A 121,238-nucleotide genomic window follows, 5' to 3' on the forward strand; every position below is an offset into this window, starting at 1 on the left:
AAATTTCCAAAGTTTCATTTCCCAAATAAACTTTTAGCAACTGTAGGTACTTTTCGCAACTAATTCATTTAGTCAAATATCATTTGGCCAAAGGACATCATCCATTTTGGTCCAAAATCAAAAGTGCCGGCCAAAAAATAAAAGTGCTGTATTCTGATAGAATACGTCCGCCTTAGCATTTATTACTATGGCACCAAAGCTGTAGCACCACTGTGCATCGAGTATTTGAGCTCTAAAAATATATGAAACGACTGACTTTGATCTCAAATACTACGATGCACAGTGGTGCTACAGCTTTGGTGTCATAGTAACAAATACTAAGGCGGACGTATTCTGTCAGAATACAGCACTTTTTTTTTATTGGCCGACATTTTTGATTTTGAACAAAAAATGTATGAATCGTCGATGAATTTTAGATCTCAAATACTCGACGCACAGTGGTGCTACAGCTTTGGTGCCATAGTAACAAATCCTAAGGCGGACGTATTCTGTCAGAAGACAGCACTTTTTGTTATTGGCCGACACTTTTGATTTTGAACAAAAAATGTATGAATCGTCGATGAATTTTAGATCTCAAATACTCGACGCACAGTGGTGCTACAGCTTTGGTGCCATAGTAACAAATGCTAAGGCGGACGTATTCTATCAGAACACAGCACTTTTTTTTTTATTGGCCGACACTTTTGATTTTGAACAAAAAATGTATGAATAATCGATGACTTTTAGATCTCAAATACTCGACGCACAGTGGAGCTACGGCTTTGGTGCCATAGTAACAAATGCTAAGGCAGACGTATTCTGTCAGAATACAGCACTTTTTTTTGTTGGCCGGCACTTTTGATTTTGGACCAAAAATATATGAAACGTGGATGATGTCCTTTTACTTGGCAAATGTTTATATAGAAAATGTTTTATTTTGCCAAATATTATATCCCAAATAATTTGGTTGGTCAAATTGACACTTCACATACTTACCCACCGTTACCCACAAATCAAATCATATGCCACAATCGTGGTTTTCACAAGAATTTTATGTAAAACAAAGAGATTGCAGAAAATAGTATGGTTGCAGAAAGTAGGTATTGCAGAAAATAGTAGGTTAGGTTAGGTTAGAACAGTGACCCTTAACGCGCGAAGGCGAGCGAACGGTGCGAGCGAAGCGAGCGAAGTGAGCGTGCCGCGGCAGCGGCCGCCGAGCGCTAGAATCACCTCTATTGTTAATGAATCATTTGGAAATCTCGATAAAAAGAATGAAATATGAAAAATAATTTAGAACAAATTTTATATTAACTACACACTAAACAAAATAATTCCATTCTATACACCAATCAAATTATTTTGTAAATAGTTTATCGTGAAATATTTTTGCCAAATGAAACATTTGGCAAAACATACTTTGCCAAACAATAATATGCTAAACAATAATATGCCAAAAACGACATTTGCGAATTAAAAGTTTGCAGTAAGTGGTTTTGCCAAATGAGAATTTGCCAAATGAAAATTTGCGAAACGTTGTTTGCGATGTGATAATTTGGGAAACGTTTTTTGGCCAAACATTAGTAATCCATAACAAAGACTTAAGCTTATCTCTAAATTTATTAAAATTATAAATAGTTTTAAACTCTACAGGCAAGGCATTAAATAACTTAATGACCCTAATAGAGATTCGAACTGACAATATAAATAATAATTCTGAAGACCGATTGGTAGGATGAATTGCATCGTGGGAAGAGGAATGTGGGTATTATCTTTGTGCTGTTATCATCGAAATGTAACGAGAATTTCATTTATTTATTCAGCAATTCATTTATTTTGTTCCTGGCTTGATATTACATCGACTGCTCTTATTTAACTTAAGAAATATTTGAGACGATAGCTGTTGAATTTTAATCGATATCGATGATAAAGTTGGCAAGGTACTTCACTATATTGCTTTGACATTTATGCTTTTATGTTGGTACACCTACTTGCAACATTCTTATGTTGGTGGAAAATGGGGTACAAAATATGGTCCTAATTTTAAAAAGGGCTAGTTTGAAAGTGCCTTCTCTTAATTTGGCTCTGTGAATTCGATTCGCTATGGTTAGTCTAGGAAGGTTCATGTTTGTCTTTCACACAAAAACTAGACGAATTTTGATAAAAAAAATTCAAAAAAGCAATTAGGCTGTGTATAATATATTACAAAGGCTATGTAAAGTCAAGACTTATACAACCTTTGTGAATAAAACTATAATTATAATCTTTCTAAATGTAAGGAAAGTTAGCAAAATATTTATTATTTTACATTATTTTTTAGCGAAAATCATTTTTAAAAGGTTTTTGAGACGCATACATAGCCGAGGACGCAGCGCTATTAGACAAATTAATTATCAAAACAATTAGCACAGTAATTATATATATGCAATTCCCATCTATCTATCTATCTCTATGCATTCAACATCTCAGCCATGGGACGTCCACTGCTGAACATAGGCCTCCCCCAATGCTTTCCTTGTTGCCCAGTTGGTAGCAGCCTGCAATTAGATTTTCATTATTCAAACTAAGATGAGGAAGATGAAACTCATAATAAGGACAAAAAAATATATAATAATTCAGTATTTTATTGTTCGTTAAGATTAAGACTAACATAAGTTACAAAAATAGTTTAAAATAATGTAGATTCTTATTTCAACATGTTTCTGCAAATTATATCTATACAAGAAAAATAGTAGACTTTTCCAGTGATAGTGGAACATTAACCAAAACTGTTTCAATTATGTTTTTATTACAAAAATTGTATAATCACAATCAGTAAGCTTTAACAAATTTATGATTGAAGTGATCAATTGGAATCTCTAGTTATTAATTAAATTAAGAAGTTTTTGTCAAATTCATTCACAGAGTCAAAGTAATGGATTCTGACTCTGTGATTAAATTGGTGCTTATCCTTAATGTGGGCCCAAGGCTACCTGTGTGTGGCAGAAGACTGACATTTTCAGTTATTAACTGTACAGCTTTTAATTCATTATAATCACAATATTCTTACACAGAACCTTTAACCCACAGTCTTAATCCTATACAAAATGTCTAACTGGTTCTGCTGCAGCTAAGATGGTAATCAAACAACCAGTTACTTAAATACTATCACCACCACTTGCTTCTAGTTAGTTCTGTGCCTTGCAACCAGTCTCCTGCCACATACCTAAAGACTTGATGTGCCTTCTTGGCCTATGCTGGTAGGAATGGCGCCTAATCACTCAGTGGCAGCCATAGCACGAGCCTGAGCTCGCACTCGCTTGTCATACTCTAGCCGGTTCTGGCTGTAATAAAAAAAATTTCATGTTAGGTAAGTACTAACTTTCAACAGTAATAAAAAGGAAAATGTATTACGCTATGACAATCAAATACAAACCAGTAAATTGTGTATGCTTCAGCTTGAGCAGGATCTTTGACATTGGGTTCATTTAGCAGATCTTGAATGCCAAGAAGGATCTGTTTAATTGTAATTGCAGGACGCCAATCTTTCTCTTCATCAAGCAGGGACAAACAAACCGTTCCAGACGGGTATACATTGGGGTGGAATAGTGGAGGTTCAAATTTGCATTTTGGTGGGCTTGAAGGGTAGTCATCTTTGAAGATCATGCGCAATTTGTACAATCCTCCTTCCCATGGTGTCTGTAGAGTAGAGCAGAATAATTGAGTTATACTTTACTGAGTACTGAAACTCTACTTAAATGCACTTGTATTTAAAAATTGCATTATAATGCTCAAATAAGATACACATTGGCAGATGTGGATTTTCTAGAAAGTATCATTAATAAACAACATTGCAAGAAATACTAATCGCAAAGTTAAAGTCCCGTACTTAGTCTGTAATAAATCTATGACCATACTAACCCCTTTTTTGCCAGGAATCGCGCATTCCCATGTCATCAAATTCAAAGAACCGTCAGGATTCTTCATAGGTCTAGCCACGAAACCCTAAAAACCAATGTCAATCAGTAGATTTATAAATGTTGACTGACGAGACTACAGCCTAGCATTGATCAGGTACCCACTTGGTACCTTTGATGTGTTACTTACAAAGGGATGGTCTTTACGCCAAGCTTTTCTCTCCTCGGCTAAACGTGCACTGGCTATTCCCGACATTTTCTGGAATAGTTAAAAAACTTTATAACACTGATCAAACAAATAATTAGACTACTGGAAAAGTATGTTAAGTACTCACAGGCTACAAATTTTATACGAAAAACAAAAATATACGGCGCGAATATGCGTCCACGATGCGTCAATTCAGTCGCTAAAAACCATAGAGAATGAGACAATATTTTTTTACGAATCGAAATTAAGCCAGCCATTATCTATGGTATTAAAACTAGCATCTATTAGGTCGACAAATCGAACAGTTGGATTGATCATTAGCGATTATGTCTCTCTTCAGCCTACTTCTGACTATAGGTCTACCAGAATCTCATGGCAAACAAAAATATTGGAAAAGTGTGTTTTACATATGGCAATTGTCTATGGTTTAATTGTCACCTGTCAATGAAAATTATGAAATCTGTCACCCGCTGCAAAAATTTTATAATCTCTTCTTGACTATTTGTTATTTTTGTGAAAAACTCGAAAAAGCTCAAGCAAGTCATATTGTTTTCAATGTGAATTGTAAAATAAGGCATAATTCAAAGTCAATCTTTGATACTAAAGCGCGTCGTCGAGTTGACAGTAAGTTGGGCTGAAATGTTTTGATACATTTAGTTTATTACCCAACTGCGTCAGAAGGAGGGTCATGTTTTTTTATATTATCCTTAGTAATAGCTGCTTTATCGGGTTTTTCAGGTGTATCTCACAAATTGGTGCAGAGGAAAGGTCAAAATGTTATGACCATTTAAAGAAAATTGAAAAAGATTTCATCAAGCAAGATTGACTAATGGAGAAGTTTCCATTTTTTTCTTTTAAATAAACTTGAAATAAATATAAGTAAAACTAATAATAATTGTGAAAGAATCATGAAAATATCTCTACAAATAAATAAGTTACAGGGCCGTAAAGTTGCGCATAACTATTCACACCATTTTGATCGGTGTATTCACGACAGTCATTCGAAGTACAAACAATAAATCAACCCTGATCCAGTGCTGTTGACAGATCCATTTTTTTTAAATCTAGCAGTTTTTAATTTTTCAGCTAGGGTCACTCAAGATTATTTCTTAGTAAAATTTTGTAACCTTTTTTTAAAATATCCCAGACCTGGCCATTTATACAAAAAGAACGACCAGAACGATACCGCCTATGTTTCAATTCCACTCGAAAATATGTAGGTAATTTAAATAATTAATTTCCCAGACATTTCTTGATCGATTTAAAAAAAAACTTCACCGTCTTCTTAGTTTTGGTATATATTTTAATCCCATTCAGAGAAATATAGTGTTTTTAACATCAGGAAACTTCTCCATTGAAATGCTGGAAGAGCAATTTATTTACAATACCTACCTCTCTATCTTGATCATCTATTGAAGAACAAGAAATGCAAGTGGAGTTCTTAGAATCGTTTTCTAGTTCTGAATGAAGTGATAAGTTAAAAGTATGATGCATAATAAAATTAGTTACTTAAATTAATATAGGTACGATTTATTTATTTTTCAAGACTTTTTCCTACGTTAAAAACCCTATGTATAACAACATTATTCATACACATACCTACCTAAAATGTATATTCGTACTTCATGTTCATCCCAACTTCCCAACTAATATTATAAATGCGAAAGTAACTGTCTGTCTGTCTTTTACGCTTTCCCGCTTAAACCTCGCAACCGATTTTGATGAAATTTGGCATAGAGATAGTTTGAGTCCCGGGAAAGAACATAGGATAGTTTTTATCCCGGTTTTTGAAACAGGGACGCGCGCGATAAAGTTTTTCTGTGACAGACAAAATTCCACGCGGGCGAAGCCGCGGGCGGAAAGCTAGTTAATAATAAAGTCATAAAAGTAAAAAATTAAACAGTATCAAGATCGTTTATTCCAATTTCCCCAGTATTGCTCTCAACAAAGTTTATTTTCCCTATTTGCCATGAGATTCTGGTACACCTATACCTTATGAATGAACGTCTTACGCTGCGCTTGCCGGTACGTGGCCTCCACTCCAGAAACTTGCGCTGCCTCAACGGCCGACAGTTCTGTGTGCTATGTGCGGGATGGGCAACTTAAGTTTGACTTGTTTTGGTCAGCGACTTTAGTTCATTTACAGATCTCTTCATTTCTGATCCGATCTCATAAAGAAACACAAAGTATTTCCGAGCCGAGCCCCAGAATGGTCTGGTGCCCTTTTTATGCCAAAACTTTTTTATGCCTATTACCACCGAGATCATATATTTTTAACCGACTTCAACAAAAGGAGGAGGTTCTATTTTTTTTCTTTCTATGTCGCCGAGCATTTGGTCCCATAAAAATGTAATTTAATATGGTTGGGTAGTTTTTATTCTATGAGCATTTCTGTTATGAATTTTGCTAACTTTTACGACGCTAAATTTTTACGATAAGTAGTTACTTACTTTGTTTAGTTTTTTAGCTATAACTTCGGCAATTTTGGAGATATCTTGATGAAACTTGTATCAAACTGTAGGATAAAATTACACACTCTGTGCAATTCATTAAAACACTGTAAAACTAATTGCCACTTAGAAAATTTTTGCAAAAATCGCGATTTTCCCAAAGAAAGAGATGGTGGGGTGGGGACAAGGGAAGCCTGGCCCAAATAGGAAACGAGTTTCTCCAGTTGGCAAGTTTAGTTCAGTTCAGAGTTTATTAGTTCAGATTACTAGTATAGACACTAAAAAGTAGAAAAATAATTACTTTCCTACATTATATTTAGTAATTAGGTAGGACAACTTTTTATGATCATGATTGATATTTTGGAGTCGGTGCGGTGGAAGCTGGGCGCCCGTGCGGTTCGCTAGTCTTTAAAACAGTTGGTTCTTAACCAGTGGTCCGCGGACCACTGGTGGTCCCTGGAGACATTCCAAGTGGTCCACGAAGTGTACTTGCACACTTTGGTTAAAACTACTTTTAACAGATTTTTGCAGTCAAACTGATTTTGAACGATTATGAGGTGGTCCCTGACAAGACAGGAATTTGGTAAAATGGTCCCTCATGACTTAAAGGTTAAGAACCACTGCTTTAAAAGAATTTATTGAAGATAATTGAAAATTGTCGAGAAAACCACTAATTAGCATTTGTTATACCATGTCATAAGAGGTTAACTGGTGGTAAAACGCCGTATTGGCTATAATTAACAGTTTTAAATACATAAAATAGCCCTCCCCACCTCATGCTAACTAAATGTTGCTGATTTTGTTTCTTGGTATTTACTTTGCTAACTACTTCGTAACTATGTACCTACTACCGAAAATGTTTGAATTTAAAAGATGCGTCTTTTCCTAAGTTAGGTTCTAACTCCACAATATTATGTTAATGTCAGATAAAAAGTACAACGCATGAAACAATCTGGCTTGAAACAGCTTGAAATATCATAAACCACAGAATGCTTCGCATAAACTTAAAATTTTGTGCAAGTGGCCTCCAGGGTTCCGTAGCGCAAAAAGGGTGCCAATCTATGCGAGGACTGCATTCGCTGGGGTGCGATGGTGAGGGACCTCCTCGTGGTGCACCCTGGGCAACGTCCGCGTGTGGTCTGTTCACGCGGGCGGCTAACTTCTCACCTGCGCGGCAGGTCTCGTCAACCCGGCGGGCCTGTCGGGCAACCCGTAACCCACAATTGAGTGGGGCCGGGGGCCGTCGAGGCATTTGCCAGGGCCACGATGCAGGGGACATCTTTAAAAAACCCCCACAGGTGGGGGCTGGCGGGGCGTTTGCCCGGGCCCATTCTTTGGAGGGCCGCTCTCGGTACTTCTCCGATCAGCAGAGCTGACCGAGCAGCGGCATAGAGCAGACCGTAACCCGCTACGGCGGGCCGGGGGTCCTGTTGTACCAGGGCCGCGAGGAAAAAACAACTGGAGGAGGGGATTCGGGGTTCCCTCGAAGCCAGAGAGGCTCGCTCGTGAGCGAGCCTCTAGCCTGAGGCGGAGCTGCGGACGAATGTCCAACTAGGACAATAACTCGCGGCTCCGTTTCTTTGGGCTCTGGTGGAAACCGTCGGGTTTTAGTGGGTAGGCCCCGCCTGGCCGTCCCCATAGACCAGTGGGTATGCGCAAAGCATTTCCCGACGAAAAAAAAAAGGACTGTATTCCATGAAGCTAAATATATTTAGCATAGATAAGATAATAATTATCTTTAGCTTCATGCATGCTGTATTCGCTGTGTCGCTCGCTCGCTTGGTGAAGTTTAAACCGGTTAACCGGTTAGGTCGCGGGTTCGATATACAGGGTGTTAGGTAAATGGGTATATGAGCCGACACTAGCCCATGTTAACATGGTCATATAAATGGTATGGTGAAGTCAGAAATTTGATATCTTCATTTTAATTATTTCATTTTTCATACAAATCGGATTTTATAAAATTTATTTTGTATGAAGATTAAAAAAATTAAAATGATGATATCAAATTTCTGACTTCACCATACCATTTATATTCCCATGTTAACATGGGCTAGTGTCGGCTCATATACCCATTTACCTAACAGCCTGTATACATAGGGTTGCCAACTTTTTTTAGAAGAAATAAAGTATATCTGGTTTTAAAGGAGGTAAATAAAGAGTACGGACTTACAAAAAAGAGTATCATTTATTTTGTACTTTTAAAAAGGTGTTTTTTTGTACTTTTTGCAGCACAACGAATCAGGAACGTTCGAATATGGTTTGGGGAATCGGCGATACCAACATATTAACAGTAAATAGTAGACTTTTTAGGGTTCCGTAGTCCTGACAAGGAACCCTTATAGTTTCGATATGTCTGTCTGTCTGTTCGAGGTTTTGCTTGGAAACTATTGGCACTAAAGAGCTGTAATATTGTGGAGGTATGTATATTAATCACGCCGACAAAACGGTAAAATAAAATTTAAAAAGTATTTTTTCTACATGTAAAGTGGGGATGAATTTTTTTTCATCTACTACCCCATCGAGTGGGGTATTGTTGGATAGGTATTTTAAAATAGCTTAGGGGTTTCTAAGACTATTTTTCCATTTAGAGATCTCTTTGCAAATTATTAAAGTTAAAAGTGCCAATTTTTGTTCGAGTAGGGCGTGTAAAAACTCTACTCCCCCCCCCCATCTAAAAACTAAACTGTTGGCTTGAAAAATCTGGAAAAATTTGTAATAATACTGCTTTTCATGAACTTTCATGGAAAACTATAACGGTTAAGATACATCACTTAGTTTAAGAGTAATAGTCATTTGACTCATGTATTATAAAATTTCTTAACTAGTAAAAAATCCTTAGAAGAAAATATGAAAAGTGACTTTAGATGAAGTAATTGCTTGTTTCTGAAATATATTGTGGTAACGATGGACAACTACGGAACCCTACACTGCGCGTGGCACGACACGCACTTGGCCAATTTTTTGTTCTACTAATTATGGATTTTTGCATATTATTACAGACATGCACTAGTTTAGTAAACATTTTGTAAAAAAGAGTATTTTAGCGTACCTACTCTATTAGTGTTATAGATTATAGAGTTCGCCTACATGATATAGAGGACAATACTCTATTTTAGAGTACGGTTGGCAACCCTATGTATACATACTAAAGTGCTAAATATTATTTTATGTGCATGATGAACATACATAAATTAAATTAATCGTAAGATTTGTTTGGCAATAAATTGCGCAGTGTAAAATTTCCAAGAAAATCAATTAAATAAAAAATCCAAGTTCAGTCTTTTATCTTTCATGTAGACAGCGATCTATCAGTTTAGATAGATTTGCTTTTTTTATCTTTCACTAGCTTTTATCTGCGGCTTCACCCGCGTGAAATTTAGTTTGTCACAGACACAGATCGTCATCAATTATAGCCTATACGTTATTCTGAGTTATAATAAACAATAATACTGTAAAGTTTCATCAAAATCCGTTCAGTAGTTTTTGCGTGAAAGAGTAACAAACATGTTGACATCCAGACATTCATTCCATATCATACAAACTTTCGCATTTATAATAATTAGTAGGATTAGTATTAGTAGGACAACCGCATGGTAAAACAAAATTTACGTAGAGATGGTTGGGAGTGTTTTACGGGATAAAGTAAAGGTATATATAGGGCTAAATAATACAACAGTGTTTAGCTTGATACGTCATCTGTACATCTTTTATCTTTGAAGGTAGGACTTAACCCTTTATAGGGCACTGAATGTTAAAAACGGTTTACATTGCTTTTCGACCTTATCACAAGCCGATAAGGTTCAAAGTTAAGTGGCCATATGTGCCAAATATGGCGAATGACTTGTACATTCTGTGCTCAGACCAATATTTTAGGTATTTATCAGTAATAAATTTAATAGCAAGAGCTAGCTAAGTAAATCGTTTTTTTTTCGCAGGCACCTTTTCATCGGTCGTCAAAATTCCTTCCATTGAAAATTATTATCGTTACCTCTATTCCTATTCAACTATTGTAGAAATAAATATATTCTTTAATTGCTTTCTCATGAATAGCTGCCTGAAATTCAAAGCAAACTTAATGCACAATTTCAAAAGAAAAAACATTATCCTTTTTTATGCAGTCAGTCAGTAGCCATTTTTACAATAATTGGAATGTCGGTGTAATTTGACGGCCTAGGAATATTTGTCGGTATAAATTGACGCCGAATTAAACACAGCAAGTCTGTTACGTTATGCCACAATTTTGCTTAATCGTGATTGGTCGAGCGGTTGCTCAGGCTCCATTCTTATTGGCGCATAGAAAAAATATTGACAAAGAGAACTAGAAATGTCGGCAAACGCCAGGAGGTGGTGAACGCATGTCGGTGACGCGTTTTTTTTCGTCATAAAATATTCGATTCTTCAAGTGATTTGTTCCGTTTTGAGTACCATTCTGAGATATAAAATTACAGAAAAAAAATATTGTTTTGGTAAGTGACATTGTCTTCATTTATCATCAAATAGATCGAATAAATTGGTGAATTTGTTAATTAATTATGTTTGATTAAACCAGTCTTGTGGTATTATTGCGGTAACGACAACCAAACCGAGCAAGGAAAGCTGTGAGCTTAGTTCCATTCAATCTGTGTGACTTCTGAGTTCTGACGATTATTACCAAGTTTAAAAATAACACGTATATTCAGTGAATAAAAAAGAAATAATGCTAATAACAATGCACTAAAAATCCCATGCATTTCTAACACGTAAGTCATTTCTAGCTATGTGGTATTGGTGATCATTGAGTTGGCGGGAAGACGCCGGCCTACTTATAGGTTATGATTTTGGTCATACGATGAAAAGAAATTGATTACCAGTTTAGTGTCTGTTTATTTTAGATAGATGACCATGACTTCCATGGAAGAAGATGGGGTGTCACCGGCGGAAGAGGTACCAGCTGGTAACCCTGAAGAACTGGCTAAAAATCCTACAGCACTGAAAGGTTGGAATAAATGCTAAAATAATAATAATTTATTATCATGGTGATATTAGTTTAGTACTATGCAACATAACAACAAAATCTAACTAATTAATTCTCCTCAGAGGCTCATGAACAAATGGCAACTCTTGATGTTCTGGTTTGTGGCCAGTGTCATTCAGCGTTTCACTTCGTAGAAGAGTTCAAAGAACACAAAAGTGCAAACAATTGTACTGGGAAATCACCAGTACGGGATAGTGTAAGTATTTTTACATTGTGATTAAGATTTTGTTTTTGTGTATTGTGATTATACTTAGTATCTATTAATTTTTTCCCAATCTAGAATGAAAGCAAAGCACAAGTGTGGGCATTCCTCCTTTGGAAGTGTTCCTCAGTACGAGATGGATCCGTGATATCTTCCGATAATAGTTGGAAGCTGTACCAACAATGGTGCCGTATGGCAGAATCGCAACGGACTGCTTGGATTACTGCAGGATCTAATGTTCAGTCCTTATCCAAGTTCTCTCATGCTAAAGTGGTAAGTTATTTACTACATTTCTTTTTTTAATACTCCTTTCAATGGATTTATACAATATTTTCTCCTCTTTACATTAAAATGAATATTTTTAGATGGAAGTTAAGACTGATGATCAGCTTGTACCTGTCCAAACTCCTGTATTACAAGAAACTAGGAGAAGAGGAAGGCCAAGAAAACAAGTTAAAATTGTAAGCATAATTTGTACAGAATTTGTATCTTATTAACTGATGAATTTGTTGACAATGATTGAATTAATTTGTAGGAAGATGAAACACAGCCCTCTGGTGAAGAAAGTGATGGTATGGCTAAACAGAAAGTGATTATCAACAAGACACCTCTTCAAAATGTTAAAAAGGTATGCTTCTTACATTACATTTGCATTGCATTTGGTGCAATGAATGGTGGTATACCATCGGGGTATTTTTGCCACATTCAACATTACATACTTTCCATATTTTTGGTAAGGTGCAAATAAGTAGGACTTGATGTGATAAATAGATGGATTTTCGAAGTTTTGGTATTTGCTAATTCTTCTTAAACTTAGGCAATGGAGACTATGATGGAGGTATAAATGTTCAGCAATGGACATCCTGTAGCTGAACTGAAATGATGATTTTTTCATTTTTTTTTATTGCATGTCACATTACAAATACTGATTTTATAATAAAGAGTAGTTACTTGCAAGAACCTAGTATCTAACTCTAGAACCATCTGTATTCATAGGATCTGGATAAGGAGTAGGTCCATAACGCTCGAGAGCGCGTTCCGCCTGAGGAGCGCATCACGCGGCGCACGGAGCGCGAGGGTGCCGACTAATCAGATGCTTAAAACATAAGCAATGGAAATGAGCATTTAACATCATCCCCATTTACTATTCTATTATTTATAAAATAACTTACAAGAACCTAGTATCTAACTCTAGAACCAAGCATATAAGTTGCTTGCTTTGGGGCTAGCTGGCGCTGTGTGAAATCGTTTAAAAATTTATTTATTTATCATTTATCTGTATCCATAGGACCTGGACAAGGAGTCGGTCCGCAACGCGCAGGAGCGCGTGCCGCCCGAGGAGCGCATCGCGCGGCGTACGGAGCGCGAGGGCGCCGACCCGGCCGAGGCGGGCGAGTACGTGGTGGAGAAGATCCTCGCCAAGCGGTTCAACCCGCGCCGCAAGCAGTACGAGTACTTGCTCAAGTGGGAGGGATATCCGCAGTAAGTGTTCCGTGCTGTAGAATTAGAATTATTTGTTTGATAAACATGTTCTAGCATAGTTCTAGCCCATAACACAGTGCCTGAGGTATTGGAGCGGCACAGTAAGGTGGTTTTTGTTACGTCAAATGTCAGTGAGACTTATGATTTTGTATGATTGAAGACTGTCATAATATTATGTCAAAATCAGCCCTCCCATGCCGCTGCCATACCTCAGGCACTGACTGATACTAGACCTTTACGGCCGAATACTGAAACACTACTCAAATCTGTCACTCAGCTGACGAGCTCCTAAATTTAAGTATCCTTCAATTTTAAATGGTATTCTCAAACGCCACTCAACGGATTTAAAGCCGTGATCAGCTAAGCAGCTCTCAAATGTTTACATAATGGCAACATTTACCAAAAAAAGTATGTTTTCATTACACAAATGATAACTTTACGTTTTTTATCCATTACACGCAGCATCGTTTGGTTATGTATTGTCTTTTATGGAAATATACTGAATCAACTTAACATAGAACAGTTTATTTTTAATTTCTATTATATATAAATCTCGTTTTATCATATAAAAAAATTAATGCTTGCATTTTTATTTAATTAAAAAAATAATTTTAAAGGTGATACTTTTTATTGTTGAAATCTATTAAGTGGCGATCGTGGACCGAAACGTAACCACAATTGACATTTGTCATTGTTGACAGAGTATCAAATTGACAAATCAACAACTCTTGGAAATGCTGCTATGCGATGTCCCCATAATCCTCAGAAATAAGCATGTTTATGTAAAGCGATTTCATAGCAGCTATTTTGGTTGTTACTTTGTGCACTATACGATGCACAGTTGGCTGTTCGATGTGGAAGATATCACCTAGTACACGTTCATAACTTCCCGTTGCGTAGAACAGTAGGGTTATACTTAATAAGTATTTGGTCCACTGGTTGTATGGCGCTTGGTGAGGGGTTTCAAAGAACTTCCAAATTATGAATCCAGAAACAACACCGTTTCTTTAGAGACGCGGAACCTCGCTCGGAATTGCATGTCATTATAATAATATTTTTCAATAGCGTTCAGCCTTATTGCGTTTCAGCGATTAGATCTAGGTATTTTGTCGAGGCTGGAAAGAAATGATAACGATGACACACATTATTTACCACTATTTAGGTCGATTTAGGTATAAGAATAGGATTTAAGATACCGCGCAAGCACTCTCAAATTTAACAGCTGCTTAAGACGATTTGACAGTTGTTTGAGTAATGCTTAGCGTTGAATGGCGTTTCAGTATGCGAAAATTCATTTAAGTGGCGTTTGAGTGCAACTTAATTTGAGAGGTGCTTAAAAATTGAGAACTGCTCAGATATTGTTTTGAGTATGCGAAATGTAAGTTTAGGAGCTGCTTAACTATTTGAGAAGCCGTCAAATATTTAAATGGCGTTTCAGTATTCGGCCGTTAGTATCATAAATTCGAAAGTAACTGGTGCCTTTGTATGTTTGTTACTTTTTCAGTCTTAAACCACTGAACTCATTAAAACGAAGTTTTAAATGTATAAGAGGTCTATCTATACTTTTAACTAAACTATCTCTACTACACCAAATGTTGATGCTTTCGCCAGAATAGTACCTATAACTGACACAATAAATGCTTTATTGATTGATTGTGCCAAGTCGATATTTTTCTTTATTTAGAGCTCCAAGATCGCGATTTTATGTAGGCCACCTTGTATAAATAGGTGGCCGCAATTTCTGTCTGTTCCTTGCACAACATGTTAAATATTTTTCCAGTCCGCCTGCCTCAATTTTATCAGTCACATAACTAATATCAGAAACTTGATAATAAATGGCGTAAATCCCGTTATGTTTAATTCAACAGCCAAATGTTAGCAAAATATCTTGGACTGAGATTCCATTATGCAACAGGAATGCATTACTGTTGAGAGGTTCATCAATTCAGCTGCTTAGGATACAGTAACAAATGTTTACACACTGCTTCAGTAGGGTAAACGAACCATTGTTACTACTACATTCCCAATATTTAGTTCAACATATCCTTGGGCAGTTTTTCTTATTTATGTTATTGTAATTGGCCAAAAAGATATTAATTGCTTACAAGATATACTTAAAAGTTTATTCACAAAAGTGTTAAAACTTCTTGAGATATTCACCGGAATTCTTTCAAGGGGCCAACATCAGTGACTTTACCCTACTCTGGCCTGAAAAACAAGTCTATTTCATATGGGCTGCTACATTACAGTCTAGAAGTCTGAAAGGATAAGTCTTGTTCACAATAGTCTTAAAAAATTGCTTATAAATATGTTTGACTTTGACAGTGAGCAAAACACTTGGGAGCCGGTGGAGAACATGGAGACGTGCAAACATCTGCTGGAGGCGTTCGAGAAGCAGCTGGCGCGCCAGAAGGAGCTCAAGGCCTTGCGAGCGCAGCAGCAGCAGCAGCACCCGGTGCAGGTTTGTTGCAAAATAGAGCCTATTACAACCACATAAGAATTTTCAATGGAGGGAAGTCGACCCTTAATTTTTTAACTCCTATGTTCCTCTGATTAATTTCGTTGCGGGTCCAATGACAGTTCAACTTTCCCCCGGGACAAACTTGGCTTTCATTGGTTGGGTTTTTATGACGATCCAGCTGTAGAACCTAGCTACACAGAAGTTGTATCGTTGGGAACGAGAGGTGGGAATAGTCCCGGAACCACATAAGAATCCATAGCGTTTATCGTGATTATGCTGTCTGTACATAGCAACTAATAAGCGCTCATTACGTCTCTGATAAAATGATGACAAAGTGTAGTTATTAGCAATAATTATCAATATTATTGTTGTAGGATAGGTAACAAAATTTAGAAATAAATTGACTTTCGTACAGATATCTTAAAAACAACAATTAATTACACAATTAACTTGTTTTTATACTTTTTAGGTGAAACAAATCAGCACACCTATTCCACAAGTTGTGAAGCAAATTAAGAAACCTGAGAGCCCAGCATTGACGCCAACCGGGTGAGATTAAAATTTAACTATATTAACAGAATATTTTTGTACCAAAAACCATTATTACAATGATTATTGTGTATCGTAGACGCCTCCAACGCACTAGTAAAGTGCGCGCTCTAGATCAAGTCAAGGCGTGGTGCGGCGCAGAGGACGAGCCAGCAGCCAAGAAAGTCAAGAAGGAAGTCTCTTCGGAAGATGAGGACTACTCAGATCCTGAAATACCTAAGAGTAAGTTTTTTTTATCTAATATAAAATTGCAGTTTCCCTGCTAGTGCAGTTTGAACACACGCAATGTTATTTTTCTATTTTGTGTACTCATGGACAATTACCAATTCAATTAAATGAAGTCGATAGAAAGAAATTAATAAATTAAAAGACCAACAAACGCTTTTAGTCGCTATCAAACTTTCGACAAATATTTTGTGGATGGACTCGGACTTACGCGTCTACACTTCAATTGTTCCGTTCTCGGCTCCTCTGTTCAGTTGCTCACCAGTAGTCCTAATTTCAGCCGAGAAGAAAATGCTGAACGGTCAGTCGTCACCCAAGTCGGCGCTTGACCCTGAGCTGGTCAAGTCGCTCGGCCTCAGCGGGAAGGGGATGCCGAACATCAAGGGCGTCATTAAAGTCGATCCTAAGCACATGCCGAATCTCTCCACCGGTAAATGTCCATATTTGCTGGTAGATTTATTTTTGTTGCTAATGTAAAATTCCGAAATAAGTTCTTAAATTCCTTTACATGTTTGAGTGTGTTTTGTTTGCAATGCGTAGATGAAAGTCCGTATCGATGATAACGATTGTGTATTGTTTTGTTGTAGGGGTGTACATAATGTCCAAGAGCTCTGGAATAATGAAGATTGACTCGCCAGGAAAATTAGGCCCCGGATTAAATATAGACCAAGATGTGATCAGGAAACAAATTTTAGCCGCTAAACAGGTATGTGATCTACTGTATCATGACTAAATAATAACATGACTAATTCAAATTACCAATAATAACACACTACTTTGTTTTAGCAGAAGACTGAAGAAGTTAAGAAGTCGCCAGTTCGCACTCCAAACACGCCACAAATGAGGAAAACTTACGGCTCGGCTGGACAGCAAGTCACTGAGAAGACAATAATCACGCCTTCGGGACAGAAGATCATTCAGCGCACAATACAGAGACCCTCCGCCGTGAGCCAAACGTCGGCAGACAAGTCGCCTGTTACCATATTGAACAAGAAACTGGTAAATGTTTATTTTTAAAATATTTCCAAAGTTTTTATTGTAATTTATAATTTGTATATTAAATTGACATTCGCAAATGGGTTAGAAATTACGTTTGACAGTATAAATATTATTCCTCGCGCTCACGAGACCAAGATCGATGGTTCCACTTTCAAAGTGCGTATTTTGTATATTCATGATCATCAATAGCCTGCCACTTTTGCAATTTCCATAACTTGTGCAAACCAAAGCTATTTGTGTTGTCGTTATCAATGTCAATGAATGTCGTTACTGATTTGATAGGTATATGAATGTAATTTTGCATCATACTGCAAGTATGTTGGGCTTAGTTTGTCTCATGTGGTCTCTAACAAAATAATGGAAATCAAAAAAGAACTGGTTTTTTCATGACTTCAGCATTCTCGTGTCTCTTTAAAAATTCGACATTAGCGTAACCACCATTGAGGCCACTAAAAAGAATAACGCACAGCGTTGAATAGAGCTCTAATTGGATCGTGTGTGGTGACCCTGTGCGTTCACGAGCACTGTAACATCTCATAGTAGTGTTTGTGAATATGGGCGTAATTAGTTTTTCCACCCAACCTTTTGAAATTCATTAGTATGTCTGTTACCCCAGCAAAGCCAGAGCGGCGACAGTTTACTCCGGCGCGGCGGCTCAGTGCGCGGTCGCGGGCGCGGCGGCTTCGCGTCCGTGTCCACGGCCGCCGGCAACATCGTGCGCATCCGCGACAAGACGCCGCAACAGCTGCTGGACTTCGACCAGGTCAGCCGCACGCTGCGACACTCCCCGCACACTACAGGCTTTTAGTCGCCCGATGGTTGGGCCCGATTCTAACTTGTACGAAGAATCGGTGTAATGTGCCCACTTTCATACATCTCCATACTGATTAACAGCCTGATCCAACTATCGGCCGAGTAAAAGTCGGTGGTTGCGCCTAGGCTTACACATACCACCCCATGATGATGTATCACGGCGAAGGCGCGAGCGTTTATACCCGGACATGGACGTTTATTGTATATTCATTTTGGTTGCGGACCTGCGTCATGAACATTTATGTTTTGCTGGTTTTGTTTAGTTCGGAGCTAGGTAATTAGAGTGATAGATTATTTTATATTTATGTTTCGCTCAGTTGTAAAGATAAATAAGTTATTATTTTGAAGAAGCTTTTTTCTCATTCTTCATTCACTATCGTATATCATAAACGTCAACGCATACGGGAAGGTAAAAGCTTTGCGGTATACTCCTATTGCCGCGTGGCGGGCGGGGAACGCGTCATCCGTAACACAAAGCGACGTGTCGAAAAAACAAACGACGACGTGCCTCGCGCGCCCCGCGTCGATTCGAGCGTACCTCCAACCGCCGCTACAGTTTGATACATCATCACAGTCGGACGCGTCGTCGGAGACGTCGGACGGCATCGAGGACCCGTTCCCGCGGGACCTGGGCCCCATCCCGCCCACGTCGCCCGAGCGGCCGCTGTCGCTGTGCCCGCTGACCGGCAAGCGCCTGGCGCGCGCCGAGGGCGAGCCCACGCCGCCGCCCACGCCCAGCCCGCCGCCCACGCCGCCGCCCGCGCCCACGCCGCCGCCGCACCAGGGCACCATGCTCATGAAGGTATTATTCTCTTTTTATTAGTCTTTGGCGCACTTCACGGTCACAATACCCGCAAAAAAGACACAAGAGGACTCTGCTGAAAAATGTCTCCGTTAGTGAGACCCAACAGTTTCAGGACCGGTTTCGACATTATTTTTTTCTCTAAGCAACAAAATTATTGCAATTAACGTTCTATTGATGACTCGTGAGTAAAGAAGTCGGGATTTAAAGTTTAGCGTTTCTTTTTGTCACATTTAGGTGGAGATGTCACCGGGCGGCACCACCGGCATGCTCGTGCAGGGTGACGGAGCGCAGCCGTCGTTGCCGGTGCTGACGGATGACGATGGAGTAAGTAGATGATAAATAAATTATTGCATGACACCATACAAGTTGGGTTCTATACCCACTTGGAAAGTATATCTTCTATCTTCACCTAATCTGAAAATAAATGTGTCAAACTCGGAACCATTCAAAGCTAAGCTATAATAGAGTTCTTCATCGCACCTTGCGCTAAGAGGGAATCACGCACAATCGAGTTATCAGACTGCAGACAACAGCAAACAGCGAGAAGATGAATTAATGGTAGCGTGACATTTCATCTTTAGCACGCGTTTAAGAGTGTGCACGCGTTAAGCCATTCCAGCGCGTGTTTTGCCCTACACAACAAAAGCGTAGCGTAAGCAAAACACGCGCTAGAGACTTAATACTTACGAGACTTTTGAACAGCAGGAGGTAAAGGTGGAAGCGAGCACCGTGAAGCAATTACTGGAGGAGGGCGGCGACGAGGGCGAGGAGGTGGGGCTGCTGCACGCCGCGCACCCGCCCATCATGATCCGCGGCGAGGACGGCGTGCTCTACCAGGTGCGTACACGCCTTTACTTTCATCATCATCATCATTTCAGCCTCAGGACGTCCACTGCTGAACATAGGCCTCCCCCAATGACTTCCACATCGCACGGTTGGTAGCGGCCTGCATCCAGCGCCTTCCCGCTACCTTTATCAGGTCGTCGGTCCACCTTGTGGGTGGACGTCCCACGCTGCGTTTTCCGGTACGTGGCCTCCATTCCAGAACCTTGCTGCCCCATCGGCCGTCAGTTCTGCGTACTATGTGCCCAGCCCACTGCCACTTCAGCTTGCCTTGCCTTGCCTTTACTTTGACTTTCGTTTATTCTTTATTGATGTTGGCAATACACGTCGAGGTCGACTTGATTTGTGCCATTTTCAAGTTATAAGTGAGACTAGTTACAAAATGGGACCAAATGGGATTGGTTTAATGATATAATGAAGGATGATAGATGATACCCCTTCCCACCCTTTGAGTCTCAGTAAAGTTGTGGTGCTTTACTGAGACTTCATATGGACTACTTCAGAGAATCCGAAGAATCACGCTGCACTGTTTTGTTTCATTTGCCCACACTCATGCACGTTCACGAAATAATCCACATTAATAGTCGCCCAAACACGAATTTTATAAAATAAAACAAAACTGCTAACATGACGCTTCACATTCCCGCTAAGAAGTCAGACTTTCGCTTTATTAGGCTACACAAGCGCAGCGTAGGACGTCCACCCGCAAGGCGGACCGACGACCTCATAAAGGTAGCAGGTAAGCGCTGGATGCAGGCCGCTACCGACCGATCATTATGGAAATCATTAGGACAATCTTCAGTGGACGTCCTATGGCTGATATGTGATTATGAGGCTATACATTATAAACAGAGCCGGGCGGTAAAATCGAATACATACTAGCTAGCTTTTTTTACCAATAATCCTTGCCGATGATTATTATGTATTATGTATTCATAGGTTGCGGGTGAAAACGAGGCCGGCCAGACGCTGTTAGTGGCCGCGGAAGGCATGGAAGGCGCGGTAGAGGGCGTCGAGGGCGCCGTGGAGGGCGAGGGCGACGGCGTCATGTACGTCACCCGGGACGACGGACAGGTAAACTACATTCTCGCGCGCCGCTGTGTGTTACTGCCAGGTTTTTGTGCCACGAGAGATTCGCCCACTTACTTATAGTGGACCGGTTTTGACATCCCTACCTCAATAACATGCATAGACCACACCCACTGATTGATATAAGTTTTGTAGTGACACTAATAACGCGAGCCCATTCCGATCAAGCTACGTCTGGAGAGCTGGAAATGTTTTCATCTCACTCAACCGTGTGCCTCATCCACAGTAGTGCACAAGTTGCGATGCTCGTTTCGGCACTCGAATCATTGGACACTATTTGAAATTTATTGTATTCAAAATTGTATTGCATTTCGCTTCGCAACTTGTGAAAACATTTCGCGATTCGAATGCGTCCTGGAGGACGAGGCTTAACGTTAGAGACGATCGCAGACGCTGCTGGTGGCGGCGGAGGGCGCAGAGGGCGCCGTGGAGGGCGAGGGCGACGGCGTCATGTACGTCACGCGGGAGGACGGACAGGTATGACACGTTATATTAGCATCTGATCCGCTAGTGATCTTGGTATGTCAAAGTTTACAGCATGACGATCCTGATTAAGTTTTTTATGTCGATTACTTGGTCACAAAAATGTGGCATAGCATTCAATGTAATTTAAAGTAGTTGTTCAAGGCCTGCTTTATGCGAATGTGAAATTATTTTTTGTTTATAAATTGGTGTATTTATGTATTTGGGTTCTATGAGAAATGCACGAGGCTTCACAAGATTATATGGGTTAAGTTTTACAGATGTTTGAGGAATCTTTTGGATAGCAATATAAAGGATTAATAACAAATTATGGAGATTGGCATTAAGCCTAGGCGCAGAGCCGCAGACCACCGATTTTTAGTTGGCCGATAGCTGCGCCTGGTTCTTAATTGTATAAAGAATCGGCCGATACCAAATCGGTTCGCACCTTTATACATCTCCACACTGATCAACAACCCGACCCAACTATCGGCCAACTAAAAGTCGGTGGTCTGCGCTTAGGGTAAAACGTAGTTTCGCAACGCAATTCAATCGCATGAAATGTCAAATGAGTAAATTAATGATACAGATTAATTTCAATGTACCGTTAATGCAACCGTTTCTGTTATGGGGGTAGTTCACTGTTTGTTTGCTGGTGTCTACCTCACCTCTTTGCTTTTAAGTTCGTGTTGGTGAAGGTATGATGGTCAACAAGGGACTGATCCCAAAATCAAAAATCCAAAAGTAAAGGAAAATTATTTTTCTTGTTCTATGAGGTCAAAAAATATGGTAGTCTGTCATTAATCAGACCTTCAACTCTAGATTGTTATAATGTTTGGTCTAATCCAGATCAAAAGTGTGCATGTAATGAATTCTGTTCATAAAAAACGTTGTTATCTCGTACTTGTACCTATTTGTCGAATGAAAATTGAAGTCTTATTCCGGTACACGGTATTTTTTGTATCAAAAAGTAAATTTTTGACATTAACACTACAGTACACGCGCCCCTTTTTTTACACCAATACACGCGCGGCCTACTCTGGTAAGCCAATTTAAAATCACTGTTAATCAGTTTGTAAGCTATTTAAATAATAAAAGTGTTTATTATAGTTCTTTTATAATCAAAGTTTCTCTAAATAACTATTTGGGATCAAACATTATAAACAGATTTAAAAGTTGTAAATTTTTTGGGCCAAAATTGCACTCTGAGACCCATGTTAACAAAAACAAAATTTACTGGAAAAATATGATTTATTTTTTATCTGTCATAGTATTCAACACTTTCTACTGCCTGGTACACGTGGTAAATGCATTAGTTGCAAGTCTTCCATAATTTTTTTGATGAGTGATTTCGGGCTTTTGACTAGACCCGCTGTTTTGACGGCCAATTTTAGAAAAGTGCGCAGGCGCTAGCAACCCAAGCTTTACTGGCTTATTGACAAATTTAGTAAACGAGGCTTTCCTGGAATGCCAGCTCTCTGGCGCAAGTTTTAAAAAAGTTATAGCGTAAAATGTTACCCTGGTCTACTATAGTAGGCCACGCGTGTACTCTAGTGTTAAAGCTAAGCGTCCACATGTCGGTATCGTACGCATCGGACGTATCGCACGCAACGGATCGTAGTATTATTTATATGGAAACTCATAAGTGCATCCACCTGTCCGCATCGTACGCATCGCACATCCGATACGATGTGTTTCGTATTCGTACGATGCGTCCGTTGCGTACGATACCGACAAGTGGACGCTTAGCTTTACCGTACAGCAGTATCATTGTCAATGTCATTGAACCGTGTCGTTTGCCGCAGGACGTGCTGGCCATCGACCCGTCGCAGCTGGCGCAGCTCATGCCGGGCGGCGCGGCGCCGGCGCTGCAGCAGGTGGCCGTGCAGGTGGAGGGCGAGCCGGGCGAGGACGCCACGCAGGTCATCGCGCAGCTGCTGCAGGCCGACCTGCCCTCGCCGGGTACGATACAAATAGAGATATAGACAGGTGACAACCAACTAGCAGGTGGCCGTGCAGGTGGAGGGCGAGCCGGGCGAGGACGCCACGCAGGTCATCGCGCAGCTGCTGCAGGCCGACCTGCCCTCGCCGGGTACGATACAAATAGAGATATAGACAGGTGACAACCAACTAGCAGGTGGCCGTGCAGGTGGAGGGCGAGCCGGGCGAGGACGCCACGCAGGTCATCGCGCAGCTGCTGCAGGCCGACCTGCCCTCGCCGGGTACGATACAAATAGAGATATAGACAGGTGACAACCAACTAGCAGGTGGCCGTGCAGGTGGAGGGCGAGCCGGGCGAGGACGCCACGCAGGTCATCGCGCAGCTGCTGCAGGCCGACCTGCCCTCGCCGGGTACGATACAAATAGAGATATAGACAGATGACAACCAACTAGCAGGTGGCCGTGCAGGTGGAGGGCGAGCCGGGCGAGGACGCCACGCAGGTCATCGCGCAGCTGCTGCAGGCCGACCTGCCCTCGCCGGGTACGATACAAATAGAGATATAGACAGATGACAACCAACTAGCAGGTGGCCGTGCAGGTGGAGGGCGAGCCGGGCGAGGACGCCACGCAGGTCATCGCGCAGCTGCTGCAGGCCGACCTGCCCTCGCCGGGTACGATACAAATAGAGATATAGACAGATGACAACCAACTAGCAGGTGGCCGTGCAGGTGGAGGGCGAGCCGGGCGAGGACGCCACGCAGGTCATCGCGCAGCTGCTGCAGGCCGACCTGCCCTCGCCGGGTACGATACAAATAGAGATATAGACAGATGACAACCAACTAGCAGGTGGCCGTGCAGGTGGAGGGCGAGCCGGGCGAGGACGCCACGCAGGTCATCGCGCAGCTGCTGCAGGCCGACCTGCCCTCGCCGGGTACGATACAAATAGAGATATAGACAGATGACAACCAACTAGCAGGTGGCCGTGCAGGTGGAGGGCGAGCCGGGCGAGGACGCCACGCAGGTCATCGCGCAGCTGCTGCAGGCCGACCTGCCCTCGCCGGGTACGATACAAATAGAGATATAGACAGATGACAACCAACTAGCAGGTGGCCGTGCAGGTGGAGGGCGAGCCGGGCGAGGACGCCACGCAGGTCATCGCGCAGCTGCTGCAGGCCGACCTGCCCTCGCCGGGTACGATACAAATAGAGATATAGACAGATGACAACCAACTAGCAGGTGGCCGTGCAGGTGGAGGGCGAGCCGGGCGAGGACGCCACGCAGGTCATCGCGCAGCTGCTGCAGGCCGACCTGCCCTCGCCGGGTACGATACAAATAGAGATATAGACAGATGACAACCAACTAGCAGGTGGCCGTGCAGGTGGAGGGCGAGCCGGGCGAGGACGCCACGCAGGTCATCGCGCAGCTGCTGCAGGCCGACCTGCCCTCGCCGGGTACGATACAAATAGAGATATAGACAGATGACAACCAACTAGCAGGTGGCCGTGCAGGTGGAGGGCGAGCCGGGCGAGGACGCCACGCAGGTCATCGCGCAGCTGCTGCAGGCCGACCTGCCCTCGCCGGGTACGATACAAATAGAGATATAGACAGATGACAACCAACTAGCAGGTGGCCGTGCAGGTGGAGGGCGAGCCGGGCGAGGACGCCACGCAGGTCATCGCGCAGCTGCTGCAGGCCGACCTGCCCTCGCCGGGTACGATACAAATAGAGATATAGACAGATGACAACCAACTAGCAGGTGGCCGTGCAGGTGGAGGGCGAGCCGGGCGATGACGCCACGCAGGTCATCGCGCAGCTGCTGCAGGCCGACCTGCCCTCGCCGGGTACGATACAAATAGAGATATAGACAGATGACAACCAACTAGCAGGTGGCCGTGCAGGTGGAGGGCGAGCCGGGCGATGACGCCACGCAGGTCATCGCGCAGCTGCTGCAGGCCGACCTGCCCTCGCCGGGTACGATACAAATAGAGATATAGACAGATGACAACCAACTAGCAGGTGGCCGTGCAGGTGGAGGGCGAGCCGGGCGATGACGCCACGCAGGTCATCGCGCAGCTGCTGCAGGCCGACCTGCCCTCGCCGGGTATGACCCGATACTGTCTCAGCACCCACGGGGCTAGTCCCACCTCTCGTTCCCACCGCTACAAATCCTGTGTAGCTAGAATCTACAGCTTGACAGTCAATAAAAACCCAACCACGGGGTTAACAGTTAACTAGACCTAGATCCATTATAGTGATTATAGAATTTATAGATCCAGTTAATTATTATTTTAGTTTTCTTTGAACAAATAATTCACACCTCTGAATAGTCTGTCTCGTCTGCAGGACGCTGACGAGCGTAATATGCTAGTAGAATGTTTTTACAATTAATAATCTGTTGCAGGTGGCACACGGCGGGTAGTGCTCCTACTACCAGATGGAAGTTTAACGATGACTGAACTGGACAAAGAACAGTACGAGTCAATTACGGAGGCCGGTAAAGCGCAAGAATGAGACTCAACTTGAACCCCAGTCAGTTTGTGTATTTGCGACTGACCACCTGAAAGTGGTATGATAATAACCGCAAGCATATCCAGAACTTCGGACTGCCAACGAGTTCACGTGGAACTCAACGAAAAGAAGGAGATCTTCAGAGATGATGCGGTTTCCACAATAATCATTACACAATTCACACCATGAAATTAAATTATAAGTTGTGTAGATACAATTGTTAATACGACTTTAGACTTACATAAAATTTTAATAAATTTACAATATCTCTAATTCGGGATATTGTAAATGTAACTAAAAATGCATCAATTAAGGTACTTAGGCTGAACTAAATGTCACGCTGAGACTTCGGCACTTAGGTTGTCAATAAGAGTCGTTATGTATCGTGCTGACGTAATTGCGACAACATGATGATATTACGCCGGTGCTTGAGCTCTACTAAGTGGTAGGTAGCGGTTTTCTGTAGGCAACACACTCTGTCACTCACATTATCTCAAGAGGCGTGTGTGCGGTGCCGACCGCTCAATGGCGTTCATAGCAAGCAACTATACTATACATTTGGCTTGTCAATGCCAAAGCTCAGCGTGTCACTAAAACAATCCTTAATTCTTATCTTTTAATGGATATAAAATTAATATAGACTATTTGTATATAGGTGTGTTTGTCCTAGTATTGAGAGAAATGTGTAATGTACAGATTCAAAAACATGGATGATGGTGGAAGGGCATGTATTGATGAAGTAGAATTATGTTTTTATTATTTTGATGTAATTAATATTAATTGTAAAAGATTCTGCCAATTCAAAATATGTATATGCAAAACCTCAAAGGAGTGGTGCTGGTTCCTAGCAGCAATCTTCGTCTAACCAACATCTCAAAAAAGCATCAACTTCCCCAAATGATTTTTAATTCAGTATCGTTTTATAATTGGTGGGAATTATTAAAAGGTTGTGTTTGCGTCAATTTAATTACAGTTGTGTAATCTTTACAACCGTGTTTGTGGCTACGGGAGGCGAGCATTTTGTTTCTTTATCCTCCTCATGACATATCAATGTATGTAGAAATGTTATCACCAGTCATTCACAAAATCCGGGATACAGAAGTACTTAGCTTGCTGTAGCTTATCCTACTGTCGTCTGTACACATTCAACTTTGTTCTAATTTCGTGTAATATTATTGTGAAAAGATTTTAGCATGGAATTAGAATAGAATGCATAATTTTCTTTAAACCATTATCAAAAATATAGTCCTTATTTATTTATGTCAAAACAATGCAAAGGGCTCGTTTGAATTCGTTTGAGTTTTATAAGTACATTCCGCCAAAAACTCATGCACAAAGAGATTATTAGGTTCAGGGTTTCTCAAAGTTGGGTACTTCGACGTCAGGGGGTTCGCGACAAGATTTACGTAATAGTGGCAGAATTTAGGTTGAAATATTGGCCAAATTTACTCGTAAAATTGACTCCATTTGCACACCCATCACATTATAAAAGACATATCTTTTGCACTTTATTGGTACCTTTTTATTGAAATTAAAACCTTATTACCAGACTGCGCGACGCAAAGGAGTGGTAATGTGTTGAATTTTTCTTTAATAGTCATTTTTATTATTTTCTTTGGGCTTCGTGGAGCCGAAAGTTTGAGAAATCCTGGGTTATGCTATGCTATTGTTTGGTACTTACTGTATTACATATGAAAAGTTATGTTCGGCGGTCGCACTGTCTGTGTAAAGCCGGGTCTCCAGCGCGTGTTTTGCCCTGCACAATCAACAAAAACATCTCAACATTAACAAACTTATCTACTCAAAACATTGTTTTACTACACATTTTCGTTTACTTCAATCATGTTTTTGCTTTCCATGCCTGGTGGAAAACACATACGTAGTGAAACAATGTTTTGTGTAGACAATTTTGTTGAATGTTGACATGTTTTTGTCGATTGTGTAGGGCAAAACACTCGCTGAAGATCCGGTTTAACTTAGTCAACGTCAAGTATTAAATTAGCATTTTCTTTTACGTTAAACGGCTCTACACGGCCCCACGGTCAGACCTTTAAGTAAATGTCGCTTCCCACTCACAATTTACTAGATGAAAAACTAGACAGTGAGTTGTCAAACTAGACACTCTTTGCGCTCATTCATGAATCAGTGCAGTGTAGTTATAATCATTATTATTAATTTTTAAGACTTGGTTCTTTTATTTTATGTGTAGTTATATTATAAATAAACTTTATTTACTATAACAAATCATTTTATTTACTTACATGAAATACCTTGTATGATTGATTATGAAATGCTAAGGATAGCAAAATCTGATACTCTCCAATCTCCATCTTAAAGATGGGTGTACTTAGTAACTTGTGATGCTTGGCTGAGGCCCGCATCATAGGTTAAGTAGAAGTTTTTTTTTTCTACACCCATCTTTAAGACGGAGTGAGATATCATAAAAATAATAATTTAATAAATATCTTTGGACACTTCTAGTCCCAAACTAAGCAGAGCTTGGACTATGGGTACTAGACAACGGATAAGGAATATATATTTTTTAAATACATAATTACATACATATTATACATAGTAACACCCAGACCACCAGACCCATCACAAAAATTAAATTCATCATTTCAATTTCTGCCCGGGCCGGAAATCGAACCTGGGACCTCTCGGCATAGTAGTCCGTTCCGTCCGAACCATGAAGCTAAAGATAAAAATGGAGGGCAAAGTTGGAACAAAAACTTGAGTCAAATACCTACTTATATCTATCTCGCTCTCTGCGGCCCTACCTCTCTTTTTAGTGTGAACTGTAGTATTGCTATCTTCTGATTTAAATCTCCTTGTAAATTCTTCGAAATAGCCAATTCACTAACCAAATCAGAAGTTAAACAAATAAATAATTAATATTTGAAACTAAGATTAGGTACCTAGTTAAATAAAAAATCACAAAATTGGTCGGCCATTTAGGCTTAATGTGTTGGCGAATCAGGGAATTACAATCCCAATTCCTGGGTAATCGGTACCATGTGGCAACATCGGCCCAATCCGGCCCATCATCATGGGCGGTTGTTTACTATTTTGTTTATTAAGCAGTTAATTTCGTTTGAGATTGTTTACAGGAAATAATCATTGTTTTATCACAAGAATTGGTGCAAAATTTTGTAGTGCGTGGTTGCGGTAGTACGTGGTGTCCTGGAAGTGACTTATGATTCCACGCGTAAGTGTTTATTTCGTGATTTCCGACATTGGATCATTGTAAACATTTTTCACATTTTTTACAGTAATTTCTTCCTAAAACGTTTTACCAGTAATTACACTTATCATTTTTAATGATACCTATGTCAAGAAATAAAGATTTTACATTGGTTTCATTGAATTTGAGCAATTTTATATTTTTTGTTTATTTAGAAAGAGCGAGTCTGCCCACAGAGAGCGAGATAGTGATACTTAGTTTGTGCTTCAAGTAGGTATTCGGAGTGTGGCCTCCATTTTTATCTGTAGCTTCATGGTCCGAACCACTGACTACACCAAACGGCGGCGCACAGTGGTCCCGATTTAATAAAACATGGACATTGATGCTAGACGCACGAAATTTTTTTTGATGGTTACTGCTATGATAACTAATAAGGCAAAAAAATATTACAATCCTACGACGTCTATTTCGTAGTAAAAAAAAATATATACATATTTTTTGTATGGAAGAAATTACGTTTCTGTCAATTTTTCGAAATTCTTTAACGATGTCAAGATGCCGATCACACATGTTATAAAACAAGTGATTCTGAGTATTTCATGCGAAGATACTTGTCACTTATCTCTGCGTACTTTTGAGTTATCGAGGGTTGAAAAATCGATTTTTTTATATTAAATATTTCCACGAAAAATTGCCAGAATTACAATATGGTGTATAAGGGACACTTTTGATGACACATAACAACGACTCGAACTCGCGCGCGCTCGTATGCATCAACTTTTACTAAAATAAAAAAAAAATTAAGGGAAATACTAAATACAAAGTTGTATGTATAGGTCCGCTGGTCGTCAAAAAGTAGCTTATACGAGAGGTTGCCCAATTTACAATATGTCCATCATTGATAACTCACACAAATATCGTCTTTCTCTGAAGGATAACAAGTTTTTTTTGTTTCCAGAAGCTCTTGATAGGATGGAAGCCCATAAATACTCTCTGAAGCGAGAATGAATCTCAAATTGCGATATTGCCATTTTGACAAATTACATGATGTAACTAGCGCTAACGTTTATCTTCAGGTAGACACAGTTTTAAGTTAAAAGATTGTCTACTATTTCACACTGTTCTTCGTTTTGGAACAGTTCTTTGATTATAGGTAGTCGCTAATTTCGTTTTGTTAGACTCTTTCAGTTTAGCACATAAAGCGTAAACTAATTCCTCCTCAGAATGATCTAAAAGTGTTAGAGAGCGCCTCTTCTTCTGCAGAAGAAGAATTTTGCATAAATCTTCAAAAGGTCTATGCAAAATTCTTCTTCTGCAAGGTCTTCAAGGGACTAAAAGTCGATGGTTGCACATCTACTTCCGCAGTCTCATCAACTGGAGCGTCTTCCTCAGTATTAACGTTGTCTATGCGTTGTGTTAACTCGGTAAAAAACATATTTTTACAATTCGGCCAGACAATTTCAGAGTCTAGCCAATGCGAATTCTGGTGCAAAAATGTCTTTTGGACTCTACTGGAAGCAGACCATATCTTCTTTGATTTATTTCTTGTAAAATTACGACTTAATGATTTGATAATTACTCAAATCTTCGAAAGACAATTCAATGCCAATACGTTCCTCATTTTAGTCTGAAATGGTCTGGCCGAAATGTAAAAATTAGATTTAAAAAATGTTCTTTTACCGAGTTAACACAACGCATAGACAACGTTAACACCGAGGAAGACGCTCCATTTGATGAGACTGCGGAAGTAGATGTGCAACCATCGACTTCTGTTATAAATAAAAAACCTTTTGAAGATTTATGCAAAATTCTTCTTCTGCAGAAGAAGAGGCGCTCTCTAACACTTTTAGATCATTCTGAGGAGGAATTAGTTTACGCTTTATTTGCTAAACCGAAAGAGTCTAACAAAACGAAATTAGCGACTACCTATAATCAAAGAACTGTTCCAAAACGAAAAACAGTGTGAAATAGTAGACAATCTTTTAACTTAAAACTGTGTCTACCTGAAGATAAACGTTAGCGCTAGCTACATCATGTAATTTGTCAAAAGAGCAATATCGCAAATTGAGATTCATTCTCACTTCAGAGAGTATTTATGAGCTTCCATCCTATCAAAAGCTTCTGGAAACAAAAAAAACTTGTTATCCTTCAGAGAGAGATGATATTTGTGTGAGTTATCAATGATGGACATATTGTAAATTGGGCAACCTCTCGTATAAGCTACTTTTTGACGGCCAGCGGACCTATACATACAATGTTGTATTAAGTATTTCCCTTAATTTTTTATTTTATTTTATTAAAAGCTGATGCATACGAGCGCGCGCGAGTGTGAGTCGTTGTTATGTGTCATCAAAGGTGTCCCTTATACACCATATTGTAATTTTGGCAATTTTTCGTGGAAATATTTAATATAAAAAAATCGATTTTTCAACCCTCGATAACTCAAAAGTACGCAGAGATAAGTGACAAGTATCTTCGCATGAAATACTCAGAATCACTTGTTTTATAACATGTGTGATCGGCATTTTGACATCGTTTAAGAATTTCGAAAAATTGACAGAAACGTAATTTCTTCCATACAAAAAATATGTATATATTTTTTTTTACTACGAAATAGACGTCGTAGGATTGTAATATTTTTTTGCCTTATTAGTTATCATAGCAGTAACCATCAAAAAAAATTTCGTGCTTCTAGCATCAATGTCCATGTTTTATTAAATCGGGACCACCGTGCGGCGGTCTGGGCCTATATTGCGGCCATTTTCCTTTCCCAACATCGTGCACTTATCGAACACCTTTAGGTATGCCCGGTCCATAGTATAAACGTCAATGCTAAAACTGATGATTTGTCAGATTGTTGTCAAGAATGTCAAGTGTCACTTTCAAAGACTAGTGTTTTATGACCTACGATGTTTGTGGATTTTACTCTACTGACCAATAGTAAATCGTCTATCTAATATTATTACCAATAGTGAGTACTGTATGTGTCATGTTAAAAAACCCTCAGGCAATAATTACACCTAATTTCATCATAGCTGGAAGAAAAGTTGGAGAAATTACAAAAACAAATCTTTCGAAACTTAATGTTAATTAATTTTGTAAGATTAATTCATAATTGATTAAAGTTAGTTGCATTTTTAACGGAAGTCGTCAAATGTAATGTATAATCATTAAATATATCTTTATATCATCATTCAAGAGAAACCAATTGCATCCAGTGTAAATCTTGAAGAGTAGAAATCTAGACAGCAAAACGGCAGGCAGAAGCAGTATGCGTCGAGCCCGCGAAGGCTACCAGTATCAGCCAATACCTCGTGCTCCTACCGACGATGTTCTTGAACACGAAAATGAAAGGATGGCAGAAGAACTCGGTGGTAAAATAAGTACACTAAAGCATATGTCCATAGAAATAGGCAATGAAGTCCGATACCAGGATAAAATATTGCGAGGCCTCGATGACGATGTTGACAGGAGCTCTGGCTTCCTTGGGAAAACTATGGGCAGGGTGCTGAAGCTTGGAAAGGGCAATCATAATTACTACATATTTTATCTGTTTTTGTTCTCAATTTTCGTTTTCTTTTTGCTCTATATTGTTTTGAAGTTTAGGTGATCTCAAAAAATGTTACAGTATGAATATTGCCCTGAATTTTCATTCCTTGAATATGTATATTTATTATTTTCTTGTAAATAAAGTGTAATACATTTAACTACTTAAATTTTTATTATAAAATATATCATGTAATAATTACCTAGATACTTTACTGTTAGATTCATACACATACTCACTCACAAATTGGGTATTAAATACAAATAGTCTGAAACCAACTTATTCACCAATACCCTAATTTACCAAATCAAGCCATCAATCATCGGTACACAACACACATGGATATTTAGGAGGCTCTCGGGTCATGGCGTTCTATGTCGCGGCCAACGTTCGAATGCCACAAGGAATATCTTTTTGTTATCCCGTACGACTCCCCGCGTTCCTCAGGTGTAATTTGATAGCCAAATCAGCGTTAATCCTTTCGTTGCTAACATTACAGTTAGTCAAAAGTTGTTCTCTACACTAAGGGAATAATATGAAATGAGAGGTTTCTTTAAATGAAATCATTTATTGTCCACATGGTATGCTATATAATTCCTTCAACGTATTACAATAATCTTCTCCAAGTGATTCATTTATTGATATTCTTATCCTGCAAGGTGACTTCAACACTGATGCACAACTTATAGCAATATGTTTCAGTAGTGCAGTAACACCGCAAGCGTCCTGCAGTTTGGGGCAGTATGCATTTATATCATCTAAAATTATTGTAGACGGAATATTCTGCCAATCGGGTAGAGATGACAAACTTTCTATAAGAGACTCGATAGATTTTACATATAGAAAACTTATCATTTTCATGTAATGTTTGTTAACCAAATTCAAATCTTGAGATAATTGAGGCAGCTCATCCCATTCGTCGTAAAGAATGTATAGTACTTTTCCTTGTTTTGCATATGTTATTGCATCTCCAAACAAATGTTTTCGGTTTGTAACTGAGTCGGCAACGTAAAACACAATATTAACACTGTGACTTTCCATGACACTGAGGTTTTAATAATTCAAAGCAAGCATAGTAGTATGCTTCCTTTGTATTGTAATGTATGTAATTTCGTTGTTTAATTATGATTTTTTTTGGTTGTTTATAAGTACATAAAAAACTTAATCACGTAATCTCCCTAATCTGTTAGGTCCAGGTCCACTGCTGCTTTGAGCAAATTATCACAATTTACTTTCTGCACTTTCTGGCTGATAGAAACGAAAAAATACAAGTTTGTTCGTTTTTATTTGCTTAGTCTGAGTTACACCGCTTCGACCAAAGAATACTCATACTCCAAGAGGCTTCGACCGTAACTAAAAAAAAACTAATAAATAACGATAAAACCGCCAACCAATGCTTGCTTGTTGTTGTTGTATGGAGTTTGACAGATTTTTGACGTTTGTCAAAGTTAAAGTAAGATGGTGCAACCCACAGATATGGATTAGAGTAGATACAGCAAGTTGATCGTCAAAGCGTGCCATTCCGATATGTCCAAATGGACATACATGGTCGAGTGATGTTCATGTAATCCGATTACAACAATCGGTTACGATGATTTTACGAGGACAGTAGTACGAACACGGTAGAAAGAAGAAATTATTTACGGATTGAGAATTATAATTAACAGCACAAGTAACAAATAATTAATTAGAATAAAGTAGCAGTAGAAGAAGTATAAAGTAGCATTTTTTTTAATACATATCCTGCGATGTACTCTTAAGAGTTAAAACCATGGTCCCTGTATGTGGTGCACTCATACCGATCCCAAGGAACCGTACTTACTCATAACAATAAGACACACACTGATGCATGTATTCATGTACTTGACAAATTTATGTCTTGAAACGCTGGTAGGGTAAAAAAAATAACGAGATTTGACGATTTGTAAGAATTAATTTATTTTAAAAAGGTAAATAAAGATGTTTTTGGTTTTGTATTTAACAAATTATCAGTTTTATCGGAATTAATTAATTTTCGAATCGAGTCACACGATATCATTCGATGACTTTGCAAATGCAGTACGATGATACGATTACTTTTACGTTGCGGCAATCACTAAAATTCGCTAAAATGACACTAATGACGTTTAAAAAGTGGCACGCTCGGCTTCATACAATTTTTGACACATGCTGCATCTATCCATATCTGTGGTGCAACCAAAGTTCCTTGGGTGCAACCCAGCCTTAGTGATGTACCTAATGCCTAACCTAGTCTTTGCTATCGATAAAATAGTAGGTACTACATCTCAGGGACATTCAGGGGTATAATGCCCGTTTTCACCATCAATCCCTAATTTTTAAGTGACCGCTATGGTAACAAATAACAGGAATTTGTTTACATAGGGGTCACTTAAAAATTAGGGATTGATGGTGAAAACGGGCATAGGTGTTCTGTGTTCAGGGCCTCCTAACCTAAGACCCAGACTTGAAATAACAAGAAAGCCGTCAAAACATGAACCGTGTTTTATTTTGTACGTCCTCAACTCAATAATTATGCAGAATGAAAGAAAGTTAACTATGTGAAGCGACCGATGGACATCATAATGTGTGCATAAATAAAGGCAGGCTTCCCACTAAGTGGACCGACGAATCTGGTGATGGTGAAGGTCATGAGAAGTTATACCTGGATGCATGCAGGCAATGCAAGAACGGTATTTGTGGAAATCCTATGGGGAGGGGCCTTTTTCCAGCAGTGGACGTGTCATTTGGCTGAAAAGAACGAACGATGTTGAGTCGTCCAAATTCATCGATACTCCTATTAGCAGCACTACACTGTGACAGCTAGTGCTGTCAATGGTACGTGTTTTTGAAAGGTCATAGATAATGTAATGTATAGGCACAGATATGGATTAGAGTCGTAGATAGAGAATAGAGGTAGATGGGTCATTAGCGTACACCTGAGTGAGATAGCAATATATGTACATACCATATCTATAGCTACAACAATAGACTTAGTATTGGCTACGTTAAAAATTACCCTGATTTTAGGGGTAAATAGGTAAGCTGCGGGTGAAACTGAGGCGCAAAATCTAGTAAGTATTACTATAAAGGTGAAGTGAAAGTTTGTGTGTATGTATGTTTACCTTTTTACGCTTAAACAACTGGATGGACTTGATTGATGGCGTGTGCGTGCAAGCTTTTTTCTATATTTAAGAGGTTAAACTGAGTTTTTGAGGATTTAAATAAAAAACCACTTTAATATAATACTTTAATCAGTATCACTGACCCTTAAACAAAATTAATTTGTTTTAAAAATTCCTGACGATATCAGACTTTTCTGAAAGCTTTTTAGCTGCATGATGTATTCGAACTTTCAGATACTTTAGCATCTGGATTCAAAATGTCTGGAACATATTCGAGAATGTTGACTTGGATGCCAATGTACTCGGCCCGTACACTCCGTCCATTTATTTCTTAAACTTGGTTCATTCGGGAATCTAAAAACAAAAATACATGAGGGAATATTGACTAGGCCTGCTGGTATCCCCAGCGGCTTATAACCCGACTAATGACAGATTACATGTATTATCATAATGAATCTTCTGGCACATGATGACTTTCACTCCAGTCGGTTAATACCCAATTTATAGGTTTAGAATAATCAAATTTTTAACATAATTACGAGAAAACTTACATTTCGGTAACATCAAACAATCGTTTTCTTAATGTTTATTACCTTCAGTTACCATATAATAGCGAAAAAATGCTACTTACCGATGAAAGGTTATGTTTGGTTCTTTTCGTTCACTACGGCTTTTACAACCAATTATACAACAATTCACCATTACTGCAAACGAAATCACACAAAATACTGTGTAGAACAATGTTCTGATTGTTTTATTTGACATGAAATCACTATAAATTGATGAAAAACATCAAAACACCACGCAATTGTCTGCCACCAAAGCAAATGGTGGCAAACATAAAAAACCGATACGCAAGCGGAGACAGAAAAAAATGTTTTGTCCTGCTCTCCCATATTTATCTGACATATAAGCTTTCTCACTCTAATTTTTTTTTTTAATTAGTAGCTTATCTATACTCTATCCTCTATCTACGATTAGAGTAGATACAGCAAGTTGCTAGTCAAAGCGTGCCATTCCGATATGTCCAAATGGACATACATGGTCGAGTGATGTTCATGTAATCCGATTACAACAATCGGATACGATGCTTTTACGAGGACAGTAGTACGAACACGGTAGAGAGAAGAAATTATTTACGGATTGAGAATTGTAATTAACAGCAACGAGTAACAAATATGTAATTAATTAGAATAAAGTAGCAGAAGAAGAATTATAAAACAAGTTAGATCAGTGATCGCGGAAGACAGAGTGCACTGTATAACGTCGAAATATACAAATCAAGAAGTTAGGTCAGTGATCGCAGTATACACTATTACTACTATGTATACGACGCCCGAGATTTTGTCGTTTAGAAATATCTTCAAAACTAGGTACCTGACTTAGCTTTATGAAAAAAAAACGTATTGGCAAAACTACGCATTTTTACATTTATTAAAAATAAAAAGCTTGAGTAAAATAGTCTTTATTTTATGAAAGTAGGTCATTTACTTACTAGGATATTTAAAAGTATGGAATTAAGTATGAATTACTAGTAGTACTATTTAACATAATGGAATAACGATCATTACTTTCATAAACATCAGGCACAACACAACAAAAATATTATTAGAATGATTATATGATGTAGAATTGTAGAATAACGTCTACCGCTACATAATTATTTTAATCCACAGTCAGACTAGCTATAAATTTAACAAAATATCAGTTTTATCGGAATTAATTAATTTTTGAATCGAGTCACACGATATCATTCGATGAATTTGCGAATGCAGTACGATGATACGATTACTTTTACGTTGCGGCAATCACTAAAATTCGCTAAAATGACACTAATGACGTTTAAAAAGTGGCACGCTCGGCTTCATACAAATTTTGACACATGCTGCATCTATCCTTATCTGTGTGTATAGGACTAGCTTTTGCCCGCGGCACACAGTGGGTAGACACTTCTCATACAAAAACTAGTCTCTATATGTAGCAATTGATATACAACCTTATCCCATAAGCAATAAAGTGCATTTTGGATTGATTTCAATATAGCAGGGGAACCCGCGGATCAATACCACCATACTAAAAATAATTGTTAGTGTCCTTAATGTTGGTAGTATTGTTAGTTTGACAAATGAAAAAAAAGTCTGTCAATTGAGTTTGAGTTTTTAACCGGCGAATTGATTCGTGTGAAGTTATTTTCTCAGATTTGGTGCAATATTACTGTAAATAAACTTTTCTGTCGTTTACGTTGAGTTGATTAAGTTCCTCCGTATCGGGCGTGATAAAGTTTGCTGTTCAGTGTTTTGTTTTTTGTGAGATAGAGACTCTTTTAAATAAGCTGTGTTTCAACTTCTACAGAAGTTTAAACTCTTATTTACTTTTCTGTTTAATGGGTATGTTATCTACTTACTTGAAATATTAGATCTATTACAAATCTATTTTTCATTAAAAACAACCCTATGTGATGAAAATGTAAATGTACTTTCAAAACTGGTAAATGCATGAACCAGGGCATTGACACTGGTTGGAGAGAAATTATAGGCTTTGTTTAATTAATACCTATTTCATTTTAGGCTTCTACTGATAATGGAGAGTAGAAACAACAAGAAGTGCGTTATTTGTAATAAGAGGCGAAGTCGTGGTGGATCACCCTTACTTTTGAGTAGGTTTCCTCTGGATTCTGACCGGTAAGTTTCTAATAACACTCATTTATTACAAGATAATTTTAATGATTGTGTAAACTTAAAGGCTGGGATTAATATTTTTAATCATACAGTAAATAACCATAACCAATTTTTAATTTCAGTATTTTGTTTCGTACTCTGTAAATGCATTGCATAACAATACTAAAAGAAATTAGTTGATGAATAAATTTCAGTTTGTTATTCTTTTTCTTTTCTAATAGGTATTTCTTATTTCAGTTGTCGAATGTGGGTTAAAAATGCTGGCATAGAAGACTTAGCATATGTACCTATTGAAAAGTTACACCAACTTAAGTTTGTTTGTGGTGGGCACTTCACTCCTGAATCCTTCAATGCCAAAGGAACTCGGCTGAAGAACTCAGCTATTCCAACACTGGAATTGAGCAATCCCATCTTGCCAGATGAAGTTTTGACAGAGTTTCCTCTTCATGTAAAAGACTCCAATAAAGAAAACCTCAAGACAGGTATGATGATGACTTCAATTATTTTTTTTAAATGTAATTTACTATCTATCAATTTTTCTGAATTATTTAGATGTCTTAATTAATTTTCTTTGGTTTCCAAAACAAACCAACCGAATGCAATTTAACAAGGTTCTTTCTTTGTAAACACAAACATGACTGTGTTGTATGCTTATCAATAAATAATATATAATTTCAATTATTAATTATATCTATACTTTGTTACAGTTCTTTATGATCATTCATATTGCATTCCAAAGAAGTCAAATCCAGTTGAACGAGGTATGTTTATCTAAAATTATACTAATAATATAAAAAGGAAATATTTAATTGTTTGTTTGTATTTGATCGGCTCCGTAACTCGAAGCCAAGATAGCCTAAAGTGCGGGTTAGAACCCCACAGCTTGAATATTGTAGTAAACCCACTCGTAACACAATTTAGCTTAGAATGAGGTGTTGAGTTAGAGGGACTTTAGTAATTTGTGTAATACAAATTCTTCAAAAAAACTACCGGACCAATTTGAAAAATTTTAGGCAATCTACATTAATTAGCCAGGTCAGCTAGTTTAATAATATTTTTAAGCTAGTAATTTTTAATGTGAGCAAGACATGTACTAGACTGATTGTACCCTAAAGTTGGGTAAGAACATGACATTTTATTACCCAATTCACATTTCATTTTCTGCTTTCAGTTCCCCTTACAACTACAACCAAACAACTAAATTCAACATGTTTGGGAGCTGTGGATATACCAGATTCTGGTATTTCTGCGAAAACAACTTTTGAACCTCTTCCTTCTACTTCCAATGCACCAGAACATATGACCTATAAACCAATTACTCATGGTAAGTGTACAAACTAATTATTTACCTTCTAAAATATGCCTTCCCTCAAACTAAAGAATGCCACCCTGGATGCGTTCTGCAGTCTGCAGTCAGGTCAAAATGAACTTATATGTACAACATTCTAGGTCTCTGTACATTTTATATTAATGCGATTTGACCGTGCGGATACGAACAAAGAACGCAAAGCACACGTGACTGATTGCCTTATCACGACCACTTACAGATTGTCTTGACATACCCGCAGACCGCATCCAGAATGCAGAACATTAAAACCTCTAAATGCCTTTAATTTAATATTATGTCATTGTTATTGAAGGTGGGCCCACGCTTCATATTTTATGAGAAGAGCTATCATTATCCTGTCTTTGCATTTTTTTAAAACTTGATAATGATTGATTGATTTGGAAATAATATGTTTCATAAAACAACTAAATAAATTTTAAACTAATTAGCATATTTATAATATTTCAGATAATAAAAACATTTGCCATCAAGATGCACAGGCAGAAATATTAGTCCACAGTTATAAAAGACCTAAGAAAAACATTGAAATGAAAGGTAAGATAAAACATACCTAATTTAAAAAACTAAGTAAAATTGCTGATTAATTAACCAATATTCAATTCAATTTGCTTTAATGTTGTTTTTTTACTAATGGAAATGTTTTTATTACAGACACTTCATCAACATTTACAATTAAAGAGAAGAGGCTTTGGCGACAGTTACAAAATGCAAAAAAAACAATAAGGAATATAGCGAAGTCAAGAGTGAATTTAGACAAGTTAGATTCGGAAGTGCTGACATCGTTAGTAAAGGATGTAGTGCAGAATAACAAAAAAAAGTCACAAGGAAAAAGGTGGACTTTAGCCAACAAAATATATGCTTTGGCTATATTTAAACGGTCCCCTAAAGCATACCGCTATATGCAAAAGCTGTTTACGCTACCAAGCACTAAAACGCTCCAAAGGATTTTAAAAAATATACCAATGGAGCCTGGTATAAATAAAAATATAATTGATATGTTAGAGGCAAAAGCATCAAGTATGCCAAAGGAAAATAAATATTGCTCGTTAATATTTGACGAGATGGCGTTAAAGAAACGGATAATTTATAACGAAATTGCTGATAAAGTGGATGGCTACGTGGATTATGGAGAGGGCGAGAACATGGGACGAGAAAATAAAATTGCAGACCATGCGTTAGTGTTTATGATACAGGGTGCTAAACATAAATACAAACAATATATTGCGCACTATTTTGTGGAAGGCACAATATCAACAGCAAAACTGGCAAAAATTATATCGGACATCATCAAAAAATTAAAAGAAATCGGATTTGTGGTTCTAACAACAGTTTGTGATCAGGGATCTACAAATATAGGAGCTCTTAACATGTTAAAAAGAAACTGTGGACAAGGCATAGATAGCAACTTTTTCTCTGTAAATAATGACAAAATTTTTATAATCTATGACATCCCTCACTTGTTCAAATCATTACGAAACAATTTCTTTAAAAGTGGAAATATGTCTTTCGATGGAAAAATTGCACAATGGAGGCATTTGGTAGTTGCAGAAGAACACAACAGAAATTTTTTAAATTTTAAAAAACTGAATAGTACCATTGTAAATCCAACATTCAAAACTAAGATGAGGGTGAAGTATGCTGCGCATGCTCTGAGTAATACCGTGGCAGCTATTTTAAAAATGATGGCATGGAAAGAAGTTTCTGATTGCAATGATACAGCATTTGTGATTGAACAGTTAGATAAACTATTTGATTGTACAAATGGTCCATCATCTTTAAATGACGTAAAGAAAGGGATCCGGGAAAATGTTTCCACATCAAGTAATCACATTGAGTCTTGGACCTTTTATACTGATAAGTTAAAAACCATAAAATTTATAACAGCAGAAAACACGATACTAAAAAATGTTAAATGCGTAAAGGGATATCAAATATCTATCAAATCCTTAAACGATATTTGGGAAAAGTTAAAGAATGAAGGGTTTAAATATATGAACCTTAGACAGTTTAACCAAGACTCTCTGGAAAACTTATTTGGAATCATTAGGCAACACAGTGTAACCAATAGAAATCCCACTATCACGCACTTTACTGCAGCGCTTAAAACAAGCATGGTTACTGGGCTGAAAGTGCCTCATAGCAGAAGTGCTAATTGTGAAGCAGACAACAATAAACATATGCTGGAATATAAAGACATTTTAAAAACTAATTTAAAAGCAACAGAAATAAAAATTAATGTTCAAGATTCCACAGACACTGAATTTTATCCTGTGTTGTCTATCCCGGACCCTGAAAACTTAGAACAGCCCATTGAAAATTTGTGTAGCCTTGAAAACCAACCAGTAGTATATGTAAGCGGGTATTTAGCTGCCAAACTATTACAGAACAGTTCTTGTTTAATTTGTGAAGAGTGTTTGAGCGTGAAAACTCCTGTTGACAATGATTTGTATGCATATATATCTCTTCGCGAATGGTGGCATGATAAAAAAAGTCTCGTTTATCCAACAATTCAATTATGTACCACCGTAAATGAAGCTAAACAATTTTATCATGACCATATTGCCGACCAGATATATATGGAAAATGTTGGAAAATTCATTTTCTTAATGTTGAGTACAAATTGTAATTTTAGTTGGTTTAAATGTCAACAACATAATAAAGAAATTTATGTTAAGATGTTTAAAATATTAAGTTACCTTTTTCTAAGAAAAAGTTGTAAAATCATTAATGACAGCTTCATAAAAAGTGAAAACAATTTTGCTGACAAAAGTAAAAAAGCACAGCAACAAAGCATTGAAAAGTAATCTTGAGGCTGAGGTTCGATCAGCTGATAAGAAAATTAAAGATGTTTATAAATAAAAATCCTATTTTTTCTTAGAAAAAGTTGTGAAAATAAAAGTTTACAAAATTATCATTTCTGTACTTTGTTATAATATTCAATAATTCCTCATGCCTACAACTGCTATGTCATGTTCAATACTTATTGTAATATACCTATTTTATTTCGAAATAAATAATTTACGTTACAAAAGTTCGTTTTACTTACACATAGTATAAAATAAAAATAGCATTAAAATATTGAAAGTTCCTATACTAGATATCGATATGCAATTACAACCCTAGCAAAGTATCGATAATCGATAAGTTATTACGAACGTCACTAATACTGTCAGAAAATAATGCATTATGTTGGTAGCTCCGCCTGTAGTTTGTGCGGTTGGTAAAGATTTGCGGGTCGTTCTCTAAAATGCATATGTGTGCGTGAGCTCAAAAAATATCTATGGAGTGCCGTCTCTTACTCTTTTATGCTCTTTGGCGGCACACGTTATAAAGCATACTCTCTAATCTGTGTTATAAAGCAAGGCTGCTCAAGTCCTGAGCCCCGATTACGGTAACTTTTAACGTCAACAATCCATCTTCTTCTTTTATTGATGGCGATGAACTTGTGCTTTTTCGCCACTGTTCCGCCAATGTCACGTGCGCAGCTTTTACACAGTGATATAATCAAATAAAATAAAATAAAAAAAAATCTACAAGACTCTAAGCAAACTTATCGACCTAAAACAAAAAAGACATCACAAATCACAATCACAAATAAGACAACACAAAAAAGACGAAACACACAAAAAAATTTTTACAGCAGGGGTTGGGGAAAGGGTTGGGGGATGGGGGTGGTTTTATGTGACAGAGAATTAAAAAAAAAAAAAAAAAAAAAAAAAAAAACAATGTCACGGGGGATTTTTAATAAATTTCGCAAGGCCAATTTTTTCCTTACCTACAAATTAATTTTGTTAATTTTAATGAATTTTGCAAGTGAATTTAAAATAGGACAGTTAATGTTGTTAAGTACACATTTAATATTAGAGGGACGGGGGAAAGTTTTAGGGAGAAAATCGTACAAAGAGGATCCAATTTTAGGACAATTAAAAAAGATATGGTTGGTTGTTCCTTCATCCAGGCCGCACTCGCAAATGGAGCTATCTCTAATGCGTATTTTCGCGAGGTGGACAGGGGTGCACGCATGACCAAGGCGCAGGCGACAGATGATGGAGACCGTTCTTTTTGGTAAGTTCTGATGTCTAAAAAACCAAGGTTTTGAAGTCAACAATCCAGACACGCTTCTCGATTCTGCGATACGATTGGTCGTTCAACAGCGTACGTCAGCTGTTTTGACCAATCGTATCGCAGAATCGAGAAGCGTGTCTGGATTGTTGACGTTTAAAGTTACCGTAATCGGGGCTCTGGTCCACGGGCCACTGCGGGGCGTTTGCCCGGGCCCATTCTTTGGAGGGCCGCTCTCGGTACTTCTCTGATCAGCAGAGCCGACAGCAGCGGCATGGAGCAAACCGTAACCCACTACGGCGGTCCGGGGGTCCTGTTGTTTGTACCAGGGCTACGAGGAGAAACATCTATAAAAAAATCTGGAGGAGCTGATTGGGGGTTCCTTCCAGTTCCCTCTAGCACAGAGCACGTAACCTTTTGTACCCTTTGCACCACCGGCCTGCACCACTGGTGGTGCAAAGGGTATTTTTAAATCCCTCTTGCACCACCAACAAATAGTGCTGTGCTACCATCGACTGTAAAACTAGTAGTAGACTGTAAAATACTTAATAATTTAATTGTTATAAATAAATCAAAACCTACCTAAAAGTTTTAATTTGTGTAAGTGTAAGTGCCTATAAACATATCACTTCAGACCCACGATACCCCGGGCCTACATCCTACATACAACGAATAAAGTACCAGGGCAACATAACCATAAAGGAGCTATTTTATGATACATGTTTATTTATCGGATCAACCAAGAAGAATTTGATATAGCTCCTTTATGATTATGTTGCCCTGGTACTTTAGGAATTATTCGTTGTATGTAGATATGAATGGTTGTTATTAATTTTTATGTTATGTTGTCAAATCTGTCCAGTAGTTTCGGAGCCTATTCAGTACAAACAATCAAATCTTTCCTCTTTATAATATTAATATTATATGATTATAGATAATCGTTTTACAGTTAATGGTAGGGCGGCACTATTGGTGGTGCAAAAGGGATTAAAAAATACCCTTTGCACCACCAGTGGTGCAGGCCGGTGGTGCAAAGGGTACAAAAGGAGCACGTAATAGCCCTCTAGCCTGAGGCGGAGCTGAGGACGAGGCAGAACAATAACTCGCGGCTCCGTTTTTTTGGGCTCTCTGGTGGATACCGTCGGGTTTTAGTGGGTAGGAGGCTTCACCTTTAGTGAGCAGGCGGGGAGAGTCCCACATAACCCACTGGCCGTCCCCATCGACCAATGGGTATGCGCAAAGCATTTCCCGACGTCGAAAAAAAAAGGCCGCCGCGGCGGGCCACAGTTCCCTTCACTTTCACCATGGTGTTAGGTAGTCCATAAATGTAGTGGAATGGCTCCTAGATGTATTTTAAGATAAAAATCGCTTATTATACACGAAATTAAACAAACAAATTATTTGACTGCTTTATTGCTTAGGTAAAACATTTGGTTACATCTGAAAACAAATAGAAATGTTGGTGTACGTTGCATCATTTTTATATTGCGATATTTTATGTTTTTAACGGAGTAAAGGCTTTTGATGACATTTGAGTAAGTTAAAGTGTCGTCGATTTTAAATCGGTTTGGAAGCCCACAATACAAATCAAAGCTTGTTTTGCTTTGCTTTCGTTTACAATCATGTCATATCTTATTTATTTTACCTAATATCGTTACAGGCAGTTGATTGTTAATACTATGGGCAATAATTTTAATAAACAAAAGCTTAACATATTCCAAAAATGATGTTCTATTTGATTAATGTACATCATAATTTATTTTTATTTCACTTCTATACAAGTAAAGGAAATAAAAAAAACTTCTTCACAAATGTACACTCAAGACATAATCTACTATGCATTTTGGGGAATGTCTTATTGCATTTTGAACTACGTACAACAATAAACAATGTAGCTACTTTAAAGACGATTAAAGGATTGAAATAATGCACAAGGTGTAGGAAAACTTCCGCCACCTTTTCATGGCACATAATTATGTTTTTTCTATAGTCATTAAGAGAATTAACAAAAGTGGTGTTGGTAAACCCCAAAATATACAGTATTTTTGTACTAAATAAGAAGATCTTAAACCGTAGTAGATATTTCTAATTAGATACATACTTTATGTACAGTATTATACTAAAATGTAGTAACAATAATATACACGAAACTAACCGATAAATCAGTCAATTAGTAAAATACATTCAATATTCAATCAAACGTCTTAACATACGAACAATCATACAAGGCTAACATTGTAGTCAAATCAGTTTCTAAAATACTTCGTTAATACAAATAATGTATAAAATTATTTTTGAAAACGAATATTATATCAGTTTATAAAGACTGTCCATTTTTACGCAACTTCGCGACACAAGGAGGGTTATAAGATAAGTGGTTGATATAGGACTATTTTGTAACAATTGACAACAGTTTTATGAACTCTACAATGTCATTACCACCATAATACATTACCCCATAACTCCGCTCATTCTTATATTACTTAACAAATAATAAATTTAAATCATCCAAACATAAAATGTCGCACAGAAATGTATTTGAAATTTTTATTTATTTCCGTATGTTTTCAATGTTTAAATAATAATTAAATCCGGATATAAGGAATATCTTTGACGCTTGGTTCCATAGTAACAGTTAAAACTAAACAGAATCTGTAAAATAACAATCAAAAAGAATCATCGAAATTCATTTTTATCAACAATAACAAAAGTAACTAGCAACATTTTGCTGTACATTGCTACCTGATGTGCATCATTGTATAGGACATTGGTAGAATCTCGGACCAACGTAAATATAAATACTTTTACTGATTTCAATAAAAACTTGAGATAAAACATTTTTAAGAGTTTTAACAAAGGCTTTGACGAGTGGGTGACGAATCAAGCCCATTAAAAACTGAATATCTAGCGTATCAAGACAAAGAAAGCAAGATAACAGTCTACAGTGATCATCATGAGACCATACAATTATCACAACATTAAGTATAAGATATACAGTCATAATAAGACACACAAAAAATAATTTTAAAACAATAATTAAACCTATTTACATTGTAGTTTTACACTTAATGTGCCACGTTCAAATAATGGTTTTAAGTTTTATAAGTGATGATAGGATGAAACTTGTCTTCTGGTATTCTTCGATTGAGGTTGAGACAAGATCTTAAAAAATTAGGCAATGGAAATAAAAATACATTCACTAACGTTTGGTAATATGAAATACTCGAGTTGCGGGAAATGAAAATGAATTATTATTTTTAAATATTTGACACCAGTTATAAAACGACGATCTTCTTTGACCGACGAAGTATTGGATTTAGTTTGGAATCGTATCAAAACTGTCATTCTATAAATATGTAGTACAACAGTATTATTTAAAACACAAGTAGTCTTCATTTCATAAATAACAATGACAATATTCCTAGATAGCATATTTTGTGTGGATTTTCACATAGGGTGGGGTGGTCGACAGTGAGCCAGAGGTACTGAATGAACCTGTATATTTTATTGGTATTTATACTGACACACTGCTCTACGAGTAGAAGAGATTCACTATTATTTTGTTATACTATTACATAATATTATATTTCCTAATAGGTATATTTTACTTAAGAAATTTACCCGATTTTTATATAATTTATTATTGAATTGCGTTGCATTTATAAATATCTTAATTAACGAGATGAATACAGAATTTAGGCTGACATTGCTAACAACTCTAATACAATTTTAGATGTGCAGATCGAATTAAAGTAATAATATTTTGTAAGATGATTACAAATTATGTCTATAATTTTATGTTTTAGCTTGTGTAATACATAAAATATCATATAAAATGATGATATAATAGTTGATTTTATTATTAGTATGGTGCTAACTTTTACAGAAACCTAGTAATGGAACAAGCACCTCCTACCATTAACTTAGACAGTGCCAAAGCATGATTGTATTACTTGTGCCATAATATAAGAGAATAGGCCTAGCGTATTGGACGAAAATAGAAAATACCTTCTCGCCCTTAAAGATTTTTTTATCCATGGAACATTTGCAGTAAATGGCAAATTGAAGTTAGTAAACAATAGACTTCGATTGCACTTCTATGCACATCCTCAAAAAGTATTGAAGGAAAGGATTCAATCATTTCCAATAAGTGAACAATATGTAGTTCATTTCATTCAAGTTCGACTTATAGGTTATTATCCATTCAGAATGCCCTAATACTGAGATTACAAGAGTTGTATAGCCATCAAGTAACAACATTTTGGGAGTAAGAAAATAAACAGAATGAAAATTAACCTTTAACCAGTGACACGTAGTCTCACAGGCGTCTCATGTTTTTCAAATTCTTAGAATTGACCACTTCCCCTCGCTTGCAGCGACCCAGCGTCTTAGTAGCTTTTGTTTTAGTGCTAAAACGACCACAGAAGAAGGCAGACGTGTTATCGGTTGTTTTGCACGTAAGTTATACGAATTAGAAAATCGATCGTAGCCTGTGAGGCTACATGTCCCTAGTTGTCATACAAAAACTTTTACACTCTACTTTTTATTTTAAGTGCAAAATGGCAGAAAAGACTAGTAAATGGTAACTCCAGCCCACGAATTTATCAAAGAATAAAATATTACGAACGGTCAGTCAATCGTTTGAACCTTTTGAACCTCGTCAAGGTTCAAACGATGGACCGTCTGTTCCATCCTGAAACAAGTCAAGCCAAGCAAAGGGCATGCAGTATTTGTCTGCCTAAACTACACAAAATGACAGTGTACACAGCGGACAGTGGCGGCGTAAGGGGGGGGGGGGGGGGGTCCGCCCAGGGTGCCAAGCATCAGGAGGTGACAACGGAGTGACAACTCAGTCGCGAAGATTAGTGCCCACAGGTGCATCTGCATGACAAGGACGTCGCGCATCTGATATATCATGATATGGGGGTGCATGCGATTGGTATCATCTCATCATAATAATATAGCTCATGACTTAGTAGTTAGTACTAAAATCTTTCGGCTTCAAATCGGTAACCCGAAAATTCTGGGGGACACCAGACCATTCTGGGGTGCCTTAGCCCCCCGCAATATGAACATCCAACTTATGGTCTTATGAGGGGTGAGGAGGGGGGGAAGGGGTCGCCCCGGGTGCCAAGCCATGCTACGCCGCCACAGTACACTTGTGTTGGGGTGTTGCAATCCCATATATTTGCAATGTTCTCGCCTTTTCTGCAAAAATTGCCATTGATTTTATGCCAAATTGAGCGGGTGTCAGAATTTTTATTTTTAGTTTTCAGAAGTGGCTTTTATGTTTTTTCGGTTTCTGTATTATTAGATTTTTAGTAAAAAGTATTAAATTTGACATAGAATTTATATAAAGTCTATTAAAATGCTAAAAAAGGACCTCATATCAATTGAGGCTGAAAATTACCACTAATTGGTAATTATAGTTTTTTTTCTATGTAATTATAAAAAAAATGATTGAATTCATTTACATTTGTTTTATTGACATACCAATAGTTAAATACAAATACAATTTTAAAGTAATCCACATGCAATTTTGTCAATTTTTTGATTTCGAAGTAGTAGCCTGTGAGACGTCATGTCCCTTATAGTGTTATAAAATAGTCATGTCACTGGTTAAAGGTTAAATGTAAGAGCAACGGTTCAGGAAGTTAGTTCACAATATAGTCCAACAGAGCGCCCGCTCCGCTACTCGGTGACACAACGATCCTCCGTGATGCAGTCAAAAAAATTATTGGCATTAGTTTGCGGCACCTACAAAAAGCGAATACTACGTTTACATCACGGTTGTAGTTGTAGATTAAACCAACATAATTCCAAGTCTCAACTTCTCGAAAAGAGTATATTATTCTACTCAAGCCCTAAAAACAAAATTTAGATTTTCAGTTGCTGCAAAATTGATGAATAGTCAATCGAGATTTTGAAACAGTGACGAAAATAAATGGCAGATTGCTAATCGGCAGCTCATAAAAAGTATTACCGCTGCAGCGGTGTGAAGTAAGTACCTACTCTATTACCTGCGCTCAGCGGCGTCGCCTGCGCGCGCGCGCTTTCCTGCGTCATATGTGCACCGGCACGTGAAGTAACAGGTCGTCGCGGCGCGGGAATTCCAGCGAGCACATCTCGCACTTGAAGGGCCCGGCAGCGGCGGGCGCGGGCGGCGACGAGGGCGGCGGCGAGGGCGACGGCGCGGGCGAGGGCACAGGCGAAGGTACCGGCGAGGGCACAGGCGAGCGCGGGCGGATGGCGCGCAAGTCGTCGGCCGGGTGCCGCGGCGGCCGGCGCTGGCGGACCTGCTGTGAACGCAACGTTAAAGTTTCCATTCTGAGCTGCTACGCAACTGATAAGATACGTAACGTAACGAGTCAATAAAAAAAACGCATACAACTTGATCCAAAGCAGTCTTCAACCATTCACAGATCCCTGGGCTATCACAGATCAAGGGGGTGTTTTTGCTGTCTAATTTTTTTTTTTTGGAAATCGCAATAGAGCAGACGATATGGAAAGAGGCGACGGCAAAGAGGGCGTCTTATACACACACCGTCGTACACATATCGTCTGCTCCGAGCCACCTATCATGTACACCTAGCATATAGCAAGTCACAACAATTGTGTACTTCACCTGCTTAGTCCTAAGCCTGGGGTCCTCTATGTGGATTATCTTGGGCCGCGGCGGCGACGTCGACTATGAGCCACTTATCGTGTACACCTAGCACTTGCAAGCCACAATACGTCAGCTTCGTGCTTAGTCTTGGGCCGCCTTGTGAGGTGAGGGCGAAGGCGACTGTGCCACCTATCGTGTACACTTAGCATATAGCCACAGCATGTACGTCACCTGCTTGGTCCGGGGCCGGGGGTCCTCGGTGTGGATCATCTTGGGCCGCGGCGGCGGCGCGCGGCGCTTGCGGCGGCGGGGCGGCGAGGGCGGCGGCGAGGGCGAGGGCGCGGGCGAGGCGCGCGGCGAGGGCGACGAGCGCGCCGGGGACTCGGAGCCGCGCTCCCATTCGCGAGGTGGCGTGGACTCTTCGGTCTTAATTTTCCGTCTCCGCTTATACTTCCGTGGGCCAGTCTGCTTGAATGATAATGGACAGTTCATATGGACCGAAACATGGAAATACTCATCGCAAATAAAGTAAGGCCTGATTTTTCAACCGTCAGATAACTTGTATCTCAAAAATAAATTACATTTGACTTAATATCCCCATACAAAAGTTATCAAATTAAAAAATCAGCACTAAGTTGTATTGTGATGAAAATTTTAAAACAAATTATACAAAGCAATATTTAACACCCACATTGCAGTGGCGTAGCTATCGGAGCACTAAACAGTGCCGTGCACCGAGGCCTCCAATATCTTCAAAGATAAGTTAAGGCTCGCACTGAAGTAACTAAGAATTCTCCCGCCTTCGGAATGTAAATAAAATATGGAATACAGGAAAATCCTTAAAAGTATCGGCTTCTATTTTGAACAATCAAAAAGATCTTTTAAACAGTTTAACTTATTAATTACTACATAAGTAATATCTACCAACCTGTGGTTGCCGCTTGAGCGCCGTGTTGGCGTCGCAGTGTTGTATGAGGTGCTGCACCAAGTCCGCACTGGAATGTAGGTTCCGCCCGCACACCACGCAGCAATATGAAGGGGCACCTAAACATATACAATTTATTGACTTTATCTTACCGTATTTAAAACCGTATTAGTAAACTGCAGTCAATAAATAGATCTACCCTGGTAAACAATCACAGCTTTAAATCTATGTATCTGGTGACGATCTTTTCAAAGTGGTACCTACAGAATAGCAGCGTCATGTTCTCTAGCATGACACACGCTGAGTAGGTGCCATGCCATCTGATAATGTGTTAAACTGTGTTTGAACCAATAAATTACTTTTCTTTATTTTTTTTTCTTCATAAGCAGCTTACGCTATTGTAATTGCTGCAATAGCAATACCGTATTAGTCTAAAATAAGCCGCGCGACGTTTTACACCTTGCATGTATAGCACTAAAGTTCAAATTGGCATGCAGTTTATTTACTGCTAAAGCTATATTCCTACGTCACTGACCGTTGGAGCGGCGGTCAAGCGCGGAGTATTGATACACACACACACACTATAATCATATTAGTCTAAAATTAGCTGCATGCCGTTTTACACTCAAAAAATATAGCATTAAAGTTCAAATTGGCACGCAGTTTATTTACTACTAAAGCTATAGTCTGGTCCGGGAGCACGTAGAATTTTGTCCAATGACGCCAAGCTACCCATCCTTATCGCTCGCGCGTAATTATATTGCTGTCGCGACTGTGCGACGGGCGCCCGCAGTGAGTGTGCGAGCGTGACAGCAACATAAATACGCGCGAGCGATAAGGATGGGTAGCTTGGGGTCATTGGACAAAATTCTACGTGCTCCCGGACCGGACTATATATTCCTACGTCACTGACCGTTAGAGCGGCGGTCGGGCGCGGAATGGTGCGAGCGCACGTGTTCGCGCAACACTACGCGCTGGTTGAACGCGCGCGGGCACACGGCGCACGCGTACGGCTTCTCGCCTGGGGAATAAAGATCTTAATTAGTTGAAATAGGTGCTATTTTGCAACAAAAGTTAATGAATGATATTTTGATTATGATCTTATTCAGTTTTAATAGTAGAGACAAGTTTAGATGAACGGATATTGCTCACTGAGCTTTTAAATCGATAGCACATAAGAACTTTCTAAGATTTATACAACTAGTTGAGCATTTTTACATTTCAACATAGCCTGTGACTAAACTGATTCACAGAGGCATGAAAACAGAAGTTGTTCGAAAACATGAGCAAATGGTAGGTATGCTGACAGTAATCGGATCGACGTTGCACCACCTGGCGGGATAAATTCGGGAACCTTCCTAAAGCCGCGTATCCACAAGAGGCAGCCTCGGTTGGAACGGCTCCCTCGTCCCAAGCGACAAAATGTGGCTCGGTCCGCGGCGACACAATTTGCCTCGCAAAAAGTCGTGTCTCAGGTTCAGGCAGCGTCTCCATTTGAGCAGCCACGCCCTCTAGTGGAGATCCGGCTTTACAAAATACCAACACAACAACAAAGAGTACAGATAATAAGGTGTAATTGGGACTTCTTGGCGGGAATCTGAAGCGTAATGTTAGCGGTTTTGTTTCATTTCCATTTGATTATAAACCATTAAGTGTTCGTGAACGTGCATGAGTGTGGGCAAGTGAAGCAAAACAGTGCATCGTGATTCTTCTGGTTCTCTCAAGTTGTCCATAGGAGGTCTCAGTAAAGCACCACAACTTTACTGAGACTCAAAGGGTGGGAAGGGGTATCATCTATCATCCTTCATTATATCATTACTTGATCTCATTATGTAACTCGTATCACATAAATACTTGAAAATGGCACAAATCAAGTCGACCTCGACGTGTATTGCCAACATCATCAAAAAAGAAGAAGGTGCAACTGACCCGTGTGTATACGCTCGTGCTTCCGCAGCGTGCCGCCGTCAGCGAAGGCCTTCCAGCAGAAGCGGCACGCGTACGGCCGCTCGCCCGTGTGAATTCGGATGTGAATTTGCTGCGAGCTCCGCGACCCGAACACTTTACCTGCAAACATTAATCACGTTGGGATTATATTGGTGATCTAAAGCCTAGTTCAGACACGGCGGAATCTGCGCGGTTGCTGGACAGTTTGCATCGAGCCATAACCGCACGGTTACCGCCTCAGTGCCTCGCCAATAAAAACTACCAACAAACCGCGTGTGTGTATGAACAAGGCTTAAGATCTCTATTAAGCAGAATGTTTCGAAGAGGTTGTATTAAAATATTTTCGTCAAATAAATTATAATACTTACCACATTCTCTACATGGGAATTGTCTTGAACTACTTGAAGACACGTTATTTCGACCTCGAGACTGTTTTTTTAATCTGTAACAATGTTTCTTGGATTAGCAGTTTTCAAATCAATCATATCAAAATCATCTTGTTGTTGATTTTAAAACGTCAAAGGCTAGGGCAGGCCTCCATCACTCGCACGCGTGAAGGAGCAATAGCGATCACTGCGTGTGCATAAATCGCCGCAAACAATGACAAAACGCGTTGATGTGAACTCATTGCTACAAATTCATACACGACATCTGATCGCCATCGCGTACGCAGGCAGCACGCGTTGGTTTGGCAGAAACCAGATAGATGGGCGCCATAAATGGATTTGTTACATAGTAACTTACTAACTTATTAGTAATCTGTGGTTGGGGGTTATTTATAGTACAACTAGCTTTCCGCCCGCGGCTTCGCCCGCGTGGAATTTTGTCTGTCACAGAAAAACTTTATCGCGCGCGTCCGTTTCAAAAACCGGGATAAAAACTATCCTATGCCCTTTACCGGGACTCAAACTATCTCTATGCCAAATTTAATCAAAATCGGTTCAGTGGTTTAGGCGTGAAAGAGAGACAGACAGAGTTACTTTCAAATTTATAATCTACTATATAAAAATAAGTCGGGTTTTCCTCCCTGACGCTATAACTCCAGAACGCACGAACCGATTTCCACGGTTTTGCATTCGTTGGAAAGGTCTCGGGCTCCGTGAGGTTTATAGCAAAGAAAATTCGGGAAAAGGGGTTAGTAAAACAGGATCCACGAGTACGAAGTCGCGGGCGGCCGCTAGTATTAGTATAGATTTCTTTTCTTGACGTCAATGAGCAGCTGAATCTGACCTGGGAGTGGTGTGGTGGCGCTCGGCGTGGCCCTCCGCGTGTGCTAGCAGCTGCAGCGCGTCCGTGCAACTCTCGCCGCACACGTCGCACGTGTGCTCGCCCCACGCGCTACTCGTGCTATCGTGGCGTTTGTAGCTACACATAAATGATAATGTTTAGATATTTTTGAAAGTTAAACAATGTCCGATCCGAATCCGTGTGAAAATACGAATCTAGAAAACTAATTACAGAAATCGAAATCAGAATCGATTGACGAAAATCGGATCTAGCGCGTAAACTGCAACACAAAAATTCCTTACCGTATTTTCACGGATTATGCCTGCGCTAAACCTTGCGGATTTTCGTCCCAGTCGTCCATCGCGGGTACAGTCCTATCAACTTAAGCTGAGAATTGCATTTGTGTGAGTGATCGCCAAAAGTACCGTTAGTAAAACACATACAAATAAAATTAATGTTTTATTAAAAGGATGTCTATAAAACACTTGCTACCAATTGGGCCGATGTAACGACACTTGACACATCCTTTTAAATAAATAAATAAATAAAAACAGGTCCTCGCTCAGCATATGCCAAGGCACGAAGTACCTCGACGCTGATATTCTGCGAGCACCGTTTATAGAGAGGGCGTCCAGCCAGCCTTACAAAATACAACAAAAAGACAAACTTTATAAAATTACAAAATAAAAACAGACTAAAAACTTTTCGTTCACACCTTTAAAATACGTATTCAATTTGCATAAAATTTCTTTCACTTGGCTGCTTAATGGATTTCGTACAGGAAATTCACTTACAGTAGGAGCCATTTCACTAATATTTGGAACACAATTACATAAAATTACACGTATCTGCTACCAGTACCGGCGGTGAAGTGAAGTATGTGAGCGACAAGGAAGCGGTGCGTGGCGGACGCGCCGCGCTTCAGGCCGCTTGCTATAATAAACCATGCGCGGGACGCGCCGCGCTTCAAGCCGATTGCCACTCTAAACTATCGGTGTGCACTCACACAAATGCAATTCTCAGCTTAAGTTGAGAGGACTGTATACGCGTACGCCTATTTATTGGACACGCACGACATTAGCTTGCCTGTCTTGGCGTCACAACTACGTTGTTCATACTATTTTTGTCTACACGCGTGCGGGCGCTTGCGCGAGTTTTAACGCAGGCCCTTAGGATTGAATTCTGAACGGGTAATGCGAAACTGCTCTAAGCAATCAAAAAATGTTTTCAACATCGACTTAGGCTGAGTTGCGCCATCTTACTTTAACTTTATTTATCGTCAAAAATCTGTCAAACTCCATACAAAAACAGCGGTCATTATTAAAGTTACTGTGAAAGTAAGTTGGTGTAACTCAGCCTTATGCCCGTTTTCTCCATCAATCCCTAATTTTTAAGTGACCCCTTTGCTAACAAAATTCCTGTTATGTGTTACCATAGGGGTCACTTAAAAATTAGGGATTGATGGCGAAAACTCGTATTAGACTTTTAGATCCGTATCACCCACAGTATCACTGCTCCGCCTGCTTTAGGCCTCAGCCTCGAATTTAGCGGGCAGCGGGGCGGCGGCGGTAGCGGCGCTTGAGCGGCAGGATCTTATGCGTTAAATCAAATAGACCGGTTCTCGAAAACAGCGGCGCGGGAGCGGGCAACGAGCGGGCAGCGGCGCGGGAGCGGTCAACGAGCGGGCAGCGCACTCCTTCTTTTGCCCACAATAAATCGAGCGTTAGGAATAAATTATAATCGAAATAAAATTGTCGCCGTTGTTCAGACATTTCGTTTGCGAATAAAAACAAATATCTCGACAACACAACCCCGAACACAACACTTCGCCGCTAAAGCGCCGCGCGAGCTGCCCGCTTGTTTCGAGAACGGGTCTGCGTTGCCCGCCCCGCTCCCGCGCCGCTGCCCGCTAAATTCGAGGCTGAGGCCTTAAACTGCTTCTTACCTGTGCGCGGCGGCCACGTGGCGGCGCAGCAGGTCGGCGCGCTGGAAGGCCACGCCGCAGTCCTGGCAGAACAGCTCGGGCCCGCGCACCGCCTCGTACACGCGCTCGGCGCTGCCGCTGTGCGCCGCCGGCGACAGCTTGGAGTCATGTCGTCTACTGGATGGTGTAGTATGGTACCTGTGCGCGGCGGCCACGTGGCGGCGCAGCAGGTCGGCGCGCTGGAAGGCCACGCCGCAGTCCTGGCAGAACAGCTCGGGCCCGCGCACCGCCTCGTACACGCGCTCGGCGCTGCCGCTGTGCGCCGCCGGCGACAGCTTGGAGTCATGTCGTCTACTGGATGGTGTAGTATGGTACCTGTGCGCGGCGGCCACGTGGCGGCGCAGCAGGTCGGCGCGCTGGAAGGCCACGCCGCAGTCCTGGCAGAACAGCTCGGGCCCGCGCACCGCCTCGTACACGCGCTCGGCGCTGCCGCTGTGCGCCGCCGGCGACAGCTTGGAGTCATGTCGTCTACTGGATGGTGTAGTATGGTACCTGTGCGCGGCGGCCACGTGGCGGCGCAGCAGGTCGGCGCGCTGGAAGGCCACGCCGCAGTCCTGGCAGAACAGCTCGGGCCCGCGCACCGCCTCGTACACGCGCTCGGCGCTGCCGCTGTGCGCCGCCGGCGACAGCTTGGAGTCATGTCGTCTACTGGATGGTGTAGTATGGTACCTGTGCGCGGCGGCCACGTGGCGGCGCAGCAGGTCGGCGCGCTGGAAGGCCACGCCGCAGTCCTGGCAGAACAGCTCGGGCCCGCGCACCGCCTCGTACACGCGCTCGGCGCTGCCGCTGTGCGCCGCCGGCGACAGCTTGGAGTCATGTCGTCTACTGGATGGTGTAGTATGGTACCTGTGCGCGGCGGCCACGTGGCGGCGCAGCAGGTCGGCGCGCTGGAAGGCCACGCCGCAGTCCTGGCAGAACAGCTCGGGCCCGCGCACCGCCTCGTACACGCGCTCGGCGCTGCCGCTGTGCGCCGCCGGCGACAGCTTGGAGTCATGTCGTCTACTGGATGGTGTAGTATGGTACCTGTGCGCGGCGGCCACGTGGCGGCGCAGCAGGTCGGCGCGCTGGAAGGCCACGCCGCAGTCCTGGCAGAACAGCTCGGGCCCGCGCACCGCCTCGTACACGCGCTCGGCGCTGCCGCTGTGCGCCGCCGGCGACAGCTTGAAGTCCATGTCGTCATCTGGACGGGGATTTATTTGTTTAATATAAGAAATAGACACTGAATTCAAGTTCTGCAGAAAACATAAAAGGGATCTATGTTGAGCTATAAGCCTGCTAATAATATTTTTCACAAAATCGATTTTTCCTTGTCACAACAAGATCGGTGTGGTAAAATTGCAGAAACAGATGTATGTTGTATTGAATTAAGCATTATGTCACGTTCATATTTCCAAAGATCACACAAGATATGATGGGCAGACTGTTTATAACTGACTTCAACCGGGCTAGGTTGCGCGCCGTGATATGTTTTTGTCGACATGAAAATGTATGGGCAAAATTGATAAAATGGCGTGATAACCATAGGTCTACAATAGTGGAACAGTCACAAAAAGGAGACTAAGAACTATTTCTCCGTGATAAAATAAAATTAAAATTCATAAAATTCATTTATTTTTGCAAATAGACTTTTAAAAAGCACTTTTACACGTCCCAATATTAACCCTACCACTGCTTCGGGACAATAAATGGGCCAGTGCTGAGAAGAAGCAGCGCAAGAAACTCAGTCACTATTGTCAGCAGTTAAAGGAGAACAACCATTTTGGGCCCAAGTTTGTACAGAGTTGTACATTGGTAGGTTTTTGATATTATATTACGCATACATTAGGGAGTATTTTACGGTAAAAATGATAATTTTAACTGATGTCGTAAGTCGTATACAATAATAAAAACGAATTAATGATTTAATCTAAGATAACGTAAAATGGAACGTTAAAAGTCAATCGATTAAAGACTCAATACACTATACTGTCCCACCAAACTCATTGACAGGGGGGCGCCACCATCGTTCAACTATACAGGGTGTCCCAAAAACAATGGATAACCCTGTAACCATCGATAGGCCTCGCCATGGTCTCCCTAACGTCCAATTTTGACCCCAGTAAAAATATCACCGTTTTCAAGATTTTTAAGTTTTTGTGCATTTTTAGAAAATTGCCACCTGCGATTACTTTTTCTCATGCCATTTCTACAAATGAGGATACTTTTCAATCTAGTTTTTTTCCTTATCACAAGGGATAGTTGGGCTATCAAAAGAAAAGATTAAAGTTCAACAAACTAGTTTAAAAGTATGAAAATTTTAAGAATTTGCGGAGAAGAAGGAAAAATTAATTTATTGTCTTGCACTTTTGATCAGCCATCGTATAAAAAAAATGTAGGAAGACCATCGTGCCCATTACCTTAAAAACTTCCTTGGTTAATTGAGATTCTAAAAAGGTATCACAAGCCTATGTATTCTGTATTATTTTTATCTTATGGCTACTTGAATAGCAACTAGTATGAAAACTGCAAAAATGAGTTTTTCTCGTAATAGTTAAACTAGGACTGCATAGTGGCATTAAATACAAATGGATAATTTTTGGCGTAGGAATTTTAATAAAGCAACATTTTATCATCATCATAATCATCATTTCAGCCATAGGACGTCCACTGCTGAACATAGGCCTGTACCCCAATGATTTTCATAATGACCGCTTGGTAGCGGCCTGCATCCAGCACCTTCCTGCTTACCTTTATGAGGTCGTCGGTCCACTTTGTAGGTGGACGTCCTACGATGCGCTTTCCGGTACGTAGCCTCCACTTGAACCCTGTTGCCCCATTGGCCGTCCATTCTGCGTTTTTGTGATTACTTAATTTCTGTTTTACACCTTGTAAATGTGCCTATAGACAGATACCCGTGATGATACACGGCTCGGAAACGTGTGGATTTTTTGCACAGTGTGCTATGGAAGAGGCTATGCTCGGGTTTCTTTACGAAACCGTATCAGAAATTAGGAGGCCTGTAAACGAACTAAACTGACATAGCCCGACGGATCAGCAAGCTGAAGTGGCAAAGGGCAAGGCACAGTAGTTCGCAGAACTGAGGCAGCAGGGTTCAAGTGGAGGCTACGTACCGGAGAGCGTATCGTAAGACGTCCACCCACAAAGTGGACCGACGACCTCATAAAGATAAGCAGGAAGGTGCTGTATGCAGGCCGCTACCAAGCGGTCATTTTGAAAATCATTACGGTACAGGCCTATGTTCAGCAGTGAACGTCCTATGGCTGAAATGATGATGATGATGATGATAAAATGTTGCTTTATTAAAATTCCTACGCTAAAAATTATCCATTTGTATTTAATGCCACTATGCAGTCCTAATTTAACTATTACGAGAAAAACTCATTTTTGCAGTTTTCATACTAGTTGCTATTCAAGTAGCCATAAGATAAAAATAATACAGAATACATAGGCTTGTGATACCTTTTTAGAAACTCAATTAACCAAGGAAGTTTTTAAGGTAAAGGGCACGATGGTCTTCCTACATTTTTTTTACACGATGGCTGATCAAAAGTGCAAGACAATGAATTAATTTTTCCTTCTCTTCTGCAATTTCTTAAAATTTTCATACTTACAAACTAGTTTGTTGAACTTTAATCTTTTCTTTTGATAGCCCAACTATCCCTTGTGATAAGGAAAAAAACTAGATTGAAAAGTATCCTCATTTGTAGAAATGGCATGAGAAAAAGTAATCGCAGGTGGCAATTTTCTAAAAATGCACAAAAACTTAAAAATCTTGAAAACGGTGATATTTTTACTGGGGTCAAAAATGGACGTTAAGGAGATCATGGCGAGGCCTATCGATGGTTACAGGGTTATCCATTGTTTTTGGGACACCCTGTATAGTTTCTAACATGGCAAAAATCGGAACCAGCGATCCGGTATTGACGGTGGCGCCCCCTGTCAATGTCACGGGTGGGACAATTCAGTGTATTTGATCTTTAAGAAGGTTTGTACTGACAGATGACAAAACTAAAATGATTGAATGAACTAATGAATGAAAATAATTCGTTTTGTCATCTGTCAATGCAGCAATGTCACTTGCGAATCACAGATGAGACCACAGATTAGAGAGTATGTCTAAAGGATCTAAAGGATGAGACTGTTGCGAATGCTTGTTGAATTAAAACTTATTAAAAGAAGAAGAAATAAAACTATCGATTAATAACATTTTATGCTATTTCTAACGGATTCTGCTTGCGATTTGGGTAACTGACGACTTGATTTTGTATAAAAGTAACATTTTTTCTAGTTTTTTTCTAATTTAGTTTTCTCGAGAATGACACTAGTTAGCAACCTCAAATAAACACAATAATAAACTAGTTTATGAAGGCATAAAAACGACATAAAATTTGTAGCTGTACAAATAACTTAGTACTGGGCCCAACGCTTCATAGAAAGTGGTTGTTCTCCTTTGTCGCCTCGCTAGAATGGAGACTGGACATACCCTCGTCGTCCACCTGGTAGGGCGCGGCGTGGCTGGGCCGCGGCGGCAGGTGCGGGTGTCGCGCGGCCGCGTGCGTGGACAGCGCCTCGCGCGACCAGCACAGCTCGCCGCACTCGCCACACTCCACCGGCGAGTCGCCTCCGTGCACCTGTTATATCATACATAATGGATTCAATTACAAGAAATTGGCTCACTAAAACCTTCTCCAGGATGTAACAAATACGTTTCTGAATGCCACATCAAAATCGATTCACCCAAACGCGAGATAATCGCGGACAAACTTAGGCCCGGTTTCCACCAAGGCGAAGAGGAGAAAAGAGATATGGGGCGAATTAAGTTTTCTATAGAATTTGACAGCGGCAGTGGCGGTGACTGTGGAGCGGAGTTGACATTTGGAAATAATGGAATCTGATTGGTTATTCAAAACACTTCTACGTTCTGCAGCACTCCGCTCCACCTTGGTGGAAACCGGGCCATACAGGTCAAACTGAGAACGATAGATCAATAATATTTTACGGCACGAAGGGAAATTGAATTTAATTCCTGTATTATTTTAATGAGTCCATCGCAGACTCTAAAAAAAAAGTAACATTTTGAGAACAATAATAAAGAAGAAGCAGTTAAAAGTTATCTGACGATTGCAAAATCAGCTCTTATTCGCATCAGTACTCACTTACCCTAGCGTGCGACTGCAGAGCCTTCTCCCTAGCGAAGCACATACCGCATTGGTGGCACAAGAAAGGGCGCATCATGGTATTTAAATCACACTACATAATATTGTTATCACCGCCAAACCCTTTACCGGGTTAGTACTCACCCTCGCATGCGACTGCAGAGCCTTCTCCCTAGCGAATCCGATGCCGCACTGTCGGCAGACGAAAGGTCGCGCGGGGTCGGCGGGCGGCGGCGGCGGCGAGGGCGGCGACGGCGGCGACGGCGGCGTCGGCGGCGGCTTGGGCGGCGTGCGCGCGCGCCGTGACCACTGCTGCGTCCTAGCCGATGTCATGTTCTCCCACAGGCCGTTCTGTTTGAATGTAATTATTCTTTTAACTAGCTGTCTGGACAGACGTTTTGTCTTAAGAAAAGTTATTATGGCCGTTAAGTTTACTTAACTTCTTTAATTTTTTACTGAACCTTCTCTTGACAATAACAACCACGACAAATAAGAATCAGTGAAATCAATCCCAGCAGGCGTTCACACGTGACTAAGGAAAATAGGGAATAAAGATGTCAATTTTTCAAGGATAACAATTTAACCGAAACAGCTCACAGAATTTTTAATTTAAGTAGCAGTGGACGACACAGCTCGTACAACTAATAGTCGTTTGAGAAGAATAGTTCTCGAGTGGCGATTATGGACGGGAAATGTAGGTCACTCGGTAGACTAACGCTCTAATGTACGTCGCGGGAAGCACCTGGATCGAGCAGGCAGTGCTGTTGTGGAAATCCTTAGGGAAAGCCTTTGTCCAGCAGTGGACGTCCTTTGGTTGGAAGGAACAATATTTGATATGTGATAACTAAATCGATTGTAAAACCTGTGAAAAAAGATAACAGCGCAAATAATAATAGCACTTACCTCTACTGGTTCTGGATTCTTTTTCCGTCGTCCTTTTTTCTTCTTTGGTTTAGTAGTAACTTGAGTATCTATAATGTCATCTGTAACCAATAATTCCATTGTTTATTTCAATATTAATTATAATTAGCCTAGATCTAACAAAAACAAGCATGACATGATTACAAAATAATCATTTTCGATACGGTTTACAGTTTGTACATTGGATTATGTGTAGGAAAGTAATGGAATAGTTATTGATATTGCCAACTATAAACCTAAATTTTTTTAACATTAGCATTTAAAAAGCAGAAGTCATTCGACAAAGCACAAACAAAAAATTAAAATAAATTAATGAACAGGAATTAAGTAATTAACTTTATCAGTTAGGCTGTGCAGTGCTGCAGTGCAACCAATTAATTATTTTCAAGGTAGTTGTCATCACCAACCAATTGACATATACTTTTTATGAGCAATTAACCCATAAATGTTGTAGGTATGGCAAAAAGAACCTGAATGACATTGCTATTTATTTATTTCAGTCTAAATTACAAAATAAATCTGATTTTGTAGCAAATTGAAAATAAAGATTGTCTTAGAATTATTGCTTCATGGTATCATCTACCCAAATATATTTTTTATTTAATATCGCATCAGCAGGACAGTCCATTAAAAATTGCACACTCACCATAGTCCATGACATCCTGGTTGTCCGGCACAAACGCGTGCACTTTCAAGTGGTTGATGAGGTCGCACTTGCGAACGTATCGCACGCCGCACAGGTTGCACGCGTGCGGCCTGTCGTTCTGGTGGGCCACCATGTGGTTCATCAGCGCCGCCTTCTTGCGGAACCGCCGCGAGCAGAAGTCGCACGGCCACGGACGCATCGCTGTGTACTCGTCCTGTGTAAAAAGAAAAGGATTAGACTTTTTTTTTTCGTCAGGAAATGCATTGCTTAAGCTTATCATCATCAGCGGGTCTAGACAAAGTGCACATTATAATCGCAAACCAGTCGAAAAGTGGTCGAAAGGCCTTTTTTTGTACGGAGTTTTGACGAATTCAATTATTGACTCGATCAAAAAGTGCGAATTGTCTAGGGGGGCAGGTCAATTAATGTCAATCCTCCACTACAGCACGACCCTCTCTTATATTTCCAAAGCACTGGTGGTATTATTTAAAAAAATCATCATTTACCAGAGGCAAATTGAGAAAATGGCTTACACTCCCCATATGGATTAGGGAAGACTCATGTTCACATAATGGAATCACATAATCTCATCAATGGAAAAAGTCTTTTATGAATAGATTGTATTTTTTTTTCATATTGTGCAGTGTTTCTACTTATTCTAGTGTTTAAGTACCCTAACATTGTGAATGCTGTGAATGCCTGTAATTAAGGCCATATGCACAAATGCACATCACATGTTAGTTTAGTTAAAAATGATTTTGAACAATGTGACTGTGCATCATAATCAGGCATTATCATGTTATTTACTGTAATATATTATTAGTAATAATGATCTATTAGAAAACATCCAAAAAGTATTACCTGGTCAGTAGGGAGTGGAACATCAACATCATTTTCTTCTTTGGCGTCTGAAACTGGATTAGTTAAATGATCCAAAGGAACTTCCACTCTGAAAAAACATAAAAGGTCACTACTAAACATTATGGTTAAGAAACGAACTGACCCTGATTATTTTTGGTGATTTCACTGCAGACATTAAAAACACAGTCTGACTGTATTTTGTTACAAAGATCTGTTAGGAGCCTACCTCTCTTGCCCACCAGGTATGACCCAGTCATCAGTGATGACTTCTTCCGTTACACACTCTACATTTGGATCGTCAGCCAGTTCCGCTGTCTCTGTGTAGTTCACTACATCTTGAGATAAATACATCAAGTTCTCTGCAGCCATCTGATCATTTTCTTCTATTATGTCTCCTGGACCCTGTGACAGTCAAAAGTTTTAATAGTTATAATTTGTTTCAATTACAAAGTAAACCATTTATAATAAAAAAACATTTACCGCATTTGAATATGATGTGTCATGGCTTGTGAGGCCGCATATCACTTCTTCTTCGACTTCAACAATGCCATGCTATAATTAAAAACAAAACAAAACATAATTATATTGTTTACAATCTTCTCTTATCACACCAGGTAAGTGAGATAATAAATTAAAGATAATTAATAGAAAAGCCAGTATGAAATACAATGTTTCTAGCTTGAGCTGTAGTAATAAAATTAAGTGTAAGATAAATATAATTACCTTAACTTCGACCTCCTCCCAATGGAGGTTGAATTCTTCTCCCTCCATCATTTTATTTCATATTATCATCCATTACTGTAAAGAGATAACATGCTGAAAAATGATACATAATTTCAGACTTCTCATACCATTTATGCACTCAGAAAGTAATTGATAATAAACAAAAATCTGAAATATTGTTGTAGATGTAAACTAACTTATTTAATGGCAAGTACAGTCAAGTCCATCATAATAAATTTTAGCATTGGCTTTGTATAAATCAGTACACTTTGAAAATTAGCATCCTTTGTCTAAAATACCACTATTTGCACAGTATTTGCTGCAATAAATCAATACCATGGCTCACACTTCTGTCATTGATTACAGTTACCTGTAACATATACCACAACCAAAACATCAACATAACCTTATCACATGTCTTAAAAAATTACTTGCAAATACACCTTAGTGTTATATTACAAAGCGAAATTAAACGTGGCTGAAATCTTCAGGCCAATCGAAGATAGTCTAATAATACAAAGATGAAAGGCACATCAAAAATGGTGTCAAGACAAAAAGCTTAGGTTATCCCTGTCAAATGAAAAGGTTAAGGTAAACAAGAACTCTCAACCAAAATTACTAAATCTAGTAATGGTGTATGGTATTTTTATTAGAATCGTAACGATTTTTACAATTAGCGCTACAACATACTATATCTATACGTTTACATGACGCAATCATACAACTTATCAGTAGTTCATGATGGATGAAAACAAAAATATAACCAAAGTGTTACAAAAATCTTAGCAAGTACTGACCGTATAACAATACAATGTGATCGCATTACTTCGTTTTAACTAAATAATCACGCACAAATAGAAATTATTTAATTGTTTGGTTATCGCACAAATGGCTAACTTCCATTTTCCAACCAAAATCCATAGACTAAATAGAAGACTCAAATCACAGATTAGAGAGTATGTCTAAAGACTCAAATGGATTCTTTTTCATTCAATCGAAGAATAGACAGACCCAAAGATAATGTAAAATAGATATAATCTCATCCCCCAAACGCCGGGGTTTTATGGTGATTTTTATACGCATCGTCGTATCATCAGTAAAAAACAAATAATTGTTTTGCAGTACAGTACAATAGGTACTTTACAACAGTTTCAAGCGCGTGCTCCTAATACTGAGCCCCGATTACGGTAATATTTAACGTCTCCAATCCAGACACGCTTCTCGATTCTGCGATACGATTGGTCGTTCAACAGCGTACGTCAGCTGTTTTGACCAATCGTATCACAGAATCGAGAAGCGTGTCTGGATTGGAGACGTTAAAAATTACCGTAATTGGGGCTCTGGGTGTCAATGTGCCATAGAAATTACATGGATTTCTATGTCACTCAACGAATCACGATAAAGGAAAAGCTATAAGGAAAGCGAAAAGCAGCGTTCTAGATGTGCACCTCGCGGCCTCGCTTCGGTTGCCTGTTTGATCAAAGAGCGTATTTTTTTTGGAATGGACTGTCCCGTAAAAAAAGGACTGTAAAAAAAGCGAACGACGGGTGCATCACTATTTGACATTGACAATGACATCATGCAGCAGTCAGATTGACAGTTGACTGACAGCATGGGTGGCTCTTTTATGCTCTTTGATGGGTGGTGACGTCAAAACGAATGATGAATTTACACGCAAACAAAAAGATACGAAAATAATAATTATCTGAAAGAACTACTGTATTTCAATTAATAAAGCGTATAATAATTGTAAAAATGGCACAAGAACTGAAAGAACTTAGTAATTTATTGTTTCCCGACAATGCAGCCGGTGAGTGTTGTGACGGCATTGTTTACCTGTAAAAAAATTTTGACCAAACTAACTTTACCCTTATACTTTTGCAGAGAAAGTGGAATACTTCCATGATATCACGGATTATATAAAAAAATTAGGCTCACATAATTGGGAACATGTACGCAAAGAGCCGGAGAGGTTGACAGAAGAGATGAGGCAACTAACTGAACAAACCCAGGAGCTGGCCTTTACCAACTATAAGACATTTGTAGAGACTGCAGATATATCTCGTACTATCATGAAGGACCTGACCAAGTCTAAAGATTCATTATCATCATTTGTGGATACAACACCAATGTTTATACAGGAATGTGAGAAGTTTTCACAAATGGCTGGCAATATTGTCAAGGAGAAAAGGTAATACAAACTATAAGCAAATTATTACGATAAAAAGAGTCAGTACTGTTTAATCAAATTAAAATTTTATTAAAAGCAATGTAATCTATAGGTTGATAAAATAAAATAATGATATTTAGAAAATATTTTACAGCCGATACAGCAGTATTCGTAACCAAAGTGACAAACTACTAGAGTTGCTCGAGCTGCCTTCATTGATGAGAGAGGCCCTCAATGCAGAGGACTATGAGAGTGCTCTAGACATATTCACATTTATCCGCAACTTATCTAAAAGATATTCTGAAATTCCAATTGTGCAGGTAACATGTTTTTTTTTATGTGTGATTTGAATTTTATTCATAACTAGCTTTCCGCCCGCGGCTTCGCCCGCGTGGAATTTTGTCTGTCACAGAAAAACTTTATCGCGCGCGTCCCTGTTTCAAAAACCGGGATAAAAACTATCCTATGTTCTTTCCCGGGACTCAAACTATCTCTATGCCAAATTTCATCAAAATCGGTTGCGAGGTTTAAGCGGGAAAGCGTAACAGACAGACAGACAGACAGAGTTACTTTCGCATTTATAATATTAGTTGGGATTAGTTGGGATGGCTGTATTTATTCAACACATTAAATCTGTTATTTAAACTAAATCACTGTCTTATTTTGCAGAATACAACTTCAGAAATTATCACATTATGGTTTGAGACTCTCTATCATCTCTTCAATCAACTTCGTTATGACCTCCCTTTGCCCCAATGTTTACAAGTAAGTTTGTGCATTGTGTAAAAAGGGGACTGAGATAATAAGCTCAACAATAGTATTACTCTGTATACTGTATTCAGATTCTTACATAGATTTTTATGCTTTGCAGATACTTGGATATTTAAGAAGAGCAAACACAGTTTACAAATCAACTGATGATGAACAGGATACTTATCAATACATTTCTGGCAAGACCAGCAGCAATAATATTGTAATATCAGATGGTCTGCATTTACATTTTCTCAAAGCCAGAAATGCATGGTTTGAAAAAGCACTTGAAGATGCCAAGAATAATGAATGTAAGCCCTATACTTTCTTATAATATTATTTTTATTAAATTATAGGCTAATTAAAGAATAGTTTTGGACTATTCAATATTTTACACACCTTTGCATTGTCTACCTACACTTCTACAGCAAAATGTAACATTATAAAGTAACAAATCATAAAGTCAATATGTATTATGTACCCCATTCATTATTACTATCACCACTATGTCCAAATCAAACATTAAAAATGAATTGTGTAAATAATTCCTGTGTTGTTCACATAGAAGATTTTGTATCTGTAAATGTGGTTCCAGCCTGCCCTGTTTTCTAGTACACCTAATAAACTAGTTATATTGTTTCAGCACCAGAAAAGTTATTGAGAAAAATAGTGGAGCTGCACAGAATACATCTTTTCAATGTACTAACCCAGCATAAATCTATATTTTTGTCTGACACACAAGAGGCCAAAGTGAAAGATGATGAGCTAAGTGGAACCAATGCTTTGTCTTGTTGGTTGAAGTTAAAGGTAATTTATTAGCAAATGATTGCTGGAATACTGTTGTATAAATTTATTGTTAACACTTACTTATTATGCATTTGTATTGTTATAGGTTGAAATTCTTGCTCAAATGTTAAATCAAGACCTGCCAAGAGAAGACGAATCTAGTTTCGAGTCTTTGCTGAACCAGTGCATGTATTTATGTTTGTCATTTGGACGAGTTGGAGCAGACATGAGATGCGTTTTGACACCACTATTCCGTAACAACATCCTCGCACAGTTTCATAGTGGTGTAGAAAAAACTGATAGCCATTTTGATAGCCAAATGCGTTCTTATAAGGTGTCTAGTATAAAGAATGTTCCTAGGCCAGTCAATGAAAGTATGGTGCAAGGTCCCCCTGAAAACTTGTTGGATTACTATCCACTAGCAGAGTATTGTAATGGGCTATTAACAGTTTTGAACTGTCTAAGAGTCACAGCTCCTTTAAATATTGTGAAAGAAGTATACAATGAGTTTAGAAAGTCATTTGAGAAGGCTGTGCAAGTCCTACTAGCATTCTATCATAGGGAGCAACAAGGCTTCACAGATATTGAAAGGCAGAACTTTGTCTTATTTTGTGTATGCTTCAGTGAGGACTTGGTGCCATATCTTACCAAATGCTTATCACAATCATTTCCGTCAACGCAGATTGCTGAATTATTGGGTGTTACATTGACTGTTCTTCAAGAGAGCAAAATGTTACACATAAATCAAGCGACGATATGCGAGCCCCTCAATACCATAATCAGTTAAAATGAAAATAATATTAGTCTAGACTTTTTTTAACTAGGATTCCCATTGATTGGATTTTTTAAATAAATAAATATCCTTGGACGTTTTACACTGCGCCTCTAGTCCCAAACTAGATTTGTATTATACCATGCTATACCCATAGGTATTCCTCTATTAATAACTTAAATGAGATCAGCCTTTCCAAGTACCTAACTGAATATGAGCACCATGTCTTTACAATCATCATCATTTCAGCCACAGGACGTCCACTGCTAAACATAGGCTTCCCCCAATGACTTCCACATTGCACGGTTGGTAGCGGCCTGCATCCAGCGCCTTCCTACTACCTTTATCAGGTCGTCGGTCCACCTTGTGGGTGGACGTCCCACGCTGCGTTTTCCGGTACGCGGCCTCCATTCCAGAACCTTGCTGCCCCATCGGCCGTCAGTTCTGCGTACTATGTGCCCTGCCCACTGCCACTTCAGCTTGCTAATCCGTCGGGCTATGTCAGCGACTTTAGTTCGTTTACGGATCTCCTCATTTCTGATTCGATAAAGAAACACGGAGCATAGCCCTCTCCATAGCACGCTGTGCAACTTTGAGTTTCTGTATAAGGCCTATAGTACCACTACCACTATAGGCCACGTTTCCGAGCCATGTCATCACAGGTAACACACATTGGTTGTAGACTTTCGTCTTCAGGCACTGAGGTATTTTGGACGAAAAGATGTTGCGTAGTTTCCCGAACGCTGCCCAGCCGAGTTGGATTCGACGATTGACCTCCTTCTCGAAATTGGAGAAGTCCAATTACAATATCAAATGTTATTTCAGTTAAATTATTTATTAGGTATTATTAATTCTTCATAGATATAGGTATGTATGTTGTCTTAATTTAATAAATGAACATTACCAAGTTACCTACTTGTTTTCTTTAAATAATATGTAAATTATACCTGGCAGATAAAAAGATATCCCTTGGTTTTATGAAATAAATAAAACAGCTAAGTGAAATACTGTAGAAAAAAAAACTTTATTCTTATTTTTTACATACAAAATGTAATGATCCGAGAAATTAATTTGTAAGGCACAGCCTTCTTACATCTACTTGAAATATTAATGAATCTGTTAAAAAATTATAAGGAATGGCTATTAATAAAGCATTTTTTAATATAAACACACACTCTACGCAAATCTAATTCTCTTAATTCTAGACTTTCCATGTTCGTTTCTGGACACTTCATAGTAATGGGACACTTTGTCGATGTTTCCGAGAGACTCGATAAACTCCTTGTCGTGTGTTATGATGATAAACATGAAGTTCTTCTGAACCATTCGCTCCTTCACTATTTCTCCGAGAGCCGAACAAAGACTCGTTATATTTTCCTGATCCAGGTTGGTAGTTGGTTCATCCAAAGCCAAAATACCAAATCTGAAAAAGAGTTGTCTTTTACTATGTTGTCAAAGGTACACAATAATTTGAGTGAGAACTAAATCTCTTGTTTATGGTAAACAAATATCTCGGATTTCGTTCTGCCAATGTCGATATTATTTTATTTAAATCCTTAATAACTAGTGTTTCAAATAAATCCGGGACTACCGATTTTTGAATATTAATTACCTGGAGCTGAATGTCTCTGCGAGAGCGAGCCTTATGATAAGGCAGGCTAACACTTTCTGACCAGCACTGCATCTTCCGCGCATGTCAATTTCGACACCATTCTTGCACTGTACCACTCTGTAAATTACAAGATTTATAATAGAACACATCCTAAGCGACACTAATCTCTAAGTTCATATTGATAGAGTCGTTTTGTATTTTACCTGTAATCGTATTTGCGACGGTCTGATTCTGCCGTCATGCCTCCTTCAGTTTTAATTTCGATGTAATCAATATCATTGCCCCTGTAAATCTTTCTCCATAACTCTCTGAAATTAATAATAAACACATTTAAATAAATACAGTCACCATAACAGCACATCGGACAACATGTACACCTCACAAACAATAAAACACAATAATTAAAGTATGTATTATTGTTGGTATCCTTCCGTTTGGCCAAATTACTTTTCGCCAAATTTCAGTTCGCAAACAACTTATCGCCAAAGTTTCATTTCCCAAATGAACTTTTAGCAACTGTACTTTTCGCAACTAATTCATTTGGTCAAATTATCATTTGGCAAAATTTTACTTGGCAAATGTTTATATGGCAAATGTTTTATTTTGCCAAATATTATATCCCAAATAATTTGTTTGGTCAAATTGACACTTCACATACTTACCCACCGTTACCCACAAATCAAAGCATAAGGCACATGATCATGGTTTTTACAAGAATTTTATGTAAAGCAAAGAGATTGCAGAAAATAGTCTGGTTGCAAAAAGTAGGTATTGCGGAAAATAGTAGGTTAGGTTAGGTTAGAACAGTGACCCTTAATGCGCGAAGGCGAGCGAAGCGTGCCGCGGCAGCGGCCGCCGAGCGCTAGAATCACCTCTATTGTTAATGAATCATTTGGAAATTTCGATAAAAAGAATGAAATAAGATTTATTTAGAACAAATTTTATATTAACTACCCACTAAACAAAATAATAACCACAAGCTAATTTGTATTCCATTCTATGTACCAATCAAATTATTTTGTAAATAGTTTATCGTGAAATATTTTTGCCAAATGAAACATTTGGCAAAACATACTTTGCCAAACAATAATTTGCTAAACAATAATATGCCAAAAACCACATTTGCGAATTAAAAGTTTGCAATAAGTTGTTTTGCCAAATGAGAATTTGCCAAATGAAAATTTGCGAAACGTTGTTTGCGATGTGATAATTTGGGAAACGTTTTTTGGCCAAACATTAGTAATCCATTATTGTTTAAAATTAATTACCTGATAATTAGGTTTATGCTCTCCATCTTCTCTCTATGGAATTCCATGACGCACTTCTCTAGAGCAATAGAATAGTCTTTGATGTCCTTGTCTATGGCTTTAGTGACATGCAGTTCATAGAACTTTTCCCGGAATCTGTTCTCTATGTCTTTGTTCAAAGTTTTCTTCAATTCTAAGCGACATTGTTTTAATCTATCCTGTAAAATAAGATATTATTTATGAGTATGCTAATACCAAAATAGTGCAAGGAAATTGAATTCTAATAATATTAGACTCAAAGGCTATCATTATTTGCTACTTGCCTTGAGTTCACTCAAAACTCCTTCATTTTGGGCCTTTTCCCTGAACAGTTTAGTTTGCTGCGTGATTAGGGCAGGCTTTTCAGTTAGCATTTCCATATTGGCGCCATTCATTTTTTCGTTGTTCTCAGTTTCCTCTTTCAAAAGGTTTTCGATTTCTGTTTGTGCTTTGCGCATTTTCATGTTGTCTTCCAAATCCCTCTTGTAGATCTAAAAGAAGAATTTGTTCACATCAAAATTATTAAGCTTTCTAGTAATTGAATTAAGTCAAAACTGTTATTTATTAGATTATGTATTTTTATTACATGACTCTTACCTCTTGTTTAGCCAACTCATCTTTCAAGGTATCAATTCTTTTAGTAAGAGCATCCCTATCAGCCATAATCTGCTTTTGCTTCTCCATCAGCTTTTCATTAGCTTCCTTGATTTTATCCATTTCCAAAGGAATGTTCTTATCTTTGTGCTGTTTAATCTCCAGATTAATTTGCTTTACTTTGTCAAATGAACTAGTAACTTTAAGTATGTAACTGTTTTTAGTTTCTGTTACACTCCTGTGAAAAAAATAATAAGCAATTTTAATGTAAACTTAAGAAACTAAAGAGAGGTATTATTAAAACATAATTATATATTTTTTTACCTTAACTTGCTCATTTGCTCACTCTTGGCTGCTTCCTTTTCCTTCACCACTTCTTCCAATGCCGGAATGCCGTCTTGCAGCTCCTTAAGCTCTTGGACAAATTTCTCGCCATCTTCTTCCAATTGCTTCTTTTTCTCTTGAAGATTGAATATTTCTTGAACCTGCATTATAAGAGTGTTATTACATTCTGTGTTAAATATCAAATGAAAACATTTTATTGTTTTATACGTACCTTCTTTTGCAAATTCAACAACTGTTCCTTCAGCTTATTTTTCTTCTCAGTCATTGTTTGCAGCTTCTTGTTATGGGCATTGAGTTTCCTTTGAGTAGTTTTGATTTTATTTTTGAGGGAGCTGATTTTTTGTTTCAAATCAGTCTGTTTTGCCAACGCACCATCCAAAGTCATGTCCGTCTCGAAGTCGGCGCACTGCGCTTTAACTGCTTCTAGCTAAAATGTGAAATGTTTCTTTTATTAATTAGCTTTTTTTAAACCTATAATCAACACCCTTAACTATCTTTAATAAAATAAGTTTCAAGACTGTCCAGAGAGTAGAGTTTGAATGTCATAAATATCTGCTACAATCTTGTATCTTTACATTATGTTTATTCACTGATTGAACTTACGTTTTTCGTAATGGTAGCGATCTCCTGCGTGGTGCGGTCGAGCAGCGGCATATCACTGTGGATTTGCTTAGCAGTCTGCATCTTTGTTTCGGGCTCGATAAGCGCCATTGACAACTCTTCTGTTTCTTGAGTCAATGTAGCAATTTGCTAAAAATATATAAATATGTAACTTGTTTTATTTCGATAGTTATAATAATATGCTAAAAGTTGAACTGCGAATTACCTGCTCAATATCAGTCAACCTCTTTTCAAGTTGGGGGATATCTTTTTCTTTCAATGTAGATATCTTTTCGTTTAAAGACTTCATGCTCAGCAACTCGTCTTTCTTAGCTGAGGCTTTCTGCAAATCTTCTGTGACTTTCTCCAACTTTGCTGGCACATTCATGACTTGAGTAGTCAGTTGCGATATTAAATCTGTTACCTAAAATGCACAATATAATGTTAAGATTGCATAACAGTATGTTCTTCTGTAATTTTATGAGTTGATCAATCCACTTACTTCAGATTCATTATCAAATCCTCGACTACACAAGGGACAGCAGTTATTATCTTGCAGTTGACCTTTATATTTTCCAATGATGAAGATGGATGATTGAAGAACATTTTGTTCATCCTGTAATTATTAAAATATATTATAGTACAACTATCAAATGAAAATTAATGATATTTGTGAGTTAGTGAGTGCTCTTACCTGCAATTTTTCCACATTAGAGGTAACTTTAGCAAGTGTTGACTCATAAGACTGAGTTCCACAAGCTTTGTACATCTGGTCTTCAGCTTTCGTCAGCTCACTGCGTTTGTCAGTTAGCATTTCCCTAACATGTTTCCTCTCAGTCTGCAGAGCAGTCTGTTGTGTGTGTTTCTCCTTCTGTTTCTTTTTCATTGAGTCCACTTCAGCTCGAATCTCACACTCAAACTTATTTACAGAAAGTGCAAAGTCCTTTTCAGGCATGCTGCCCAAGATATCTGTGAGTGCTGCTTTATGTTTGTTCCTTAACACAGCTGCCTGCTTCTCTTTAGTTTTCAAAGACTCTTCAACCAGATCTCTTTCCTTTAACTTAGCACTTTGCTTTTGGAGCTTAGTTATCTTTTCAGATAGCTCATCGAGTTCAGTTTCATAAGTCTCCATTACTTTCTCATCCTCAGTGATCTCTTGTTGACACTCTTCAGTATTGAGCTCACTCTGAAGCTGTTTGTATTCTTCCTCTGCAGATTCAATCTTTTTTTCCAAGTTCTCCAATTTCACTTTAGATTCATTGGCATCAGTAATTTCTTTATCAACTTTGGCAATATCCTTTTTGTTTTTTTGGATATCTGATTCCTTGTTGGATATTTTTTGTTTGTGTCGCGAAAGCGCATCTCTGCTTTCGTCAACAGTTAACTGTAATTTGCTTTCATCGGCGTCAACAACCTTTTTATGTTCATTGAGGTCTTTCTTTAGAGCATCAACTTTTTCAGTTATTTTTTCAACACCTTTCTCAGCATCTTCATCTGTTGCAACTTCAGTAACACCTTCTATTTCTGCTATTTGAGCTGTTTCAACAACAAGTTTGTTTCTCTTTTCAATCTTTTCTTGATTCTGACTTTCTAGAAGAATTAACTTGCTGACTTTCATTTCATTTTTAGTTTTTTCATCTGCAATTTTCTCTTCTTCTTTGTTGAAGCCGAAGTTCTTCTTGTATGAGTCGTTAAGTTCCTTTTGTTTAGCCTTTGCAGTAGCTCCATAGTTGCCTAGAAATTTAATATCAACTTAGTAATGTACAAGTACATACATGTAAGGAAATATAATTTTGATAAATGAGTTCATACTTATATTTTCCTGCAGCTCAGCTGTTGTTCCTTCAAAGATGTTTTTAATGGCTTTTTTTAATTCCTCTTCTTGAGTTCGGTTGTGCTCAAGCCTGAAAATGATAACACAAATTATATTAGTTATCATTCATAAACAATGTCACATCAAACTAAACTCTGTGACTTCTTATGTAGTTGAAATATTAATGTGTAGTTGTATAAAATTTAAAATAACTAAAAATTGTACTTTACAATTTATGATTATTTGAAATTATAGTTGTTTCATTTGCCTGTTATCATTTTTAAAAGAAGTAATAAACATAGTAAAGTAACACATACTTATTTTTGATTTTCTCCTTCTTTGCTTCAAATGCTACAATATTATTCTCAAGAGTAGTGATTGCAGACAGTTTTTCAGAGATGGGTTTCAATTCTTGTGTTAATTCAGCCACCTTTAGCTCAGCTTCAGATATGCGAGTTTCAGTGTTAATGACATCCAACTTCTTCTTATCCAAGTCTTCCTTCTTCTCAGTCAAGTGAGCCACTTCTTGTTCTGTTCATTTAGTGATACATTATCAGAAACCAATCATAATAATTGTTTTTTTTTAAATTGCTATAACGTTATCAGAGGTATTACCACAATTTTAGTAGTAAACTAGTTGTACTAAATACATTTAAGTAGATATTACATGTTAAAAATTGTGGTGAGAAAAAGAAAAAAGCTATTACTTACCAAGAAGTTTTAAGTTTTGTGTGTATTCCTTTCTTATCTTTTTGAGACGTTCAAAACAGTCACTGTATCTGTCAGCTTCAAAAATCTCATCAAATCGCTCCTTTACTTTTTTACCTTCATCCAAAGGCCAACTTGAGTCTTCTTGGTGACAGAATATAACTGAATTAAGAATAGCCTTGGATACCCCTGACAAAAAAGAAGATTTTTCAAATTTTATTATTTATTTATTTATTATAGCTTTATATTCCACATTTTTACAGTTTCATTCAATTAATCTGTATCTCTTGTTTGTGGCCCCACTTGGGTAAAAGGCTCCTCTATCCTTTTTCAAATTAACTTATTTTATTATTATATCAGTAATGACTTTACTGATTTAAGATAACAAATTTTAACATACCAAGTTCTTCATACATGACAAAATCTAAATCGGCACATCTCGATGAAATGTCTTTAGTTTTTCCAGCATCATCAAGCACAGACAGAAATGAATCCAAAGTCTGAAACTTTGTCTTCTTCTTCTGTAGTGCGGTGACACGCATAGACCTAGACACCTCTAGCTGCTTGTCCTTTGCATTGACAATCTATGTAAAACAAATTTATTTAATTTACATAAAAAGAACAAAAATTATAGAGCAATGAGATATAGTTGGCTATTGCTGCACAGGTCGAAGTTCATAATTAATTGCATTTTGTAATTATCTATCAGATGAAAAATGAGACAATGTAGGTAAGTAAATACTGTTTTGATAATTAACAAATTTTATATCATTTTTTTTGTCATGGAAGATGTATTAATTTCATATCTTAATTTTACACAGTTACAGTAGGTAATTGTCGACATGCCACATAATAAATTCATACCTTCAGTCTGACTTGGGCCAATACTTCGTTGGTTCCATTGACTTTAGCGTCATGAACAAAACACTCATTACGGCTTCCCGGCGGCATTTGCCCGGTGATAGCGTATCGTAAACATTCGATGATAGTTGTTTTACCACAACCATTTTGTCCTAGGATTAATGTTAGTGGTTTTTCGAACGTTATCCTTTGTTCATCGCCGTCCTCTGGACCAAAACTTCTTATGCCCCTGACCGCCAAAGATTTCACCCCGGCCATAGCAAAACTAAAAATTTACAGGATTCCTCAGTAGTATTTTATTAATTGCTTTCGCGCCAATGAATAAAGAATTCCAACAAACAACCACACCGCCCGGCATCAATCGCAATTTTTTGACATTTGAGAAAGAAGCCATAGGGAGTTGCCCATAGTGAGTAACAGTTGCGATTTCATCACTGGTGTAAATATCACATTATTTTATCTTAATATTAAAACAGAGAATAAAAAAATAAAAATTCGTTCAATTAATACAAAAAAAAATGGTTCTAATAAAACTTGGAAGTAGAACTTGGAAATAGTATTATGTCATTTACATACGATTCTGTCATGTATGTACATTCCGTCTTATTGATTTGTTCCGAATTCTTGAGTATTTGTGTTCGCCTCAACTTTATTGCACTACCAATAACTCGTTTAAATCCCCAAAATCCAATCTCTAACCTTCATTTTTTCATTGATTGCTGGTCACTAGCCCATGGGCTGGGACCCTATCACATGGCCTCATTCATCATCAGTACACACGGCCACACTGTTAACTATCCATTTCCGTTTTTGCTCTCGCTCTAATCAAATGGTGATTCTTTGCGATAAAACGAGACGACATGAGATGCAATGGATAGTTAACACTGTGGCCGATGGTACATTCAGTTTCAGTCCTAATCGGACAAAGGAAAGGACTAGGCTGTGGAACTGTGACTACTATAAACTTATTAGGTGATGATACCTAGTCCCGTTGGATATCACATGAAATTAATTGTAATTATGACCCCCTACTATGCCGCCTAATATTTAGGACATTGTATCGAATCATAACATTGCATCTTAAATAGAGAATAAATACTAAAAGCTTATAACATAGTCCCTTAACTGATTTTAATAGCGTACGTGTTATTACTCAGATTTTGTAAGGCATTTATTATACACTTTATATGCCAAGTTATAGTTAAAATCTTTGTAAGAGAAGATCATGCGAAGATACTATTTTCATCATAGAGTATAGCACTTTAAACCGTTTTCATGCTCGAATAGATGTATGGCTTTGCCTCTAATCCATATCTGTGGGCACAGATATGGATTAGAGTAGATACAGCAAGAAGTTGATCGTCAAAGCGTGCCATTCCGATATGTCCAAATGGACATACATGGTCGAGTGATGTTCATATAATCCGATTACAACAATCGGTTACGATGATTTTACGAGGACAGTAGTACGAACACGGTAGAAAGAAGAAATTATTTACGGATTGAGAATTGTAATTAACAGCACAAGTAACAAATAATTAATTAGAATAAAGTAGCAGTAGAAGAAGTATAAAGTAGCATTGTTTTAATACATATCCTGCGATGTACTCTAAGAGTTAAAACCATGGTCCCTGTATGTGGTGCACTCAATGTCATACCGATCCCAAGGAACCGTACTTACTCATTACAATAAGACACGCACTGATCCATGGTATTCATGGACTTAAATTTTTGTCTTGAAACGCTGGTAGGGTAAAAAAAATAACGAGATTTGACGATTTGTAAGAATTAATTTATTTAAAAAGATAAATAAAGATGTTTTTGGTTTTGTATTTAACAAATGATCAGTTTTATCGGAATTAATTAATTGTCGAATCGAGTCACACGATATCATTCGATGACTTTGCGAATGCAGTACGATGATACGATTATTTTTACGTTGCGGCAATCACTAAAATTCGCTAAAATGACACTAATGACGTTTAAAAAGTGACACGCTCGGCTTCATACAAATTTTTTCACATGCTGCATCTATCCCATGAAGCTAAAGATAAAAATGGAGGGCAGAGTTGGAACAAAAACTTGAGTCAAATACCTACTTATATCTATCTCGCTCTCTGCGGCCCTACCTCTCTTTTTAGTGTGAACTGTAGTATTGCTATCTTCTGATTTAAATCTCCTTGTAAATTCTTCGAAATAGCCAATTCACTAACCAAATCAGAAGTTAAACAAATAAATAATATAACGCGGCGATAGGGTTAATGCTCGCACTCAAGTTTGGCGGGCGTTCGTTTTAAAAACACGCGGGGCTCGCGCGCTCTGTCGGCGCTCTTCGCCAACGATCGTCGTCGAAACTTCTAGACTCGTGCTTAACGCCAGTCCGCCCATGGCCGCGACGCGCGCGCAAATCTCTCTATGTTTAGACCGTAAAATCATTGTTTGCTACTGATTTCAAGTATTATTGATGTTATATTTCGTTTGTGTGGAAGACAATATACGTTTCTGTGCCTTTGAATCGTGCTTTGGACTATCATTTCACGACCCCGAGTACCAAAGAACTAACTTTACAGTGACGCCCAACTCGCGGGGCACGATCACCGGCACAAGTACCTACAAACTGCGAAAGCCTTCGAACACACTTGCTTGGGAGAGATTTACATCATGCCGCCAAAAAGGAACGTCGCGAGAACCGCGAAGAACGAGGGGTCGGACTCCGACACGGACCACAACACCGACCACGAAACGGACAGGACGGTGGTGTCTTCGCCGAATGTTACAATGTCAGAGGAAATGCTGCAAAACTTGGTCTCCAGCATCACTCGGAGCCAAATGGAAGCGAGCCGCGTACTCATCGACAGCATCCTGTCAAGTAACAGAGGTCATCCGTGTACTTCATCACAACGCCCCGACACTCCAGGCCACACACAGCGCCCCGGCAATTTCTCAAAGTGCACGGCGCGTTTCGATGGAACGTCTAAAAATGCCGACGAGTTAGAAGCCTTCATCGATGCCATCGAGGTGTTCCGGGAGTGCACGAACGTCAGCGACGAGCACGCCCTGCGGGGACTACCTATGCTGTTGGCCGGCGACGCCGCCGTGTGGTGGCAGGGCGTGAAGGCGTCGGTGTCATCTTGGACCGAAGCCCTACAACGGCTTCGAGGGATGTACGGCGTGCCACGACCCGGCTACAAGATACTACGGGACATTTTCGCGTGTGATCAAAGTAGTGACCGAGCCGATGTTTTTATTTGTAAAGTGCGCGCGCTAATAATGAAATTACCGTACACAGTGCCGGAAGATATGAAAATAGACATCGTATACGGATTATTGGACCGTAAGATTAGGAAACGTGTGTCTCGCGATACTGTGGACGGGCTGGAGCAACTTATCAGCAAGGTCAGGTTGGTAGAGGAGTCGCTGGCAGAGGTAAGTTCTCTCAATACTAATAATAGCGCGAGCCCTATTAACCCTTCGAGTGCGCGATGCCGCTCGTCGAACGCAGGCCCGAGCGTTAACCCATCGCGCGCCACGAATGACCCCCCTAACTCTGTTAAACTTCGCGATAATTCTGGTTTTAATTCGAGTAATACATTTACATCCGATAACCCGCGTAATTTAAATTCAAAACACAGTGATAGTGAAGGGAAAAAACGTATCCGACCTAGGTGTGCTTATTGTAAATTATTCGGACATTCTATTGACGACTGCCGTAATAAAGCAAACAAAGGCGGTGATAGTTCACAAAATTCACGTGATAGTAATACCCCCCTACGTTGCTACGGATGCGGTCAGCTGGGAGTGGTGAGGTCGAAGTGCGACAACTGTAAAACCGTACCCAGTTCGAGCGGGAAACCGGATTTTTGTACCGCTAACGTCACCGATAGCGAAGATCCGAGGCCCATTATTGAAATTCAGGTTGTGAAACGAACCGGGTTGGCTATTCTTGACACGGGGGCCACCCACTCAATCGCTAGCCCCGCACTCTATAATTTATTACTGGAAGCTGGTACAGAATTTAGGCAAGCTGTTCGTACTATTGGACTTGCTGATGGATCGCAGCAAGTACATACCATCCTCGAGGGTGATGTCGACGTTACCCTGAATAACCGTGTGATACCTACCACGTTTATGGTGCTACAGGATGCACAGACCAGGACATTGTTAGGTAGAGATTTCATCACTAGGGCCAGTATCCTGCTGGATCTACCGCAGAGCAGCTGGTCCTTCAATGATGACCCTCATCGGTGGTACCCGTTCATCACCAGGTTTGAGTCACCTACCCCTACAAATACGGACCTGATGAGAGTAGACGTAGCAAGTTTGGTGCTCAGGAGCGACGAAGGGACGCAGCTGTCAGCAGATCAGAGGACGCAGATGAACGCCTTCCTAGTTCAAAACGCTGATCGCTTCGCGAAGGAGGGTCCTCCTACGGAGTACGCCACGCATCGTCTGAAGATCGACGCGCACCAGGAGCCCATCGCGTCACCGCCTTACAGATTGTCACCCGGTAAGAAGGCCATACTAGAGAAGGAACTGCAGAAGTTGCTGGATGCTGACGTGATCGAGGAGTGTGATTCTCCGTGGGCTGCAAACGTAGTCCTCGTGACAAAGAAAGACGGAGGAGTTCGACTGTGTGTCGACTACAGGAAGTTGAACGCGGTGACCGAGCCTGATCGCTATCCACTCCCGAGGATAGAAGACGTTCTCCACGCAGCTAAGAACACCAGCTTTATGACGACCTGCGACCTCCGATCTGGGTATTTCCAGGTCAGCGTGGAACCTGAAGACAGGGACAAGACAGCTTTCGTGAGCCCCTTAGGTTGTTTTAGGTTTAAAAGGATGCCCATGGGTTTGAGGAACTCTGGGGCCACTTTTCAACGCCTTATGGACCGATTCAAGTCTGGGAAGGAACTTGCAGGTGTCTGCTTGCTGACGTACCTCGACGACGTCATTGTTCTGTCAGAAACATTTTCCCAACACCTGGAAGACCTGCATGCCGTTTTTGACAGGCTCGCGATGTATAACCTACGCATAAATCGCGAGAAGAGTTGTTTTGTCCGTGAGTCGGTCAAATTCTTAGGACACGTGATTGTACCCGGTGGAGTGAAAGTGGACCCTGACAAGACATCAGCTGTCGCCAACATGTCCCCACCGACGAATACTAAGCAGTTGAAGACCTTTCTGCAGACGTCTAGCTGGTTCCGTCGATTTATACCCAATTACGCCGAGGTTGCCCGGCCGCTGACGGAGCTCCTCAAAAAGGACAGCTGACAAGAACAAGTGGATCCTGATCCTAGAAGATACGTGCTCCCGATGGGTAGAGTTGTTTGCTCTCCAGAATGCCACCAGTGCAGACTGCGCCAAAACTTTAGTCTCGGAAGTCTTCTTGAGGTACGGGGTGCCGCGACGCATTTTGAGCGATAATGGTGTCCAGTTCATCAGCGAAGTTATGCAACAGGTATGCCACACTTTTGGTATAACACAGTCGCTGTCACCTGTTTACCACCCTCAGGCGAACCCAGTCGAAAGGAAGAACCGGGATTTAAAGCCCCAGCTCGCCATCCTGGTAGGTAAAGACCACACCACCTGGGATATCCATCTACCAACGGTGCGATTCGCCATGAATTCTGCCGTGACCAGCAGCACTGGCCACTCTCCCGCTTTTCTCACGTTCGGCCGAGAGATACGTGCACCAGCCGACGTGATCGCAGACATGCGCACTATTGTGGAGAGTGAGAATGTAACTACCTGCCTTACCTCCTACCTTCGACGGATGTCGACAGTGCTCTTTGAAGCCAGGGAAGTTCATGAAAAGGTTCAGGCCAACCAGAAACGTTTTGCTGACGAAGGTCGTCGTCCAGCGCCAGATTATTCCGCCGGGGACCTTGTTCTTCTGAAGACCCAGGGGAGCAACGATACGACCCGCGGTCAGACGCCTAAGTTTATACCGCGACGAGACGGGCCCTATCGGGTCAAGGAAGCTGCGAGTTCCACTACGTATATCCTTGAAAGGCTTAATAGCAAGGATGTCTTAGGGAGGTATCACGTCTCTCAGCTGACCCCATTCGTAGGTGACATTCCGCCAGAACCCGTAAATGAGAAGCGCAAGCGCGGGCGACCCAAGCGCTTTCTCGACTGACCCAGACGCGAGGGCGCTATATCTTGGTCAGAGGGGGAGGTTATAACGCGGCGATAGGGTTAATGCTCGCACTCAAGTTTGGCGGGCGTTCGTTTTAAAAACACGCGGGGCTCGCGCGCTCTGTCGGCGCTCTTCGCCAACGATCGTCGTCGAAACTTCTAGACTCGTGCTTAACGCCAGTCCGCCCATGGCCGCGACGCGCGCGCAAATCTCTCTATGTTTAGACCGTAAAATCATTGTTTGCTACTGATTTCAAGTATTATTGATGTTATATTTCGTTTGTGTGGAAGACAATATACGTTTCTGTGCCTTTGAATCGTGCTTTGGACTATCATTTCACGACCCCGAGTACCAAAGAACTAACTTTACAATAATTAATATTTGAAACTAAGATTACCTAGTTAAATAAAAAATCACAAAATTGTCGGCCATTTAGGCTTAATGTGTTGGCGAATCAGGGAATTACAATCCCAATTCCTGGGTAATCGGTACCATGTGGCAACATCGGCCCAATCCGGCCCATCATGGCGGTTGTTTACTATTTTGTTTATTAAGCAGTTAATTTCGTTTGAGATTGTTTACAGGAAATAATCATTGTTTTATCACAAGAATTGGTGCAAAATTTTGTAGTGCGTGGTTGCGGTAGTACGTGGTGTCCTGTAAGTGACATAAGATTCCACGCGTAAGTGTTTATTTCGTGATTTCCGACATTGGATCATTGTAAACATTTTTCACATTTTTTACAGTAATTTCTTCCTAAAACGTTTTACCAGTAATTACACTTATCATTTTTAATGATACCTATGTCAAGAAATAAAGATTTTACATTGGTTTCATTGAATTTGAGCAATTTTATATTTTTTGTTTATTTAGAAAGAGCGAGTCTGCCCACAGAGAGCGAGATAGTGATACTTAGTTTGTGCTTCAAGTAGGTATTCGGAGTGTGGCCTCCATTTTTATCTGTAGCTTCATGATCTATCCATATCTGTGTCTGTGGGCTTTGCCTTTACCTGTGGCCTTTACATTCGTTCGGGATGCAGAAATCACTCACTCGGTCTGTGTCAAAAAAATCAAGCAAGCTGTCATTCATTTCAATTTTCATTCATTCATTTCTGGGATTGTGATTTTGTGAGTGCGAGATGTTTATTTTCTCAAGTGAACGTTTATCAGGCATTTTAATTGTTAAATGAATTATAATACTCACATCGATAAGATGCGAAGAATACAAAATTAAACACATGTTGTTATTTTGACTTTAATACGGACTACTTTTCTTTGTTTGTTCTTTGCTATAAAACCTCGCGAATAGTGTTCGTAAGTATTACAAAAATCTCATGTTTTTATTTGTTTAAATACTATTTATTTGCATTTCAATCAAACAAAGTCTTACAATTTTGTCTCTTTCAAGTTTTAGCCGATTTAAACTTGTCATAGCTATTCTACATTTATTTACAAATTGTGTAAAGGACGCGTGAATCATTGAAACTTGGTCATGACGAGACGAGATGTATTTACTTGGATAATTAATAAATAATTTCCATTCGATTGTAGTGACTAACGTAATTGAATCTAACTTTTACTTATCCTTTAATAAGAACACGCATTTCTGTCTGGTTAACGAAATTTTTGTTTACCCATGGATATTGATAAGTCACCTCACCTTGATCAATACAATGAGGTGAATTATTGAATGAATTATACTTTTTTGCATATATTTGTAACAACCTTGTGTACAAGGAAGGAGCATTATGCAAACATAAAATACCTAGGTACTCCATGCATTTTCTTGATTTTGTATGTTTCATTCTAAACTTTATTCTTTGATAGTAGGTATAAGTGATTAATAAATTATGTCTAAATTAACTATTTTCTTCTCTTTGTTTCAATAAGACCTCAGATTATACATTTAGTTGCACAATAGTACATTATTAGATTATTGTCTGTGGTTGTGCCTTTAAATAAATAAATAGCACCTAGATAAAATGACAGAATTTTTAGCTTGATATACTGTCCGCTGTAGTTGTACAATAAAGATAATACATTGCTGTTTGATACTATTTTTGGCACTATAGCAATATTAATATGTATTTAATATTTTAGGAAACCAACAATGGCATCAACTACAATGATAGAAACAATCAGCATTGTTCGACCGTTGAAGGTAAGTTATTTTACATAAATCCTGCTAATCAGCTAAGTTGTTAAAGTCAATACCTACTTTCATCTAATATTATAAAACATGAAAGTTTGTGAACAAGGAAATTCTAAAAAGTAACTACATAAAAAAATATTAATATTAATCAGAGGTTTTGAGGTAGGAATTGTGTAAAGCAATCGTAATCATTTGACAGTTCATAACATATAATAAAATCTGTTAAACAAAGCATTTGACAGAATAATCATACGTTATGAACTGTCAAATGATAACAGCTATTGCTTTACACAATTCCACCTCTTAAATATCAGAATAATCGAAAAAGATGAATAAAGTTTTGAGAGATTAGAGTTTTTCTACTTGACTTAAATGAAGTATTGAACAATCCACTATGTAGTTTTTCATACATTCTACAATTATTGATATGAAATATCTTATGTTGGTGAATTAAAATAACTTGAAAATATGGAACTGCCTGTTATGATGGTCAGCTTTTCAAGTTATTTGAAAAATATTTAGATAACTATTTATGGATAACCAAATTGACACCCTTTCTATAAAGATTACATCTACCTACAGTTAAAGAGAGATGTATGAAAGGATGCTTTCATTAAGGTAAATAAGCACAGAATCGCGATGATAGGAGATCACTGATCAAGTAATTGTTTAAATTAGTTAGAGTTGCCGTGAGTACATAATGTTAGCACCTAGTCAACATAGAGTTATGTCACTAACGGTGGCCACAAGTAAAATTCTTTCCAATGTGGCCTTGGCCTAAACTTTTTCGGACTCCTTTGACGGCAGTGGCCGTCACACGAAAAATGAAAATGTATGTACTTAAATATGCCGGTATGGCATTTAGTGGTTGTGTTGTGGCCGGTGGCCCGTGTGCGGCGACCCTTATTGTTTCGCCTTACGCGTTTATAATCACCATTCTTTATAATCACACTCACCAAATTTCACCATGATGCACTTTGGGATAGAGTTTATTTCCTCAGTCATAGATGCTGATAATGACGATATCGTATGTAATGCAAACGTAATACCTACATGTAACTGAAAGACTGGCCTACATAAGACGAAAGAACAAAAAGGATTAAATTACTTGCATGCATGGTTTATTACATGTCTCCCATTCTTGATCTAATTTAAAAGCCTTTACTCAACGCATTACGTGAAAACCGACAAGTGCGCGAAGCCTAGTATTAGATTAGCGTAGCCAGTTTGCGTGTTGTCACTGTCAGTGAAGATTCGTATCGTGATGCAAACGCACGGGAACTTGACGGCGAGCTACCTCTGGCAGCCAGGGGAGTTCGCCCGTCGGATGCTGGGCGAGCGCCCGTCGCCGGTGCCGCCCACCAGGGACCTCTGGCCGCCGCCGCAGCAGCCGCTGAGCATCAGCACCCTCCACGTAGCCTACATGCAAGATGAACTGCCGCCCAGGAGATCTGCTACGTTGCCGCTTCAACCTTACGCACCCACTATCATACCAGTTGACCAAGATCATCCCAGACCTCGAGTATGCACAGTTGGAACGAACACAGATCCACCTTCTACTATACTCTCCAGACTGAACAGTCTGTTTAAAAAGCAGGAAGAAGTACCCATTGGCCATCCGCCTCCCGGTCGACTCAAAGCCATTCCAAGAGAAACGGTGCTCGACGTGAAAGAAGATGAGAATGCAGCTAAGAAAGCATTCAACGGACTGAAGAAAGCTATATCAGGGGCAAAGTATCGTATCGCTCCCGGTACGGAGACGGTGGAGAGCCCAAAGATTGTGTATGATATGCCGAAACCAGGCGATAGGATGACGACTACTTTCGGAGCTAGAGAACCCAGACGATGGTGGAAGTTGCCTTCGAAGGAAGCTTGCGCTCGGCGTCTCCGCGGCATGGGCAGCTGGTGCCAGCGGCGCCCGCGACGGCCGTCCCGGCGGCAGTCGCAGCCGCCTCGGCTGCAAATCACTCAGGTGTGACGACCCACAAGACTAGAGGACTTTAACGCCCTAAGTAAGAATATTGCTAGCCCTAATGTATCTGTGAAAATATCATTGTACTAAAGATATAAGTGCTAACATTTTTGTGATTTTTTCATTAGTGTGATCGAAGTTTAAGTAGTGTTTCGGCTAATAAATGTGTTTCTGTAATCTGTGTTTTGATGGGCGCGGGCGGGCGGGAAGTCGGGTGTCGTTGCGAGGGGTCGGGGGCGTCCAGGGCGGGCGGCGGCAGTCCCGCGTTAGGCGCCGAGTCGCCCGGTCCGCCCACCTTTATTCCGAAGCCCGCCCTACGATCGCAATCCGCACGCACTCATTTATTTTCCATACCCAACCATCCTTTTGCCTTTCATCCCCAAACTCTATCTGCTATATTGGTTCTACCAGTGCAACAGTCTCGCCTGTGCTATCATTATCTGGACGCAACGTTCCTTTGTGTTGAAAACTCGGTAAAGGTGATTTTTGTGTAGAAGCACAAAACCGGCGCGACCCAATGCGCAATTCGCGCAAATGAGACCAAAAAAATTGGGGCGAAAATATTTTGTTTTATTATTTGCACGTCCCAATTTGTGATTGTGTCCTAAATTCCGAAATTAGTGAAACGAAGAAGCCTACTTCTAGTTTTATTGAACTAAACGGTGGTTAATAATATTCATGAATATCAAACTTCAAACAGTTAATTATTAGGTATTATAAATGGTCGATTGACTTTAAGTTTTTTACATGCTATATGTATTTCGCAATAGACATTTTCAGATGTTGTTTCTTAAAAATAAAATGATGTGTGAATGTGAAAGAATTTTAGTCATCTCTATTTTTAAATCATCCTGGGGTAATTAAGTGGGTTGTGATATAAAAAGTCCAATCCAATGTCTAGCTAGATTCACCCCTCACAGATTTAAAATTGTCAAAGTAAAGGAAGCTGTGTACTTCAACGCACCGTACTGTAAAAGAGCTTAATGGATATTCTGATATCTGCACTTACGTACTAATGCAATCAAGTGGTCGAATTTAAGGTTTAGTACCCACCATACTGTTTTATTATGGCAGCAGTAGTACATAATATACCAAAGTTAATCTTCTCTAACTTGCTTATTTTTTACATTCTAGAAAAATTGGTCTGATTTTTATACCTGCGAATGAATTCATATGCGTGGAAGGGAAAACTTTACGCTTACAACAATACATTAGTTTTTAAACATAACAGACCCTAATCAACATTTTAGATGCCTCGTATGGATTTCAGATGCCTATGGTTGTTTATTACCTCAGGCACCACGTTTGTGGCCTAAGCCTGTTGTTGTTTTATCGCATCGCACATAGATAGAAATTGAATAGTGAGATTGCATAATGCATAAGAATGCACATACCTAGCTAGGTACATTTTTTTGTTAACGACAGGGGAGAATACCTCCAAAAATAAGTCTGCTGTAAAACATTTTGAAAAAATAAATAAAATTAAGTATGGAATTGTACGAGGGGTGTTCAAAAAGTTATGAGAATGGGATATTTCTAGTCATCACAAAAATCGAAAAAAAAAAAAACATGGGCAGGTAGTTTAATTCTTCACTAGAAACTGGTAAAAATTCATTTAAGTTCACCATTGCGTTTAAGAATTACATTCATCTGAACGCGACCAGTCGGAAAGACCTTGTTTTCTGTGGCCAACGCACCCGTTCACAGCCCAGACGTAGCGGTGGACACCAAAAAAAAAAATTGCGTTCCAAAATGCTCAAAAACCCATCATATTCTCTAGCTACGTTAATAGCTCTTTTCCCGATTTAAAAAGTAGTTCAGGGACCTGATATTTGAGGAATTGTCGAGGCAGTATCTTTTTCAGCCCTTTTTGGAGAGTCAAGAAAATCATCCGACTGGTCGTAGTCAAGTGAATGTAATTCATAAACGCAATGGTAAACTTAAATGAATTTTTTAGCAGTTTCTAGTGAAGAATTAAGCTACCTGCCCAATTTTTTTCAGATTTTTGTGATGGCTAGAAATATCCCATTCTCACTTTCTGAACACCCCTCGTATATTCCTGAATTTGAATGTTTTCAAGAAAACATTTCTGATTCAAGAAACAATTTACTTTTCTCACAATCACCGAATTATGCAAGTTTGCATTCTCACTCGTAAAGTAATTTCACTTTTAATATCAATAAAGTTTACACAGTTCAGACCAGATTTCTCCTCATAAAGATTGTGTATATTTGATATGTATCGAAACAAGGCTTGCATGCATGCGAGCTTTCATTCACATGTTCATGGAAAATGTGAATGCAGCCGGCCGTCTATGTAATGTTTGTGTTTCTATTTAAATCTAACTCAACAAAGAAATAGAAAATGAAAGTTTGTTTCTGTTAAGCCTTAACTTTCAACAAAGGAGAATGTATGTTTACTAGGATGTTCAGCTCTGTAATCTAATTGATCTATTAATAGCACGATTCCGTGTATTTTCTTCCAATGACCCGGGATAGGTAGCTCGAAATAATCCCGTTATCTCCCGTTATATTTAGGTACATTTACACGAAATTAACGGAAATGTTTAGTTTCGTCTGACTGAACCTACTGTTTCAAGACTGGACCTAAACTGGGAACAACCTCACAAAGTGCATTTTGTCTCTACTTTGCGTGACCCTTATTCGAATTCTACGAATCGAAAGAGTCCAACACAACCCGAAAGTAAGGCGTTTATTTATTAGCAGAATCAATGCAACATTTGGTTTAGTTTAGTTGGTCGACCTCGTATTTTTAAAGCTATTCTTGGATGTTGTCACGCCAACTGAAGCATTTTTATTATTTGCCTCACTATTATGATGTAGAGAGCACACCTAATTTTTGTCCGGCGCTATGACGCCAACATGCGACCTCATTCGGCAGTAAGTTCTCCCCTACAACGCACGAGTTATACTGCTCTGACCCAAATTCGATGAAAGTCACGCGGAAGGGGTAACCAACGTCACTAATCTTGCTCATATAATTATTTGATGGATGATAGTTAACAGATGGCAGTGACATTGATTTGATCTATTCGCTAACCATTAAGGCCAGGATTTTTGTTAAGTCAATTAGTTTCCCCAGTTTTCCGAATTTGTGGGCTCCTTTGCGGTCCCGGCCCTTTCTGACATTTGATATTATCAATCACCTTTCATTCAATCAGTTCCGGGTTCAAGCCCGTTTTTCTCTGGAACAGCAGGGCTAAATTGACATTGACGAATTATGCCATTCAGTGAACCTCTGTTGTCAGGCTCAGCGTTAATATACGAAAAATTGGGTTTTTATTTTGTAAAGGGTAGAGGAGAGTGTAATCCTTTAAACATGAAAATGTGTTGTTGTTATTTATCATAAAATGGTATCAGACGTTATAATTTAATCAATAGCATAACAAATTAATGAATAAAAAAGAAAATACTGTTCAGCTAATAGGACCTCCCCTAATTAAAAATAAGCTACCTGTGATACTAAGAAAAATAAAGAAGCCTTATTGGGATAGGAAAACAAAATTTCTCACACCATTCATTAGCACAGTCCTGACGCTGTTACACGAATTAACCTTGAAATCCTCATCCCCAACCGTTACAGGTCTAAAGCAAACGTGAATTGAACCCCGGATTAACCCCAAAACACTAGAGCCCTCGCGAATTGTGTGTGCGCATCGTGTTAATACCGAGTCGTTGGTTTGAATTCTTCGAGTGTTAACGTGTGCGGGTGTCGTGGCGGGTCTGGCGGGACGGTAGTCGCATGCAGGGGCGCGCGGGCGCCGGCCCGGGCGGGCAACGCTCTCACCCGCGCGCCCTCCCGCCCCCCGTGCTCCCACCGCCACCGCAGTTCGCCACAGAGCAAGACGAGATGCCTGCCAACCAGATCGCACAGGTGATTGGACTCATCATCATCATTTCAGCCACAGGACGTCCACTGGTGAACATAGGCCTGCCCTTATGATTTCCACACCACATCGCCCATTTGGTAGCGGCCTGCATCTATAGCCTTCTTGCTACCGTTTTCCGATAACCTTGCTGCCCCATCGGTCGTCAGTTCTGCGTATTATGTTTCCTACCCATTACCACTTCAGATTGCTAATCCGTCGGATTATGTCAGCTACTTAGTTCGTTTACGGGTCTCCTCATTTCTGATACGAGATTTGACTTAGGCTCTAGAAAATCCTCTTCAGGTCAAGCAATGTTAGAGTCAAAGTTGATCTTATTAAGAACGTCCTAGACGTGACTATGAATTCTGGAACATCGTGTAATGTAGAGCATAAACTTAGGTCATAATAGAGATATTTAGGCGTTGGTTTATGCAATGATAGAAGTATCTTCCTAAAAGTGGTTCATGAATTTGTATTTTGAGGGTATGGCCTCGCACAAAACCAGTATCTGAATCATTTTGAAGATCAGGGCCTTATGGAAAGTTTATTTATTGGTTTTGTTAAAAGATAATTGCTTCTTGTTGGCCTTCGGTTTGTAATTACCCTTGTGACAAAAAAACAAAATTAATATTCATGAAATCGTCGCGTACCTATAAGGGTAAACACCTTGTTGTTTCAATTTTGTTTAAATAAATAGTGGTAAAATTTAGGCCACGTGGCGTGGGTAATGTTATCATGTTTTCAGTTTCACTACGTTTCTGAGTCACTATGATGTAAGTTTCTCTAGCAAAATAAAAAAAAAAATATACCAAAAAGAAAATGCCTAATAACTCGCGCGATCCAAGAGGAGATCCCCTCCAACTTGGTATGACTCGAAACAATTGAACCATTACAAAGCACTTTGACCATAAATGGTTCCCGCAGACGAGAAGTTGGGGCTGGACCGTATGCGGTCATTGCATGTCAGAAATTCATTTTGAACTTCCGTTTGTCTGGGACTTGGGTTGGGAATGACGAAATGGGATTGTTAACGACCAGTAGGTGTATATTTTTGCATCTTAGTTCCTATCAGTACCACCTACTACCTTGAGAGAGCATATTAATGAAGGAAGTTTTATCAGTGTAATTTAATTTGCGGTAACATTTTAAGCCGGATTGTGATCAAATAGTTATTTACTCAATTACTCATTAAACATAGAAGAAAATTAATGAGGAATTCAAATCAACATAATAATGTTCGACGAAAGTTTCAATCCGGAATCGCATCTGTTCCGAATGGCCAATCGATTTTGATAATTCTATGTCGCTGACTTAATTTAGGTTTAGGTTTGGATAAAAGTGAGCGTGGGAATCGGGTCCCAGTATTAATTTATTCCTGCCCAAGCACATCAGACGGGTCAGTAGTTGCGATACTGGAGGTCCATTCAACCCCTAACTACTTTGTATCTATGATAATGACAAATAAATAATAATTTTCATTCTTCAAAAGGAGGCTGCAATAAAATGTATGTGATGTGAAAATTTCGATATTGGTTACATATTTCGACCATCATCAGACATGAATTGAAGTGATGACTTATTCCACGTAGAATAATTTCAAGAGCTCCTGGCGTATTCCACACAGAGTACTTACCTATACCTATGCAGTCAGAACTTTGTAGATAGACGCAAGTGAGAGCGAAGCCAAGAAAGTATACCGAAAACTCTTATATTAACAGTTTTATGTTCAAGTTCCAGATCAGGGTTCGAAAATATCCGATATTTATTATAAATATCAAAATATCGGATATTTATGATATATATCCGATATATATCAACTTTGATATAATATCAATTTTGTATGAAAGCCATAGTATTATTTTATTGCATTATTCATGAATACTATTGCATATGTGTTACATAAACATGTTTTTAATGTTTTTAAAACTTAAAATCAGACAAATAAAGCAAAAACATAAAATGTCTTTGAAATACGGCCAAATCACCTAAAAAAATAAAAATCTTATGTCAAAAAGGGGTGTGTAATGTATGATATAACTACATATCATATAATACTTAGAGGATATAACATCAAATTATATAAAATCATTTAATATAATAATTATTTACTATAATAAACGAATAATATAATTTTAAATGATATAAAATGGTTTGATATAATGAATATTTTCTATAAAACTTACAATGTATACTATTTAAAACAAATAACATTCAAATCATATAAAAATAAAATGTCGAACAATCAAATGAGATAAAATTCTTTTCCTATAAAACTTAAATCATATAACAATAATAATTTTATATAAAGTTCATTTGTTATAATAAGCATTGCATGCAGCAAGCAAGCAAGCAAACAAGCAAGCTAGCAAACTAGCAAGCAAGCAAGCAAGCGAGCAAGCAAGCAAGTAAGCAAGCGAGCAAGCGAGCAAGCATGCTAGCATGCAGGCAAGCAACCAGGCAAGCAAGCAGGCAAGCAATCAAGCAAGCAAGCAAGCAAGCAAGCAAGCAGGCAAGCAAGCAAGCAAGCAAGCAAGCAAGCAAGCAAGCAGGCAAGCAAGCAAGCAAGCAAGCAGGCATGCAGGCATGCAGCATGCAAATTTGACTAAAAACTTGAGACTTCTGTCACGGCTCCGGCACTGCGGGGCTCTGGCGGTCCCTCGCGTGCTAATCGTCGCAGATGGCTTTCGCTCGACACCGCGTCTTCGGCTTGCTGGCCGGCGAATCGCCGGCCCGCCTCAGCCGCGGCGCCTCGCTTCCAGCCACCTGCTCCTCAGCCCGCGGGCCGCCTCGCCCCTCCGTGCCTACGCGCTTCTAAATTACACTCTAGGGGTAGGGCAGACAAGACTACGTGGAGTCGGTTTTACGGCGATTCGTTTTTGTCACTATAAAGTCATTTATAAGTCAAGCTAAAGAAGAACATACTAAAAGTTATATCCATCAGAAATTATATCAATTAAAGAGTATACCAAATAGTCGTTATAACAAATAATATTTATTACAAGTAATGGTTATGTGAAATATTATTTATATTAAACAAAATTACATCAAATGAGTCTTAGATTAAGTAAGGTTTATATCAAATGTCTTTATGCGTTGTGATTGGTATCTGAAATGACATTATTAGAAATGATATATTATATGAAGTAAACATTATATGTTAAAAAATTATATCAAGTGTTATTATAACATACGTTTATTATACAATATGAACGTTATTGAAATGAATTTATATCATATAAACTTATATAAACTGTCACGCACCCGTCAAAAAGTATAAATACAGTAACAAATTTTTAAAGTTGATATATATCATCAAAACCGGCTTGATATATATCGGATATATATCCGATATATATCTTGATATATATCCCTTGATATATATCCTCGAACCCTGTTCCAGATTGATTCAAATAATTGAGTACACAGCATTTTACCATTTTATGTTCAATTGACATGCACATACTGAACGAAGGTACGATAAAATCCTCTTTGAAAATGAATGCTCGTAGCGAACGAAGCGTGCGCCAGTATTTAGAGCAACTAAACCAGATTGTCAGCATTGTATGAAACGGAAATTGGATCCGCGTTCTCCTATTTTACTTTATATACCCTACTTTGAAACCTTTTTATGCTGTTATTCATCCAGACTTTATTGGATTTATTGTTACTTTTGTTACCTTATGCTTTGTCTCCGGAATATATCAATCTTTTCGTTGCTTCTTAGAGTTCTATTTAGATAATCCGTATAAAAGGGAACGTTTTAATAGAAGGATCGATCAATTTAACAACTGACTAATCTTACAAAATTTTAACCCCTTTTCTTATTTGATCAAATCTGTTGCCTTTACATGTTGTTTTGATAGTGTTTAATAAAATCAAGGGCTCGATTTGCCCTAGTTGGGTGACGCGGACTGGCCGCACGTGAGCCCGTTTTACATTCAATGAATGGAATCCCTCTTGATGACAGACGCTTCCGCCCGCGGACAATTGATTATGCATAGCCCCTTTTATGCGACTACTTTTCAATGATTGTCAATAGAACTAATGTGTATGAGAATATTTTAGAGATTATTTAACGCGTTGATTCTATGGAATGGAATATTTCATGAATTTCATCTTTTCCAAGTCGCGAATGAGAAGGTGTGAGCACAGTATATATATGAGCTAAAGCAGTACGGAAACTAGGCCCTTTCGGCGAGTTAAATACCTACACTTCAACTGAGTGAGAGGGTTGTCGCGCGGAGTGTCGTCCGCGCGCGTCCCTTTATCTGAAGTTTTTAGAGTGACTATGACATCAGCTCATTGGCTATAACGATACCGTTTTTTAACGTATTAGATTTTTCACCATTAACAGTACTTAGTTTTCAAAAAAAATGTGTAAGGTAATAAAAAAAACGTTCAACAATTCAACATAATACAATGTCTTTATTTTTTGTTAGTTAGGTATAAGAAGTTACATATAAACTAGCAAATCAAAATCAAATCAAATTACTTATCAAATAGAACAGATAAATTGTTAAGAAGCGTAATTACGTAATTAATTAAGCATTTTATTTAAAAAGTAATATCAAACTATTTTCACCTTTCATTAAACGCAATACACTCGTGGCATGTTTTTAAATATACAGCGGACAGCGCATGCAATAAAATTATTATTAAATTAAAAACACAACGCGCGCGACACCCGCGACGGATGGACTGCGAGGTTCGCTTAGAGCTCGTGTAAAGCGTGCGTCTGTGTGCGTGAGTGTGATTTCGAGCGTTTGTATGAAGCTTCCGTACTGTTTGATTTATCTACTGTGGTGTGAGGGACCTACAACAAAGTTGTCAGAGATCAAGCAAATGAAAAGTATACTCAAAGGTAGACTTATTTGTATTTCATAAGTAAGAAATATTTATATATAATCTCAAACACGTGTGAGAAGACGCGAACGTGATCTCGAGCAAATACGGAAAGATAAACAATCCGATATTCCCGATATCGCTTTACACTGGGCACAAACGTGACTGTCGCAATCGCAAGTTGTGGACTCGGGGTGTCACTTTCGATGGCTCGAGACGGCGAGAGGTCCTGACGAGTGGCTGTCGAGGGCTCGCAGGGTCCGAGAGGCGGGTCGCTAACAGCTGATGGCGGTCCCCGCGGCCCGAGCGACGGCGGGGCCCGCGATCGATGCCCGCGCCCCCCGCCCCTCACTTCGAGACGCCCGCTGGGTGTCTCACTTTCCCGCTTTTCTTTACCTCATATACACACACATACATAAAGCTATAGCTTCTGACTTCGCGTCATGTTTTGATTCAAGTCCCACTTTGCGTCTTGTACGCGTGATGGATTACAGCCTTTACATACGAGTTGCGCTTCGTCGCGATCCCCTTTGTATGCCATGCTGCCCATTGTTTGCTACGGGAAAGCTTTATTTTAGACTTTTATATACCATAACAAAAAGAAAATCCCTATATGTTTACATTCCAGTTCCTTCATTGCTGTGTTACGACTAGGCGATTGTTTGTTTGTATTATTGAATCATGATTGCTGTTTATTTTCATTTTACAAGTTTATTGTTTTTAGGCGTAATCGTCTTTCATCGACAGATGTTTGCCTGCAGCAGTATTTCTTATTGTGTTGTTGTTACCCCTCGATTTCGGATCAAAATTCAATAAAACAATGCCCTCCGGCTCTCAATATTCACAGGACAGACGTAATTGAATTTGACTGCATCGTCGACACTTGAATAAATTAGATCCAGTCGCAAAATGCGACAAATTCTATTTTCGTTCGGTTGACTGAGATCTGGAATGCGTATGTTGTCTGACAAGGATTTTCGACATGGAAAACAGTATCATAAGGAATTTTGGTAGGTACCTATATACTAGGTATACGTTATTGTTTTAATTTGGTTACAGTAAAATTAATATCTTTCTGTATCACATAGAATGAGAAAAATACTAATTGATGATTGACATATTATATTACTGCATTACCTTTTGTCACATTCTAAAAAGTAAAAAGTATTTGAGCAAAAGATAGGTAATAATATTCAAATTGTGCATTTGCAGACTTACAATTATTTTTTATTTCTATTCGTTTTCTTTCTCTGAAATCAAGGGAGCCCTCCATCGTCGGTGCTTCGTGCCCTTCAAACACTTTGAGTTAAGTTATATTATCATTCCTTTCCCTTCGCTCGTTTGTTGAGTACCTTCTACTGCACGACGAAATTACATCTCGCGTTGATTCCCTTTCCTCGTTCGCTCCTTAATTCTTCTTTGAAGACTTGCATAAAGTTCTATATTGTTCTTTATTATCATTCCTGGTCCGTAATTTGTTTCGGTGAAGTTTTGCGTAGCCATTCCTAAGCTTTTAAGATAACTGGAATGCATTAGTAGCAAAATAATGAATGTGCAAGAAGGAAATACGAGATTTTGATGGAGAGTCGTTACGTAGCTTTGAAAAGGGAAATCTTTCCACATTTACCTGCCACCAATTCTCAGTATTTTTTTCTGGTAAATATGTAGTTAATTAATAAATAACTGGTAGCAGCATAGTATAGATACTCGGATATATCGGATGAGGTTCTCTCAAACTTAAATAACCTGCCTGCATCTAACGATGCAGTTGGGATAATTCCCCAGAACTAAACCAACTGAGGCAAAATAAAGGGTGGTTTGACATTTACCTGTCAATTACTCATTATAACTTCCACTTGATTTCAGGTGATTGCTCTGATATGCGGCCTGCTGGTCGTGATCCTGATGGTGTTGGGCCTGGCGTCGGCGGATTGGTTGATGGCTGCCGGCTGGAGGCAGGGCCTCTTCATGCACTGCATAGACCCCGAGGCGCCCACGCCGCTGCCCTTTGACATTACTGCACAGCCCGGCTGCTATGCGGCTAGACCAGCGCCTTATATTAAGTAAGTGGAATATAAGCTTATGACCATAGCGATTGGCGATTTAGATACGAATATAAGAGACTAGCCGAAAATCGTCCGGTCTTTTGTGAGTAGCCCCTACTCTTCTGGCGTGAAAAGCCCCCAAGTAACCCACCTGCCGTCACCCAGCTTGTGAGTGAATCGTCTTTTCAGCCACAGGACGTCCACTGCTGAATATAGGTCTCCTCCAATGATTTCCAGACGGTTGGCCTGTATCCTTTTAGATTTCTTTAGACATGAAGTTAGTTAAAAACAGATTAGGAGTACGTCAACTCAATAGACAATAGACACCACCAATCAATTGACGTACTTTTTAAAACTGTCAATACGAAACTCTCTCATAGATTTTGTATGGCACTACAAGCAAGTGACGTCACTATTTTGTCAACTCAAACTACTTTTTTTTCTATTACAATGCGACCAAAAATCGTAATTTACAGGTAATTTCAAATTAATTAAGTTTTTAAGACCAGAATGAAGTGTCTTTTTAGAAAAGTTGTGATTTCGAATTATTGGAGAATGGTGTCAAATTGTCCATTGACTGACATATACTACGAGTATTTTTTATTTCAAAATAACTCTGGTTAATTGAAAACGAATTATTATGGTTTTCCAGGGCTAGATTTAAGCTTTTTTTTGTCTGTCGTGGAGTTATTGGATAAATAATAGTGTCAATTACCTTGGACTGCGCTCTCACGTTGTTATCACTTGTTGCAGGGCGGCAGCCGGGCTGTGCGTGGCGACCCTGGCGGCTGATGTCTGCGGCGCGCTCCTCACAGGCCTAGGGCTCCGCTCCACGGAGAACCGCACCAAGTTCCGCTACTACCGGTTCGCGGTGCTAGCCATGGCGCTTGCACGTGAGTGTACTTTCATTTCGATTAATCAGTTTCTTAAAAATTTGTTGCGGCTAATTTTGAGTGATATTTTGACACGAAATTTCACAATCTATACCAGGGGTCTCCAAACTTTGAAACCTTGGGGCATAATATTTTTTTCGGTATGTTGCAAGGGCCATAACAATTTTAATTTTTCTGCCCACCAATGCAAACTTACGCTTATTAGTCTTAAGCTGTCGCGGGCCGGATAGATGCCAGTGGCGGGCCGGTTATGGCCCGCGGGCCGTAGTTTGGAGACCCCTGATCTATACTATATAATATTATAAATGCAAAAGTAACTGTCTCTCTATTACACTTTCACGTCTGAACCACTGAACCATTTTTGGTGAAAATGATATTAATAGAGATATAGATAGATTTTCCTCGACAGGCGAAATGTTACGCGGGCAAAAACTAGTAAAATATACGTATTTTAGTTATTTGGCTCTTTCATGGATTTATTTTAATTTCCCGCAAAATCAGGCTTCAAAATGTCATCGAGTCCAATGCTAATTATATTGTGTACCCAATAACTTTACTCTATCCCACGTTTTCTCATATCTTATGATTCTGCGTCAGTGTAAAATAATTCGGCGCAGAAATCGTCTGAATATCACCTGTTGTTCGTCATAACATGACCAAAGTCCAATAAACAAGCATTAACATTTCTTAGCTCTTTTGTATAATACCTATGTATTTATCTCCACGATAGACAGGTCATGACATGGCCTCATTTTCTGATGATAAACTACTAATTGATGCATTAACAAAACATTGTCTGTTGTTTCAGTGATGTGCATATTAATAGCGCTAGTGATCTACCCGGTTTGTTTCGCCGCAGAGTTAAATTTGGGTATGTATTTGAGTGCTTTTTATCGGAACATTGGCCAGCGTCGGCTGATCGATCTCTGTTGTGTAAACTTTGGTCGGGTTTCTTCTTTACATTACGTTGAACAAATATTTATCTATTTTCGTTGTTATAGTCTATCCAATATAGCTTGATTAGAATGACGGCTGTCAAACGAATGTGACTAGTGCTGGGTATGTTTCGTACGGTTCACATAGATGTATCGATAAGTTTTCGAAAAAATGATATAAAAAAATGCACCCAATTTTTCTTCATATCTTTATTCATAAAAATGACAATTATGATTTAAATTTAAAGACAGTAAAATTTAAAATTCATGTCAAGGGTGTACAACCTAAGTCGTAGTCATTATCATCAGTGTTCTTCAGTGGGTTTTTCCTCTCGCTAGAGGGCGGTGGGCATCTCTTCTAGAGCAACGGTGCTATGAATACCCAAAAAATTACCGGTGATTGATTTCCGATGTTTGATTATTTAAGAATGAAATGTTTTTTGGTTTTTAATAGTGAACATTTAGAAAAACGTATAACTTGACTTAAATATGTTAAAACATTAGTTAGAAAAAAAAGGACATTGTCAGAAACCGCCTAAAAAACCGCCCAAAAACATTAACCCATCATAATTATTTTCTATTTTTTTTAATACATTAAGCACCCTTTCATTCTAATGGACACTTAAGCATTGAAAAATTAAATAAATAAGTCTTTTAACGTTTATTCTATAATACTATTACAACTTCCGGACGTTTTGGTGCGTGGCATGGTCTAAAACCTATCAAGTTCCATAATTTTTGCCGATAAAATCTGTACGAGGCATTACCGTACTTTATTGCTGGGAGTCCATGTATAGTGATGTTCCTGCGGCCATCATAGACAATAAAATATCGATTTTGAAAATAAAATAAATCGATTAAACTGCTTTGAAGACTAGATTTGCGTTAAAAGCTAAAAAGATATTGACAGTTTGACACTATTACAAGAAGATATCTAAAGTGTCCAACTGGTCGAAGGTCGTAAATAAAATAAAAATAATTAGGACCATAAACTGATATTCATGGTATCATAACTGTAAAAGTGTCAGAATCCGATGTTGAATCCAATGCCAGTTGAAGTGTGAGAAACATATATATTTTTTTTTATGTGACAGGAGGCAAATGAGCAGACGGATCACCTGATATCAACCTAGTATAGTTGCCAGTCTCTCATAATCTATGCCAATGAGGGTTTTCGCGATTGAAAAATCCGCCAGATGGCAATACGTAGACGTGAGGTCCAAATGCTGCATGATTGGTTATTTTTGACATGACATTGACAGATATCCACCAATCATGCAGCATTTGGACCTCGCGTCTACGTATTGCCATCTCGCGGATTTTTCAATCGCGAAAACCCTCATTCATAGCACATGTATAATAATAGACCAAATGAACTTTTATAGATTGTGAAAGAGAAGATAAAGATTTTATTATTTTATTAAAATCTTGCCACGAGGTAGTTTTTCAGTAGAAACCAGGATTGGATAATCGCTACAGGCAAGTATCAGAACATTTTATAAATATTTTTAATCGATTATATCCATGTGAATCGTTTTAATAAATTATCATTTTACTTTTTCAATTAAAACTTTTTCAATCCCTAGTCTTGTCAAACTGTCATAATGTCAACAAATTATAAATGTCACGTCAGTTGACTCAATTTCAGTCTTCTGTGCGTTTATTGTATTTTTATTTCAATGAAATAGTGCTAAAGGGTTAGTACTAAAACTGAAAGCCTTTTTTCAGAAAGAAAACCAATGTGGTGCCCTTATTATTCATGCTGTTTGAAAGTTACAAGTCAGTGATACAGAGTTGCCGACATTATAACTCCGTAGTGATACCATACCAAAGAAGAAGTTTTCCTAAACACTTGTGTTGTTTTTATATGTGATCGAATAAAAAGGATTAATTCTACTGCTCAAATGGAATAACTTATCCCAAGAGACCGAATATAAAAAAACCTCTCCATAGAAATTATCACCATCACGAGGATGTGAATTTTTTTGAGAATTTGATATTGGTCCTGTAAGAAAAGTAGTTGTGTTTCAGTAGTAGAATCAACCCTTCTTGTTTCATCAGCAAGAGTAACTATAAAAACGCCCTGTAGGTAGGTATTATTAAGCTGAAGAGTTTGTTTAGTGTCAAAGACTGTCACACAGTGTAACTTAAATTGGCATATTATGATAATGAACATAAAAACTTAAATAAATATTTATGTTAATATTTTTTCTATTTATTTATTTTCCCAAAGCTTCACAGTGACAGCTGAAACAGCAATACTGTTAACAAAACAGTAAAACTAAACTTGGAACAAACTGTTACAAATATGAGGGGTTTAATATTTTACAAATTAAAATAAAACCGCATGTTGCTTTACTTTCTCGTATAGGTAATAAATGTAATTAATGGCTAGATTATTAATGTTACTTTGTTACCCTCAATAGTGAGGAAATCTTATAAAATGGTAACCCTGATTTTTATTGTCATTCAAGTGCTCTTTCTTCGCATAGGCTTCTGTGATTTGGCCAAGGGCCACACACATTGCGATAACATTATGCGACATTGATTTGACAGCAGCGGAGTGAAGTCTTGCGACTATGCAAAATGATACCCTGTAATCGTAGCGCATACAGACATAGACGGGGCGGGGCACATAGCTCGTAGAGCTGATGGCCGCTGGGGCAGGAAAGTTCTTGAGTGGCGACCACGAGCCGAAAGACGTAGCGTGGGCAGGCCTCCCACTAGGTGGACCGACGATCTGGTGAAGGTCGCGGGAGGTGCCTGTATGCGAGCGGTGCAGGATCGGTCTTCGTGGAAATCCTTGGGGGAGGCCTTTGTCCAGCAGTGGACGTCTTTTCGGCTGAAACGAACGAACGAACGATACGTATTACCACTATTTACCAGACATTACTATTTATTGCATACTCGCCGGATTACACGTATGAGCACGCGCGTAACAGCTTCGGCCTTGCATTATTATAAGATCTTGTTCCGCCCTTTTACGAACTTCCTCCGTGAGGATATCCCCGCCGAATTCTATGATGAACCTATCAAAAGTCATATTCTGCAATGTCAACCCACCACAAGGTGGACCGACGACCTGATAAAGGTAGCGGGAAGGCGCTGGATGCAGGCCGCTACCAACCGTGCGATGTGGAAGTCATTGGGGGAGGCCTATGTTCAGTAGTGGACGTCCTGTGGCTGAAATGATGATGATGATGAAGAAATGAATGAAAATGACAAATCTTCGAACGTGTATAATACCGTGCCAAAGTAATCATATAATTTTGGCACCTTAATAACTATTGCCGTTTTTGTTGTAAAGATCATGCAGCGCTACTTGCGGATATTATTGGAAAGAAAACTATGTGGGCTCTAGATCTGAAGCCGCTTTAACGAACACGAAGTGCTCATACAATGCGGCGTATTTTCTTCCAGTCTTTAGTCAGGACTTTAGTCGAATTAAAACCCCGGTTGAACGTGATATAGCCGCACTAGAATACGATGCTTTTTTGCATAATCGCAAGACTTCGTTCCGGTGTCGACCGAATGTTATCATGATGTATGTGGCCCAGGGGTTACCGTAGCCGCTAAGGTTTGAAACTTCTTGCTTAAAATATTGTAGTCTTTGGCATAGACTACGATGGTAGTCATGGAGATAGGAGTTTGTTATCTCGTGTCAGATGTAAATGGTGAAAAGAAAACTCATGATTCGTGGTATTTTTATGTAATATGTAGGTATTTTATAAAAGTGGAACCCCGAGTGATCTCCAAAACCCATTCTATTATTATATACGATTCGGCTTCGATATCTATAATACAATAGGAGTTTATTTCATGTGTCAGATGACAAGGGTGGAAACAACCTACGATTCATGTTGTTTATTTACGTGCAATATGTGGGCATATTGTAAAAGTGGAATGCCGAGTTGTATTTCTAAAACTTGTTCTATTATTTTATACTATTTGGCTGCGACTCGGCGTGACGACAATACAAAACATTTTTCGCGAATCGGTGTTCATACATTCACACAATACATTAGACGCCATGTTGTCATAAACGACATATTATAAAATCGCTGTGATTTAATATTCTTAATCATTAATTTTATGGCAAGTGTCCATCAGGAATCATTGTTCTTACACACAGAATCGTATTATTTCGCTTTCGGGTAGTAATATGTCAAAATTGTTGGTTCTTTAGGCGAACAATGTATGGAGAACGAACATTGTCCTTTGTTAAATATGTTAAAAAATTAGTTTTAATTTAATATGACATTTGTCGATATGTCCCAACACTAACATTTTTGTAACTCGAGATAACCTTGTAGAGACGTCGTTAATACTCTAGCTTGATTTTTATAATTTCGAATTACTACTTACTGGTGTAATTCAACGCTGCATTTACACGAAATTAACATTTTTATTGGAAGCACTGTCGTCGAAAATATTGTTTGTAGGTCAGACGTGAATTATTTCTTGTCCGCCAATATTTAGCTCTCATTGATCGCTACTACAAAGTTATGTCGTTACTTTTGATGGCAGCTGTCATTCTAATCAAGCTATATTGGATAGACTATAAGACATTCATTTATTTTATTGAAGTGGAAAAATGCAACCTGCTGCATGTATTATTTTTCTTGCTTAAGCCCGGTAGCACACTTCTACCTGGAAACCATGGTTATTTATTTTTTTATTTAATAATAATTTAATAAGATATTTAATTAAAAAAAAATTGACGGATTTTTTTACTGGATGTGACGTTTCAAGTGAGCCAGAATGGTCACTCGAGTTGCCTCACTTTTCTTGCGCGGAAATGTTGAAATGCTTCTATTTTAATTAATCTATGGGTACGTCACATCCTACTAATATTATAAATGCGAAAGTTTGTGTGGATGTCTGGAGGTATGTCACTCTTTCACGCAAAAACTACTGAACGGATTTGGATGAAACTTTGCAGTATTATTGTTTAGCCTGAATAACATATAGGCTACTAGCTTTCCGCCCGCGGCTTCGCCCGCGTGGAATTTTGTCTGTCACAGAAAAACTTTATCGCGCGCGTCCCTGTTTCAAAAACCGGGATAAAAACTATCCTATGTTCTTTCCCGGGACTCAAACTATCTCTATGCCAAATTTCATCAAAATCGGTTGCGAGGTTTAAGCGGGAAAGCGTAACAGACAGACAGACAGATAGAGTTACTTTCGCATTTATAATATTAGTTGGGATAATTTATGACGATCTGTCACAAACACAATTTCACGCGGGTGAAGCCGCGGGCAAAAGCTAGTACTTTATGAAGGTTTGATACTGACCGCTTGTTTTTGCGCGGACTATTTATCTTTATGAAGGTTCATGCTCTATGAAGGTTTGATATTGACCGTTTTAACATGCGTGGTCAGGTAACCGGTCGGTGTGGGAGTTTGGCTGGGCGTACGGCGTGGGCTGGGGCGCCGCCATCTTCCTCTTCGGCGCCGTCGTGCTGCTGCTGTGCGACAAGGAGAGCGAGGAGGTCTACTTCAAGCAGCGGAAAGTGAGTCACTTCATTATGTTGCACTTATTTATAAGTATGTCGCTAGCAAGTTTATTTCTAAAAAGACGAATCTTAAAACGATGATCTCCCAAATTAATATTTAACTGTTCAAACCACAATTGAATGGACTAGGATGTGCGCCGTGACAATATCTTATCGATGATTTAAGACGTTAAAATGTATGGGCTTATCGCGTAAAATCGGTAAAATGCGCGATAAAAGCTTGTCGCGGCGCGCATCCTAGTATTCTTAGGCCTACAGGCTTAGCTAGTTTATCATTGGCACTAAATGTAAGTGGGATGTTTTTCTTATTACTACCTTAACGAATTGCATGCTCGTTGGCCGTTAAAGGGCCCGGTATAGCCAGAGTAGCCGTAAAGCTGTGTATTTTGAGGCAACGGTCCAGAGTCAAGTCTTCTTTCTATTGTATTGTGTCGGAGGCAAGTGATGTAACAGTGTTCTGTCCCGCAGGTGGTGCAGGCGGACGGGGGCGCGCGCCCCTAGGGCCGCGGGCGCCTGCCCGACCTGGTGCCGTGAGGCGCGCCCCGGGGCTAGGCCCGCAGCCAGCGCCACGCAGCGGCCCCTTCAGTGCTCCCAACCCGACGTCCGACTAGTGTAGCGGGCGGGCGGGTTCGCTCAGCAGAATCTCTGTTAGATAAGTACAATGAAACGGAGCACTGAACACGGGTCCGTACAGGTGTGTGAATGCGATCGTCATCGGACCCCGGCAGCCTCGTCCGCCCCCCGAAATCTGCGCAGGGCGGGCGCGGGGGCGGCGGCTGCCGGCGGTCGGAACATCTCCAACGGTGAACCGCACGGATAGCGTTATCTTTTGTTATCGAAAAATTCATAGTGCTCTGACTGAATCGAATCCCTGAATCTCATTTTAACAGCGTTACGAGTTAAATCCAGACGGACTATGATTAAATTCGGCCATATTTAGCGCGAGTGCTATGATTTATGTCGGTTTATTTCGCGTAGTGCGTTTTGTTAATTTGGAAGTCGAAGCCCGGCGGTGGCGACTGCGTCGGCGCATCGACCGAGCAGCTTTAAGTTTAAGTGAGAGCTAGCCTCTCGGGGCCATATTTTCGTTTAGCTTGTAGAGTTAAGTTCGTTTTACGGAATCTTTAGCGAAGGAACGGAGCGGCAGGCGGAGGTCGGCCGCGTCCCGCGCACCTCTGTAATCGTTCCAAAGAGCGTCGCTTGTATTTATTCGCCTTAATTTATTATTCCGTAGTGGTAGTGCGGTCGCGTTGCGGCACGAGCGTGGCGGCGGGCGGGGGCGCCGGTCGGGCGGGCGGCTCGCGAGGCGAGCGCGTCTGGACTAGTGTAGTGCGCGAGTGAGTGGCCGGGACCACGGTGACGTCACGGACGCGCGTCCGTGTGCGAACGATTGTACACGTCAGTTTCGATTGAAGTTACCTTAGTGCGGTTCTCTCGCCACTGTGTGAAATCTATTTTATTAATGTTTATACTAACGTCGTATAAATGTATCTATTCGTGTATTTTTTTTTACTTCTCAGTGATATTATAGAATCTCTTTCAGTATTATTTATGATGAAGTTGCAGAATTTACGATAAATCACCTGATTTGGAATTGAATTATTTAAGAATAAACATTATATTTTCTTAATATTTACCTAAAGTAAAGGTATCTCTTAACAAAAACGATAATTATTTATCATTGTAATAAATTGTTATGACAGTAATATTTATTGTAAGTGTAATATTAATGTTGCGAACATCACGAATGTATAGACAGAAACTGTTAGTATCGAAAATCCGGTAATTTCATTTGAAAGTTCCGCCGATGGATTTTGTAGAAATAGTGAAATATCTCGTCTATTCGTAATCTCTATGTGTAATTGTATTTAAATCTCTTGGTTATGGCTTTAATTTTATAAGTTGTGTAACAGATACACACATTTTGTGATAGTTCGGTAGCTAACATCAAGGCCTTTTTGAATGAATCGGAATTAATTTTGAATGAAGGCTTTATTTATTATAACTATTTTAGAATTTAATGTTTTGAAAATTAAATTTAGTCATTAATCGTACACTAATCTTGTCACATAATTGTTAATGTTAGGCCTCGGGATCGTATGGCACTTGCTAAGAAGTTGTCAATTGAACCGGTTTGTAACTCTTGACTGTTTTACACTAATATGATTTGTATGCACTAGGCCAACTATTTATTTAACTTATTCTTACTGGTTGTTAAGAATGTTGTAGAATACGTCTTGTTTAAAGATGACCATACATACAGTTAGCATTTTTATTATTATGATGATTCTAAAGCCCAAACTTATAGGTGATACACATGTCTGTCTGTAAGTTATGGTTTTAGCTGTAGGATATAACTCACACTGCCATTGTATGTTACTGATTGATCCTTTATTGATAGTTTGTCATTTATTTACTGATGTTGGAACAATCACGAGAAATGTGTAATAAATGGACATTCTTTTGTATTTATTATAAGTGTACATTTAACATAGTTATTATGACCCCTTATAATGTAATTATCGAAAGACATTAGCTACTTAATTTTATGCACAGTCATACTGCATTTGTACACGGGCAATTATCAGGAATTGCACAATGTAACTCATGTAAATAAAATATAAGTAATTTTGTGGTGACATTTAAAAAGGTTTAAATTCATCATGCATGAATTATCTAAAAATAAATAAAATACCCTATACAGTAAGTAACTTTCTCAGATACAATTTTAAAAATATTCGTATTTCCCGAATTACATTGCATTGCATTTATGTGTACAAATGTCCGTGTGAAAACCCAGTGTCATACCTACTTTTTAGTTTGATATCTAAATGTTTTTGTAATTGCCCGGTATATCCACATAATGTCCATTTTATTAGCCAAATTAAAAGTCATATCAATGAGATTCAATAAAGTACCTAGTGAAAATTGGTTTGTTTAATTTTCCTCCTAACTCTTTACAGGGCTGTCCCATAAAGTCACCATAATTTAATTTTTAACATTATTAGAGAATATCCTTATCAAGGTCGAAAACCAATCATTCTACAGATTTTGCCGTATAGATAGTGGGTGAATATTTTTACGTAGTTGCTGCAATAATATATCAAGATTATACAAAAAACAATTTATTATTCAGTTTCAACATTTCCTGCTTTCTGTAGAAAGAAGATGAAAATGACATTAGATCAACATTATTATTACATACCTATTATTATTATCACTTTCAATAAGTCGGTGAAATTGAATGGTTTTTAACCAGATTTTGAATCTGCCAAATAATTGTAATTTCTTAACATAATTTAAACAATAAAAACTGAACTGACAATCAATTTAAAGGCTGATTCTCAATCGCCAGAGAAAATTATTTCATTACGCTGTAAAATTCGTATGGCGAAAGAGAAAAGTAGAACAAAATTTCTTGAGTATTCTTCAAAGTGTGTCGTGTTAAACTTCAACGCCAGTAACTTCTTTTATGCTTTTTATAAGTCGAGTGTTGCCATCCTTGTAATCGACCGGTTGTGCGTTCATAACTGTAGTCTTCAATCGGGTCTCATCCTGTAATTAAATAATACAATGTATTTTTCTTCTTTTCAGAATAAAAGGTTTAAAATTTGAGAATCGCTGTAAACAGGCCTGAAATTCCTGTTGCCTTTGCCCCTACCATTTGTCCTCCAATGGCGGACGAAAAGTTGCGATATCCATCACTCAAAGACAAAGCAAGACATTTTTTCCCAGTTGCCACTGATAAGGTCCAACGGGAAGATTTTAGTAGTGCACATCTCGACATTTTCCCCATAGTCCACCAGTGGGGGATAGTGAGAATCTAATAGACATGAAATCCTAGCTCATTCAACATTAAATTCAACATACCTACATATGATGGAAATAAGAAATATTTTCATCAAACAGTCAGTGAACTTACGCTATAAGTCTCCATTTTGGTGCGGAACTTGAAGACGAAGGTGCGGAATTTGACCTCCTCGAAGAGCTGCGCATAGGCCGTCTTGTCGTGGTCGAACATCTGGCCTATTTCAGCGGCACTGCGGCCCAACATAGCTTCGGCTGCCTCGTTGAACGCCGTGATGCGCTGGTCGCCGGTCGGGTCTGACACGTTTGCCTGAGTAGAACAACGCGGAATTTCATTTACTCATACAACAGGGTAGTTTTAGGTAGACACTATCAAAATAATGCAAAAGACTTGTATGGCTACAGGAACTGATCACACACCTCTAAATAATCTAATTCAATGGTATAATTTATTTATATGTGATAAAGGAAACTAAAATATTAATTAAACTGGAGCACTTTGATTACCCAGGGCATCTTATCCGTGGGTGATCAAAGGACACTAAATTGTCGCTGGAAGTCCACTTTGATCACCTGGGTGATCAAAGCGGAATAGACCAAAGATTCCTCGTAGTACGCTGGAGCGAAAGGCTACCAAAGCGAAACACATGCGGTCGAATGACGGTGCAGTGAAAGACGTGCCAAAATCTTGGATTTTAGTCTAGTGGTTTTTTCAAATTCTGTCTTGAAATATTGGTTATCATTTAAGATTTATCACTATAGTTCCCATAGTACACATACCCCCAAGAGCAGCCGGTGCTTATAGTTGGGGTACTCGCGGTTGCACTTCTCGCAGCGGAACAGGCCGTTCTCCTGGTCCACCAGCTTCTTGTTGCACGCCTCCTGCGGGCACGCCTTGTACACGGCGTTGTCGCTGCAAGGGGACCAGAGATTAGAGAATTTACTAGTCAACCTTTTGAAGAGTCGGGCCAAACGGTGGATTCAGTCAGTCACAGAGAGAGATGAAGAGTGCCAAATCCTCCATTACATTGTAGAGGATCATGTTTTTGCAGTGCAGTGGATATTTAATGACCTGCTGAATTATGATGATGTTGAGTGATGAAATTTTACACCAAAACACTTGTTGTATCGAACTTCACATCATCAAGTGAGACAGCGATTCTCGATGTTGTGCTATAATAAGGCTGAGTTGCTCAACCTTATCTAACCGTAACTATAACCACAACCGGTGTTTTTGTATGTTGTTCAAAGCAGTTTGTTTGTAGTAATTGTAGCTCAGTTGCACCACCTTGACTTTAACGGTAACTATAACCGGTGTTTTTGTATGGAGTTTGTTAAAATAAGATGGTGCAACCGAGACTTAAAGTAACATGTTTGCGACCCGGTCATAATGTTAAAGGATATTATAGCTACCTGAACGTGAAGGTGAGCACGCCCAACAGGCTGTAGTAGTCGCCCTTGTCGCCGGCGCCGAGCTGGCGCGCCTCGGCCTCCGCGAACGACAGCCACTCGTTGCTGCCGCCGCTGTACATGCCCGACCTGCAATCATTCACTTTTATTTACCTGCAATGATTTACTTGTATTAACCTGAAATCATTTACTTGTATTAACCTGAAATAATTTAATTGTATTAGCTTCATATCCGCAGGTCGCTGGTTTGTATCCGGCTCGAAGGACCATGTAGCAGATTATAGTGTTTGCGCTGGTGAGAGCTTATTTGGGGGTGCAGAGAGAAACACAGATTTTGTAGTTTTAACAAATTACGGCATACTTCTTACGTTAGTAGATAAAATTAAAGAGGCAGTGTTATTGCGCCCGTTATAAGAATTTCGTTACAAAGGACGGCCAGTCGCCCACTGCTGCATCATTGGACAAACGCCTTCCCCAAGGATTTCTACGACAACCAGTCTTGCAATGCCAGGTGCATTTCGCAACCTTAGCTAGATGACGGCTGTTTCGTGTAGTGAGTCGCGTACCAGACGACACAGTGTATAATGTCCAAGAACATTTATTTATGGGGAATTATAAAACGAGCGACTAAAAAAAAACTTTGCGACTGATGATGGCATACTGTTTTAATACCTTGAGCGGTATGAATTAGAGTAAGCGAAAAATTTACCAAACTAACGACGAATATTGATCAATAATAAAATCCAGAACGAGCTTACAAAATGTGGGTTTTAATTATTACATTTCAGACATAAAAATACTATCCGGGCGACTAAATTACTAAGTGAGCGACTAGAAATACAAAGAGGGCAACTTTAATATGAAGATACATTAGATTTTTCTAATTGAGGTTTTACTGAACGAACTACAAAAAAGTTAATTCTAAGCAAAGTTTTGTGAGCTGCTTTATTAATGATTATTGGTTACTGATATTATATTTGAGGTCTCATGTTTTTTATTTTGATACGCTTTATTAATGAAAACTACAGATTGTTACAGCGCGCGAATTCGAATGGGGGCGGGGCGACTGTCCCGAATTTTTAACAAAATATGTATGCAAACACGTTTTGGGTCTAGCAATTCGGCTCAAACTAACAACACCGACACTGGAAGCAAAACTGATACCTATTGGACAAAAAAGAAAACGAGGCCGGCCCGCTAAGTCCAAGCCAGCACTTATCATACAGTGACGATGAGTAGGTAGAGCTCCTCAATCCTCATAGGTACCAATCAATGAACCTTATTAATAAGATTACTTTTTTTGGGTTGACAGAAGCGACTTATTTTATTTTGTTTTTTTTTGTTGATTCGATTTAAGAAAATTCAAATTTATTTCATTTTTCGTAATACCACAGAATAATAATAAGTACCTACTACGTACAGAAGTTTTACTTCGCGAAGGTATTTAAAAAAATGTATGCTCAATGTCATTAACAATATGGTGTAATTTAGCTTGTCTCAAGAGTCAAGCAAGTTTGTCAGAAGTTTTGTTGACAAACGTCAGTGATCGGTACTGCGCCGAAGCTATAGGGCTGACTTCGGTAAAATGATGTGACGTGAGGTGCCAATCTGCAGAAAATGGCGGAGGAAATACATGATTTAGCATGAATTATCATGAATAATATTAACTACTTATTTACCTCTCAGTGTCTTGAGGCAACTTAAAAAAGTACATTCTGTGTTTTTATTATTATTTAGGCAGTTAAATACTGCACAGTATTTAGTACACCATTTTCTTTATTTTTTTCCATCATACACAAGAATACGCGTGCGTGAGTCAATGTTCGCTCGTATGTGAGGCCTTGTCGAATAGTACTCTTGTAGGGGGCAATCGTGCGTGTTTTGTTTTCGATGTAAACTCGCGGAGATGAACAGGCCTGGTAATACATTGTTTCATAATTTTAATGATTTATTTTTTTCGCTACTAGAATAGTGTTCCGTCAAATATTTATTTCATAAGATCATTTTTTATTTAAATGTAGGCTCATAATACGCTGCTCATAATAGTATTTTTCAAAGTAGTTTTTGCATTCGAAACACTTCATTAAAGTTAAAAATACCGCTCAGTATAAAAAAAGCATTTGCCAAATATTGAAAAAAATGCAGGACCTAACGTTGACACTCAATCAAATATTAGGTCGCTCAAATATTATGAAGCTTCTCATTTTGTATTTTAAGGAACTCAATTTTTTTTGTAAGTTGCTGTTCTTTTGATTTTTCGTCACTCGCACTCAGTCGCTCACTTAGTAATTCTTTAGCCCACATTAATTATTTTTGACACTTACAACATAAATTTACAGTCACTCGTTTAAATACTACCCTTTATTTATTTACTAGCGGCCGCCCGCGACTCCCTTAGGGGTGGAGTTTCGTAAAATCCGTTCTTAGTGAGGGTCTATTTCACTTTGATCACCTGGGTCATCAAGACCCAGGTGATCACCTACATACAAATCACACCTCCTCTGAATAGACACGTCATGTCTAATTGTTGTAAGTACAAACATTTTCTTAATAAGTATAGACATTTTTTTTACAGCACGAAATATTTTAAAGCGTTACTTACCTAAACACAAAATAATAATAATTTAACTGGAGTCCACTTTGATCACCCAGGGCATCGTATCCGTGGGTGATCAAAGGACACTAAATTGTCGCTGGAAGTGGACTTAGATCACCTGGGTCATCAAAGCCAGGTGATCAAAGTGGAATAGACCTTAGTGAGCACCTACGTTCTAAAAGGAACCCCAATGAAAAATTTGAGACTCCTAGCACAGTAGCACTTGTAGTTTCTGAGATTTCGTGATGAGTGAGTGGGTCAGTCAGTCAGTCAGTGATCATAGTACTCACTTGGCGGAGATGTTGACGATCTCCATATCGTTTTATTTTGATTACTTTGTGTGTGTGAGTTTCGAATGAGGTTTCGAACTCAGCGCATTAGTTGGCATCTCTCTAGATCAGCGGTTCCCAAACTTATTAAGTTTACTGCCCACTTTGAGAATAAATTATTTTTTAACGCCCCCCATTTTTGTAGTCAAGAGTCGAGCTCAGTCGGTGTCTAAGAGTCCTCCTAGTAGATGACGCCTCCCAAGCCTCTCCACAACGTCCCGATTTTTATTCTGGGTCTCTTACCGCCCCCCTTTAAGCCTGCAGCGCCCACAAGGGGGCGTTATCGCCCACTTTGGGAAAGACTGCTCTAGATCTCTAAGGGACTCACTTGGCGGAGATGTTGACGATCTCCATGTCGGCGCCGCCGTTGTCGTACCAGCCGCGCAGGCGGTGCGCCTCGGGCAGGTCGGGGTTGAGCCGCAGCATGGTGCTCGCCAGGCACGACAGCGACTTGCTGCCGTTGAACTCGGCCAGGCGCGCGCCCTGAACAAGATCATTGATTTTGGGCCTTAACACGAGGTGACAAAGTTCAATTTATTAAGCTCAAGACTAGTTGAATAGCATAGAATTACAGCTTTTATCTTTAATTTTAATATTTAGCAGGAATCAATTTAATGATAACTCTGGACGTAATCCGCGGTCATTCAGCCCTACACTACACGGTGGCGACCTATACCTCCTCCCCGCTCCAACTTATAAGGGGGTTTGAAAGAGGCTTGACTTTATTCTACTTGTCCGCATTGACTCGCCCCATAAATCACTTGCACTTTTCTTCCACAACTATTCAGTGCTATGAACTGTCAGACAAGATGAAGAGAAGAGGATAAGTGTCTCCAGAGTGAATGTTAAGTCTGCTTTAGTCACGAGAGACTTCTTTGATGGCTCATAGTCTATAGTGCCTTTGTTATTAAAAATAAATATCACCTTTGCAGAAATAACAGGATTGGTGCTTCCTTCAAACTTCTCTGCTTCAGCTCCCCATAATGTAAGGACAACCTAAAAATAAAGAATTGTTATAATTAAAGAAAACAATGATTAATAGCTTATGAATTTTATAATAAAAGTGATATCAAATACATACTGCACCACCAGAGGAATCCACTAAAGTCACTTCTCTCTTTTTCAATAGCTTTCCTGTGCTTTTGGCTGTCAGCTCTTGCAGGTCAGCCACTGATTTGCAGACTCCAATAACATCTAAAAGATGAAGAAATACATAATTACATTTCCAGTTTCCATCAGCCATCATCCTCATACCCATGTGGCTAGAGAAAAAATGCTCCATTTGCCTTTTGGTAAATTAGACAGGGTTGTGCTTCTGTAGAAGTTGTTTGTTGTTTAGGAATTATTGTAATAAAATCATACATCAAACAATCATTGGGTTAATAGTGTTCATAGCATACAGCAAAAAGCCTTACCAATGATAGTGTCTGGGCTCTTCTCTGCAATCATGTTAATTGGTACAAAATCATACTTGACAGTGGGGAGAGATGAGGAGTCTTCCGTACATTCAGCAACAACTGTATCAGAATTGAACGTCATTTCATAGTCGTTCTTTAGACTCGTAAACTGTTTGTTTGCTGTTTTGAGCTGGCATCTGCTAATGTAGTATACTTTATCAACCTGAAAATATCATTAAGAGTAATAAGGAAGGACTTCCTATTTAATCTAATTAAAAAAAGTTGGGAAATGAAAAAATCTATTCAGTATCTTTAAAGACTACATTTTGTTTCAAGTGGCTGGGGTATCTTTTGTAGTATAATACCTGTATTAAGAGGGTGGGGCCTCTTTACTTTTCCTTAAAGTTACAAAGATACTTGTATGAGTAAGTTATACAGGGTGTTAGGTAAATAGGTACCTATATGAGCCGACACTAGCCCATGTTAACATGGGCATATAAATGGTATGGTGAAGTCAGAAAATTGATATCTCCATTTTAATTATTTTAATTTTCATACAAATCGGATTTTATAAAATTGATTTTGTATGAAAATTAAAAAATTAAAATGATGATATCAAATTTCTGACATCACCATACCATTTATATGACCATGTTAACATGGACTAGTGTCGGCTCATATACCCATTTACCTAACACCCTGTATAGTTTTTTCCAAGTAAAGAAGATAATATTACAATTACCTGTATCATATCATAAAACTTATCACACTCGTTTTTGAAAGCAGTGGCCCTGATTTCGCCACTGTCATCACAAAGGTCCATGCTGAACAGCTTGCCTTCTCCTCGGGCGTTGCTCCATGTCCGAATTGGGGATTTGTTCATGACTCGTGCTTTTATTACCCATCTAGAAAACATTATTGCATTAGTTAGCTTTCTTTACTTTATTATTACTTCAAAGGTTTAAACTTGCAAACAAAATCAAGAGATTATTTTTTTAAAAATTACATTCACAAGGTAAATTGATTTCTGCCAAGAATCTAAGCCAAATATTTAAAAATTGCCTTACTTATTTTGATATGGACTCAAACTGGCTATAGGATGGGTCATTTGTGATGACAGCATACTGCTGTTCATTGACACATTGTTGTTGGCCATCGGAGCTGGCTTGGAGAAGGGTTGTGGGGACGATGCAGGCTTAGGAACTGGCTGCATAGCCGGCTGAGCAGGGGCCGATCCAGCCGATTCCTCCGTCCATGTCTGTGGGTTGCCAATCTTCTTCCCCACATCGGTTCCTGGCTTTAGGATTGTGATGTCTAGAATTATCATTACTCTCCTGCAAGAGTTAGCACGATTAAACTTATGTTCTATTACTGCAATAGATGAATCTTTTATCAGTTGATTACTCACTTTTCGCCTTTCCCTGTGTTTTTCAATAGTGATGTCACAAAGCGATCAATTTGTACAACTGAATAGTCTGACAATTCTCCTGTGATCAGTTTATCGTTGAGCTGTGTGGCGAGCATCGCGAAGCTGTGTGAATGCTTCCCATCTGACACCAGCAGCCTAAATCTTTCATTGGCACCACTACCCTGGATTTTCTTACTACCAAGCACTTGCATGATTGGTTTGTCATAATGCCCCCCATTCATTATAATCTGAAATATATAATTCTTACATTATCTAAAGGTAGACTAGGTAGGTACCCTATATAATGCGCAGTTGACAAATAATATTACAAATCTTAGCAAATAGGTTACCAACTTAATGGGTTACACACACACACACTACAGCTTAAATATAGTTTCAATTACATTACTTGCAATATCATTACATTCTTCTCTAAAAGTTAAGATAAATGAAAATGAGAATGTTTTTTAGAAATAAACAATTAATGAAACTTGTTGAAACTCGCTTACATACCTCCAACGAACCTTCCGACAAATTATGAGTCATTTTGAATTTGTCAGCGCAAACTTAAGATATAAATATTCTAAACACGATTTCTAATTTAGTTAAGGTGTAAATTCAGTGTATTAGATGTTATTTAAACATAAAAACAATGATTTAGCGGTCAGCGCAATCAATTTTTACCGCGAAGTACGCGAAGTACATGACACAATTGACAACTAACCTCACGATCATGACTTTGACGTTTCGAACTTTTTTATATTACTGCCCTAAGTTGAAACACTTTGGCTATATTGAAAATTTTTTTTTTTTTTTTTTATTTTTTTTTATTTGGCTTACAAAACTGGGTACAATCAAATATCATGCAAAAGTAAGTATAGCCTGACCAGGAACATAAAAACCCTGGCATAGAGGCGCGTCAATTGCATTTGATAGTGCAACACTGAGTACAGTCGTACCTGTGTTAAATTAATAGGCTAACTTTATGTATTAGGATTCAGGATTACGGGCTAATTTGATATTTTCATAAATTAACGAAAAAATATTATTATAGGTAACCTGGTTTAAATAAATTAAATGAAACCATCAATCGAGCTAGTAGGATTTATTTTATTATTCATCAATAATCAAATTCAGAACTTGAATATTCAACTGCAATGTTTGCTCATGAACGCTTCAAACTCGGTACTTCTTTCCCAATTCCATAAAATTCAACACTTAGAAAGTGACAAAATTTTTTAAAATAGTTAGTTGAAACAAACCACAGCTAATTTTCATAGTGGACTGTACTATGCGATAAACATGTCAGTCAATTTGACAACCTTTGTCGGAAACATTATTCAATGAAAATATTGTCCGAACCCTTAGTATTTCTCTTCGACAAATACTTTAACACATTGTAAACCACTTTTCTTTCACGACTATAAAAAGATTTTAGCAATTTAATTCACAAAATCAATAGCGCACATTTAAAATAAAGTTTGTTTACACTTTGACAGCAATAGACTGACATGCAAGGTGACATGACAATGAAGTTTTCAGTTACTGTTGCCATTAAAAGAAATTAGTACCATTAGTTTTCCGCAACATGGCGAGGGTTTTTATGTTCCTGGTCAGGCTATAATGAGTGTAAAATCAATTCATACTGATTTACCCTACTCGATGTAAGCACAGCATGCATATAAAAATAATTAATTAAACCACCTTAAATTAAGAATATTACAAAGATGAACCAGATCTTACATTTACACAGAACTAAACAAAATTTGGACTAATTTTAGACTATTTTAAATCAAGAATAGCCGTATTGATACGGCGCTTGGCGGAGACGAGAGAACCAAAAAAGATGTCAAAGACAAAACGCATAGAATTGTAGCAAGTACACATGCGATGTAACGGGGAGTGCTGACCGAGTCGAGTCCTGCACGGAGGGATAGAAAACGTCTTTCGATTTTGCACGCGGCTGCTACTACGAGGTACGGCAAATTTTAAACGTTCCAGTATATCCGGGGCATCGATAAGACCATTAACGACCTTGAAAAGGAAAAGTAAATCAGAAGCTTTCCTACGGATGTGCAATGGAGTAAGACCATAGTGTGAAAGGCGAGCCTCATAGGACTGTAGTGAACGACACATGTTATCTGAATAGCTAAGATGATACAAGAAGCGTTTTTGTACACGCTCCAGTCTATTTGAATGGACTTGGTAGTCGGGGCTCCACACCGGGCTACAGTACTCCAGTATACTGCGGACTAGACTGTTAAAGATAACAACTGTGATCTGAGGTTCTTTCAAAATATTCATCTGTCGTGCGATGAAGCCACTGAGCTTAGAGGTCTTTTTAATAATAGAATCTATGTGCTGATTAAAAGTTAATTTGCTATCGATTATCACTCCTAAATCTCTTATACTGGAAAGTTCGATCAAAGGGACCTCGTTAATAAAGTAGGTTGAGGTAATTGGAAGTAATTTTCGTGTAAATCGAATCACAAAACATTTACCCGTATTCAAAACCATGCCATTAAGTTTACACCAGTCCTGAACCTTACCAATATCCACCTGCAAAGTATGAACATCATCAGTATTATTAATTTCGCGATAACTTTTTAAGTCATCAGCATACATTTTGAACTGCGAGTTGATACAAGAAGATAGGTCGTTGATGAATAAGACAAAGAACAAAGGTCCTAAGTGGGAGCCTTGAGGTACCCCTGAAGGCACCAGTTGTGCTACTGAAGTATGTCCATACAAGTTGACAATCTGAGAGCGATTTTTGAGATAAGACTCACACCATCTGAGCAGCGATCCGTGAATACCAACGCCTTCCAGTTTCAGCAGCAGCATATCATGGTCAACTAGATCGAAGGCTTTTCGGAAATCAGCGTAAAAAGCATGAACTTCTCCCTGCTTGTCCAAAGTGTCACATATATCGCTAACATAACTTACCAAGTTCGAGACTGTTGATTTTTTGGGCAGAAAGCCATGCTGATTTGGGTGTATTAATCGTTTTACATGGTTGTAAACTCTTTTTTGGACAATAGATTCAAAGATTTTACCAGCAACAGAAAGAATGGAAATAGGTCTATAGTTACTGACGTCATTTTGGTCACCTGATTTATGAATTGGGGTAAGATGTGCAATTTTCCACAAATCAGGAAAAACTCCTGTTTGCAATGATGCGTTGTATATGTGAGACAGCGGTATGTATAAGGTTTTAGCGCAAATCCTGAGGAAAAGGGGTGGTAGCAAGTCAGGCCCAGCCCCCTTGCTACAGTCCAACGTTGAGAGATGTTCTAAAATTTCATCTTCGGATATTGAGAAACTGCTGAGAGGAAGTGCATTATCATCAATCTGAAATGTATTTCGAGAAACTAATAGATTTGGAGTATTATATTTATTATAAACTGTTTGAAAATATTTTGAAAACAGGTCACAAACTTTTTGTCCTCCACTCACAGATTCCGACTCAAAGACCATATCATTAGGAATAGTAATACGACCTGCCTTACTACCATTAACAAATTGCCAAAAATATTTAGGCCTGTCACGTAAATTATCTCTCGCCTGCATTTTGAAGGTGGCATAATTTTCCTTAATTAAAGTGTCACAACGTTCCCTCAAAATGTCAAATGTGAGTTTATCCATAGGATTGTGGTACTTTTTATATCTTGAGTGGTACTTGGCTTTTTCTTTTAGAGCCTGTATAAGAGGCTTGCTGAACCAGATGGGATACTTTGAGTCTCGTTGAGTCTTATAAGGGGTATGTTTATATACGATTGGCATAATGTTATCATATAATTTTTTCACCATTTCGTTAGTATCGCATACATTCTCGAGAATATTAGACCAGACCAATAAAGCTAATTCTTTATTGATCTCATCGTAGTTACAAGCAAAGAAGTTTAATTTTCTGATCCGTTTAGGTTTCAATGTTTTTCGATTAGGTATTGAGAGAGTAACAACTATGGGTGGGTGATGTGAATCTATCTTATCTACTAAGTGATCAACGGCTCCACAGACTGACAAGCGCTCAGGTTGATTGCACCATACTAAATCCAGAATTCGCTCATTTTTGTTTGTAATTGAATTACACTGATATAGATTAACAAACGACATTGTATCGATTAAATTGTTGACATTTGTATTACATGAAGGTAATGAGGCCATATAATTATTTTGTAGATCATCGCTCACAGTCCACACAATATCGCCCATATTGAAGTCACCCAAAATTATTGTAGTGGATAACTGTGGTATATAGTTTTGAATAACTTGAGTTAAATTGTTAAATAAAATGTTTAAGTATTCCGGACTGGGTGGCGGAGGGATGTATAACGAACAAAAATATATATCAGTGACATTATCACATTTTAAGGAAATCCATAATTCTTCACAAGATGACTCCCACTTAGTTTTACGTATCGCTTTAAATTTTTTATGAACAGCAATCAGCACACCACCACCGTCTTTTTTTGATAAGTGTGAAGATGAGGTGCATCGGTCCCGTCTAAAAACGTCATAACGGTCATCGAAAAGTTCCCTATCAAACACGGTGTTATTAAGCCAGGACTCAGTCAGCACTATAACGTCATAATCGGTACGTATAGTAGATAAATAAAAGTTTTCAGTTTTTGTTCTCAAGCCTCTAACATTTTGGTAATAAATTTTTAAATTGAATTTAAATATGATAACTCAAAAAATCATGCAAGTAGGTGTATTTATTGTTATTACAATTTATTACAATTAT

At 39.0% G+C, this 121,238-nt stretch overlaps 11 protein-coding genes and 1 long non-coding RNA gene across 16 annotated transcripts; 7 read left to right on the top strand and 5 right to left on the bottom strand.

Annotated features, from left to right (window-relative positions):
- Positions 1 to 2,580: 2,580 nt before the first annotated feature.
- Positions 2,581 to 4,288, bottom strand: LOC135075552 (SUMO-conjugating enzyme UBC9-A). The gene is made up of 5 exons (XM_063969974.1): positions 4,208 to 4,288; positions 4,063 to 4,131; positions 3,877 to 3,960; positions 3,392 to 3,654; positions 2,581 to 3,299 (listed from the first exon to the last, which is right to left on the bottom strand). The coding sequence occupies exons 2-5, from the start codon at positions 4,126 to 4,128 to the stop codon at positions 3,233 to 3,235; spliced, it is 480 nt and encodes a 159-aa protein (XP_063826044.1). The 5' UTR covers positions 4,129 to 4,131; positions 4,208 to 4,288; the 3' UTR covers positions 2,581 to 3,232.
- A 6,717-nt stretch (positions 4,289 to 11,005) lies between these two features.
- On the top strand, positions 11,006 to 23,462 carry LOC135075424 (uncharacterized). The gene is made up of 20 exons (XM_063969865.1): positions 11,006 to 11,272; positions 11,405 to 11,508; positions 11,610 to 11,743; positions 11,828 to 12,022; positions 12,115 to 12,210; positions 12,285 to 12,377; positions 13,038 to 13,231; positions 15,557 to 15,692; positions 16,162 to 16,241; positions 16,321 to 16,463; positions 16,747 to 16,896; positions 17,054 to 17,172; positions 17,253 to 17,465; positions 18,082 to 18,228; positions 18,853 to 19,080; positions 19,318 to 19,407; positions 19,786 to 19,920; positions 20,866 to 21,000; positions 21,406 to 21,492; positions 23,283 to 23,462. The coding sequence occupies exons 2-20, from the start codon at positions 11,409 to 11,411 to the stop codon at positions 23,460 to 23,462; spliced, it is 2,655 nt and encodes an 884-aa protein (XP_063825935.1). The 5' UTR covers positions 11,006 to 11,272; positions 11,405 to 11,408.
- An 8,606-nt stretch (positions 23,463 to 32,068) lies between these two features.
- Positions 32,069 to 32,817, top strand: LOC135075553 (BET1 homolog). Its single transcript, XM_063969975.1, has one exon. It carries the CDS (start codon positions 32,382 to 32,384, stop codon positions 32,718 to 32,720), a length of 339 nt encoding a protein of 112 aa, XP_063826045.1. The 5' UTR covers positions 32,069 to 32,381; the 3' UTR covers positions 32,721 to 32,817.
- A 3,073-nt stretch (positions 32,818 to 35,890) lies between these two features.
- On the bottom strand, positions 35,891 to 36,761 carry LOC135075555 (uncharacterized). The gene is made up of 2 exons (XR_010258052.1): positions 36,411 to 36,761; positions 35,891 to 36,133 (listed from the first exon to the last, which is right to left on the bottom strand). It is a non-coding gene; the product is annotated as an uncharacterized LOC135075555 (long non-coding RNA).
- Positions 36,762 to 37,749: 988 nt separating this feature from the next.
- Positions 37,750 to 42,836, top strand: LOC135075779 (THAP domain-containing protein 5-like). 2 transcript variants are annotated; one of them, XR_010258107.1, is made up of 6 exons: positions 37,750 to 38,460; positions 38,695 to 38,939; positions 39,165 to 39,218; positions 39,629 to 39,781; positions 40,253 to 40,339; positions 40,457 to 42,836. XR_010258107.1 is itself a non-coding variant. In XM_063970264.1 (4 exons), the coding sequence occupies exons 1-4, from the start codon at positions 38,360 to 38,362 to the stop codon at positions 39,796 to 39,798; spliced, it is 570 nt and encodes a 189-aa protein (XP_063826334.1). In that variant the 5' UTR covers positions 37,750 to 38,359; the 3' UTR covers positions 39,799 to 40,213. The 2 variants fall into 2 exon arrangements, 1 of the variants encoding a protein (XP_063826334.1); XM_063970264.1 differs by lacking the exons at positions 40,253 to 40,339; positions 40,457 to 42,836 and having other exon boundaries at positions 39,629 to 40,213.
- Positions 42,837 to 48,852: 6,016 nt separating this feature from the next.
- On the bottom strand, positions 48,853 to 65,793 carry LOC135075781 (zinc finger protein 48-like). The gene is made up of 17 exons (XM_063970265.1): positions 65,662 to 65,793; positions 64,865 to 64,939; positions 64,622 to 64,693; positions 64,368 to 64,543; positions 64,142 to 64,229; positions 63,281 to 63,494; positions 62,617 to 62,696; positions 61,858 to 62,064; positions 61,041 to 61,188; positions 57,581 to 57,737; positions 54,577 to 54,711; positions 53,715 to 53,788; positions 53,329 to 53,466; positions 52,313 to 52,420; positions 51,403 to 51,518; positions 50,706 to 50,939; positions 48,853 to 50,163 (listed from the first exon to the last, which is right to left on the bottom strand). Exons 2-17 carry the CDS (start codon positions 64,913 to 64,915, stop codon positions 49,930 to 49,932), a joined length of 2,232 nt encoding a protein of 743 aa, XP_063826335.1. The 5' UTR covers positions 64,916 to 64,939; positions 65,662 to 65,793; the 3' UTR covers positions 48,853 to 49,929.
- A 714-nt stretch (positions 65,794 to 66,507) lies between these two features.
- On the top strand, positions 66,508 to 70,253 carry LOC135075782 (conserved oligomeric Golgi complex subunit 8). The gene is made up of 7 exons (XM_063970266.1): positions 66,508 to 66,674; positions 66,749 to 67,055; positions 67,189 to 67,354; positions 67,704 to 67,799; positions 67,906 to 68,095; positions 68,428 to 68,591; positions 68,677 to 70,253. Exons 1-7 carry the CDS (start codon positions 66,620 to 66,622, stop codon positions 69,355 to 69,357), a joined length of 1,659 nt encoding a protein of 552 aa, XP_063826336.1. The 5' UTR covers positions 66,508 to 66,619; the 3' UTR covers positions 69,358 to 70,253.
- An 89-nt stretch (positions 70,254 to 70,342) lies between these two features.
- On the bottom strand, positions 70,343 to 77,544 carry LOC135075096 (DNA repair protein RAD50). Its single transcript, XM_063969433.1, has 17 exons — positions 77,165 to 77,544; positions 76,701 to 76,884; positions 76,304 to 76,489; positions 75,910 to 76,123; positions 75,592 to 75,683; positions 74,474 to 75,513; positions 74,282 to 74,395; positions 74,006 to 74,203; positions 73,783 to 73,929; positions 73,391 to 73,606; positions 73,159 to 73,319; positions 72,838 to 73,072; positions 72,525 to 72,731; positions 72,223 to 72,419; positions 71,158 to 71,262; positions 70,955 to 71,071; positions 70,343 to 70,765 (listed from the first exon to the last, which is right to left on the bottom strand). Exons 1-17 carry the CDS (start codon positions 77,417 to 77,419, stop codon positions 70,519 to 70,521), a joined length of 3,915 nt encoding a protein of 1,304 aa, XP_063825503.1. The 5' UTR covers positions 77,420 to 77,544; the 3' UTR covers positions 70,343 to 70,518.
- Positions 77,545 to 82,610: 5,066 nt separating this feature from the next.
- On the top strand, positions 82,611 to 83,300 carry LOC135075425 (uncharacterized). Its single transcript, XM_063969867.1, has one exon. The coding sequence runs from the start codon at positions 82,611 to 82,613 to the stop codon at positions 83,298 to 83,300; it is 690 nt and encodes a 229-aa protein (XP_063825937.1).
- A 1,079-nt stretch (positions 83,301 to 84,379) lies between these two features.
- LOC135075104 (transmembrane protein 47) lies at positions 84,380 to 108,472 on the top strand. 4 transcript variants are annotated; one of them, XR_010257964.1, is made up of 8 exons: positions 87,695 to 87,897; positions 91,028 to 91,318; positions 98,022 to 98,218; positions 98,954 to 99,093; positions 99,902 to 99,964; positions 105,411 to 105,541; positions 106,013 to 106,238; positions 106,779 to 108,472. XR_010257964.1 is itself a non-coding variant. In XM_063969444.1 (7 exons), exons 2-7 carry the CDS (start codon positions 85,411 to 85,413, stop codon positions 106,043 to 106,045), a joined length of 615 nt encoding a protein of 204 aa, XP_063825514.1. In that variant the 5' UTR covers positions 84,380 to 84,614; positions 85,401 to 85,410; the 3' UTR covers positions 106,046 to 108,472. The 4 variants fall into 4 exon arrangements, 3 of the variants coding, with proteins under 3 accessions (XP_063825514.1, XP_063825513.1, XP_063825512.1); XM_063969444.1 differs by lacking the exons at positions 87,695 to 87,897; positions 91,028 to 91,318 and adding exons at positions 84,380 to 84,614; positions 85,401 to 85,461 and having other exon boundaries at positions 106,013 to 108,472; XM_063969443.1 differs by having other exon boundaries at positions 87,695 to 87,903; positions 106,013 to 108,472.
- Positions 86,717 to 87,601, top strand: LOC135075379 (uncharacterized). The gene has a single exon (XM_063969823.1). The coding sequence runs from the start codon at positions 86,717 to 86,719 to the stop codon at positions 87,428 to 87,430; it is 714 nt and encodes a 237-aa protein (XP_063825893.1). The 3' UTR covers positions 87,431 to 87,601.
- Positions 108,473 to 108,653: 181 nt separating the features above from the next.
- On the bottom strand, positions 108,654 to 117,203 carry LOC135075783 (replication protein A 70 kDa DNA-binding subunit). The gene is made up of 12 exons (XM_063970267.1): positions 117,005 to 117,203; positions 116,492 to 116,739; positions 116,151 to 116,417; positions 115,826 to 115,988; positions 115,102 to 115,306; positions 114,768 to 114,880; positions 114,611 to 114,682; positions 114,015 to 114,169; positions 110,765 to 110,890; positions 110,132 to 110,264; positions 109,467 to 109,661; positions 108,654 to 109,099 (listed from the first exon to the last, which is right to left on the bottom strand). Exons 1-12 carry the CDS (start codon positions 117,035 to 117,037, stop codon positions 108,989 to 108,991), a joined length of 1,821 nt encoding a protein of 606 aa, XP_063826337.1. The 5' UTR covers positions 117,038 to 117,203; the 3' UTR covers positions 108,654 to 108,988.
- Positions 117,204 to 121,238: the final 4,035 nt, after the last annotated feature.

The sequence above is a fragment of the Ostrinia nubilalis genome, chromosome 10 (assembly GCF_963855985.1).
Source record: "Ostrinia nubilalis chromosome 10, ilOstNubi1.1, whole genome shotgun sequence".
NCBI lineage: Eukaryota > Metazoa > Arthropoda > Insecta > Lepidoptera > Crambidae > Ostrinia > Ostrinia nubilalis.

Coding starts and splice junctions, on each gene's coding strand:
- LOC135075781 (XM_063970265.1), bottom strand. CDS start 64,915: ATGATGGAGGGAGAAGAATTCAACCTCCATTGGGAGGAGGTCGAAGTT. Junction 62,065..62,616: donor AGAATCCAGAACCAGTAGAG/GTAAGTGCTATT, acceptor ACATTCAAACAG/AACGGCCTGTGGGAGAACAT. Junction 50,164..50,705: donor CCCGGCCCCGGACCAAGCAG/GTGACGTACATG, acceptor CGTTCACAGCAG/GTCCGCCAGCGCCGGCCGCC.
- LOC135075104 (XM_063969443.1), top strand. CDS start 91,187: ATGCAGGGGCGCGCGGGCGCCGGCCCGGGCGGGCAACGCTCTCACCCG. Junction 91,319..98,021: donor CTGCCAACCAGATCGCACAG/GTGATTGGACTC, acceptor ACTTGATTTCAG/GTGATTGCTCTGATATGCGG. Junction 98,219..98,953: donor AGACCAGCGCCTTATATTAA/GTAAGTGGAATA, acceptor CACTTGTTGCAG/GGCGGCAGCCGGGCTGTGCG.
- LOC135075782 (XM_063970266.1), top strand. CDS start 66,620: ATGGCACAAGAACTGAAAGAACTTAGTAATTTATTGTTTCCCGACAAT. Junction 67,355..67,703: donor CTGAAATTCCAATTGTGCAG/GTAACATGTTTT, acceptor CTTATTTTGCAG/AATACAACTTCAGAAATTAT. Junction 68,592..68,676: donor CTTGTTGGTTGAAGTTAAAG/GTAATTTATTAG, acceptor GTATTGTTATAG/GTTGAAATTCTTGCTCAAAT.
- LOC135075425 (XM_063969867.1), top strand. CDS start 82,611: ATGCAACAGGTATGCCACACTTTTGGTATAACACAGTCGCTGTCACCT.
- LOC135075552 (XM_063969974.1), bottom strand. CDS start 4,128: ATGTCGGGAATAGCCAGTGCACGTTTAGCCGAGGAGAGAAAAGCTTGG. Junction 3,961..4,062: donor GGCGTAAAGACCATCCCTTT/GTAAGTAACACA, acceptor ATTGGTTTTTAG/GGTTTCGTGGCTAGACCTAT. Junction 3,300..3,391: donor GAAGCATACACAATTTACTG/GTTTGTATTTGA, acceptor TTTTTATTACAG/CCAGAACCGGCTAGAGTATG.
- LOC135075553 (XM_063969975.1), top strand. CDS start 32,382: ATGCGTCGAGCCCGCGAAGGCTACCAGTATCAGCCAATACCTCGTGCT.
- LOC135075779 (XM_063970264.1), top strand. CDS start 38,360: ATGGAGAGTAGAAACAACAAGAAGTGCGTTATTTGTAATAAGAGGCGA. Junction 38,461..38,694: donor TTTCCTCTGGATTCTGACCG/GTAAGTTTCTAA, acceptor TTCTTATTTCAG/TTGTCGAATGTGGGTTAAAA. Junction 38,940..39,164: donor TAAAGAAAACCTCAAGACAG/GTATGATGATGA, acceptor ACTTTGTTACAG/TTCTTTATGATCATTCATAT.
- LOC135075379 (XM_063969823.1), top strand. CDS start 86,717: ATGCAAACGCACGGGAACTTGACGGCGAGCTACCTCTGGCAGCCAGGG.
- LOC135075424 (XM_063969865.1), top strand. CDS start 11,409: ATGACCATGACTTCCATGGAAGAAGATGGGGTGTCACCGGCGGAAGAG. Junction 18,229..18,852: donor AGCTGCTGGACTTCGACCAG/GTCAGCCGCACG, acceptor ACATCATCACAG/TCGGACGCGTCGTCGGAGAC. Junction 19,081..19,317: donor AGGGCACCATGCTCATGAAG/GTATTATTCTCT, acceptor TGTCACATTTAG/GTGGAGATGTCACCGGGCGG.
- LOC135075096 (XM_063969433.1), bottom strand. CDS start 77,419: ATGGCCGGGGTGAAATCTTTGGCGGTCAGGGGCATAAGAAGTTTTGGT. Junction 75,514..75,591: donor TGAGCTGCAGGAAAATATAA/GTATGAACTCAT, acceptor TTAAATTTCTAG/GCAACTATGGAGCTACTGCA. Junction 70,766..70,954: donor GCAGAGACATTCAGCTCCAG/GTAATTAATATT, acceptor ACTCTTTTTCAG/ATTTGGTATTTTGGCTTTGG.
- LOC135075783 (XM_063970267.1), bottom strand. CDS start 117,037: ATGACTCATAATTTGTCGGAAGGTTCGTTGGAG. Junction 116,418..116,491: donor AACACAGGGAAAGGCGAAAA/GTGAGTAATCAA, acceptor TAACTCTTGCAG/GAGAGTAATGATAATTCTAG. Junction 110,265..110,764: donor GTGCTCACCTTCACGTTCAG/GTAGCTATAATA, acceptor GTCCCCTTGCAG/CGACAACGCCGTGTACAAGG.